The 111,800-nt window shown below is 34.2% G+C and overlaps 16 protein-coding genes and 1 pseudogene across 33 annotated transcripts in view; 9 read left to right on the top strand and 8 right to left on the bottom strand.

Moving 5' to 3' along the window:
• Positions 1-6,180: 6,180 nt before the first annotated feature.
• On the bottom strand, positions 6,181-11,812 carry LOC142545345 (uncharacterized). Its single transcript, XM_075652487.1, has 7 exons — positions 11,431-11,812; positions 9,066-9,170; positions 8,748-8,918; positions 8,570-8,665; positions 8,324-8,470; positions 8,125-8,200; positions 6,181-8,011 (listed from the first exon to the last, which is right to left on the bottom strand). The coding sequence occupies exons 1-7, from the start codon at positions 11,509-11,511 to the stop codon at positions 6,372-6,374; spliced, it is 2,316 nt and encodes a 771-aa protein (XP_075508602.1). The 5' UTR covers positions 11,512-11,812; the 3' UTR covers positions 6,181-6,371.
• An 813-nt stretch (positions 11,813-12,625) lies between these two features.
• Positions 12,626-15,443, top strand: LOC142545342 (uncharacterized). Of its 3 annotated transcripts, none has more exons than XM_075652476.1 (5): positions 12,626-12,742; positions 13,562-13,834; positions 14,397-14,528; positions 14,638-14,754; positions 14,866-15,443. In XM_075652476.1, the coding sequence occupies exons 2-5, from the start codon at positions 13,562-13,564 to the stop codon at positions 15,211-15,213; spliced, it is 870 nt and encodes a 289-aa protein (XP_075508591.1). In that variant the 5' UTR covers positions 12,626-12,742; the 3' UTR covers positions 15,214-15,443. The 3 variants fall into 3 exon arrangements, with proteins under 3 accessions (XP_075508591.1, XP_075508590.1, XP_075508588.1); XM_075652475.1 differs by having other exon boundaries at positions 12,626-12,778; XM_075652473.1 differs by having other exon boundaries at positions 12,634-13,416.
• A 257-nt stretch (positions 15,444-15,700) lies between these two features.
• Positions 15,701-23,110, top strand: LOC142545341 (stress-response A/B barrel domain-containing protein UP3). 6 transcript variants are annotated; one of them, XR_012820250.1, is made up of 10 exons: positions 15,701-15,947; positions 16,039-16,153; positions 17,153-17,280; positions 19,246-19,385; positions 19,493-19,561; positions 19,716-19,854; positions 20,022-20,084; positions 20,176-20,219; positions 20,614-20,985; positions 22,769-23,110. XR_012820250.1 is itself a non-coding variant. In XM_075652470.1 (10 exons), exons 1-9 carry the CDS (start codon positions 15,716-15,718, stop codon positions 20,698-20,700), a joined length of 1,017 nt encoding a protein of 338 aa, XP_075508585.1. In that variant the 5' UTR covers positions 15,701-15,715; the 3' UTR covers positions 20,701-20,704; positions 22,769-23,110. The 6 variants fall into 6 exon arrangements, 5 of the variants coding, with proteins under 5 accessions (XP_075508585.1, XP_075508584.1, XP_075508587.1 ...); XM_075652470.1 differs by having other exon boundaries at positions 20,614-20,704; XM_075652469.1 differs by having other exon boundaries at positions 20,614-20,704; positions 20,946-23,110.
• Positions 23,111-29,684: 6,574 nt separating this feature from the next.
• On the top strand, positions 29,685-33,078 carry LOC142545340 (receptor-like protein EIX2). The gene has a single exon (XM_075652467.1). The coding sequence runs from the start codon at positions 29,808-29,810 to the stop codon at positions 33,018-33,020; it is 3,213 nt and encodes a 1,070-aa protein (XP_075508582.1). The 5' UTR covers positions 29,685-29,807; the 3' UTR covers positions 33,021-33,078.
• A 12,044-nt stretch (positions 33,079-45,122) lies between these two features.
• LOC142545343 (uncharacterized) lies at positions 45,123-50,160 on the top strand. Of its 6 annotated transcripts, none has more exons than XM_075652479.1 (10): positions 45,123-45,246; positions 45,419-45,646; positions 45,984-46,184; positions 46,275-46,397; positions 46,640-46,677; positions 46,778-46,892; positions 47,003-49,057; positions 49,151-49,306; positions 49,384-49,514; positions 49,740-50,160. In XM_075652479.1, the coding sequence occupies exons 2-10, from the start codon at positions 45,569-45,571 to the stop codon at positions 49,978-49,980; spliced, it is 3,138 nt and encodes a 1,045-aa protein (XP_075508594.1). In that variant the 5' UTR covers positions 45,123-45,246; positions 45,419-45,568; the 3' UTR covers positions 49,981-50,160. The 6 variants fall into 6 exon arrangements, with proteins under 6 accessions (XP_075508594.1, XP_075508597.1, XP_075508593.1 ...); XM_075652478.1 differs by having other exon boundaries at positions 45,148-45,328; XM_075652481.1 differs by having other exon boundaries at positions 45,148-45,646; positions 45,993-46,184.
• A 228-nt stretch (positions 50,161-50,388) lies between these two features.
• Positions 50,389-54,303, bottom strand: LOC142545344 (serine racemase). 3 transcript variants are annotated; one of them, XM_075652486.1, is made up of 8 exons: positions 54,076-54,303; positions 53,648-53,826; positions 53,419-53,505; positions 53,109-53,339; positions 52,505-52,578; positions 52,234-52,420; positions 51,593-51,839; positions 50,389-50,673 (listed from the first exon to the last, which is right to left on the bottom strand). In XM_075652486.1, the coding sequence occupies exons 2-7, from the start codon at positions 53,821-53,823 to the stop codon at positions 51,596-51,598; spliced, it is 999 nt and encodes a 332-aa protein (XP_075508601.1). In that variant the 5' UTR covers positions 53,824-53,826; positions 54,076-54,303; the 3' UTR covers positions 50,389-50,673; positions 51,593-51,595. The 3 variants fall into 3 exon arrangements, with proteins under 3 accessions (XP_075508601.1, XP_075508598.1, XP_075508600.1); XM_075652483.1 differs by having other exon boundaries at positions 53,648-53,823; positions 54,076-54,302; XM_075652485.1 differs by lacking the exon at positions 50,389-50,673 and having other exon boundaries at positions 51,486-51,839; positions 53,648-53,823.
• Positions 54,304-56,229: 1,926 nt separating this feature from the next.
• LOC142545339 (MND1-interacting protein 1-like) lies at positions 56,230-60,313 on the top strand. Of its 2 annotated transcripts, none has more exons than XM_075652466.1 (3): positions 56,230-56,487; positions 56,651-58,341; positions 59,761-60,313. In XM_075652466.1, exons 2-3 carry the CDS (start codon positions 56,659-56,661, stop codon positions 60,280-60,282), a joined length of 2,205 nt encoding a protein of 734 aa, XP_075508581.1. In that variant the 5' UTR covers positions 56,230-56,487; positions 56,651-56,658; the 3' UTR covers positions 60,283-60,313. The 2 variants fall into 2 exon arrangements, with proteins under 2 accessions (XP_075508581.1, XP_075508579.1); XM_075652464.1 differs by having other exon boundaries at positions 56,231-56,487; positions 56,647-58,341.
• Positions 60,314-63,303: 2,990 nt separating this feature from the next.
• LOC142545337 (putative copper-transporting ATPase HMA5) lies at positions 63,304-67,901 on the top strand. The gene is made up of 6 exons (XM_075652463.1): positions 63,304-63,734; positions 64,256-65,647; positions 65,745-65,999; positions 66,145-66,267; positions 66,383-66,862; positions 67,477-67,901. The coding sequence occupies exons 1-6, from the start codon at positions 63,438-63,440 to the stop codon at positions 67,891-67,893; spliced, it is 2,964 nt and encodes a 987-aa protein (XP_075508578.1). The 5' UTR covers positions 63,304-63,437; the 3' UTR covers positions 67,894-67,901.
• Positions 67,902-68,092: 191 nt separating this feature from the next.
• LOC142545097 (glutathione S-transferase T1-like) lies at positions 68,093-69,433 on the bottom strand. Its single transcript, XM_075652071.1, has 6 exons — positions 69,273-69,433; positions 69,053-69,143; positions 68,944-68,986; positions 68,820-68,874; positions 68,413-68,521; positions 68,093-68,349 (listed from the first exon to the last, which is right to left on the bottom strand). The coding sequence occupies exons 1-6, from the start codon at positions 69,335-69,337 to the stop codon at positions 68,140-68,142; spliced, it is 573 nt and encodes a 190-aa protein (XP_075508186.1). The 5' UTR covers positions 69,338-69,433; the 3' UTR covers positions 68,093-68,139.
• A 325-nt stretch (positions 69,434-69,758) lies between these two features.
• LOC142545338 (putative phospholipid hydroperoxide glutathione peroxidase) lies at positions 69,759-71,475 on the top strand (annotated as a pseudogene).
• A 1,707-nt stretch (positions 71,476-73,182) lies between these two features.
• Positions 73,183-80,179, bottom strand: LOC142545335 (DNA topoisomerase 2-like). The gene is made up of 19 exons (XM_075652462.1): positions 79,554-80,179; positions 79,006-79,298; positions 78,857-78,923; positions 78,458-78,737; positions 78,170-78,369; positions 77,870-78,079; positions 77,633-77,746; positions 77,437-77,547; positions 77,182-77,346; positions 76,740-77,081; positions 76,406-76,539; positions 75,976-76,336; positions 75,697-75,883; positions 75,556-75,605; positions 75,021-75,449; positions 74,755-74,932; positions 74,611-74,678; positions 74,354-74,459; positions 73,183-73,950 (listed from the first exon to the last, which is right to left on the bottom strand). The coding sequence occupies exons 1-19, from the start codon at positions 80,121-80,123 to the stop codon at positions 73,355-73,357; spliced, it is 4,461 nt and encodes a 1,486-aa protein (XP_075508577.1). The 5' UTR covers positions 80,124-80,179; the 3' UTR covers positions 73,183-73,354.
• Positions 80,180-81,151: 972 nt separating this feature from the next.
• Positions 81,152-84,289, bottom strand: LOC142545334 (AT-hook motif nuclear-localized protein 5-like). The gene is made up of 5 exons (XM_075652461.1): positions 83,215-84,289; positions 82,627-82,694; positions 82,253-82,384; positions 81,763-81,924; positions 81,152-81,604 (listed from the first exon to the last, which is right to left on the bottom strand). Exons 1-5 carry the CDS (start codon positions 83,699-83,701, stop codon positions 81,389-81,391), a joined length of 1,065 nt encoding a protein of 354 aa, XP_075508576.1. The 5' UTR covers positions 83,702-84,289; the 3' UTR covers positions 81,152-81,388.
• Positions 84,290-87,488: 3,199 nt separating this feature from the next.
• On the bottom strand, positions 87,489-90,781 carry LOC142545333 (uncharacterized). Of its 2 annotated transcripts, none has more exons than XM_075652460.1 (7): positions 90,609-90,748; positions 90,274-90,422; positions 90,058-90,115; positions 89,431-89,499; positions 89,251-89,346; positions 88,079-88,168; positions 87,489-87,704 (listed from the first exon to the last, which is right to left on the bottom strand). In XM_075652460.1, exons 2-7 carry the CDS (start codon positions 90,420-90,422, stop codon positions 87,639-87,641), a joined length of 528 nt encoding a protein of 175 aa, XP_075508575.1. In that variant the 5' UTR covers positions 90,609-90,748; the 3' UTR covers positions 87,489-87,638. The 2 variants fall into 2 exon arrangements, with proteins under 2 accessions (XP_075508575.1, XP_075508574.1); XM_075652459.1 differs by having other exon boundaries at positions 87,490-87,704; positions 90,672-90,781.
• A 1,490-nt stretch (positions 90,782-92,271) lies between these two features.
• LOC142545332 (serine/threonine-protein kinase BSK7-like) lies at positions 92,272-98,582 on the top strand. Of its 2 annotated transcripts, none has more exons than XM_075652458.1 (11): positions 92,272-92,516; positions 93,902-94,095; positions 94,175-94,395; positions 94,670-94,805; positions 95,253-95,386; positions 95,521-95,626; positions 95,768-95,853; positions 96,524-96,712; positions 97,399-97,551; positions 97,640-97,753; positions 97,884-98,582. In XM_075652458.1, the coding sequence occupies exons 2-11, from the start codon at positions 93,993-93,995 to the stop codon at positions 98,127-98,129; spliced, it is 1,488 nt and encodes a 495-aa protein (XP_075508573.1). In that variant the 5' UTR covers positions 92,272-92,516; positions 93,902-93,992; the 3' UTR covers positions 98,130-98,582. The 2 variants fall into 2 exon arrangements, with proteins under 2 accessions (XP_075508573.1, XP_075508572.1); XM_075652457.1 differs by lacking the exon at positions 92,272-92,516 and adding an exon at positions 93,296-93,436.
• A 3,171-nt stretch (positions 98,583-101,753) lies between these two features.
• Positions 101,754-105,542, top strand: LOC142545331 (uncharacterized). The gene is made up of 6 exons (XM_075652456.1): positions 101,754-101,891; positions 102,146-102,385; positions 102,709-104,095; positions 104,176-104,297; positions 104,555-104,741; positions 104,841-105,542. Exons 3-6 carry the CDS (start codon positions 102,907-102,909, stop codon positions 105,425-105,427), a joined length of 2,085 nt encoding a protein of 694 aa, XP_075508571.1. The 5' UTR covers positions 101,754-101,891; positions 102,146-102,385; positions 102,709-102,906; the 3' UTR covers positions 105,428-105,542.
• A 2,533-nt stretch (positions 105,543-108,075) lies between these two features.
• LOC142545330 (uncharacterized) lies at positions 108,076-110,559 on the bottom strand. The gene is made up of 5 exons (XM_075652455.1): positions 110,265-110,559; positions 110,106-110,172; positions 109,822-109,870; positions 108,486-108,530; positions 108,076-108,346 (listed from the first exon to the last, which is right to left on the bottom strand). Exons 1-5 carry the CDS (start codon positions 110,499-110,501, stop codon positions 108,280-108,282), a joined length of 465 nt encoding a protein of 154 aa, XP_075508570.1. The 5' UTR covers positions 110,502-110,559; the 3' UTR covers positions 108,076-108,279.
• A 708-nt stretch (positions 110,560-111,267) lies between these two features.
• LOC142545329 (ASI1-immunoprecipitated protein 3) overlaps positions 111,268-111,800 on the bottom strand; it is a 5,976-nt gene continuing 5,443 nt past the window's right edge. The window contains exon 8 of the mRNA XM_075652453.1: positions 111,268-111,732. Within this exon, the coding sequence (XP_075508568.1) occupies positions 111,466-111,732 (267 nt within the window). The 3' untranslated portion in view covers positions 111,268-111,465. The remainder of the gene's footprint in view (positions 111,733-111,800) is intronic.

Raw genomic sequence — 111,800 nt, 5'->3', positions numbered from 1 at the left:
TTAGGACTAAAGTGAGAAGACAAAAACAATATGAGGCCAAACCGAGAAAGGATTCTAACATTTGAGATTGAACGGTTACGGTAATTCCCCTTGAAGATCAATAGATAGAGAGTTTTGCTTCAATATGAAAAATAAAATAAATTAAAATAGGAAAATATGATATCATTATTAACCATGAAAGATAAAACTTATGGATGGGTATAGCTCATTTTAATTATTTTAATTTTTGCATGAGATAATCCTAATTATATATATTTTTTTAAAGAGAGAGAGAGAGAGAGAGCTTAATTTATAATATTTATTCCTTAAAAGGGCACAATCAATAGTATTTAGTCATTGAGGAGCCATTTTGATTTTTTTTTAAGTATAATATTGAATACGCTAAAAACACGTGAGAGGCAAAAAAATTGACCTGATTTTACATGTACCATGCATACTTGGGGTATTTAATAGCATGAAGAGGGATTTCTTTATTTCTTTTATATGCCAGATTTTATTGGGGTCAACAAGATTTTCCGCTTACGCCAGGACCAAAATAATCGAAAATTAAAAGTTAATTATCAAAATCAAACTTTGAAAACTTAATGGACCAAACCTGATATCATACAAAATCATTTTTCCTACGGGTTATTTCAATCCATGCCACACAATATTATCGCTAATCATCCTTAGGGTAAGTATAAATATTCGGGCATTTCTTCTTAAAAAACCTCGAGTACTCGGTCGGCCAGCAGTCCCCGGAGCCGCAACATTATTCATGGTGGCTGTTGAATATCCTTCATTTAGTTAATGATGCTCAAATGTATTTGTATGGTATATTTGGTCGCAACTTCTGTTTTTGACCAACTTAAAAATAAAAAATAAAAAAATTTGTCCAGATCTGCAGCTTATCGACTATACTCCGTGAATATGTTGCCCTGAGATCCATACGCTCTCTACCATTACAGGATTTGATATTAGCTGCAGCGGACATTCACAGCAAAACTGAAGATCGTGCTTGGAAAATTCGAATCCAATCACAATAAGTCTCAGCTAGAGGCCACAAATGTGAGCTTGTTAGCAACTCGGTTTCGACTTTGTTGGCCCTCCTCAGTATAAATTTCTTTTAATATATGCCAACTATAAGCATTAGTTTAAAAGTAAAAACTTGTGTGATACGGTCTCGCAAGTCGTATTTTGTGATACGGACCTCTTATTTGGGTCATCCATGAAAAATATTACTTTTTATGTTAAGAGTATTACTTTTTATTGTGAATATCGATAGAGTTAGACCAGTCTCACAGATAAAAATTCGTGAGACCGACTCACAAGAAACCTACTCTAGTTTAAATTGGCCGTAAATCAGTTCTTGTCGTCTTATTTTAACAGTTCGCTTTTTCTGTTTCGATCTTCCTGAAGCTCTTCTTTGTTGTTGAGTCTATACATTCCATGCTTATAAATTAGTGGTTAGCTTGGGTTTTTTGTGTTCTAAAAATATTGTATATTTTGCTAAAAATTGATAGAAAAATCTTACTTTCAATTTCAAATTTTAATATGTTTTGTATTTTGCACCAAGATTTAACAAAAAAAAAAAGTAAATAAAAAATTTGTCCACTCCATTGCTTTTTATACCCCCATGAAACTTGAGATAAGTCTTTCATTAATTTTTATAATTATAATATGCTCACATTTAAATATATTCATATCAAACTTACCATTACAAATTTCTTTTATTTCAATATAAATTAAATTAATTATAAAAAAATTATACATATATATACACACATATAAATTAATGCAGCGTCCTCCAATATGATTGAGAGATACTACATTAATTAATTTGCAATGTCCTATGTGAATGGCGGCGTGGTACGCCATTGGAAACAAAGTTTTGCGTCGAAAATCACTTTATTTTGCAATTAATTTTATTTTTTGAATTATTATTTTTTTAAAAAAAAGCCTCTTTCTAGATTTTTTCCTGGTTAGACCCACCCCCTAATGTAAAAACCCAGAAAAGTAAACAGTCAAAGCTCGGAAATTAAGGAAAGCAAGGACTGCTTACTTTGAAAATTATGTTTTTTAAAATAAGAAGAAGAAAACTATGAATTTATATAATATGTTGTTCAGTGCCCGCTCCGGAAGGTTTTTTTTTTTTTAATATTATAAATTAATAAAATCATTTAAAAAATGTAGCAAATTGTAAAACTTTGTAAAATTAGTACAATCCGGGACTTACTGTCTAAAAAAAATAAGAAAAGAAATTGGGGCTCGGATTTTAAAAAAATAAAATAAAAGGGTACGGGCGACGGTTTTTGGTTAAACCGTCGCTAAGATAAATTCGGGAAACACTGTCACGGATTCTAAGATGTGTTTTTTACATATAAATGCGGGTATTTTTTCCATCATCGTCGAAAATAATATTTCCTCCTATTCATTCTCGCAACTTATTTCTTTCATTCGATTTATATGTGCAAAATCCATCTTTTCTACTTCGATCATATATTAATATTATTTGTTTATTTTATCGTCCATTTCATTTGAAGAGATACGAAGATGTAATGTTTAATTTCGTTGATAATATTATAATTATATATTAAGAAGTAATTTTTTGTGTAATTTTTTTATAATACTTGTCATTTATTTCAGATATTATCATCGTCCGTTGATATTATTACAAGTTTCGTATAATTACGTCGGAGAAAGTAATTTAATTAATTTTTTAATATGTTGTTTGTATTATTTATATTGTATTAATGTAATTATAATTTTGTTCACTAACATTATATGATTAAGTATAATTTAGTTAAATAGTATATTTTTAATATTAATCATGATATTAAAAAATAGTTTGAATATTAAAAAAATAATAAATATGGTATCTACAATAATTACAAAATTTAATTAATATACTTAATTTAATTACAATAATTATATTTACTTGATATAATATTATATCTACAATAATTACAATAGTTATCTACTTGTATTTATTAATAATTCTTGTTAATTGCAGGTATTATTTTGATGTCAATAAATTTTTAAAAATATTATAAATAAAAAAACTATAAAATGTGAAGTTATTAATGTAATTACAAAATTGTGTATTTAAATTTTGTATTTATTAATAATTCTTGTCAATTACAGGTACCATATTTATTATTTTTTTAATATTCAAACTATTTTTTAATATCGCGATTAATATTAAAAATATACTATTTAACTAAATTATAGTTAATCATATAATGTTAGTGAACAAAATTATACTTACATTAATATAATATAAATAATACAAACCAAATATTAAAAAAATTAATTAAATTATCTTACGTAATTATACGGAACTTGTAATAATATCAACGGACGATGCTAATATCTGAAATAACACAAAAAATTACTTCTTAATATATAATTATAATATTATCAACGAAATTAAACATCACATCTTCGTATCTCTTCAAATGAAATGGACGATAAAATCAACAAATAATATTAATATATGATCGAAGTAGAAAAGATGAATTTTGCACGTATAAATCAAATGAAAGAAATATGTTGCGAGAATGAATATGAGGAACAATTATTTCCGAACGATGATAGAAAGAATATCCGCATTTCTACTTAGAGGAATAAAACACACAATATTGACACGGTTTCTTAGAATCCGTGACACGGATTTACCTTAGCGACGGTTTTTGGTGGCGACGGTTTTGCACAAACCGTCGCCGAGCTCCATTTTATTTTTTTTAAAATCCGAGCCTCAACTTTTTTTCCTTCTTGTTTTTTAAAAAAATTTTTTGGCACATTTTTATAATAATTTTATTAATTTATAATATTCATTGTTAATTTTTTAAAAAAAAACTTTTTTCGCCTCATCTATTTAAGAAAAAATTTATCTTAATTCCTAAAAAAGTTTACTTCTTTCATTAAATTGCTCCACTCAGGTGAATTATATATTTTAAATTGGATCTATTTTATATCTTGAGTTTTTTTAATGTGATTTTTCTTGTCTATCTGTGTTTCGCGATTGTTGTTTTTTTAATTGATTTGGTTTTTGATATCCGTGATTCTATAGTCTTGTAATTTAATTTATTTGACTCGTGGACTGATTTTTACTCAATTAGATAATAAGTTATTGTTGGATCAATTAAGTTTTGGTGAGTTAACAAACTGAGCTAAACTGGACATGTGCTGAACTGAAAGTTTTGCAAGACAAATATGTTTGAAACTTAACTGATATCTAAGTTTATCGAACTGACGACTGAAGAACAACTGGACTAAAAGATAGTTAAAGTAAACTGAAGAGACATTATCTGAAGAATTAGTTAGAATAATCGGAGTTACAAGTTGAATTATTGGACACGTCTTCTGTACCAACAATCTCTGAATTGTAAAAAATTCGCAAGCACTACCTACGATGTACGATTTGTCATGAGGGAGAGTGACGTGAAATTGACTGGATTAACAAACATCATATTTGGAACGGATATAATAAGTAAACATCCTAACTCACTTGAATACTTGTAAATCGTTTTATAAATCACGAGTGTAAGGATGTTTTATCTTGGACATCGATGATTTCGGGTTATAGCAACAATGGGATGGCTGAAAAGCTATCGAAACTTGTAAAATGATGGAGCTAGAGGGTGTGATGCCACTCTTGCGAGTGTCAGCCTGTGCTTCTTTGGGCTTTCTTGATTTTGGCATAAAGCTTCATGAGCTTGCTGAACGGGTCGGACTTATAGAGCATGGTATGGTTGCAAACACTCTTATCGGAGAAGTGGCTGCTAGGCACATATTTGGGATGGATTAGTGGGACGTCGGATATTATATTCTCTTGTGTAATTTGTATTCTGACAATGTTAAGTGGGATGAAGTTGCAAAATTGGGGAAGACGATGGGAGAAATGGGGCTGATAATTGATCCCGGTTGCAGTTGGATTGAAGTTAGAGGAAAGATCCACGTTTTCCTCAGTGGAGAAGGTTCTCACCCTCAAATAACCGAACAACGGCTCTGTTGAAGGGATTTTACCACAAAATGAAAGCTGCTGGTCTTGATGATCCACAAGAAAGTTATGCAAATGAAGTTGAAGCTTCGAAAGCAGAGGTTTTCTGTGGTCATAGTGAGAGGTTAGCTGCTGCATTCGGGCTCATAAATAGTGTCCCTGGGATGCCTATTTGTGTAATGAAGAACTTGTGCATGTGCAAGGGCTGTCACGATACGATCAAATTCATGTCCACGACGTATAGGAGGGAAATTTCGGTAAGGGACACCGAGCGCTTCCATCGGTTTAGAGATGTGAGCTGCTTGTGTGGTGATGAAGGTTATGGGAAATGTTTTGTTAACGAAATTATTTGAACTGGTTTCCAAACGTGGAATCCAATCTGCAAGTCGCCCAGCAGCATACTGTAAAAAGTCACTGGAGTTTGCTAGCAGATGTACATATGATCAGGTACAAAAACAGTCCAAAGAAGCTGGCATTATCGTTTATAGCATATAAAAAGTGAGCCAGTGTGTCTCAGGCTCTGGAAGAAAGAAATGGATGGTTTATTCAAAGACAGAAATGAAAAGTCCTGAATATTTATTTATTTCATCAGTTTGAGAAACAACTCGTGAAGAAGATGCTGCTCACTGTTTGAATGTGTTTAAATGGATTTTCATGTTTTAAAAAAAATAAATCAAGAATGTAGGCTTCTTAGAAAACAGATTCAAGTATCTGTATCGAAGAAATACTCAAAACCGGTTTATAACTGTTCAAATGACATTAAAAATAATATTGTTTTTGTGTATGTGTGTAAGTATAAAACGTGTGAAAAATTATGATTCATTATTTATATTTTTATAAACACTATCTTGACAAATATAAATAACTGAGACCATAAACAAAAACGTATACAAGCAACAAAATAAATAAGTATAAGAAGTGAAATTTTGGTAAAATAAGTAGAGGAAAAAAGTATTATTTTAATAGAGAAAAAATAACTCAATCAGCCCAAAAGTAGAGATGGAGGTATTTTTGGACTGCTTTTATTTTTGTTTCATCCCAAATAAAACTACTTACTGATTTATTATTTCAGAAAAGAAAAGAAAAGAAAGAGTACTAGACCGTTAAAAACTTCGAATTACGAATTTTCTCTTAACAACACATCGTATTTAAGCAAATTGGAAAACTCATCAATCTGGTAATAAACGAAATAGCTGATGATCATAAAACTGCACAATCTTTTCATGCATTCTGAAAATAACAGTGCATCCCATAAGTACATTTGTTGCGGACACAGCTTAAAAGTCACTACAAAGGCGACGGGTAATGCTCGTCACCAAGTCCAAACTAACAAACGTTTCAGTTGGGGAAAGAAACATTAACGACGATTCTATATAGAAGATTTTTGTTTCTACTTTCTAAGACTAACCTTTGTCTGGTACTCCATGTTCCTCGCATCCGAGCTCGATTGTCGAGAACTCAAGCCACTATAAGCCGGGAAGCTTATATTATTTCCTGGCAACACATGAACTTCATTGTTTTTCTTCAATTGTTCCGAATGACTAGGAATCTCATTATGAAAAATGGTTGGTACAACAGTTCCTGATGGTTTAATGGGATCTTTAGCTTGATTGTAGGGTACCCCGGACTGATTTCCAAAGCGCCCTGAAAATGCAAAAGTTTCCTCAACCGAAATTTCCCCTGTAAGAGTTTTGAATGCGAAATCTAGGCATGGATCGGACCAAGAGCTCCCAAATTCGTAGCAGAGTTGCGATTCTTCGGCTATTGCATTGTCCTTTGGTTTATGCTTATCGTCTGGGATAGCCTGGTTCTCTAACAGAGGTTTATTGACTTTGTCCAATGCCACAACTTGTTGAAGTGTTTTCTCGCCTACAAATTCATGTGTTGTAGCAATACCACTCCAGGCAAGCTTTTCCAATGTTTGTGAGGCCAAACTTAGATCCTCTCTTTTCTCCGATTTTCTTAAGCTCCCTGGGGCTTTAGGAGTTAGTTTCTCCGTCTCACTCACTGGAAGGATTGCACAATCCTTGTTCCTTGCCTCAGAACTAGATTGTTGAGAACTTACACCGAAGCTGATATTTTTATCACGAGACAGATCAAGAACCCCTTTATGCTTCAGTGGTTCTGAATGGGCCGGAATTTCACTTTGAAAGACACCAGGTACATCAGAATTTAATGGTTTGGAGAATTCATTCGATTGATTGCATGGTATGCTGGACAGTTTTCTGAAGCAACCTGAAAATGCGAGTGTTTCCTCATAAGGTATTACCTCTGTAAGAGTCTTGAATGCAAATTCTAGACATGGATCAGGCCAAGAGTTCCCAAATCTAAAACAAAGTTGCCACTCTTGTGATCTTGTGTTGTCATCTGCTTGCTTCTCAACTCGAATAGCCTCCTTTTCTACTAGAGGGTTTTCAACATTTTTCACTGGCTCAATTTCTTGAGGAGTTTCATTGACTACAATTGGAAGTGTTGCAATCTCTTTCGAAGTTGATACGCATGAAGACAAAGGAATATCAGCTACAGTTTCAAAAGAAGAACTCGGTAATGTTTTAACTTCACTGCTGGGGGATTTCTTAGCAGCAACTCTAAGTGCTTGTTTGCTTGGAACCAAGTCGGACTGAATCTCAGCTTTGCACCCTGCAAGCCTTTTCGACACTCTTGATGGCAAGATTATACCCTTTCTTTTCTTGGATTTTCTTGAGCTCACGGGAGCTTCTTCTGCTTGTTTTTCGATCCCACTCGAAGGAAGATTTTGGTGGGAATCAGAATCTGTTTTAGCTAGTGCTTGATCAGTTGCTTTCATCTCTTTGGTTGGTTCAGCGTCTATTTTCTTTTCAGCATCCTTCATTGAACTTTCACGTGATTCATTTTCTTCAGCTGGTGCCGTGCCAATTTTCATTTCAGCATCCTCGTTTGAATTTTCACATGATTCATTGTCTTGAAGACTACGAGCACTATTATCTTGCGTTGGTTCAGAGATCTTAGCATCTGGTGCTTCCAGGCTTTTTGCACTCGAGCTTTCGCCACCTACAACATGTATATCACTTTTCAGAACAGCTAAAGTATGTAATTACATCATGCCAATCATCAAAACTTATTTCGGTCTTACAAATAGTAGATCTGAACATAAATGTATGTACCTGAATCTGATTCCCCAGGAGCTAAAAGTTGTTCTGTTTCGATGTGATCGGACAACTTATAATCTTGATATGATGACTATAAACAGAAAATAAACATTTTCAGAGAACTAAAATGTAAAAACAGAATAACTTAATACCAAGTACGAATCATCATCGTTGTTTGGTGGTATTTAGGAGCAAATCGTGCAAATCAACTCACATGGATTTCATTCTTAATCAATTGGAGATCATCACTCTCTATTTTCTTTGGCCTGGTCGCGCAGTTACTGATATCCCCATTTGCCAGATAACGAATAACATCTTTTTTTGAAGAAAATATGTAACCAATGTTTGGATCTATGTAGTACTTCAGAAAGTAACCAATAACTTATTAATCATACAACACAAGAAAAACTAGTAACATTACTCAAAGCAAAAGTGCAGTAGAAATCAAAATATTAAATACCCGATCATTTCTAATCTTATTTCCATATTTACTTGTCTTGATTTCTACTATCCATCCTGGAGGTATTCCGTCAGCTGATTCACTCTCACAGGCAACCTAGACATCCTTAAAATGTAAGGTGGTAGAAACATTTTGACGGAAACTATGATTAGTAAATTGAGCTCAACACAGAACAAACCATCTTGAAAGAATGCTTCCCCTTGTTCTTCCTTTCAGAGTTGCACGCTGAACTAGCTATAGGCATCCTTTGTGGAGAAATTACAGACTTTGAAGAAAGCTCATCCTCAACTTCAAGCTGACTTTGCGGAGAAATTTCGGACTTCAAAGAGGACTCATCCTCGACTTCAAGCTGAAACGAAAAGCACATAAGATATAATGCATCATATGAAGTTCAGGAACATGTAACATATAAGTCTCAAAATCCAAATTTCCGTTTTTGGCCAGGAGGACAAAGAAAATATATTTTTCAGCACAAAAATTAGAAAAAACAGCACACCTTAATTTTTTTGGCGGGAGTGTCACTCTGATTTTCAGTTCCCAGGAATCGAATAACAGCTGGCCTAGAATAAAATTTGTTTCTGGTTGATGTATCGGTATACACCTGCATTACAAAATACAGTGAGAAATCCAAAGTTATTGTATCCCAAGAATATGCTGAAAGACGTGATTGTTGTAGCCTAAAGCAGTGAAGAATATAGAGATGCAGGATAACCCCAAGTGCAATACCCAGCCTCACTATATTGAAGGCAGTATCAGGTTACAATATACCAATTTCCATAATGCATTCTAAGTTACACTTTTACATGCGGGAGTGTAACTGAAACAGCAAAGAAAAAACAAAAGAAGTTCTTTTTCCTCTATTCCATGGTTTAATTACATCAATTCTAGTAGTTTTATAGATATCAAAGATTTTTGGGGCCAGAATCCTGGGCAATTTCTCATGAAGGCAAGCAAGCCCAGCACATAACAAAGCATCAAAGGTGTGTCCAATTTTGTGTGTGCAGTTGAAATCTTCTTCATTTACATTCTTCTCGTTCTATAAAAATTAAAGGAAAGAACAAAGTAATAGTGGCATCGCAACATTTGAACAAACAACAACAATGCAATACGTGGAGCCTAAAAACTTAGTTGAATGAGGCTCTGAGTGACTGCGCTTTAGTTAATGTAAAGCATACTTCTAATTCGTAATGTAAAAAGATTGGCGCTGATTGCAAACACATACTTAGATCCCAAACGATAAATGACTATTTCAACTGAAGTTAAACCACCAGCGACCTAAACAAAATTAAAAAAGAAACGACAAGAATTTTAGAACTTAGATTGGCAACATATGCAAACACTTGTAAATCGAGGATTTTAACACGACCACCCTATAACTGATTCCAATGTGAATCCACTGAATGATTAAAAAAACCATATATCCACATGCTTCTTAATATATCACACTTAGCCAAATGCAGCAACTTTGTACAAGCTTTTACCATTCTAGTTCGAATCCAGAAAGATCAACAACTCAAGTAGTTTGAAAGCTATCACGAATCAATCAGACCTCGACTTTGTGTTAGTTGAAAGTAAAGAATAAGTTTATAAATGGAGATACATTGCATACTTTCCAAGTCAACCATGAGGCATAAATAACCGTTACTTTTCTTTTTAACGATGTCTAATCTTATCAGATCCTCAGCACAATCAAAATTAGAAATGTAAATAATAGTAAATAGCGCCATAACACGTGACAATATTTTGTTTAGTTCAAGGCTTCTCTAACGTTAACCAATAAACAAGCTCCGAAATTAATGAAATTCATCATATATAAGAGCAATTAAATTTAAGAACCACCAATCACATAAATTACAAATAAGGTATATTATAGTGTCAGCCAAAAGCCCACACTCCACCGAGCCAATTACCACAATTCTCTACCTTGTTATGACACAAAGCTGCTAAGCGACAAAGATTTAAGTTAACCAAAATTAAACCAACAATCGCCACCCCGTCCCGCCCAAACACCAGAAATTCAAAATGACGAGACAATAAGTGTCGAAACATAGATTAACGACACTACACGACGCGAGCAAACAAGATAACTCAAACCTTTTTACCACCTCTCCCCCCTCCGTCCTGCCCAAACACCGGAAATTCAAAATGAGAAGACAATAAGTAGATACATAGATCAACGACACATGCAAAAGATAGATCAAACCTTTTTATCACCTCTACCTGCTCCGTCCAGCCCAAACAACAGAAGTTCAAAATGACAAGACAATAAGTTTCGAAACATAGATCAACGACACGTGCAAACAAGATCAACTCAAAGATTTTTATCACCTCTAACCGCTCCGTCCCGCCCAAACACCGGAAATTCAAAATGACAAAACAATAAGTGTCAAAACATAGATCAATGACACGTGCAAACAAGATAAACTCAAACCTTTTTATCACCTCTATCCGCTAACGGCTAACCGATTCTTGATCCAATCCACTTAAAGATTGATTAAATCCAATATCCATTCGTCTGTTTACATATCTGTATGTATCTATATGCAGCAACTATATACGAGGGTTTTTATCTTTCTATATCAATCAGTAACTCTACCAATTCAAGTAATGGAAGAGCACTTCGATAACAACCAATATTCCACCAAATCAGCACTTCCACTGTTTCCAATTTTCAACGCACCGGCTATAACTACAAGTAATTCACGGAGTAAAGATCAAACTTTTGAATTCCCAATCTGCCACCGAACAATCACACAAACTCAGACCCACGATAAAGGGTGATTAATTGGACTTAAATGTTAACAAAACAATTAAAAAAAAAAAAAAAAAACACACACACACACACAAACAACATTTTTTACCTTGATTTTCCTCCCATCCTTGACTTTAATTTTCTCAGTAAAGCCAGGAGGAAGCCATTCCGGCGACGTCCCGGCAACCATTTTGACAGAATTAGAAGATTTATGACCAGCTACGGTGTGAACGCTGCACCATAAATACTTGCGGATTTGGGTCAAGGATTTGCTGCATAGGAAATGAAGATTTGGTGAATTAATATAGAAAAAGCGGTAGGTCTGGTGAATTGGACAAGAGCGTTCTTGGATACACGTGTTGACAAATATGCTTGCAATGCCTCAAAACTGAAAATACTGCGAGCGTGAGAGATTTTCTGTAAAGTGGGAAAACTGTATTGCTGGTGGCTAATCTCATGTCGTTTGCATAGAACTTCCGTAGTTTTCAGTTTAGTCAAATTCCATCTCAAATTTTAACATTATATCAGAATTTTCGTATCTATTATACTTGATAATTATTTTTAATACGAGTCAAATCGATTGGATAGAGTTCTCAGGAGTTCTATTCATGAACATGGATAATATTATTCTTTGAACTAATTTTTGAAAATGAGTCGAGTGAGTTTCAATCTCCATACATCTCAGTCTTATTAATTAAAAATCAAAACTTTACCTCATTTTATCAAACTTTTTATTACAAGTTATAATTATAATATTTCGATTTAAATATATTTGAAATAATATCGTCATCATTTCAAATGATGAAAGCATTGTAATAAGAATGGTCTTTTTTTTTTTTTGTAATCTTAAATATTCTTGATATATTATATATTTTATAATAATGCTTCCAAAATAAAGAGACTCTACAACACCGTGGTGCCAAAGTTCGGACACACTTTGAATTAATGATTATTATTGATTGCTTTCGAAACATTAATAATTATAAATGGACTAAATTGTAACAAGGTTACAGTTGAAGGACTAAACAGAAAATGCCATTGTGGATAGGACAAACATTCTTTATACTAGCAAAAGATGCACGTGTTATTATTATTTTTAATTTGATTAAATAATACTAAATAATTAACATGAAATTATTTTCGATTTAGAAAAATTGTTCGATTTAAATGAAAAATTTTGTTTTGATTTTTCTGTATTTAAAATATGGGGTGATTTGAAAAGATTTTTAGCATAGTAAAAAAAATAATTATAGAATCAAGTATTTTGATTTCCTCACAGTTATTCTAAGACCTGATGGATATAAGACGGGACTCCTATCAGTCGTTGCCTTCTTTCCGGACTGGTTCTGAAAATCTTCAATCTTTTGTGAATTTTCTGATCTCGGAACCAAATTCAGGCTTTGTAGAGAGAGGGTGGAACAGTAAATTTCCATCTCAATTCTTTCTTGTCGTACCACGTACGCTCGTTTCTTCATTTTGGATTTCGACCTTTTTTCGTTTGATTGAAATTTGTTGCGAAATATGTTGGATTTGTGGTGAGATTGTTGGATTTGAGAAACGGTTGATGGGCTTGTTTCAATATTTCTTGAAATGCTAAAAGATAGTGGTGGAATCTTGAAACGCGTAATGGGCTTGTTTCAATATTTCTTGAAATGAAATGCTAAAAGATGGTGGTGGAATCCAAGATTGTCAGCTGCAATTTGGAGTGCCTACATAGTGTCTGATGCTTAGGCCGTGTGAGATTGTTTGCGGAGTGATAGCAAGTTTCGGTTTCTTCTCCTTTAAATCCTTACTTTGAATTCATTTTTAGGACTATTGCGTTAGTCACCTCTTGTTTATGGTGATTTTATGCTTCATTTGGGAGTTGTGTCCTTTTTTGTACCCTTTAGTTGGAGGAAATGAACTCTTATGTTTATTTCCATCTACCCTTTTCTGGAACAGAACGAGTTTGGTTGAATGAATAAATGGATGGGCCTATGGCTTCAATTAATTATAAGAAAGAACAAAGCACCATAAATTCTTGCATTCGAGTCAAGTTAGTAGTCCAAGCCCTACACCATATCTCGCCGTGTGCTAGCATTCAATAATATCGTGGGTGAGGTTTTGGGTTTTGTGGTTAAATATGGTTCCCTTTGTTATTTACCATTTTTTTCAAATTCGGCTATCGATTTCATGTGACATATTTTGTTCCTTTCTCACCGCAACTCTTCTGGATGCTGATTGTTAACTGTTGTCTATAGATGGCTACATCACTTGAAGAAAGTTTGAATAGATTTAAGAAACAACAAGAGAAATGTCAGTCATCCCTTGTCAACATTGCAGCTAAAGCAGGATCATCTAAAACAACTTCCTCGAAAGTCATACCCTCAGGTTCATCATCTTCAGCGAACACCAAATCTCCTGCACTTCCAGTTAAATTCTCAAATGACACAGAACGCCTTCAACATATAAACAGCATAAGGAAAGCTCCTGTCGGGGCTCAAATAAAACGAGTTATTGATTTGCTCTTTGAGGTACTGCACCTCTTGTCTCCTGGGTTTTATTTTTTTCCAGAAAGAAGTTCATGCTATTTCTATGTGTTAATGTATTTGTTCTTTTCATTAAAATTGTCATGCAGGTTTGCTATTTTGTTCTAGTTCCTCATTAATGACTTGATGTTATTGCAATCATATTCTGTTTTTGGTATGACTAATAGAAAGGTTTAACCTATTGTGGATTAACCACCTATCTAGCATACTTATATGGATTGATAGAATGAGAGCTGATTTTTATTATTCTCGACGACCAAAGATGAGGCTCTTTTCATTGAATCTGTTTTGTGATTCTACATGTTGTATTGGTCGAACTCTTAACTAAATTTAGTGATTATATGTTTTTCCAGTTGTAACTTTTATGACTGCTAGCCTTATCTATGTTGCCTGTTTTGTAAGGTACTTAAGGTAGCTTTACACTAATCTGCACTGTTCTTAACAAATTTTATCCTTTTTTTCCTTATGATTGAGAATTCTCCTTAATGCATTTACTACTTAATTATTAGCTGAGCCTTGCCTGATTTATTAATTTATTTGTCTCAAGACTAGGCGAGCCTTCACACCTGAACAAATAAATGAAGCGTGCTATGTTGATTTGAATGCAAACAAGCCTGTATTTGACAGTTTGAGGAACAATCCGAAAGTGAGCTACGATGGGAAGCGATTCTCCTACAAGGTAGCTTCACTCCTTGCACAGCTCACCAGTCAAATTCGTTGGAGATTAGTTCGTTATTCTGGTCAATCAGATTTGTCGACTAATTACTTTTAGAAATATTTGTTTGCAGTCCAAGCATGCTTTGAAAGATAAGACCCAACTTCTTGTCTTAGTCCGGAAATTTCCGGAGGGTATTGCAGTTATTGATCTCAAGGATTCATACCCAACAGTCATGGAGGACTTACAGGTGACTTGCCATCTTCAATATCTGTCAAATTTCAATGTTTTTTTAGGCATATTCGCTCATCACTATATCCTATGACTATGAGAATGATCCACTGATTAATATTCTTATTAGGCCTTGAAAGCTTCAGGCCAGATATGGCTGCTATCAAACTTCGACTCACAAGAGGACATAGCCTATCCGAATGATCCAAGAGCAATCATTAAAGTAGATGACGAGTTGAAACAATTGTTTCGCGGAATTGAACTTCCACGTGATATGATTGACATTGAAAAGGATCTTCAGAAGAATGGAATGAAACCTGCTACAAACACTGCTAAGCGTAGAGCCATGGCACAAGTTCATGGTATTGCTCCCAAACCTAAAACAAAGAAGAAAAAGCATGAAATCAGCAAGAGGACAAAACTCACCAATTCCCATCTTCCTGAACTCTTCAAAAAACTCAATGTCCCCGGTTCCTGATACCAGATTCAACTTTAGGATTTATACTATGTGGTTTTTTCAATTGTTTTCTCATGGATGATCTATCAAAATACTTGATTTTTCTAATCCATTTTTGTGTTTAGCTGTAACTATTATATATGGAGAATTGCAGATAGCTGAACTTTGTTTTATTTCAAGAAACTGTTGAGATTTACAATGGCTAAGCCTTGTTTCGTACAAGGTTTTGATGGATTAGATGTATTTTATCACTCTTATTATTGTTGGGTGAGTTGAAATTCGCGGCTAGAATGGTGTGAGCATGATGGAAATGTGTCCTCGAATTGCTGTATTATATAAATTTATTTTCTTAAGATAATTTTGAGTTTGTTTTGGCGGGCAGTGATTTTATGATTATATATATAGGAAAACTGATATAGTTTAAGTGGTTTGTATATTGTCATATAACTGGCCTTTGATTTTAAGGGTAAACTGGTAAATTTAATAGCCCAACTCGGCGCCAATGCTTGCCACTTCCATTTAAATGGCGGTTTTACGAAGTCCACCCATTTATTCAAGTGACCACATATTCCATCCTCCACACACAATAGATATGCAATTTCAGGCTCAAGTTTTCGCTCCTTGCCCCCTTCTCAACAAAAGCTGCTTCCGACATGGCTCTCGCTCTAATACCCTAGAGTTTTCCAGAAAACCTGTTGGTTTAATGTTTACCAAAAATGGGATCTTTGGCGGCAAGATATCCGACTTTATTTTCCGTTTGATTTCATCTTCTTCTCTTTTTTTTTCTTTTTTTGCGGTTTTTGGTTCTCGATGTTATATGTAATACTTTTGAAATTGTGCTCTCAGAATCATTATTGGTTGATTCGCGAGGTAATTTGTGTCAGTTACGAAAGAAAGACGGGCTGGCTGTAATTGCTGCCATTGAAGAAGGGAATTTGGGCGTCGATATATTGAGAAAAAGGTTTTTTTACTTTTCTTTTTCACCCGATTTGATTATTCTTTGTTTTTTGTTCAAGTTTTTACGAATTAATGCGGTAAAATGTGACACCAAGGGGAGGGGTCGCCCGCAATTAAATCTAAATTTTGTTTACATTTATTTTTAAAACTTTAATTTCCATCCCCAATTTCATTAGGTAGCTCCACTTCATCAGCCTCTCCTCAGTTCAAAGAAATTCGTGTAGCACTGGTGTATTTTGAAAACAATGGTAATATAAATTGGTTAATTTTACAAATTTAACTATCTATGGAGGTTTTTGGGCTGAACTGAAGTATGAAACTTTATGATAGTGTTATGGTTCATCCGTAGTTAGAAATGTGTCTGCCATTTCACGAAGGTTGTCAAATTGAATGCTGGCCTCACTCTCTCAGATAGGATCCATGCTCATACTGTTGCTGTATATGAATCGTTGCTTCGTTTAGATGACTCTGAGTGGAAACATGTGTGCTCATGAAGTGGATGCTCTTTGTAAAAAGATGTAGTGTTTTTAACTAAATTTGTTATGTAACAAAACATGATAAAAATTACACATCCTAGGCACTAATATATGTTGTTTGTTATCTTTTAAACTTAAGTACCTCTATTACCACATGGAATTGAATATTATTTTTGGAATCTTTTTATCTTCTAATAATTTTTTCATGTAAGAAGGGAAATTAATTGGTAATCTTAAATTGTAATGTTTTGTTATCATTCTATTATTAGCCTTTATCTCGGATTTGTCACTAGGCAACTTATGAGATGCCTTAAATAACTTAGATGATGGCATCCATAACTTAGAACTACTGTAACCAACACCTTTACATGGTGTCTGGGTTCCCTTTAACTTCATTGAAGCAAGGACTGGTCTTCTCATTTTGCATACACATTTCTGCTCAAATATGTTGGATGCTTAAAGAGTATCATAAAATTAAGGAACTGTGTGTTCACATAGTGATACAAGATCTTCCCCACTTTTTGCAGAAAAGTTGTTGAACACATATGCTTACTCAAAGCAAAAAAAGATTTGTCTGAAGAGCAGGAACAAGTCATGTTGGATTATCTATACACGACACAATATCAGATGCGAGGAATTGTTGCTATATCATTAGGTGATCCTTAAATACTCACTATAAGATTAAAAGTGGTATACAATTCTGCTATATTTTCATCTTTTTTCTGTCCATTGTCATAGTTTAACTCGGAAAAACTTCTGCTTTGAAATTCGCTTTCTTATTATAAACTTGCAAAAAGCACGTGCGATACACGTAAATATTAATTATTTAATAAAAATTAAAATTAGATTTTTTAAAAAATAATTTGAATCATTTTTTTATTTATCTAGGTTTAGTCTTTTGTCATATTAGAGGAATAAATTAATTAAGAACTATATAAGAGTTAAATTTTATTCTTGAAGTGATATAAATTACTACAATAAATGTATATTATAGTGATAATTCATTAGCATTTGTTAAACTATTAATTATATATTATGTGGAATAAATAAAATTTTTTGATATTTCATTTTTACACTTACAAAAATTAGAAATTTACATATATATCTTATTGAATTTTTGGATTTGTGTTGATGAGGAGGTCATTTTTATCTTTTGACAATTGGAAAACATGACCAATGATTTACACTTTTGTAGGTATATAAATAAAAAAATATTTTTAGTATCAAACATATATTCATTTTTAATGCATAGATTTCCCCTAAATTGTGTAGAAAATTTTCATGCAATTAATCTAACAAAACAAATTTTAAGGGGATAGTAGAAAATTTACAATGAAAAACTTTGTTATTCTTTTACACTTTTATAAGTATAATAATTAAATATATATATTTTTAATATTTTTAATGATCTTTTTAAAAAAATTAAAAAATCTATTCTTTTATTATTTTTTCAAGAATTATGTATCAAGAAAATGTCATTTCTCTAATGTATTTTTATTATCAAATATCTATTCAATTTTTATGTAATATTATTTTCAAAATTTCTTATGTTGCAATTTTTTATTAAAAAATAAAAACACTATTATGATCCTCATATATTTAATGACTGTGTAGAAAATTTTCATGCAATTATTGTAACAACACACAATTTATGGGAATAGTAGAAAATTTACAATGAAAAACTTTGTTATTCTTTTTACACTTTTATAAGTATAATAGTTAAATATATATTCTTTTAATATTTTTAATGAAAAATATGTTTTTTTTTATTAAAAAATCTATTCTTTTAATATTTTTTCTAAGAATTATGTATGAAAAAAATATTATTTCTTTAATGTATTTTTTATTATCGAATATTTATTCAATTCTATGTAATATTATTTTCAAAATTTCTTATTTTACAATTTTCTATTAAAAAAATAAAAAACACTATGATCCTCATGTGTTTAATGATTTCAAAAAATAAATGCATCAATTAAATAAATAATCAATACATTACAAATTCAATATCCCAAATTTGTCCCTGAATTTTATATACTTTTTCCACCAATGCACATGCAATTAATACAAACAATGCATAGTTTTTGGGTAATATAGTAAAATCACAATGCAAAAACTTTGCCCCTCATCCATATTTATATAGGTATATTTTTCTATTAAAAAAATAAAAACACTATGATCCTCGTGTGTTTAATGATTTCAAAAAATAAATGCATCAATTAAATAAATAATCAATACATTACAAATTCAATATCCCAAATTTGTTTTATATACTTTTTCCACCCATGCACATGCAATTAATACAAAGAATGCATAGTTTTTGGGTAATATAGTAAAATCAAAATGCAAAAAGTTTGCCCCTCATCCATACTTTTATAGGTATATAGATATCACTTTTATGTTTTATCTGATCAAGGTGTCTAACTTGTTAACAACAAACTGCCTATGGTCTTTAGTGAAACATTGTCGTTTAACCTTTATATCGTCTCCATGGTAGTACTAAGATATCGATGAACCTGAGTTCTTTAAGAGTGTTTGTTTGCCAATGTTACTTACATACCAGATGATTTGATGAATTATGGTCCCTAAAGTATCATCTGGACACTTTTTATTCCTGTAGGACGTATTTCGGATCAAAATCCTGAACAGTATTCCCATGCTATCTTCATGCGTTTTCAAACTAAAGAAGACCTCACCAAGTTCTACCAGAACCCTTTTTATGTTGGAGTTCTCAAAGAACACGTGATGCCTTACTGCCATGTATGCTCTGACATGTAAACACCAATATCTTAGTTCATTTGTTTTTTTTTAACCTTGTAGCATAGATTATCTTTATTTTTCTCTTATTTGAAGGTTTTTACCTGCAGGGGGTTATCAATTTGGATTATGAATCTGAAGTAGAAGATGATATCCTGCCAATTTTTCGGAAAGGAGAGGTTGGAATCACCATTTACATTCATATCTTGCAAAAACAATAAGATTAGAGTGCTGAGATTTGTAATTAGATACCCAAAACCAATTCTAACGATTTCATTTCATTTACATAAATGAAACAGCTATGTTAAGGTTTTTCATGACTTTTTATGGCAGGAGTTTAACTATGGCGTTGAACTCATCCTTCTCGTTGCATTTATGAGCAGTTCCTTAGGTGAGTTAGCGGAAGATGCATTGACTTCTTTGACAAAGCTGACACAGGAGTTTCCTTCATTGATTGTTCAAGCTACTAAAGGTGTTATTTGAAGTTTTTTGAGCTCATTCAATTTACCCTCATGATTCCTCAATTCACTGGAATTGACGCACATCACAATTTCCTATATCAATTTGTTGTCGTAAGTTATCGTTGATATTGTGTGTTTAGCTACATCTTTATGTATGCTACAATTGTGTTTCATTCAGGTCCAAGTTTGGATATAAGCAATACAAAATATACTCATGGGGTAGTTATACGATTTCGATCATGTGAGTTCTCTGTCTTTTCCAAAATATATTATCTTTACAAGAAATTTTATTTGATGCATTATGGAATCCTAACTGTTGGTTATTCGAGCAGCTGAAGCTTTCAATATGTTCATCAACAGTTCTGATTACAATAATGTAAGGAACCTTATCTATTGGCATTTTTTAACATATTTAATTTAATTTTTTCACCAAAATTTCTTGAGATTCCACTGAATTTTTCAAATGATTTCATAGCTTAGCTGATTTGGTCCTGTGATGTATGCTTCTGTGTGTTGTCACAATATATGGCTTTCCCATGAATTAATCATTCTGGCTTGTCTATATTGCATATAAACTTTGAGTAAATTTTACGGGAAATGAGGTAGGACTTGGGGGCGTGATCTTTGTCAACTAATTCTTGTTGTTTGAAATAGAAAGCATAAATAAAAATAACCGATAAGTCCTTTGCTGCTTCTCTTGTCATCAATTTTTCAACTAAATGCTTGTATAAAAATACTAACGATTATCAATTGAACTTATCAAAAAACAGATGTGGAAATCTAAATTTCAGCCCATCATACAGAAGGCTCTGTATATCAATTTTTCAGTAGACCCTGTTGGCTCAGAGCTTATGTAGCAAGGTCTGCCTTACAATTATCCCTTCATTCATGTTCAAATCAGTTTACCCCTTTATTCAGGTTTCAATCAATTTCCTGAATTTAAGCAGGATAGCATCTAAGTCATCTCATTAAATAGTTGCTCATAATATGTAGATTAATTCTCCTTTTTGGGCAACGATAACTCGTGAAGAATAAGGATTATTTTTTCCTGACATTTTCCGAATTTGAATGGAGTAACTGTGGAAACTGATTAACTATATAGGAAGAGTTGGATACTGTTTCCTCCGCCCCTTTAATCGGATGTAAGTCTTCTTGATGCACGGCCTTCTTGTGTCGCTATACAACAAATTCACTTCATTTTATTCTTGAAATGTGAGAAGAAAGAATATATCTCACACTTGAAATTTGGAAATTCATATTTCATATGCTAGCGATTTTTTTTAATTCTTTTAGTTTCGTTATGGTCAAGTTTATGAAATTAGTTAACTTTTTGTCTATTTGCACATGGTGTTTATTAACTTGTATGTTAATTGTTGTTTATTAACTTGTATGTTAATTGTTGGACATGATTAATGAGATGTTAACCTTAGGGTAATCGAACTCGACCCATAAATTGACATCCGGAAGGTTATCTGTGGCATGTAAGGGACGATTCCAACAAGAGATGGAACAGTCTCCCTTCCAATTTTAAGGATAAAAAATTCTCCAAAATTGTGGTGTTTTTTTTTTTTTTTTGTAAAAATAGAAGCTTCTTTCCCCTAAAATGCATCAAGGAACAGTTTGGGTATAGAGTTGTTTAGATCAAAAAATGATTTATTAAGTTTTTGTTTCAAATGCGGATGAAATTTTATATTTGGATGCAATTACAAAAAAAGAATTGTTTTATTCTGAAATTGAAGGTCTGAAACCACATCTTTTAATCTATTTTATGAAGTAATTTCTGACAACAATTCCGATTTCTTTATCCGAACATAATGTTTTATGCAAAAAAAAAAAAAACGTTATAAAAATATTATGTTATTTAATTCGACTCCCCCATATTACTCTAGCTAAAAATTCCAAGTCCGTAACTTGCTTTCATTAATTTCGTTTACAACATCATTGGATTCTTATATTGCCAGCCTTTCGAGTTTTCATAGAAAAGACATTGAACAGTGTCAATTCTATTATTTATGTAATCAATTTCTTAATGATAAGTGCTGCTGAAAACATGGCCCGCCGTTGCATAAATATCTAATTAAATTGCGGACTCCGCAGCACGCATTAATTTGACTTCTATACTCTGAGTTCACACATTTTTTAAATCAGTCTCTAACCTACTATTATTGGCTGTTTTGTTGTAGTTTGATGCATTATTTTGCCACATTATATTTCCATTCCCATTTACTTCTTAACTTATTCTTGAATCTTGGCCAGCCTTTATATATATAAAAAAAGAAGCCCAATTACTTTTTATGTAACATAAATTGTAGTGTTCTTCAACTACTAGGCTTTTTAGATGCTATGTTACATGAATATTCTATGACCGGCTTCGGTTTTTAACGGATCGAAATGCGTTACCGAGGTTTTGCTTTGTTCGGACAAAACTGGGCTAGAACAATGGTTCATAAGGTGGTTTAAATAGTCTGGCTAATTTCATCTGTGTACCAGAAAACAGTAACTGTCTGCTGTTGTATGAATTCAGTGATATTCAACAATCTTTCTAAAATCATATGTAACAGTGTTTTCTTCTATATTATTGTTAACATACACACATTTCTACATTAAGAAAAATGGAAAACAAGACTAGCAAGCGACTGTACTGTACTGCACATCAACTGCAAAAACTTCTCGTCTGGTCGAAGAATTTTGTCCAAGGGTTGGCCTAATATTACAGCTATAAAACGGCCTTAAGTGTATTTTAAAGGATAAACTTACAAATATTTCACCTATCCTGGCTCTGACACTGTGAAGTCCCCCAGTTATGGAAGAACCAAGAAACCCATCAATTGTGTAGAGGATTAGGTCCCCCTGGAGTTTCACGATTCGAAGCTCGATATATTGATTCATCTTCTTCTGTTCTTGATTCCTTTGGGGATTGTACAGATGAATACCGAGAAGATTTAGACTGGAATGTTGATGATATGGCCTTTGATTCATCGAATACTTTGTCGATATCTCGACTACTCGAAATCGAAAACACAGTGAGTATGATCAAGATCAGCAGCAAAGAGATTTGGGGAGAAAGGATTTTCATTATTTTTGTTCAAAATTTGTAAAGATATGGAGTATAGGAGGAAGAGATGATGGGGGGTGGCTGGAATTAGTTATTTGACAAAATGCTGGCTGAATGTACATGTTGGCCACTCTTTTATTTATGTGCTGACCCCAATCTCAACTCTAAAATTCCTCATTTTATTCTTATTAAATCAAAATTTTCTGGTATTACTTCTGTTTTAAATATGATGTTGACTTCATATAATTTTTTCACTATATTTTGATTCTGATTATTTTTTATTGATGTAAAACAAATTTAACATAATTAATTGATGAAACGACATTTGGATTATAAATCCAAACTCACAATAAATTATAAATTTTAATTTAGATAATTTTGTACTGCAATAATATGTACATGAGAACATAATTATGTACATAAGATAGTTTTCATGTGGAAGGTACTATTAAAAATAATTTACTTCGACTAATATTTAGTTCTCTGAGAAATCAAATTATGAATATAATACTTATAATTTTTTTTTGTTATTATTATTCTGTAAATCGCTTTTATTTGAAGTCACAATGTAAAAATATATTTTTATTAATATTTAAATGTGACAATTTTGAAATATTGACTTTTTGACAGTTTGAAATATTCATCTTAATCCTATTGATTATTAAATAAATATGTATATTAAATGATTTTGTGAATAATTATTTTGTTAATAACGAAAACTTCATGTGCCGACGGATTGCTGCACATGATTTTAGGGGATTTTTAATTATTATTATTATTATTATCGCATTCTCATTGAATTGAATGCACTAATTAATTACAATGAATAGATGTTTTCATAATAAATTTGAAGGGTCATTATGTACAATATATCATTATTATACATCAGACTGAAAAGGAAGTTGAAAAGTGACAATTATATATGTTTTAAAATAAATAAAATGAAAAATCACCATGAATTTCACCTATTTAATCTTTCTCATCTAAAAGATTTATGGAATATTTTTTTATATAAATTTTCTTACCAAAACATTCATCGTGTTAAAAGCTAATTATTTTTCCTAAATTGCACTTGCGTGATATGCTTGAAAATATAAAAAGAGAAACCAGTACTATCTACATTATAATTTGAAAATCAAATTTTTTTCCACGATTTTTTTTTTAAAAATCTAATAATATTCTTGAAATAGAGGAAATGAAGGCAAAGAAAACTTGTGTGAGACGGTCTCACGGGTCGTATTTTGTGAGACGAATTTCTTATTTGGGTCATCCATGAAAAATTATTAATTTTTATTTTAAGAGTATTACTTTTTATTGTGAATATCGGTAGGGTTGACCCGTCTCATAGATAAAGATTCGTGAGACCGTCTCACAAGATAACTAATCAAAAATAAAAAGTAAATAAATCTTCACCTTAAAATTACTAGTAATTATTTTGTAAAGCCATAAAAAAAAAGATAGCATAAAAAATAACACTCACCTTCTTTTTTCTTTTTTTTTTGGTTTACTACATTTATAGATCGCTTAAAAACATAATATATTCAAAAACACACATCATATTCGTTTATATAAAAAAAAATGATGGAAATTGAACATTGCGTCGAAATGATATTTTATGGTCGCTGTAGCCCATCAAAGTGCCGATTCTCGATTATGTCTTACTTTGATATTTCAACTACTACAATATATTACTATTTACAAGTCAAATAGATTTACTATATATGAATTATATTTGTCTTCATCAGCCCATTGTATCTTCAAGATTTGAAAAAATTAGTATTATCGCTGTTGGAGAAGAAGAAAAATCCATGCAAAGGTGTCACATTCCTTTATTATTATGATTTTACATTAAGGTCGTTTTCGTATAACTGTTGGGAATTATTGTCTAGTTTCATCAAACAAATAGAATATTATTAAATTATTTCAATTTGGTGAAAGGGGCCGGATCGCATGAAAGGGTCTCGCTAATATTATATTAACTTATTTTTTCCAAAGTAAGTGACTTAAAATATGTAGTTTCTAAAGTAATTTAAATACAATATATATACATATTAAGATAATGACTCCAGAAACGACATACAAATTTTATAACTATATCTATCAAGTAGATGGATTGATTACTGTAACTATTCATTGTATTCATCCTAGCCATTGAATTTGTTCAAGTATTCAATTCAAATGATTGACTGAATATGTTTGTCATTAGAGAATCATTTTCTTGGATGACTGCTAAGTCAATCATAGTACTTCAAAATAACATGTTCTATTTACACACACACACACACCGTATATATATATATTCAATCTTGTCATTAGAGAATCATTTTCTTGGATGACTGCTAAATCAATTATAGTATTTTAAAACAACATGGTCTGTGTGTGTGTGTGAATAGAACATGTTATTTTAAAACATATATTTGATCACCTTCCCAAAAAATGTACGCTTTTTTTCTTTGTCAATGGAAGGAGAGGAGGAATAAAAATACATTTGCTTCTCGTGGCAATTCTCACAATGTTAATGATAACTGGTCCTAGATCATAAGTCGGAGGAGGAATAAAGATGTGCCTTCGACCTAAGAAACATAAGTAAGAACTTTTTTCATATGAATAGTTTGAAAGTAAGCCTCTCTTTGCGTGGCATTGCAATACAAACAAAATATGTTTTCATATCATCGAAACAAATATGATCACTATATAGATAATCTGATATACATAGTGAAAAATGAGATAGTGAGTCGGCAAAATAATCCCGAGACCACAGCTGAGGGAGATGAGCCAAGAACAAATTTATTCTTCACCTCAAGAACAGAAGAAGGTACCTAGAACATGATACTCGAACCGGCCCGGACAGACTGCTCCATTGCTCAAAGATTAGCCTGGTAAATTCTTGAATCCACACCTCAACAAATGAAGGTTCAAGGTATGTTGTACGAACACCATTATTCGCATTAATATGTTATTTTCATACTTCAAATATCTCAGATAACATAACGTTCTCCCCTCGTTACCAGTTCCACATTGAAGTTGAGAGCCATAGAGATACTTGAACCATAAAAGTACCATATAACAACATAAGGAGTAATCAGTCTTTCTAAACATTTTATCAGCAAAAGGGTTCTCGATGACACAAGGAACTGCAAATGTTGAACCAGTATTTACCATATCAGTAACATATTTACCAATCAACAATGTTTTCTCACAGTAGAGGAGAATAAAATATGGAAACTGAAACTCGACAAAGACCGATGTATAAATCGTTCCATGCAACAGAACATTGTATCCCAAATTTATCAGTAGAATCATCCTTTTCTTGGAACTCATTCAGGTATAAATGACCGGGCTTGACGAGTGTGGATTACATCATGTTTTTTTAATGAATTGGCCAAAAATTGCCCTGTTCAGAACAATTTCAAGGTGTCCATAACCAATGGCATAAATATGCAACTCAGACGATTACAACACAACTGAACATGCTAAGGTACTTGAGAAAATTTTTTTGAACATGTGGAAGTATAAGAACCAAAACTCGAAGTAAAGCATTGATTTCAACAATCCTTGAAACTTAGCACTGGTCGTTACAAGATGCAAAATGCAACATCAACAAAATATCCTATTTCACCGATATTACAAAGTCCAAGATTCGAGTTGCAAAATAGGACATTGCAATCAAGGCATGGAACACAGTGATCCTAACAAAAGCTGACAAAAAGGTTGAAGCATAGCCAAGTTCTAAAAAAACCCTTCACCGATGTAGTCTAAGATTCAAGAAAAATAAAATTGACAATTGCAAATGATCCCCAGAATCCCTCCACCGAAGCCAAAACCTAACCCTATCCCCATCTTTTAATCTTCTCGATAATATCATAAATGACCTCCCCCATGTCCAGTTCCTTCATTGGCATAAAGGGCCTCTTCAGATCCAACAGACTCACAAAAATCTCTCCACCATCCTCACGTATTTCAAAGCAGCCTCTCCTGGGCTTCTCAGGGTTGACCAGAACGTTGACTCCCGCAACCTCTTTCTCCAACCCATTCTTCACCTGGACAGCCCTGGTTCTAAACGAGTTGCATTGTTTGCAGTGCTCTATGATGATAGTCTTAGACGTACCAGGAACCGTCGACTCAGCCTCCAGTGACGGCGGTGGTGGCGTTGTTTCAGATTTTTGTTCAACAACGTCGGGGGTGGTTTTGGTCTTGGATTTCTTTCTCTTGGGTGGCTCTGGGTCAGCGGGAGCGGCATTCTCTCGGCGGGTAGAGCTCCGTGTTACTCTCGTCGTACCGGCGGCGGCGGCTTCACCGTTTTCTTTCACTTGTTTTCTTTTGGGTGCCATAATGCAAAAAGAGAGAAGCTTGAAATACCAACACTGTCCTGCAGTCTCAATTTATTGCGTGGTGGCTTTTGCAGTGGCAGCCTTATCTGATCTCAATCGTTGGTTGCCAATTTTCCCGCTCTTTTGAACGGTTCAGATCATGCTCTCTACAACCAATTGAAATTTACTTCCTTGGTTATAATAATAATATAAATAAAGGGTATGTTATTTGTTGATTATAGAAACAATATTTAATATTATTGTTTACAAACATTTTTAAAATAATAATAAGTAATTCGTGAAAAACAGAGATTGCCTCGTAAAAATGCTTTATTTTTTAGTAGGTTTTTTTGAGATAATCACACGAATCTTTATCTGTGAGACGGGTCAACCTTACCAGTATACACAATAAAAAGTAATACTCCTAACATAAAAAGTAATATTTTTCATGAATGACCCAAATAAGATATCTGTCTCACAAAATACGACCCGTGAGATCGTCTCACACATGTTTTTGTCGTTATTTTTTGCAATCAAAGCTGGAAAACATCATGCCAATAATTTTCCAAGTTATTCTAAACAATTTTGTTGGTAATAGTGTAAGTTTTGCTAAGGCTATGTCCAACCTACTTTATTTAACTATTTTGTTGGCAATAGTGTAAGTTTTGTGAAAAAATTATAATTTTATTTATTTAAGTTCGTCTCTTTTAGATCTTATTTAGGAACAAGAGCCTGATGTTTGATATTTAATCCAATATAGAAATTATTTAATATAAAGTAATAAACTGTTAGGATAAAAAGAAATTTAGAATGAGTAGTTGAATAATTTTTTAAAATTTTTCTTTTAAACTTTAGCTAGTCTTAATAGTTTTTAATATATAATTCTTGAACATATCGACACAATTTGACCACTGAGAAGTCCGGCATTGTCCGACTGTTACTAGCGAGTTATGAGTAATGATAAATTCAATTGAGTGATCTTTTAACAAGTAAAACAAATCAATGAACTCAAGCGGAAAAGTGTAAAGATGTGTAAAATAAATAAGACGAGGTATATGGAAGTTTTAAATATAATAATCAGTATTTTTCTACATTTCTCCTTCTATTCAAGGAAAAAATTTCAGTTGAAAACTTTGATTGTTACAACAGTTTGCAATAACTCGCATCAACTAAGATATATCCTAGTTCCTACGCTGAAAACTCCTAGTATCATCTTTAACGGCATATAAAAAAATCATTGTCTATCATTGTTCATTACCGTGTATTTAAACATAGTGAATAACAAACTCCGAAAAAATAATGAGAAAAAAAGTTTGGTGATATTTTATCTTAATTTAAGACATTCTATTTTATCTTAATTTAAGACATTCTTGAACGACCAGAGAAATCAAATAATGTGTATTGATCGGTCAAAAGATATTCTGAAAAGTCTGGCTAGTATGCAGATATTCCGTCTCGAGTCTTGGGAGCAACTTGATCTTTCAGAGAGTTTTGCGACTTACTTTCGGATATCTAGCTGGAATAATATGCAATCTAACTAGAGCTAAAGACATCCCGCTCGAAATATTTAAATACATTAAAATAAACAACTAGATCATGAAACATTTTAATATTTTTTATTAACATAAAAATTAATAATTTTCAACCTAGCAAAAATACTTAATTAGTTACTCGAACTAAATTATTTAATTAATTATTTTTTACGTTTAATTCATAAACTTATTTTGAATAAAGAATTAGTTTAATATTAAAGTTTAATATGCTATGAAAAGAAATATTTATTCCATCACTTACTACATTAAATATTTGGAAAACAAAAATAGATATGTAATTAAATATGAATTATTTTTTTTATTTTTTAAAATTCGAATTTGAATTTGATATTTCTTTAAAAAAATAACCTACATTTATATAATTTTATTTATACATAATACTATATTTTCAATATTTTAAAATAATGTAGTCGTGAATTTTTTGTATAGCCCTTAAATTATTATTATCATCATTATTATTATGTATCTAAAATAGAATTTAAATATAAATATTTTTAACATGACCTAAAAATAATTAAATTTTTAATCAAAATTTGCTTATCTAATAAATAATAAAAATTTTGATAATTTTTTTTAATAATAACATTTTTACTCGGTTTAGACGAAAAAACAATCTAACAATAGAAAATTGTTATCGACATCTGAGTGATTTCATGCGTCCTCAACCGCATAAAGGAATTATGTAAATGATATGAAAAATTATGAATTTATGGTTAAACTTGTTGGATCATTCATAAACTTGTGTTATTATATGTGGGATCTTTGTTTGTCGAATAATCCATTGATTATTGAATTTGAATAGACTTGGCCACCCATTAAAGTCTCCGCGTTAGAAAGAGCGGGACCGTTGACTTTTTTCGTCTTCGGGTCGTTTTCATTTTCGTTTTGGATTTCTTATGCTGAAATATTCAAAATTTAATAGTGGGAAAGAGACCACATGTCATAGAAGTCAAGTTTCTGCAACTATTTTAACGTGATCCTGTGGAAAATTTGAAAGAAAATAGTACAATATTATAAGGAATGTATGCTGCAGTGTATACTTACCAATGTTTCCCTGGACTTTTATCTCAAGCATAGAAATGATTGGTAGGAAACTATTCTTCGCTCCATCCTATGTGTTCGTTTTACTCGCTTTTTGCACACAAATGCGTATAATGGCTTCAACTTCAAGCACAAATTATAATGGAGATCATTGCTTGGAGAAAGAAAGACTCGCTCTCCTGAAGTTCAAAGATGAGCTCATTGATGATTATGGCCGGCTCTCTACTTGGGGAAGTATGAAAGACTGTTGCGAATGGAACGGTGTCCGATGCGATAACAGGACTAATCACGTTGTGGTACTGGATCTTCCAGCTCCGAAAGTCGACAACTTTTTTCTATCTACCCCACTAAGAGGTAAAATCAGCTCTTCTTTGCTTCGATTGAGTGAGTTGAAGTATTTAGACCTTAGTAACAATGATTTTAACACCATCCAAATCCCCGAGTACATTGGTTCTCTGGAAAAATTGCAGCATTTGAATCTCAGTCATTCGAACTTTGTTGGTCCACTCCCTTATCGTCTCGGTAATCTGTCCATGTTGCGAGTTCTTGATTTGAGTGGCAATGAAGATATTGATGCGACTGAACTTGATTGGCTACCTGGTTTGCGTTCATTACAACATCTTGACCTCAGTGGACTTAATCTTTTTCAAGTAGCAACATGGATGGAGTCGATAAGCACATTGAAAGAGCTAGAAAAATTGTTCTTGCGTAGTTGTGGGATTCAAGAAACTCTTGGCAACTTATCTCTTCCATCCATCAATGGTTATAGGCCTCTTTCTGTCCTTGATCTTTCTTCAAATAGTCTAGGCAACATTTCAGTGTCTTGGTTTCTTAACTTTAGTAGAAGTTTAAGTTATTTTGATATCTCGTCGAATAATATAGAAGGTAATATCCCCTGTGCTCTGTCGGGTTTGAAGGCCCTTTCCTATCTAGATCTCTCCTTTAATAGTTTTGGAGGTACGATTCCTGATTATTTGGGAGATATGATGTCCCTTGTATATCTTGATCTATCCGTCAATAAGTTAGAAGGAAAGATTCCTGATTCATTGGGAAATATGATGTTCCTTGTTCATCTCGACCTCTCTGGGAATAAGCTTGAAGGTGGAATTCCTAGTTCTTTAGGGAAAATGGTTTCCCTTTCCCGTCTCAATCTCGCAGGGAATAATCTTCAAGGCGGAATTCCTCCATCTAGTGGAAACTTAAGTAGCTTAACGTCGTTTGATTTGTCTGAAAACAAATGGGAAGGGCAAGTAGCAGACTTGATTATGTTTTTATGGAATTCAAACATGTTAGAGTATCTCGATTTAAGCTCGAATAGTTTTTATGGTTCAATACCTCCTCTGTCAAGATATTCATTTTTGAGGATAGTAAGTCTTGAGAGAAATGGATTGAATGGGTCTTTCATTGAAAAGAAATTAATCCTTCCCCATCTCTTGATATTAGATGTGTCTGGAAATAGACTTATTGGATCATTGCCTGATCTCTCGTCATGTTCATCCTTGGAAGTTCTGAATCTCGCTGACAACATGTTCAATGGAACTCTAACTGAAAGCATTGGATATCTTTCCAACCTCGACATGTTGGATATTCACATAAATCAGTTCGAAGGCACAATATCAGAAGCCCATTTCTTTAACATCTCTCAGTTGGGAGTTTTGGACTTATCTTACAACTTGAACCTCTCTGTGAATATCAGTCCTCAATGGAATCCTCTTTTTCAACTGGGTACCTTAAAGTTGCAATATTGTAAACTAGGGCCAAGTTTTCCAAGATGGATCGAAAAACAAAGACGAGTTGCAGTTCTCGACATGTCAAATTCTGAAATTTATGACAACATCCCAGGTTGGTTTTGGGACAACTCTCATTCCTTACAATATTTGAATTTGTCGTTTAACCATGTTCATGGTATCCTTCCTAATTTATCATCATACTACAACCTTTCAAACGTGGACTTCAGCAGTAATGAGTTTGATGGTTCTTTACCTCTTTTTCCCTCTTCACACATGGAGGTTGTAGATCTGTCAAAAAACAAATTTTCAGGGGAGGCTGCTAAATTTTGCAATGCTACATATGGCTGGACAGTTCTTGATCTTTCGGAGAACCAGCTTACTGGAGAGCTTTCTGTAGATTGTTTCAAGAACTTGATGACTCTAGAATATCTAAATTTGGCAAACAATAATTTTTCCGGAGAAATTCCTAATCCAGACGACTGGTTTTGTTCTCTTGCTTCACTGCATCTACGAAACAATAATTTTAGGGGAGAACTTCCGAGATCACTGACTGAGTGTAACCGTTTGCAGATCATTGATCTGGGGGAAAACCACTTCACTGGAAAGATACCAACTTGGATAGGAGAAAGTCTGACTGAGCTAGGGGTTTTAAGCTTAAGATCAAATGAGTTAAGTGGCAGTCTGCCTGCAACCTTGTGTCATCTGGCAAATATTCAAATCTTGGACCTCTCGACGAATAAAATTTCTGGAATCATTCCTAGATGTCTATCCAATTTCACTACAATGAGTTCAAAACCAAATATTAGTGAAGAGAACGGGCTTAGATTTCGATTATTTCCAAAAGCAGCAGCTTCCTTTGATGACAGTGCGTACCTAACATGGAAAGGACGCGAGGCCATTTATACTAAAACTCTTGCATTGGTGAAAGTCATTGATCTCTCGAGCAATATGTTAGTTGGAAAAATTCCATCTGAAATTACAAGTCTCGAAGGCATCATAGGCTTGAATCTTTCAAGAAACAACTTGGTTGGATCAATTCCAAATTATATTGGTCAGTTGGAATTTTTAAACTTTCTTGATTTGTCTGAAAACAACCTCTCTGGTGGCATACCTATCACCATGTCGAATATGAGTTACCTTGGACTCTTGGACTTGTCATTCAACAACTTGTCGGGTAAAATCCCATGGGATGGTCACTTGCAGACTTTTGGTGCTTCAACCTACACAGGGAATCCGGGTTTATGCGGTCCTCCACTTATAAAACCTTGTCCTGGCGATGAAACTCCTAAAAATAATGAAGCTCAAAGTACTGGTGAGATATATGATTTGGAGAAAGAAGACGGAATCATCAGTTTGGGGTTTTTTGTTAGTCTGGCTCTTGGGTTCATTATTGCATTTTGGGGAGTTATCGGGACTTTAATGTTAAACAGTTCATGTTGGACTAAAGTTTTCGATATGTGGAAGTCTGTAATATTTAGACAAGGTTAGCCTGCAAAGGTGCTTTCTGGTTTGTGTCTGCGACGGTGTGATTAAGATAGAGATACATTTCGAAGAGAAAATAAGAACAAAGATGATGTGAAACGACATAGAGATAAATAAGTAGCTTATGTATGAGTTATAAGTTTTAAAAATCCATCCAAATCTTTGGGTTGAACCAAATATAATTTTTGACAATTTATAGTTGTACATTATATTTTAATGTTTGTATGTTAATGAATTCTATGAAATTATTAAAATTCTATTGAAACTTTGAATACCTATAGATTTTTATAGAGTTTTGAAAAGTCAATGTTGAATAAAACTTGACTTTTTAAACTCTATAAAAATCTATTTTGAATACCACTATACTTCTATAGAATATGTAAAAGTCTCAATTGAATATATCTAGACTTTCAAAATCTACAAAAGTCATTAAAAATTAATAAATCTCCTACATTGAATATACCCTATTAAAACATTTTGTTGGTTTCAGTTCCAAAATCAGCTCTTATAATATATAAATTTTTGGCATAATTGTTAAATAATTAGTTTGATGGTCTCACAAGCGTCTGCTATATATACCTTCATGCATGTCTATGGATCGTGTATGCATGGTGGATTAAATTCATTTGAATTTTGATAAAATAATATATAAAATTGTGGGTAAATATAAATTTATATTTTTTACTTTGCTAGCGAAAGAATTCAATTTTAAAAAATTATTATTATTATTATTTGCTTATGGTGATTGGACAACCTAAGCCGACCCACGACCCTGTTTACTGGACTGGGTTCCTTGTTCTGATAATGGCCCACCGAAATTATTGATTTTCATTTGGAACCTGAATGGGCCATCTTATTTCTCTGGACTCCCATAAAACAACCTTGAACTGACTCGAAATAAATAATTTGATCATTTCTTTCTTAAACTTTTATAGAGCTTTCATTAATTTTTTTTTTTTAAATTTATGGACGTGAAATTAATTACACTTCTATCAGACGTGAAATTTATCTATCATTATACAATCACCAATTTTTGCAACCAAAAAAATACATTAAGCAAAAGTTATATAATTGTTCTGAATTACGTTTTAACATGGTCGTGGATAACATATCTGTTATCTTATCAAATATATTATCTTGAATAATGATTGTATTGAAGGGTATTTATATTTTTAACCTTCCCGACACATTAATTTTTTTAAAAAATGTCATTCGTTTGGTAAAAAACACATAATGTAATGTTATTTTAACAAACAAATGTCATATTTTTCAAGAATATTTGGAAAGAATGTCGTTTTTCAAAATTTCTCCCGAATAATCTCTGATCCCAAATAATTGGTAAAAAAAATAAACTTAAATTTTGAGCACATGGATTGGCTCCATTGTAAAAAACACAACACATGCAATTTTCATGTAATTATATATCCAAAGGCTTTCAAGTCTTTGTTATGTGCTGGCGATTCTGCCAGTTTTAAGTGTATCAGATGGAGACTTCCTCACGTGCCAACTGAGATTTTTGGTTGTCTGGCACGTGACTGTCTTTCCTCCCTTTCTTTTTCTTTTTCTTTTTCCACTTTATCTTTTTTTTTAAATAAAACTATTAATAGAGTTCCAAATATCTTGGTGTTTTTTTTATAACGTAAACAGATAGTAATTAACATTTATTTTATCTTTAGTTTGTAAACATTGACCAACAGTAATTTTGTCGCATCCAGTCTCAAAAATAAATATTCTTTTTTTCCACACATCATATGAGCAAAATGTGTATCGTTTATTTAGTGTGATAATCGTCTATGTTTAGAGAATGATACATTAGGGTTGTTATATAATTTAAAAGATTTGACTCGTACGAACATTCACCGTCAACTACAACTTTTGATAAAACGACAAAAATAGGATGAAATTTGTTAAATTGTTGTCCTCATCAAAGTTTTGGATCCATCTTACGGTTTATGCATAGTTTGTTTCCAAAAGACTTCTATTTTCTTTTTCCAAAAATAAAAACAAATCGTGTTAATGCAAAACTCCAAAATGTTGTGTACATTATCCAATTGTGCATTTATTATGGGGCCAAAATTATCACGGGAGCACTTTACGCTGTCTCCTTCACGACCACAATGTTTGGGACTTTAGATTTTAGCCACTCAAACTTTTGTAATTTCCAATCTCTTTGTTCTTTTAATTTAATAGCTCCCCTTTTTTAGATTAAATAAATAAAAATTAATGTAACCCAAATCCAAAATGTTTTAAATTATTCTGTCATACAAATATTGAAGAGAAGCTAAGGATAACACTGGCTAGGCAATCGTTTAATGATTTAGAAGTAAAAATTAGTGTTTGGCTTCAACGTATTGTATATGTAAATCACCTCGAATGAAATTTTCACATAATTCTGTTAATCTCATAATAGAAAAGGAGGAAAATTATTTGATGGATTAATAGACTTACAATAAGATTTTACTGTGTACATTTTATTAATTTTAAGTTGGCATTACGTTGCAAAAGAACGCAAGGCTTGTGGGGTCCGCTTCAATCTTGGGTAGGGGCCTTGGTAAAAAAAATAATAAGAAAATAAATTATTGTCTAGAGGTTCTGTTGGGATGTTGAGCATTAGCAATGAGGAAAACTATTCACAAATTATATATTAAAATGAGCTAGGTTTCAAATCGTCCCGCTATGTAAAATAGATGAGCTCACTGGCTAGCAGTTTCTGGACGAACTAAAATGGTGGTTCGACCCATCCTATCTCGCCTAATGGTTGGTTGTGGCATGTTGTTGCAGGACGGAACAATTCTACACATGATTTATAAGGATATCTACAATTCTTATGTTTATCAGGTGAGGAGAAATTAAAATCGATAGAGTGGATTAGGTTTTTCGAATTCCCTTATTCAAACCCATGATCAATAAGATCGCAGGCATCAAATGAAGTACCATCTTAGACATGATTTTTCTTTAACCTTTCATAAAGTAAAAATTTAGGAACCGAACATAGCTAGACTTGGCATGAATTTTCTTGGGTGCATTAAAGGAAACAAAAAGTGGTCCGACCATGTGGTATTTGGTACCACTTTTTTGTTGGTTAGAGTTGGTATTGTTCAACGAGAGTTGGGGCCTCGGGGTGGCGGTGGGTGCGTGGTGGTTGAGGGGTGGGCGTCGGGTTCAGCCTATGATATATCAGAAGTATTTATTTATTTATATTGGTTCCACAGAATTCCACGGTTGGTCAATTTTATTTACCTGGATATTAAATTGTAGAACAATGGTAAATAAATTCGTAACTCGTACACCACATATTCAAATTTGGACAAAAACTTGTGTGAGACGGTCTTACGGGTCGTATTTTATGAAACATATCTCTTATTTGGGTCATTCATGAAAAAATAACTTTTTATGCTAAGAGTATTACTTTTTATTGTGAATATCGACCCGTCTCACAGATAAAAATCCGTGAGACCGTCTCACAAAAAACAACTCTATTCAAATTTGAGTGCAGAACCATTCCTTGTATATAAACGCAAGTCCAAATTTCACCGTCCGATTATCAAATATACAGTCTATATTATATTATATTATATATATATATATATATATTAATACTGAAATTGCTGTCAACAAACCAATATACCAAACGTTAGGTATTCCTTTATAAGGGCACCCGCCAACAATGACACCACTGTTGTGAAAAAGTAAAAATTTATGGTAAAAAGTAAAAATCTCAAACTCTCAAAATTTACCAAACTACACACTTTATAATATTTTTCTCTCTACTCAATTGTGATTTTCTTCACAAATGAGAGATCTATTTATAGGAAATCTTTACAAATAATCCAAAAATAAAATACATCATTACCTACATCATCACACACTAATTTTCAATATTTACAACTCTTATTTTCAACATTCAAATATTCAACATTCAAATATTCAATACTCACATTTTAAATATATTTTTCAACACTCCCCCTTGTGATGATGATCATAATGATTGTCTTCATTACGTGTTTTTATACTGCCTCGTTAAAAACCTTACTAGGAAAAACCCATTGGGATAAAAACCATAGTAAGGGAAAAAGAGTGCAGTCACGTAAACTCCCCCTCATGTTGACACGAACAATTCTTCACAAATTTCGTAGATTGCGCATCCCAATATTATATATGTGCTTTCTGAATATTGACGTAGGAAGTGCCTTTGTGAAGAGATCTGATGAGTTTTCACTTGATTGAATGTGACGAACATCAATACATCTATTCTTCTCAAGCTCCTTGGTGAATGCGAAGAACTTAGGAGGAATATGTTTAGTTCTGTCGCTTTTTATGTATCCTTCTTTCATTTGAGCAACACATGCAGCATTATCTTCATATAGTATCACAGGCTTCTCATCAGATGATAATCCGCATGAAATTTGGATATGTTGGGTCATTGATTTTAACCACACACATTCACGACTTGCTTCATGTAGTGCAATAATCTCGGCATGATTTGATGAAGTTGTTACGAGCGTTTGTTTCTGAGAACGCCAAGATATTGCAGTGCCTCCACGAGTAAATACATATCCAGTTTGGGAACGTGCCTTGTGTGGATCAGATAAGTATCCAGCATCAGCATAACCAATTATACTTGGATTAGCATCTTTTGAATACAAAAGTCCCAAGTCTGTCGTTCCTCGTAGATAACGGAATATATGTTTAATTCCGTTCCAGTGTCTCTTTGTTGGATATGTGCTAAATCTTGCCAACAGATTCACGGCAAAAGATATATCAGGCCTTGTACAATTTGTAAGGTACATAAGGGCACCGATGGCACTTAGATATGGTACTTCTGGACCAAGAATATCTTCATCATCTTCACATGGACGGAATGGATCCTTTTCTATGTTTAATGATCTAACAACCATTGGAGTACTTAAAGGATTTGCTTTATCCATATTAAAACGTTTAAGGATCTTTTCTGTATAATTTGTCTGGTGAACAAACATTCCACATTCTTTTTGTTCAATTTGTAAACCCAGACAATACTTGGTTTTTCCAAGATCCTTCATTTCAAATTCTTCCTTCAAGTATGACACAACTTCTTGAATTTCTTTATTCGTTTCAATGATGTTTAAATCATCAACATATACAGCAATAATTACGCATCCGGATGTTGTTTTCTTAATGAAAACACAAGGGCATATTGAATTATTTACATATCCCTTTTTCATCAAGTGATCACTTAGTCGATTATACCATATTCGACCTGATTGCTTTAACCCATATAATGATCTTTGTAATTTCACAGAATAACATTCCCTGGGTTTTGAACTTTGTGCTTCAGGCATCTTAAATCCTTCAGGGATTTTCATATATATATTACTATCAAGTGATCCATATAAGTAAGCTGTAACAACATCCATAAGACGCATTTCTAAATTTTCAGATACCGCCAAGCTAATCAAATACCGAAACGTAATTGCATCCATCACAGGAGAATACGTTTCTTCATAATCAATTCCAGGCCTTTGAGAAAAACCTTGTGCAACAAGTCGAGCTTTATATCTTACTATTTCATTTTTCTCATTTCGCTTTCGAATAAAAACCCATTTGTATCCAACAGGTTTTACACCTTCAGGTGTAAGGACTATAGGTCCAAAAACATTACGTTTATTTAGCGAATTTAATTCAACCTGGATGACATCTTTCCATTTTATCCAATCCTGCCGATTTTTACATTCACCAAAAGATTTTGGTTCATGATCTTCATTATCATTTATGATGTCGATTGCCACATTATAAGAAAATATATCATCAATTTCATCTATATCTTTTCGGTTCCATATTTTTCCAGTATTAATATAATTGATAGAGATTTCATGATTCTCGTCAGTTTGTGGTTCTGACAGAACATTTTCATCATCATGTGTTTCTTCAGGAACACCATTCTCTATTTTGTGATCATCATGTGTTTCTTCAGAAACGACATTCTTTATTTTGTGATCATCGTGTTTCTCTATGAATTTTCTTTTTCGAGGATTTTTATCCTTTGAACCGACTGGCCTTCCACGCTTCAGGCGTTTAATGACATCATGAGTATCTTCCATTTGTTTCTTTGGAATTTCAATTCGAGCAGGGGCATTTGCAGCATGTATATATGATTTAGTTACCCCTTTTGTGTCTGCAAATGCATCTGGTATTTGATTTGCTATTCTTTGCAAGTGTACAATTTGTTGTACATCTTTTTCACATTGTTTTGTTCTTGGATCCAGATGTAACAATGATGATACATACCATGTAATTTCTTTTTCGGTATGTTTCTGTTCTCCCCCTAACATTGGGAAGATTTCCTCATTAAAATGACAATCAGCAAAACGTGCTGTGAACACGTCGCCTGTCTGAGGTTCAAGATATCGAATGATTGATGGACTATCATAACCGATATAAATTCCAACCTTTCTTTGAGGTCCCATTTTCTTTCGTTGCGGTGGTGCAATAGGCACATACACCATACATCCAAAAATTCTCAGATGAGAAATGTCTGGTTCTTTACCAAATGCAAGCTGCAATGGGGAGTATTTATGATATGCACTTGGTCTGATGCGAATTAATGAAGCAGCGTGTAAAATTGCATGTCCCCATATAGAAATAGGGAGCTTTGTTTTCATTATCATTGGTCTAGCAATCATTTGCAGACGTTTAATCAATGATTCAGCCAATCCATTCTGTGTATGTACATAAGCAACAGGATGCTCAACAATGATTCCCATAGACATACAATAATCATTGAAAGTTTGGGAAGTAAATTCACCAGCATTATCAAGTCTAATTTTCTTGATTGTATAATCGGGAAATTGATTCCTCAATTTTATTATTTGAGCAAGTAATCTTGCAAATGCAACATTTCGAGTTGATAATAAACATACATGTGACCATCTGCTGGAGGCATCAATCAATACCATAAAGTATCTGAATGGTCCACATGGTGGATGGATTGGTCCACAAATATCACCCTGAATACGTTCAAGAAACATTGGTGATTCAGTTTGGATTTTGACTGGTGATGGTCTTATAATAAGTTTTCCAAGAGAACATGTTTTACATTGAAACTTATTATTCTGAAAGATCTTCTGGTCTTTCAGTGGATGACCATGTGTATTTTCTATAATTCTTCGCATCATTGTTGAACCAGGATGTCCCAATCGATCATGCCAATTGGTTAATATCGAAGAATTATCAACTACCATGTTTGATTCAATGGGACTTATATGTGTATAATGCAATCCAGTAGGGAGCATTGGTAGTTTTTCAATCACATATTTCTTTCCTGATTTATATGTGATAAGACACATATATTTCTCATTCCCTTCATTCATTGTTTGAGTATCATACCCATGGGAATATATATCATTAAAACTCAACAAATTTCTTTTCGATTGTGGTGAATATAAAGCATCATTGATCAAAAATTTTGTACCATTAGGTAACAAAAATTGTGCTTTACCACATCCTTTAATCAAGTCTACAGGACCTGATATTGTATTCACCGTTGTTTTTGTTGGTTTTAGTTCCAAGAAATATCTTTTATCTCGGAGGATAGTGTGCGTTGTACCACTATCGGGTATGCAAACTTCACCTTTGCTCATAGCATTTTCCATATTTCAACTTCAAAAAATATATGCAATGAAATAAAATTACTGACAATAAAATGCAAAAATATAGCACACAATAAAACATTATCATATGGGCACATAAAATATTTTACATATTTATTCCACCAGCAAATTGATCATTGTCTGAGAAATCAATCAGAAAATCTCCAGCATCAAAATGAGTTAAATCACTCAAAGATTCACTTTGTTCAGTGAAGTTGGTCTCCTTTTCTTTCCCCTTTAATGATTCTTTATAAAGTTTACAAAGATGCTCAGGGGCTCGACAAATATGGGACTAATGTCCTGGAGTACCACATCTGAAACAAGAACTTTCATATCTTTTTGAGTGATTATCATTAACACTCATATTTTCATGATGCCTTTTCTGTGGATGGTTTGGGACGTTCTTTTGAGATGAGTTATAAAAGTAACTATCTCGATTATTTTCAAAACCACGGCCGCGTCCACGACCACTTCCACGTCCACATCCACGACCACGACCACGACCAAGATTTCGTCCACGACCAAAATCTTGTTTATAACTTTGATTTTTGGTTTCCAGATTTAAATTCATTTTTGCTTACGACATTTACTTCAGGAAATGTCGTTGAACCAGTGGGTCGTGCCTGATGATTTCTCACTAAATTCATTTGTTCGAATCTTTCTTTTAATCCCTTCCACAAAGCCATGGGATGCCAACGCAAAAATATCATGGCTTTTGCCTTTTCTTGGGATGTTGATATGCCATTTTCTTTTATGGTCTCATTTAGACCCAATGACTCAAGATGCATTTATACATCGAGAGTCCATGGCATATAATTTTTTTCCGTGATATCAAGAGCAATGAATTCGAGTTTTGCCAAGTTTGACATGGTGGTACTAAAAAAATTACGATGTATTTTATTAGTTAATGAATATTGCAATACAAAGTAATGGATAAACAACAAGTACGAGTATTTGTAAAAATAAAGAAAACACACGAGGAGGATATTCTCCGATAAATAAAAGACTTGTGAGTATGATAACCAAAATAATTAAAAATAACTTTGAGAAAGTCATCTTCTTTTTTTCTTCGAAAAATTTGATGAAGAATAATTTTTAGAGAAGAAGAGAAAGTTGGAGTGATTGAATGTGTTTGTGAGATGATATTTATAGGGCAAAAACTAGCCGTTTTGTTACCGTTTATGACCGTTGGTGTACAAAAAATAAATGTATGTATTTGTATACTTTTATGGTAATAATATGGTGAATATAATATTAATCATGTTTAAATAATTATGTGTATCATATCACATTATTATAATGAGGTGTCGTAAGTTATTTTGTTTAAAAATCTTATAGGCTTTTATACTTGTCGTATCCCTTACCGGGAGTGTGGGATGTCGTCTTAACATCCTCCCAGGATTTATAACAAGTTTTTGAAAAATTTATTTTTATTATTTCTAATAATAACATTATATTATATATTAAATATATACACAATAAATAAATAACAGTAAAATAAATATTATTACTTTTGTTACCTTTTTCTTCTGTTTGGAGCTTGGAAAAGGATGGAGGACTTTTAGAGCTTCGTGCTGATAACGTGTTGTGAAAAAGTAAAAATTTATGGTAAAAAGTAAAAATCTCAAACTCTCAAAATTTACCAAACTACACACTTTATAATATTTTTCTCTCTACTCAATTGTGATTTTCTTCACAAATGAGAGATCTATTTATAGGAAATCTTTACAAATAATCCAAAAATAAAATACATCATTACCTACATCATCACACACTAATTTTCAATATTTACAACTCTTATTTTCAACATTCAAATATTCAACATTCAAATATTCAATACTCACATTTTAAATATATTTTTCAACAACCACAAATTTTTCCTGTCATTATTATTTTACTCGTTTTATTAAATATTGATAATAATTTTGACTAAACTAATGCACATCGTACGATATATTGACCCTCGATTTAATGCTCTCATTTAATTTTATGATGAATGAATATAATAAAATATAAATACACCGGTGAATGCATTTTTATTAAAAATAAAATATATCCAATCCATTCTTAAATAAATTTATAATTTTTATTTGGATAAGTTTTTAGAGATCTCAAAATAATTATTTTATATTATATTATTTAATATTTATCTATTAGAAACGGGATTTTGATGCTAAAAACTTGATATTCCAAATGTATAGTATTCATATCTCTTAGATTTTTGCTTTAGTTGGCACTCTGATTTTTTGACTTAAAAACAAATCAGATATTTATATAAATATCGAATTGTATTTAAATATCACATTTATTGGTCAAACTACTTGATCTTAAAATATCAATCAAACAATGTAGAAACATGAAATCCGAAATCGAATCTTGCTTTTTTTTTTTTAATAAAAAAAGTGGATATCTGATTACATGAATAAGTTTATTCATTAATAAAATATCAATTAATTTTTTTCTCAATCACAAATAAATTATTGAAGTTAAAACATAAAAGTCGATCCTTGTAAATATAATAGATCTATTCTATATCCAACACACATATATTTTCAAGTAACTCTCTTGTTTGACGATGTCACATATTAATTTTTGTGAGACGGGTCAACATGATTTATATTTAAAGTGAAAAGTAATATATTTAATATAAAAAATAATTTTTTCATGAATTAGGTCGGGTTAGAGATCCGCCTCACAAAATTGAGCAGTGAGACCATCTTAAATGAGTTTTTATATACATCTGTAATGTATTTTGTGAGAAGGCCTCACAGATTTATATCTTAAACTATACCCGGTCTAATAGGATATCTATAACAAAATTAATCCGAGAGACGATTTCATGAGAGTCTTCGTGTTGTAATAAATATACAAAACATTTAATATTGCATTTGAAATTAGTTAAATTAATAATCGGGGAGAGTGGCATTTTCAAAGTTAAAAGATCATTTTCAGAACATAAACTAATCGCCTAATTTTAGGAAACTATTTACGTAACCTCGCATCGTCGGAGATTCCAAACGTGGATCTGGAAGCAATATTGTCGGTGGATATAAACCTGGCCATTTGCAGTAGTAACCTTTATTTACACGCCTGGTGGCAAAAAAAAAAAAAAAAAAACAAAACAAACAAACCAAAAACAAACAGAACTTTATTTAATTAATATTTTATTTCGAACTTTTTCGTAGAACATTAATTTTATTTGGTTAAATATAAATTTACTGACTTATTAATGAGTAGGTCTCTTGTGAGACGGTCTCACGAATCCTTATATGTGAGACGGGTCAACCCTATCGATGATCTGTCTCACAAAATATGACCCGTGAAACCGTTTCACATAAGTTTTTGCTCTCTTATTAATGCATCAAAAGATGTATAAATGAGAGCCAATCATTCAAAAGACAAATACGTATATATAAGTATTCCATTTATAAGTAACAAATAAGTATTAAAAAGATATTATAGGAAACATTTAATCATTCGATTATTGTTTAATTCAGTTATAATAAGTACCACACACACACACACACACACACACACAAAATCAATATTTTCTTTTATTATATTAAGTAGGCTTTGGGGAAAAAAAACTTGCAAACTAATAACAATCAGTTATGGACTCCTACTCCCTACTTATGGGATCCAATAATTAGGATTTTACATTTTCATTTTGCCAATACTTCTACATTTCATTAAGCAAGGCATGTATTGATTTTTTTATCCTTCTACGTTAATGTTAGGTTATAAATCTAATAAATGATTTATCTCATAAGATTTGTATATTGAATTAAATGATATAACTTTTTTAGGTTTATAAATTATTCTTTATTAGTTTTAAAATTCGATTTGAAATATTTGTAACATCTACGTCTATAATTATAAATTCTCGTTGCGAGTAGTTTTAAGCATAAATAATATAGGCTCTCTTTGTACGGATACTTTTAAAATGTTTTTAGTTTTTCATAGCTGAACAAATGTTCAAGATTTTGGTAAATTATTTTTTAAAATGTGATTTTTTTTGAAAGAGAGTTTTGAAAATATAAGTGAAGGGTCGAAATATGGGTCAAAACCGGGTAATTACTATTTGAAATTATATCTAATCGTACTTTAAATGAGGATAAGTAAAAAAAAAAAAAACCAATCACAAAAAAGAAAAAGAAAAAACCTTTCAATCGCGAACCCAAAAAAAATAGAAAAAAATTTATAATTAAAATATTTTACAGAATAATTGTTTAAATATATTCTTAAATATTTTTAGTTATAAATATATTTTTATAGAATATTTTTCAAATACATGTTTAAGTCTTAAAAAAACTTTTAAATTTTTATATATATTTTTTAAAAAACCTAATAATATTAAATGAGAAATAAAATGCAATTTATTATATTATATATAAATAAATCAAAAAGATCACATCACTTCAAGAGCAGTAAAATGGTACAAAAATATAATAAAAAATAATACAGAATAATTACACACCTGCTCGCATCTCACTCTTAAAGGAGTGTATTAAACAATTACATGCACGTCATACGTATAGATAGAGAGAGCTCACCACTGATGGAGTTATAGCTATGGCACATGCTTCCAGAGAACAACCAGCAAAGTAACAAGAAAAATCTCTTGTTTAGATCTGCTTGGCCATGCCCATCAATTCGATCTTTATTTTTTGTTTCTGGGTTATCATTGTCGGTGCCAGTTTTCCGTTTTTTTTTACTGGGTTTCGCACAGCATTGTCTCTGTCATCCAGCATTTTAGATGTTTTAATCTTTTCTCAGGTTTAAACTTGAAGTGGGCACATGGAATTTGGGTGCATTTGTGTGTTTTGAATTGAATGATGGTTTTCTGGGACTGCACGCCGGAGCTCCGGCTGGTTTGAGGTTGGGCTAGGAAAGATATGATGTCTGAATGAAAGTAAATTAGCAAAAATGTTCAAGTCGGCGCGATGGAGGAGCGACAAGAACAAAGTGAAAGCTGTTTTCAAGTTGCAGTTTCACGCAGCTCAGGTATAATGTTCATTTGAGTTTTCTGATTTAAGTTTTTTTTCTTGGTTTGGGGAAGAAATCCGTTTCAAGATCGAATTCTTGCTGTATAAGCATTGGTGTGTTTCGATCCATTCGTCAATATTCCAATTTTTTTAATCTGTTTTTCTTTCTTGGAAGAAAGTGTTTGCATCTACTATGTAAATCTATTTCAGATTAAGGAATCATGTTTGCATTGTCGTTTTTTTAACTCCTCCTTTGCATCGTTTTCTTGGGAAAAAAAAAGAAATATTATTCAAATTTTTTTAAGAAAATGATGTTAATCTTGGTGATCTATATGATTTACCTATTGAATCTTTAGTTGACGAAGGTGGTAGGGGATGAATTGATGGTATCTCTTATTCCTGCTGACACTGGAAAGCCAACAGCGAAATCCGATAAGGCTGTAGCTCGCGATGGGAGGTGTTTATGGGAGAATCCTGTGTATGAAACTGTGAAGTTTAATCGGGAGCCGAAATCAGGGAAGATTCATGAGAGGAAATACAATTTTGTTGTCGGAATGGTAAGAGACGCCCTGAAGTTTAGCTCTACTTTACTGCCAAGTGAATTGTTTGTGTGAATACTGAATAGTTCTTTTCTTGGTGTGCCACAGGGGCCGCCTAAAGCTGCACGTATTGGAGAAGCCTCCATTGATTTTTCGAGTTATGCTGAGGCTAATAAGGTCACATTGGTGTCGCTTCCCCTTGAGAATTCACATTCGGAAGCCATATTGCACGTAGGTCTCTCATCCGTTCTATGCGAGGAACGAACTAGGATCCTGGAGAGAAGTACCTACCTAAAACGAATAATAATTTCCATGTTTAGTTTACTAAAATGTATCTACTTTTTAGTTTGTATTATGCATGGAAATGTTCCACAAATCGATGACGATAAAGTACTCATGATCAATGGATTTCTGAATGATTTTTACATTGTATTTTTGGAAGGATTATCATTTGAATTAATGTGTCTCCACAGGTGTCGATTCAGAGGATACAGGAGTCTATTGATCAAAGGTGCTAATAAGAACCAATTGCATCTTCATCTTCATCTCCATCTACCATTTGAACGTCCATTGCCACTAGGATGATTGCTTAACTTGTTCGCTCTTTGCAGAGATCTTGGAGAACTAGAGAATGTGAAAATGAATTCAAAAGATCACAGCTTGAGGGCACAATTTCTCAATAACGACATAGATGGAACCACAAAAGACGATTCGTTTGAGGTTGAGGTAATCCCTTGTTTTTGAGCTAATGGCTCTTTCTTATTATTTAATATGTTCACCTGTCTGTGTGTTATATTGAACGTGGGTGAATAGTTCTAAAAGTTCTTCACTAACAGGACGCACGGTTCAACCAAGATAATACACAAATTTCTGAACCAAAAAGGAATGGTCGAACATCTAGTGAATCTGATGTTACGTTATCAAGTTCTGAAAGCAGCTCAGGAATTGACACGCCTTGGGAACCCCAGATCAAAAATGATAGTATTCATTGCGGAAATGGTGTATCTCAAGGAGCCAAATGCGATGAAATGAAAGGTATTTATGAAGAGCATCATAGATCTCAATGGGACTGGATTGAAAATTCAGCCCTTGAAGCAAGTACAGACGACTCTTCCAGCACTCCACGAGAGACCTCTCTACGTCAGCATTCTGAATCATCATCAGATGTGGTCGAAAATCTTCAATCCGATGTTGCTGCTCTATCCAGACAAGCTGAGATGTCTGAGTTAGAATTGCAGGCTCTTCGGAAACAGATAGTGAAAGAGAGTAAACGAGGGCAGGACCTCTCACTGGAGATTGTTTTCTTGAAAGAGGAGAATAGTGCTTTAAAGGAAGAATGTGAAAGGCTTGAAGGTTTTCAGAGACAATCCCATTTGAATTTTGAGGGAGAAGATTCTCGGATACTTGTTAAAGAGCTCCGGCAAGAACTAAATCACACAAAAGAACTCAATGACAACCTTCGAATTCAACTTCAGAAGACACGAGAATCTAACGCGGAGTTAATTCTTGCGGTGCAAGATCTGGATGAGATGTTGGAAAATAAAAATCAAGAAATATCTAGCCTCTCCAACAGATATTTGGCATTAATTGACACCAATAAAAAGTCCTGCGAGGTGGACCCTGTGATTGAAACGGATGATGAGGAACAGAAGGCACTAGAGGAGCTCGTGAATGACCACAGTGGGTCGAAGGAAGCATATCTTCTTGAACAGCAGATAGTGGATTTACGTGGCGAAATAGAAATCTTCAGGAGGGACAAAGATGAATTAGAGTTGCAAATGGAGCAGCTTGCCCTCGATTATGAGATTTTGAAACAGGAAAACCATGAAATGTCATATAAGCTAGAGCAGAACCAGATTCAAGAACAACTCAAAATTCAGTATGAATGTTCATCCTCTTATGCTACCGCACATGAACTTGAATCCCAGATAGAAAAATTGGAGAATGATCTTAAAGTAAGATCTAAAGAATTTACTGGTTCATTGGTCACGATAAGTGAACTTGAATCTCATGCCAAGGGCTTAGAGGAGGAGCTCAAAAAGCAGGCACGGGGATTTGAAGCTGATCTTGAAGCTCTTATGTGCTCCAAAGTTGAGCAAGAACAAAGAGCAATAAGAGCGGAGGAAACGTTGAGAAAAACACGGTGGCAAAATGCGAACACCGCAGAGAGACTTCAGGACGAATTTAGAAGGCTTTCTGTGCAGATGGCATCTACATTTGAAGCCAATGAGAAAATGGCAATCAAAGCTCTGGCTGAAGCAAACGAGCTGCGTTTTGAAAAAATACGTCTTGATGAAATGCTTGCAAATGCTTCTGAAGAACACGAATCGATTAAGTATCATTACGAGGCAAGATTGGATCAAGTTTCAAGCAACATGGCATTAATGGAACAACAGAAAACTCAAGCTAAAGAAACTGAGAGGCTCCTCTCGGAGGAAATTTTAACGATTAAAGAAGAGTTAGAACAATTGAGAAAATCAACTAATGAAATGGAGTTCTTAATGGAGCGAGGGAATAATGAAAGAGCTGAACTGGAAATCTCTGTCACATTGGTAAAGAATGAAGCCGAAGTGTTGCAAAAGGAACTAAACAAAATGAGATGTTTATTGGAACAAAAAGAATTGATAGCTGCAAATTTGCAGTCAGAGCTCGACACTCTTCATTCTCAGTACAACGAGTTGACACATAATTTATCTGATGATAAGTTAAAAAATGAGAAATTGAAAGAGCAAGTTCTGCAGTTACAAAATGATCTAAGGGAGAGGGAAGATGCGCTCAAGAGCATGGAGAAGAAGACGAAGGATATCAATGGTAGAGGAAATAAATCCACACCTCTTCCTCGTGGAAACAAAGGCGTTGCAAATCTTAAGGAGCGAATAAAGTTGATTGAGGTAAACCTATGTTATAGCACAATATTGAGTTTTCCATCTTTAATATGTTTTAATGCTACTTTAGAATTTCTAATTCAATCTCTATGATGAAAGGGCCAAATTGTGTTAAAAGAAACGGCTCTAGAAACATTGAGTAACTCGTTCTTAGAGAGCGAAGAAGAACTTCAAAACGAAATTCGGGAGTTGGAAGAGAGACTGGAAGTGCTCGACCAAAGCAGTGCTCTTCTTTTTGAATATGCTGTTGAAAAGGTTTGTAATTTAGCCGTTTGCTGCTTTCATAAGAAATTTGTAGGAAATTGTGACACGAGCTGTCTCCTGTGAAGCAGGTGGTCGCTCCAGAGGCAAATGGGGCTGGAAATTGTACATCAAACCAAGAATCGGCCAAAAGTGATGGAAAATTGAGCAAAATGTTCAATACGTCCCCCATAAACGATTCTGCAATGTCATCAACTAACTGGTATGACTACAAATCTAACTCAAGCTACCTAAAAATAATATATAAATTTGTATCGAACATTCATAATTATTTTCTTTGATTGACTGTATAAATTAGACTTGAACTTTGAATAAAGCGGAGCTCAGTTTATAAGCTAGAATGTAATAGAATGAGCTCTGACTTTTAGTCTATCCGAGTTCAAGATCGAATAAAAAAATGACCTTTTCAATGCATTTGCCACTGCAGGAAAGATCCAAATTTATCCAAAACGGTGCTAAAGGATTCCACGAGTACCATGGGAGATGTCGACGAAAAGAGAAATGAAATGGCGTCACTAAAGGAGAAGAACAAGTTAATGGAAGAAGAGTTGAAGGAAATGCAGGGCAGATATTCAGAAATAAGCCTAAAGTTTGCAGAAGTAGAAGGTGAAAGACAGCAGCTTGTTATGAGATTACGCAACCTTAAGAATGCAAAGAAGAGGCCATAACAGGTGCATTAGTCTGTGTTCTGTGTGCAAGGTAAAATTAACCAGGTTTTGAAGGTGCATTTTGAGGAGTAATATTTTTTGGAAATTGCAAAATATGGTTTCTTCGTTCATACTCTTTCTTCTTTTGTTCAGTTGTTGAACGTAAAAGAATACACCAAGTAAAGTGATAATTTCATCATATACACTGTATATGCCTATGCACGTCTTTCTTTTTTTTGGGCCTTTCTTTTATGCAATGTAATCTGTTTGGGATTATGTATAGAAAACGAGTAAAGTCTGTGTTTTATATTAACCACCCTTTTAATTTTAATTACTTGGGCAACGGGGAAAAATGAAATGAAATTGGATACACACTGCTTTATTAAACGGGTCATCAAGAAATGATGTGGAAAGAAAGAAAGAAAGAAATAAAGATCCCAAACATATATTATTATTATTATTATTATTATCATTATTATGAAATAAAAGCAAATTTATTTAATTAATTTGCGCAGAAATGCTGGCAATAACACAAAGGTGGGAATCCAGGGGTATCTAGACAATACCCCTGTGGATTGAAGTATTCCCATTTCTTATAACACTCATACTTGCATTCATCTTCGTCTCGATTCCGGCATATCCCCAAACCATCAACGCAAATCCTATTCGTCCTCGAACCGGGACTCGGGATCGGACTTGATGCATCAGCAACCCCTGAATCGAATCCAAATCACCCAATTAGATTCATATAATATATTAATAAAAAGATTTATTCGACCATGAACATAGGATCGAGTCAAATTAGAGATAAATATAACCTGAGGCCAAAATGAGGGCAAAAGCAACAAAGAAGGCTATGGTGAGCCTGGCCATTGGCTTAATTTTTATGATTAAAAAATACTCTCTGAATAGTATATCTGCATGGGACTACTCCCATATATATAACAGCGTACGTAACTCGAGATCCTTTCATTTAAAGAACCAAATCTTTTTATGATCGAATAGGAGATTGTGAATCGTAATTAACCTAGTAAAATATTAATCGAGGGATTTGTTAATTATTATATTTTACCTTTAGAGATAATGTCAATCACCTACAATATTCATGATATTGTACAGACTAGCATTCCTTTTAAGTAAAACTTCTCGAGTTGTATTTTAAAAGTAGTTAAATTAACGCAAAAAAGTGGTCTGGATTCTCCCCTTCAGAAAGTAGAAATATTGTTTTTTCCCCAAAGAATGATTTGTTTTTAACAAAAATAAAAGTTTTTAAATTTACAACTTCTATTTCACTAATTCATAGATATATCAAAACGAGCTAGTAGGGTGGACCGGCACAGGACCCGCCGCAGCCCGTCAACGGATTAGCCCAATTTGACAACTCTAATCTATTTCTAGGATCACCAACTATCCGGATATCATTTTATAATTATTACAAAATATTTCTCAAGTTTTTAGTTCAGGGTGGACCTAAATTTGGAATAGTGAATGATTTAAGTTTCATATTAAAAATCAACTTGTCGCCCTATTTTTTATTTTAAAAAAAGACAATGATGAACAAAGTTAATCTTGTTAAAAAAATTACACAAAAAGTTTTGAGATCTAAAAATTTTCTGGACAAAATGAAACATACTCATCAACTGAAGGCTTTCCAGAGCACATCCAAATCAACATTGCCTCCTGAGAGTATAAGGCCTATGGTTCCGCAGTCTCTCCATTTAGGATTGTTCTTGAAATTGTGGGATAGAACAGCTGCCAAGGCAATGGCTCCGCTTGGCTCCACCGTGACCTTCAGAATTTCATAACAAAGTTTCATTGCTTCTATTATCTCCTTGTCCTCGACTATGATGATGTCGTCCACCAAATCTCGAACAACAGGCCTGAATAAATGCAAATCACAAGACATACAGATTTTTCAGCTTTTTTAGGCATGATATTAACTGCTATAAAAATCACTTTCTTCAAAAGTTCCAATTCTTAGAAGTCGGCAACAATAGCTTTGTACTTTAATACATTTACATTCTCTCGCAGGTAGGACATATACCAGAGAATATATGCCTGAGTTTGATATGAGACACCAACATGTGGATTCTGGTTATGTACGAGGTGAGATAAGTTCACAAATAATCACTCAGGACCATTTTCTGAAATATAATGAGATTGTGAAGTGCATTCTCTGATCATACTTCCACATTAGATCATACCACTTACTTTTCCCTGAAGTCAAGCTATGGGGAAGTAATCCAACAATAGTTTTAACATTAGCTATTATACCATGTAAGATCTCCAAGAAAAGCTCGAAGACCATCAGCTATGGTCTTGGTTTCGGGTAAAGTTACAATTCTACCAGCTTCCTTGGATCGAGCAGCATCATCTGCTCCCCTCGGTTCAGCAGCCAATATCCGGATTGCAGGATTAATGGACTTGGCTGCGATTGCCACCCCTGAAATCAAACCGCCCCCTACAATTCAAGGCAAAAATGTATAAACTTTTAAAAAACCATGTAACATTCTGGAAGGAATGCTCGTGGAGAGAGTTAACTCACCACTAATTGGAACTATTATGGTGTCAAGTTGAGGAACTTGTTCCAAGAACTCCACAGATACAGTTCCCTGTCCACTGAAAGCAAACCATTCCATTAAGTCAAAGTATGCATTTCGTGGATGTTTTTAACATCTCATTTATTTCCTAGGATGCTAGGCCCAGTAATGGATAACACAGGCATCCTTCTGTATATTTCTTCTTTTGGTTGGAAGAGTATGACAACGAACTACATTGAATCAAAAAAGGTGTTGCATTTGGCTGGAAAGTTGAATGTCAATTAAATACGTAACTTCAAAGCTCGTGCTTGATCTAAATCTTGTTATCTCATAACCAAACAAACATTTTGAATGTGAGAGGAGAGACAAGGGCATGGAACAGTCTCTCAAGCAGAATAACAAGTCTTAAAACATTTGTTGCAGACAATCATTAATATTGTTTCTAAAAAAACACATTGTTCATGGACAATCGTTTTGATTGGTAGCAGATAAGTGGCACTCAAAATTACGGCACACAACCTGATGCACAACAAAGAACAAATCTATGTTGCATGCAAAAACTGATAATTTTTTATTGAATAAAAAGAAATAATACTCCAGGATATCTACCTCATGATACGCCCGTCATTATATGGATGAATGAGAACAGCCCCGGAATCTTGTATAACCTTGGAGGCAACATTCTCCCGAGATGTAACAGCTGCCTCACTCCAAACAATCTGACCACCATAACGCATCACATTCTCAACTTTACATCTTGGAGCGTTTTTTGGAATGACTATATGTGCAGCTATTCCTCGCAGTTTTGCAGCCAAAGAAAGTGCTGCAGCATGATTACCGCTATATTCCAGACAGTTCAGCATTAGGATCACTATATAGAGGAATTAAATGATAAAATTTTCGTGAACTTAGAATTAACCTGCTATGTGTTACGACCCCTTTAGCTGCTTCATCATCTGTAAGTGAAAATACAGCATTGCATGCACCTCGGAATTTAAAAGCTCCACTAGTATGACAAGGAAAGAACAAACAATTAACTTGAAAATAAAAATCATTAAAAATGTCAGCGTGTGAGTAATAGGACTGCAGAATGATAAGATCTATAACATAATCTAAATTTGATCACTAATCCGTATTCGAATCCTTACCCTTTCTGAAACAATTCACATTTAAAGTAAAGTTTTCTTCCAGAGATAGAATTTAGAGTCTCCGAGGACAAGACTGGAGTTTTGTATGCGTATGGGCTTATGCGTTCTTGTGCTTCTCTTATCGAAGTTATGTCAGCAGCATATTTAGCACCAGAAACTTTGGATTTCGCTTCCATCTGCTACCATTCATGAGACAGTTTTGTTCATCCAACTTGAGATATATTAAATTCATTCAAGTAATCCAAATGCATTTCATCTAAAGTTTTAAAAACAGATAATGGGTTTTCAGAACGACCCATGGGAGGGCAGATAGGTAACTATCACTCTTTCCAATCGAAACAAGGAAAAATCAACGGATAACCCAAGACTCCCAGCAGAAACTTAGTAACTTTAGCCAAACAAACAACAAACCACAATGGAGCACTTACAGTACAGAGGTCTGGTTAACTAAGAAGACAACTCTGCAAAGCGCACTTCCGTACGTAGGTGCATTCAATGATTGATGACGTTGATTACCAAATATAATTATCAGCTGTGGTTCTTGAAATAAGGGTTTCTCGGCAGGACCCGTATCTCCGAGTTCGAGTCCGGCCAATTATGCTCCGCCTGGAGCCGTTGGAATCATCAATAACATAGGGGCTAAATAATAATTATATCTTTGTACTTTGAGTTATTTGCAATTTTGTATCTCAGGTTTTGCATGTGCTAATTATATCCTCAAATTTTAGACCGTGTCTTGTTTTTGTCTCTATCGTTCAACTAGTTGACGGTCAGCACACTTGAGGACCACGTGACTCCATTTTTTGACCCAAATCAAACTACTAGTATAGATAATTCCCAAATTTTTATCTTGCTCTGCATGTTAAACGATGACACTTTACATCTGGAAATTTCTCTCCAAATTCGATCGAGCATGTGTGACACCGTTTATAATTGTCGCTGATAGGAGTTGAAAGAGGCTCGTTCCTTGAAACTTTCCACGGTGTCGCACAAACTCGATCGAATACAATGATTGAAACGAAACTGAGACACAATCTAAACTTTAAAAGATATAATTAACACGTACAAAACTAAATATATGAAATTAGTAATAAATATAAACTACAAAGATAGAATTATGAATTATCCCATAATATGGGGACACTTTTTTGTTTTTATTTTCCATTTTTTTTAACACATTATTCTTGATTTTATTTATATAGTCGTTGCCATGAAAAAATCCACAAATTAAATGTGATTTTTCACTTCTTTTAATTCTGTTTTGAATCTACTTTCGCTGAAATTTGATGGCTAAAATTGGTAAGATAAGATTCTTGCTTGTGTTCGATGTATTCACGGTATACCATCTTCTGGTGTAATATAGACCAACCCTCCTCTGTTTAACTTTGTAGGCATGTAGCAAATCAAGCTGCTCATCTATTGGAAACTAAAGAGATTGAGTTTGGTCTCGAATGTGGATTATCTAGATTTGATTCCTATATTTTTCAACCGATTGTATATATATACCGGACTTGATGTTTTATGCAATTATTTTTCATTTAAAAACATGTGTGATCGTATATTTAATGAGACAGTCGCATAAGATAAATACTCTAGTTTATTGTTTGATAATGTATCGAACAAATCGTTATTATCACCAGCTAAAATAGTAAAAAAAAAAACATTGGATCAATCATGGTAAAATAACTGATACACCATTTTGATGTAAAATTAGATCTATAACGTATTATATTTTGTATAACAACAATATATTTTTAAAAAAATATGTAACTGAGCAAAATAAAATAACTAAATATACCGTTTTGATGCAAATTTAAGTATTTGATGCAGTAGAATTAAGTTTGCATCTTGAAGTTACGATAAATGTAAAATCATAATTTCCAGTATTAAAATAATCAACGTGTCATTTTGCATATGTACGACTACCTAAAAAATTATTGTGCCCGATGGCCATTAATATCTCCAATTTTGGTCCCCGTTGCCATGTAACTACTGGAAATCACAACAAGATTTATGTTGCGATTCTTGTATCAGCTTTTTGTTGGCCATCGTCTTTACTTCTTTTATTTGATTGATTGATCGCTTAATTATGTATCTCATATTAAAGATTTTATCAGAGAATGAAAATTCTGAAAAATAATAAAAAAGATAACAAAAAATGAAAATCATATCACGAAAAAATGATTATCTTAGTTGACCATGAATACGGAACGATTGTCTGATAGCAGAGCCACTCGATCAACCATGGTAAAAGCCTGACATGATACATTTTTTCACTCCCACAGTTTATTGAAAGAAAACACATAATTAAAACAAAAACTATAATAAAGTAGATTTAAAACCGACGTATCATAAAAATTTAAGTCTGTGATAACCTTAAAGTCTGTCGGAAACGTATCGTTCTGATAAAAATTTAAGTTTGTGATAACCTTAAAGTCTGTCGGAAACGTATCGTTCTGATAAAAATTTAAGTCTGTGATAACCTTAAAATCTGCATCCCGACGATAAACAAAAACTCATTACTGATAGTATCAAAATAACCAAAATATCATTTGGACCCTATTCTAAATATGGCCGGCTGAATTTTTCATTCTATACAACAGTTCGATCCAAATTCGGACATACTAAAGGTATGATTTTGCAATTTTGTTCATATTACGAGATGTTCAACCCGACCCGGGTCTTGCTCCGAATGGGTCCATGCTGCCTGGCATGAAATCCTACTCTCCAAGCATAACAAGGCCAAATATATATCATACCCTTCACCGCCCACAATCACAAAATTCACACCAGTTCATATTTTTTGCCGAAACCCTAAAATCAGGATAATCACCTGATCCGTAAGTTTTTCTCTCTTTCTCTGTTTCCTTTTTCCTTTCTGCGTACATTTAGTGTTTGTGTATGTGGATTTGTATATAGCCGATTTTTTGTTTTGATTTTCGATTTATGTTCTTGTATTGTTCTTGTGTCTGATTGTTTATTTTCGACTGGATTATTAGTTAGATTCTCAAATGGGCCGTACGCTGAAAGAGAAACATATTCGGGCTAACCGGAGGGCGGGATCAGCGAAGCCCGAATTGGATCATTTTAATCCCATGACACAAGGTGATGTGGAGGAATCGGAAAATACATCTGAGCCTAAACCCGGTTATTACCAATCTGCCCTCAATGTTTTGGCCCAAGGCCCGAACCCGAACCTGGGCTTGAGCCTGAACCCGAATTTCAGTTCGTGCTCAGGACTTGATGATCATGGGTGGGGGTACTGCACGGAGGAACAATTGGAGGATGTATTGCTGAAGAATTTGGAGGTCTTGTACAATGAGGCTATTAATAAACTCGTTGGATTGGGTTATGACCAGGAAGTTGCTTTAAAGGCCATTTTGAAAAATGGGCATTGTTATGGTGGGATGGATGTTTTGACTAATATTTTGTCTAATTCTTTGGCTTATCTGAGTAATGATGGGTGTAACGAGGGGAATGATGAGGAGGCCGAGGCCGTGACTTTTTTGAACTTGAGACAGATGGAGGAGTATTCACTTACGGGAATGGTGTGTTTGTTGCAACAAGTTAGGCCTCATCTGAGTAAAGGTGACGCAATGTGGTGTTTATTGATGAGCGATCTCCATGTCGGCCGTGCCAGCATGATGGAAATTCCGGAAGCCTCGCCGTTGTCTGCTGGGAATGGGTGCGAGAGTGGGTTGGTTAGTGGTACTGCGAGTTCTGAGAGTGGTGTTAGCAATGGAGGAACAGTTGGGGTTCCCCCAGCAATGTGTAAGTTTCATAGCGGCTGGGGTTTCGATAATTGTGGTAAGTCCGAATTACCAACAAATGGAGTTGTTCCATATGCATCAGACATGACTTTACAGAGAGAGATTGAGTGTCCTAAGAGGTTTAATCTCACCCCGTCAATGAAGAATCTGTTAAAGAGAAATGTTGCTATGTTTGCTGCAGGATTTAGGGCAAACTCGAAGCATTTTCAAAGTCAGTCACAGGCTTGTCCTAGCTCTTTGTCTTCTGGGAATTTGTCAAATGAACCTGGCAAAGTTGAGGTTCTTGCTGGGAACAGTGAGGAATCCCAATATGAAAAGAATCAAGATGTGATAAACTCTGTGATGAATAAGTTTCGGGACTTAAATCTTGATGAGAATACAGAACAACTGCCATTGGATCAGAAAGATGAAATGATCCTGAGTTTGATTCATCAGATAAAGGACTTGGAGAAACAAGTGCAGGAACGGAAAGAATGGGCTCAGCAGAAGGCAGTGCAAGCTGCAAGAAAGCTTAGTCATGATTTAACCGAACTTAAGACGCTAAGAATGGAGAGAGAGGAGTTCCAGCGGCTGAAAAAGGGGAAACAAACCCCTGAAGATTCCACCATGAAGCGGGTGTCTGAGACCGAGAATGCTTTAAGAAAGGCAAGTGGTCAAGTGGACCGTGCAAACGCTGCTGTTAGAAAGCTTGAGACTGAGAATGCGGAAATCAAAGCTGAAATGCAGGCGGCTAAACTAAGTGCATCTGAATCCGTTGCCACCTGTTTGGAAGTTGCGAAAAGAGAGAAAAAGTTTCTCAAGAAGCTTTTGGCCTGGGAGAAACAGAAAACCAAAATGCAGGAGGATATTGCAGAAGAGAGACAAAAGATATCAGAGTTGGAGCAAGAGTTGGCCCTCATCGAGGTAGACACGAAGGATACCGAGGTATGTGATACTTCAATCTTTCCAAATACTAACAGGAAATTTTCATGTGCAGAAAATGTTATTTTGATTGTTTTTATAAATTATCCCGCCTGTAATCCCATGTTCATATGTAACTGCTACATTCTATGACAATGCTACATAACAGTATTTCCCATAATTAATGTTTTGACTATTTCATGTGGGTGCATGCTTTTGGTTTCATATTTTCCTGCTGTTGTTGATATCAAGGGTCTTGAGTATGAATTCATTTTTTCATTCTATTCTGAATTGTCAAGACAATGTGGCACTCCTACTTTCCTTCGACGAGATCTTGTCCATTTGTGATGTCACTTTTCTTGAACTATGGTTTGTATTGACATGAATTTGTTTAGACATAAAAATTCAAGTTGATTATCTACAGAATTTCAGATATTCTTTCAGGGCATGGCTGGAAATTGTTGTATTATACTAGTACTTATTTGGTGTACTTGAACTTTGTTGATGGTGTCTCAAGTGTCATCATCACCTGATTTTCCTGTGTGTGGTGAGAAGATTGCTATCAAAGGTCTGAGTTAAAGCATAATTTGGCATAGCTTGGTAAAACCATAATGAGGAATTAATAATGCGAATGATGTTCTTGTAATGGATATTTTCTCTTGTAATTTGTTATTCAATTTGTCTGCCGGAACTAGCAACTTTATAGAGAGTAATATCTGTGTCAAGGACGGTCTAATCCAGGTACAGTCTATTTCCCTTTTTATTGTAATTTAGTCCAATGATTTTAGTTGCTTCTGATGGTTTATCTGGTTCTTATTTTGTTGGTGTTATAATTTTATTTAGATACATGTGCGGGAGTAAATAGTCGGACAAGGGTATGAAAAACGCACATTAATGTGCCTCAAAGTTCTGAAAATGTTACGAGCTGACATATTCATGATACCTTGATAAAAACCACTCAGTAAATTTTAATTGTCTAATTCTCTGAGGACTGATTCAAATTTTTTAAGTTTTTTTTCCCTTAATTTTCTTCTTGAACTATCATGATTACAACATCCTTATTGCCAAACACAGGTTTATGCCTACCATTTTCATGTATTATGCCGAACCTCTAGTCCATCCATATAAATTAATTTTAATGAAAACTTATGGGCTTGAGATCTGAAATGCCTGGATATCGGTCAATGTTTTGTGAGTTATGAAGCTTTTTGACGTTCTTATAATTTATATAATACTGTGATCTACATTTTCTTAATTATGGCGCATTGCTGCAACCTTGTTTATGTGATTAATCATTAACTGGAGTAGCCAGCTTATTTGTTTCCTCACCGTCTAGCTCTTGTGAATTACTCTGTCAATTGGAAAGTATTTGCTAGCCCAACACGGTGAAATGAGATCCAGCATTTTATCTGATTTGTCTTTGTTTTTTTTTCTATCTGAAAGGCAAAGTGGAGGCAAGAGCAAAAGGAAAAGGAGCAAGTTCTCACTAAGCTAGAAGAAGAACGACGCCTTAAAGAGGCATCTGAAGTTAATAACAAAAGGAAGCTTGAATCTATGCGTGTTAAGATAGAGATCGACTTCCAACGTCATAAGGATGACCTTCGAAGGCTGGAGCAAGAATACGCTCGCCTTAAAGATTCTGCACAATCCAAAGAGGTTGAAGATCAATCTAACAATACAACACTGAAAAACTCTGATGACACAAACCTACAAGGAAGAAACATTACAACCTTGCTGCGCGAGCTTGATCTTTTAGAAGATGATTCCCCAGAAAAAGAGGTGGTCCATGATAGGGACTGTATGATATGCATGGAGGATGAAGTGTCCATAGTTTTCCTGCCTTGCGCTCATCAAGTTATTTGCACCAATTGCAACGAGAACTATGGGAAGAAAGGAAGAGCTACATGTCTGTATTGCCGTGCTCCTATCGAACAGAGGATTCGAGTTTATGGGGCGAGCTCTTAGCATAGTGCCATTAACCCAACGTCGCATACTCGGAAGGCTTCTTGGATGAAGACTCGTGTATGTCTTCTCTTTTCTATGGAGTTCTGGGACAATTGTTGGAACCATTTTACTTGTTTTCTATTTGCTATCTTGTAGTGGCATGGTAGATTTGCAAGTAATCGTCAGACACCTTTTGCATTTGCTACCTGATTATGCATACTTCGTTGAAGATTGGTTTTCAAATTGGAGCATTTATCTCCCCCATTGCAAGTCTTGGATGTTTTTATCTCGACTCTCGAGTCACATTGCTCTTCTGCTTGTTTGCTGAATTGTGCTAAAAAATAAAAGGTTTTGGCAAAGTATATTCGGTTGATTTCATTTTAACGACTGATATTATATAATATATTTCGTGAATTTATTCTCTCTCTTTATTGTTTTATTGTCGCTGATCATATACGCTACACATTCAATTCTCTTGAATTGTTGTGTTCATTTGTTTTTTTACTTACTCGATAATTTTGATATTTAACCTATTATTTTATGTCACGCATGACATTTTAGTCACAGTAAAACGAATGTTTTTTTAATTGTTTAGCTCAATTATGTATCATGATATTAAAAATTTATTGGAATAAATTTACAATCCAAATATTTGTTTGACAAATAATTTAAGTTGATCAATTTTTAAAGACACAACTAAAATATTTATTTGAAAGCTGACGTTAAAATACTAGGGTTTATTTTATATATTTATAAATGTAACTATAATCTTAATAATATTAATGAAAATGTCACGATGACCTTTCACAAACGTTGAATGGCACGAGAAATAACAGGTGAGAATTGACAACAAGTGTTAGGTGTAGAATTTTTTTAGCAACGAGTTCATATTTAATTAATTATTCGTCGCTATTGGTTAATTGGACATAAATTAGACTAGCTTATATTTTTAAATTAATTAATTATTTTTAAAATATTTAAGTTAGTAACTTCGATTTAAAAATTTATGTAGTTATTTTTAGAATTTACTAAAATAAGTTTTTATATATAATTATTTTTATTCAACAAAAAAATTACATTTTGATCCGTCCATTAAAATGACTATTTTATGGGTATCATGCATGATTATTTACAAGTAACCAACCGAACACATGCATGGTGTGCATAATATGTATATACATATAAATTATAGATAATATACCAATTATAGGTAGATCATCCTATTTAAAAGAAAAAAACTAAAATTTATTTCGTTTAAAAATCAATTCGGAGGCCCACTTAAATGATATCATACAGTAAGACAAGTAATTGGGTTAAATTTTAAAGACCAAACTCTACTTTATTCAACCAAGCCCATCAATAAAGAGAGGTGTGCCATAATATGTAACTAGTACATCGATGTATACGTTGAGTGTTTGTATAATAATTTTTTATAATTTATTTGTTTCATATTTGAATGAGAATCAAATATAATTATAAAAAATAGTGAATGACTAAATTGAAAGTAGAAATTAAAAACGCAAATAGAATTGAACCTACAACTTGATGTTTATAAAATAAAGACTTTGTCTTACGTATACCTTGCATTAAAGTTTTTATATTTTATTAATATATATAATTATTAAAATAGACTATGACATCAAAAGTTAATTAATTTAAGTATTACAAACTTAATAATATAATACAATGTTGAGAGAGACATTTAAAATAATTTATCCATCAATATATGGTGAAATTCAGTTCGGCAAGTATAGAAAACTTCAATTTAACCACAAAATAATTTATTTTATTTTGAATCATTGGGTGAATAAAAAGTCAAAATATGTATACAAAGAGAGATTTTACTTCATGCGTTGAACCTGGACATTTTTCGAGTCTCACGGAAGTACCTACACCAATTCATGTCACAATTTACTCCTTAATTAGTATCTATCAGAGTTCATGTATTAATCATCCAACTTGTCTTTGATTTTATAATTTTTTTTTTCCATATAATATTAATTGTATAATTATAAAGCGGAAATAACATTTCATATGATACGTTGATGCAGAATACAGTAAAAAAATTATTTTCGTTACTAGCTTAATTTATTGATTATTTAAAAAATTCTTGCAAAACTTAAAGTTAATTTAATGTTATTAAATAATATTATTTTACCTAAAATGGTGAAATTGATGGTACAAATGTGAAAATGTCAAAGATCACTATACTATAATGGTGAATTTGTACAGATTACAATTTACACGGTAATAAAAATTTATAAAACCATCACATTTAGAGATTCTTAATTTAATTAAATAAGTTGTATATTTACATTCAAAAAATATTGTCACATACATATAATATGTATATACTTTTTTCATATATTACATATCTATCTATAGGGATGTAATCGAGTCGAGCCGAGCCGAACTCTTGAATGTTCGAGCTTGGTTCGTTTATAATCGAGCCGAGCTCGAGCTTTATTTAACGAATATATGCATGGCTCACGAGTTTATTCAGGCCTTTATCGAGCCTAAACAAACTTAATAAATATAAATTATACATTTAAATTTTAATTAAATTAATTAAAAAATAAATTATATATATATAGAAAAATATATTATTTTTATTAAAATTTGTAAATTTATTATAATAAATAAATTTAATAGATTTTTCTATATATTTCATAAATAATATGTAAAATCAATAAATTAAATATCAAAACTATTTTTTTCATCTAAAAGATTACTCGTTAACTTACCAACGAATATGTTCACGAGCTAACAAGCCGAATACTGTAAAGCTTGAGTTTGGTTTGTTTATCTTAACGAGTCTCATTAAACGAGCTCAAACGAGCTTTTATCGAATCGAGCTTCGAATAGCTCACAAACGTTTTGGTTCGTTTGCATCCCTATCTATCTACAAAATTATGTCAATGATACTCATTTATTGATAAAATATAATAAAATTATATATTCAATAAGTAAAAAAATATTTTAACGATATTTATATAAAAATGCATTACAAATGTTTAGGGGTAAAAACTAACGTGTATATGTGCACATTGCGTCTTCCCCAAGCACTATGTATACAAATTCTCCATTTCTTCGTATATTGCAGAATTAAAGACGGAGAATCTTTCATCAACTAAAAGGATCGACTTTGATTTGCAATTGCTCGAGAAGAATTTTTAATGGCGGCGAAATTTCTCTCGTTTGCATGCATAAGAAAGGAGAGTGGGGATTTATCCCCACGTCCACGCTATCCTTCAATGCCCAGGTATCCCAAAGGGGTCATCGTATCATCGGACGAAGAAAAATCCATGCAAGGGTCAGAAGCCAAGGCCCTTTTCTCCGTCGTAGGAATGACGTGCTCAGCCTGCGCTGGATCGGTGGAGAAGGCCGTCAAACGCCTCCCCGGAATCAAGGAGGCGGCGGTTGATGTCTTGAACAATCGCGCTCAAGTCATGTTTTACCCGGCTTTTGTTAATGTGAGTAGGAAGATTAGATTTTTATGCGTGTTGGGGTGTTTTTTTGTTGATTTAATTTTGAAAATTGAGATTAATTTGATGGGATGTTCGTTGAAACATTTCTTCATGTTTTACTGTCGTTCTTCGTGCTTGGTGTGAAAGCTTGCTAATATTTGATTTGTGGAGGCAATTTCTTGCAAATTTAATAGATTTTACCTTCAAATTCTTGATAAAAACAACCCAGATTTAACTGCCTAGTTCCTGCAGCGACTGATCTCGAGGATGGGTGGGAAATACAGGTCGGTCCTAGACATCAAGATTTTGAGAAAGTTCTTTTTTTGGGGGGTGGGTGGGGGGGTTTAGTATGTGTAAAGCAAGGGAAGGAGCCACCCGACTCTAATACTAAGGCTAGTGGGCTTCCCCTAAAACGTTTGTGTCTTAATCCAATTCAAAGTCCAGCTATCAAGTTAGATAGTTTACAATTACTGGGAACAAAATTGCTCCGTCAATGAGAACTAGATTAACATGTTCTGCATGTTCAGGAGGAAACCATCCGTGAGACGATCGATGATGTTGGATTTGAAGCCACATTGATTAATGATGAAATAAATGAGAAATCTTCTCAAGTATGCCGAGTTCGCATAAAAGGAATGACTTGCACTTCTTGTTCCTCAACTGTTGAATCTGCTTTGCAAGCTTTACCAGGTGTACAAAGAGCACAGGTAGCATTAGCAACTGAGGAGGCTGAAGTCCATTACGATTCAAAGATCTTGACCTGTAGTCAGATCTTGGAAGCTGTAGAAAATACTGGATTTGAGGCCTTGCTCGTTAGTACTGGTGTAGATAGGTGCAAAATACATCTGCAAATTGATGGAGTGCGCACAGAAAGTTCCATGAGAATAATTGGGAATTCTATTCAAGCACTTCCAGGGGTTCAAGATGCGAACTATGATCCAGAGCTGAAAAAAATATCGGTATCTTACCAATCGGATTTGACCGGACCTAGAAATTTCATTGAAATTATAGAGTCGGCTGGATCTGGACGTTACAAGGCAACAATATTTCCTGAAGGAGGGGGGAGAGATACTCATCGGGAAGAGGAAATCAAGAAATACCGCAGATCTTTTCTTTGGAGTCTGGTTTTCACGGTTCCTGTTTTTTTACTGTCTATGATTTTCATGTATATCCCTGGTATCAAACATGGGCTGGACACCAAGATAGTTAACATGCTTAGCATTGGGGAGATTTTAAGGTGGATTCTGTCAACTCCAGTTCAGTTTGTCATTGGTCGTCGATTCTATATTGGTTCTTACAAAGCTTTACGTCATGGCTCAGCAAACATGGATGTCTTAATAGCACTTGGAACAAATGCTGCCTATTTTTATTCAGTCTATTCTGTGTTAAGAGCTGCTACTTCTCCGAGTTTTGAGTCGACTGATTTTTTTGAGACCAGCTCAATGCTTATTTCCTTCATACTTCTTGGGAAGTATTTGGAAGTTTTGGCCAAGGGCAAGACATCTGAAGCCATAGAGAAGCTCATGGACTTGACTCCTGAAACAGCAACCCTTTTAACCTTAGGCAGTGAAGGAAATGTGTTGAATGAGGAAGAAATAGACAGTCGATTAATACAAAAGAATGATGTCATGAAGATCATCCCAGGAGCAAAAGTAGCTTGTGACGGATTTGTTATCTGGGGCCAAAGTCATGTAAATGAGAGCATGATTACTGGAGAGTCTGGGCCTGTGGCAAAGAGGAAAGGTGACATGGTTATTGGAGGGACTCTAAACACAAACGGGGTGCTGCACATTAAGGCAACAAAGGTTGGGTCAGAGAGTGCCCTAGCTCAAATTGTCCGGCTTGTTGAATCAGCACAAATGGCAAAAGCTCCGGTCCAAAAATTTGCTGATCGTATTTCCAAATACTTTGTGCCTTTAGTAAGTATAAACTTCTTTTTGTTAGTTCTCGTTTTAAAATTTCTAGCTCTGTATCTTTTCACAGGGTTAAAATTGGATGCCCATATTCAATTTTCAGGTTATAATTCTTTCATTTTCTACATGGCTCGCCTGGTTTTTATCTGGGAAATTAAATGGATACCCCAAATCTTGGATTCCTTCTTCCATGGATAGCTTTCAGCTAGCACTCCAGTTTGGCATTTCTGTCATGGTCATAGCCTGTCCATGTGCACTTGGCCTTGCTACACCAACAGCTGTTATGGTTGGTACTGGAGTTGGTGCTTCTCAAGGCGTCCTAATTAAAGGTGGCCAGGCATTAGAAAGCACTCACAAGGTTCGATTATTGAGTATAATTTGTTGTGATTGGTTAGTGAATATCTGAAACCAAATATCATAGTACAAACAGATATATCGTCACTCTATTCACTTGCAACACATTAGGCTACCTCTATATAATTTGTTTCTACTTGTTATAACAGGTGAACTATATAGTTTTTGACAAAACGGGAACTCTGACGGTTGGAAAGCCGGTGGTTGTCAACACAAAGCTTTTGAAACATATGGTTCTCTGGGACTTTTATGAGTTGGTTGCAGCTGCTGAGGTATTCTCCTATTTACTCTACAGAACCTCATAGAGAAGTAAAAAGCTTGTAGAGTTGCAGAATATAAATCCATGGGATGTTAATATTGACCGAGTGGTGTGTTTTGAATTATCAGGTAAACAGCGAACACCCATTGGCCAAAGCAATTGTTGAGTATGCCAAAAAATTCAAACAAGATGAAGAGAATCCTGTTTGGCCAGAAGCCCTGAACTTTGAATCCATTACTGGACATGGCGTGAAGGCTGTTGTGAGAAACAAAGAAGTTATTGTGGGAAATAAGAGCATGATGGTGGATCATCAGGTCCATATTTCACTTGATGCCGAAGAAATATTAGCAGAGACTGAAGGGTTGGCTCAAACTGGAATTCTTGTGTCTATCGATAAGGAGCTAGTTGGAATTCTTGCCATATCTGATCCATTAAAACCTGGGGCTCGTGATGTCATTTCCATTCTGAAGTCTATGAAAGTCAGGAGTATAGTAGTGACAGGTGATAACTGGGGAACTGCAAAAGCAATTGCCAAAGAAGTTGGCATAGATACTGTCATTGCAGAAGCGAAACCTGAGCATAAAACAGAGAAAGTGAAGGAACTACAGGTAAAACATTTTTCTTATTAATCTTCTGAAAAACTAATCAGTACCAAGCCGGGTTAGATACCCCTACAATTAGAGAGAACTGGAAGGTACGTGAAAGGAACATTAGACCAAAACCTCTTCCAAGATACATGGAAACCACCAAGCAGCAATATAAATAACTTGATCTATCCATCTGTTTGTGTTCCTCATGGATCTATCCAAATGCATCCTTGAATCTCCTCCTCGGTATGGTGTGTGCGTGAATGTTGTCTATCTCTTATGTCTTTCATATCCATGGCTCCATTCCTCAACCCATCTGAAACTATATTTCCTTCCCTAAGCATGCGAGAAAATTCACTGTCTATGGTATCCTACCATTCAAGAACGTAACCAAAACTGTGATTGCGGACGTAGTATATGTAAAACACGAAAATATGTTGGTAGGTAGAGGAACATGTATTTGAAAAGAAAATTGCATATCAAATTTGAAACATAGAACTTGGCCACGGCATGGTTTGAAAATTTGAGTTTCATTGCCATCCTCGGCTGTTGTCTTTTGTATAATGACACGGACTCTACTCATCATACATTTTTGTACTGCCATTCAACATCTTCAAGCTTACTGTTTCTTACAGGCTTCAGGAAATGTTGTGGCAATGGTCGGAGACGGAATCAATGACTCACCGGCTCTCATAGCTGCAGATGTTGGGATGGCAATTGGTGCAGGCACCGACATTGCGGTCGAGGCTGCTGACATTGTTCTCATGAAGAGCAATTTGGAGGATGTTGTAACGGCGATACACCTTTCAAGAAAAACCTTTTTTAGAATACGTCTTAACTATCTTTGGGCTTTAGGATACAACGTGCTCGGCATCCCAATTGCTGCAGGTGCACTTTTCCCTTTAACCAGATTCCGGTTGCCGCCGTGGATTGCTGGAGCAGCAATGGCAGCTTCTTCGGTTAGTGTTGTTTGTAGCTCTCTTTTACTGAAGAATTACAAGAGACCTAAGGTGTTGGATACTCTTGAAATAAGAGGGATCACTGTTGCGTAGTTGTGTGACTTTGATTGTGCAGAATCATGTAAATATTTGGGACGCGTCTTTCTGTTTTTGAAACGTTCATCTATCTTGTGTTTGTGTGATATTGTGATATGCCATGTAATGTCATGCTGTTATCTTCTTTGTAACCTGTTATGTTTAATGCTCTAATTTTTTCATGAGTTCTTAATTAAATAATCTTATCAATAGGTTTCAAAAAACTATTTGAATGCTTTAGCAATTTCATCTGATGTTCACACATCAAGAAAAGTCCATCCAATGTTTAGTATTTTCTTCCTCATAGTTTGGTAGCAGCTTGGACCTTCGTTCTTTTAGTTTCTCTCTGACATGTAACAAGATCGAGTGAAGCTCATCAAAGTAAGGCCCCGTTGCATTCCTTACATTCTCGATCCATTTTAAGATTCTCTTGTGTGGTCCTAGAATACGGTCACGATCCTCCTCGTCCACAACCTAGTAAGGGAGAAGGGGTTGAAAGAAAATGTGAATTCTCTCATATTGTTGAAGCATTTGTTAATTTCGAAATGACACATCTTTCTCGAGAAGAAAATGTTGGCGCAAATTGGAGTGGTGCCAATCAAGGACTGAGTGAATCTTTGCTCTCTTTTGCACATCAGCTGGATACCTGGACCGGTAAACAATAGTTCAAGATTCGAGTTAGCCAAGTATGCAGGATATACCATGATATAAAAGATGACAAATTAACAAAGACACAGACGAGTAATCAGGTGAAATTCTGAAGGAAAACTTGAGCAGGAGAGGCGTTAAGTATCAAGGTAAAATAGATGTCACTTTTTTTCTTCTCGCAAATAGCTCTTACCTTACTCAATCCTGTTTTGAGAGTCTTTTAATTGACATTTTACTATAAATTATGAGTGCGAGAGGTTATAAGGAAATTAAATGACAAAAGCAAAACATCGTACCAGTGATCTGCAACTCCAGGAAATGCAGAAGCCACGTAAATTAGTATTGCATGACCGCGGAACAGATATAGATAATGCTAGAAATTTAAGATTCAAATAATCAATGATTAGTTAAATGGGTACCTCTCAAAAAGCTTGAAATCACCATGTACAATCGCTGGAACTTGCTAAATGAATCTCGAGTGTTCATACATGATTGTACAAGAATCGTGAACTTTCTCAAGTACATAAACATGAATGCACGCGATACCTGCAAACTCAGAGGATCTATGCTCCGATTTAGCGAGTTCAATCTTAACCTCCTCAAATTCAATCCCGTTCACCCTTAAACGAGATCGGATCAAATATAAAGAAACAATGTCGCTTCAATAACAACAACAACAAAAAAACAAATCCCAAAAAAGGGCAACGAATTGCAAACATTGTCAAAGTGATCAAAGAAGAGATCTTTACTTGCAGAGCAAAAGGATTGCACGGGAAGGTTGCGACATTCGATCTACATAAACCTTCAAAGCCATTTTTCTTTCTTTTTGCTCCTCCAGACTCTCATGCACAGACACTGATAATTGGCTGTAGAAATAATTGTATGGCTCACAGTCAGTCGTATGATCCCTTGATGAGTTAAATACTAAGCCGCTTCACTCGCGCGTTGATACATATTAAATATTTTTTGCCTAAACAATTGGAAATTCTAATAAAATAAAAAATAATTAAAATAAATTTTTTACAATAATTAATTTGTTTAATTGATATAATCATTCAAAAATAAAAGATAATTTTTTTAAAAAAAAATATGTTAAGGTATACCTAGTTTTCAATTTTTTAATGCCGACATAGAAATAGAATCATCACTTTTCATTTTTTGTGAAACTAAAACGTGTTCACGCAACGACCGTTGGATTCTTCTACCTTCAGTAAGTATCAGTGGACGAGATAATGCCACGTGGCACGGTGCCAAGCATCCTCACATCCATGCATGAGACTCAAAAGCGGGCAGTTCTATCGTCTTAGGACCACAAAAATTCCATTGAATCTTCTGTCAAGAAACTTCATTTTGGGGTATCCCATACAAATTCAATGACTACTCAATCCATCCATGACTTCACTGTCAAGGTATCATTTCCTTCTCCCTCTGAAATTCTATAACTTTTGTATACATTTGAGTTCAATAAGATTAATTCGCGAATTATAAGAAGTTGGCTGCTAATGTTTAGAATACAAAAGCATCCAGCTGAAGCAGGATGTTACAATTAGTTTGTACATCTTATAAAAGTAATTCCTTTTTGTATTTCATTATCTTTTACTCGTACAATAATGGATGTTTTTAGATAGTTCTTGGTTAATTCTTTCGAGTTGGAAGGGTCAATTGATATCGGCTTCTAGTTTCTTGAATCTTGATCCAAGCGAGCCCTGGCGTAAAGTCGTTTGTTACTTGCTGCCTTGATGTTGCATCTAACTTAAAGATATATATACTTTATGGTGTCAGGACTTCAAGGGTAGGGATGTTAATCTGAGCATTTACAAAGGAAAAGTCCTGCTCATTGTCAATGTTGCATCCAACTGGTATATTCTATCTTGAGATCTCTTATCTATCTGTTCCATATTGATGAAGAAACCTAGACTCTGTGGTATGTTTTAATTTATATAAGTGATCCTGCATCTAAAGATAAATCACTTTTGGCCTATTTGGTTAGGCTCTTTTTCTTCTCCATTACTTTGTTTACTGGTGTTAAGTATGCTCCGGTCTGGATGTTTAGCGTTGTGAATATATAATCATCTTTCCTAATTATCGATTTATTAATCGTATGAGACAGCGTCCTGGCAAGTTCTAACTACGCCGAATTGGCAACTTTGTACTACGTACAGATACAAGGACCAAGGTGTGCTTTCTGTTTATTATCTTTCCGGGGTTGTGTTAGTGCACTTACATTCTATTGTTTACTAGTAACACATTTTTTTTTAAAACCTCGAGTATAATTCTTTGGAGTTGGCATATTTGCCAGGTTTAGAGATAATGGCATTTCCCTGCAATCAGTTTGGTTCACAGGAGCCTGGCACCGATGAACAGATTCAGGAGCTTGCTTGCACTCATTTTAGAGCCCAAAATCCCATTTTTCGCAAGGTCGTTTTAACAAATTAAAGCATCTTGTTTCTTGTTAAAGCACTGCTCATTTTATGGAGGGCTTGCCCATGATTAAACATATTTTCTAACAAGTTCTTCAAAAAAAAAAATTATATGTTTTGGTACCTAGAATGGTGCCAATGCTTCTCCAATATACAAGTACATGAAATCAATGAAAGGGGGCCTTTTCTGGACCAGCATCAATGGAACTTCACCAAATTCCTTATCGACAAAAATGGTTGAGTATTCAATCGCAATCCACCTATCACTTCTCCCCTAAAGCTAGAGGTAAAATATCGGAAAATTTATTCTTCTGTGGTTCGATGACCGCATGTCCATATCCTCCATTACTCGGCAAAATTAAAACTGTCCATAACTATCTCGTATCTTTTTCAGAAGGACATACAGAAGAGCTCCTTGGGAATTAAAGCTTGATCATAATGGCACCTTTGAGGATTTGTATAAATTAAACATCATGTAATAACTTCTTGCACCAAGCATTTGTAAATCTCGTCAATTCTGAAAATTAAATAGCTTTGTAACAGTGAAGTTAATAGTCATTAGCAACCTTAAAGTCGGATGATTGACCACATTTCAGAATATGACAGCCATTTATACCTCATGTGTCGAAATTGAAGGGCTTATTTTGACATAAGTTAATTGTTGAATTATTAAGATATGTTTATTGCTCATAAAAACCGAATTATGGCCAATGAAAGATGGTCATAATGGTGACTTTTCAGCTGGTCACTTATAAATAGATGCATTAGGATTAGAGAAAGCCAAAAAACTACAGCAAAATCACCTAAAAAATTCGAGCAACACCGGCTACAAGGAGAACGAAATTCTACTAACATTTCTTCAAGAATTTCGAGCAAAAACTGCTGTCAAAGAATGAAACAAAAGTTGTGTCCAAACGATGTTCGAATACACATAGAAACTCTAGTTATTTCGAGCCAAGCACATAAAATTTATGTCATGTTTTTTAGTTAAGAACAATCATGTAAGTAGGCTTTATATTTTAACTCGTGTAATTTGTTTTAAAACTAGCCATCATATATTTTATGTATTATTTTTGAAACACTAAAGTTTGTGAAAAAATGATAGAAATATATATTCTGAACATGATTGATAAGTGATTCTTATTTCACCCGTTATAGAATTAAAATATAAGGGACTAATATAAATTATAATCGGTTCAGTGCGTAAGATCGATGCATGTTTATTTCTGAAAATAAGTACTTTTGTATATTTGTTATTACTATTATATTTGCAATTTCTATGGGAAAATGATTTTAAAGATTAGGAGGATTATATCTTTAATTGAGTGAAAACCACATCACTCACTCGCCCCCTCTCAAATAAGAGCAAGGAGTGGTTACAAGAAGAAGAACAAATCCAGTTTTGAAGATCGTGAAGAAAAATAAGACCGCTAATGCTGTTCAGTTTTGAGGATCGTGAAAAAAATAAGACTGCTATTTTTGTTTAGTTTCGTTTACATTAGATTATGTTTTATATTCTGCTGTGATGTATTATGTTAAGAATTAGGATTTGTATAAACAATATCCGATTTTATGAAATAAAAAAATGATTCAAAAATTATTTACCGAATTGTTGTTGTATGATTGTTAAATAATACCGGCTTCGAAACTTATTATAGAGCTGCGGTCAAGTTTCATCTAGTTTTAATTAAATACATAATTATTGTTTGAAGATGTAAAATGCGACACTTTGAACAACTGTTTAGGAAAAATCAAGGTCGTGAATGGCGGGAGGCGGTGGCAGGGCGGTCGGCGACCGCCTCGGCCGCCTAAGCGGTTGAATTTTTTTAAGTAATTTTTTTAATAGATAATCATGTAATATAATCACAAAAAGTCATCATTTTTATGTAAAACGTGCAATTAAATAATATTTAAGCACAAAGAAACTTCATAAAATATAATATCATATAGATAATGTGCAATTAATTAGTTGAATTTGACTAGATTTTTAAAATTATTGACTAAATTTTAAAATTGTTGACTAGATTTTTAAAATTGTTAACTATAACTTAAAAATCTTGACTGGCTGCACCTAGCCCGTCTGCTCGCCGCCTCCCCAACGCCGTATAGTTTGGACCTCCTAAAACACACGCCTTATGCATAGGCGGTGCGGTGCGGTCGAAGGCCGCCTAATGCCTAAGCACCGATTAGGCGGTCGTCTCGATCGCTATTTAGAACACCGAGAAAAGTGAAAAATAATAATACTTAATTGTGATCTAACAACTGTTCAGGAAAAAAAGAAGAAATGTTGCAAGTAGCAACAGTTACTCATTCTACATCACAAGGTAGAAAAATCCAAACAAACTAAACAATGCAATCAACAATAAACTCTATTTTTAATGGGCATTCATTTGCGAGAACTTAAAAGTGAACTAATCCTCGTCATCATCAAAGTCTGAGTGTAGATCACTCTCAGAATCATCGGTTGTATCACTCTCGGAATCATCACTAATTACATAGGTCTGTTTGCCCCGGTTTGCCCTTTGAGGCCGAGCTCTTGGAGCCACAGCTTGGACGTAGTCTGCCACACTACCAGTAAAAGAAGAAACGGAGTTTTCATGCTCTGGTGAAGTCTTCTCCTCAGTTTCCATGGTAATCTCCCTGCCAAGAACAGAACTGCTTTTCTTGTTAAATGGAGATGCTCTCATTTTCATCACTTTCTTGTCAGGAGAACTCTCGGCCGGTTTCAAAACTTCTGTGATCAGTTTTTGGCCTAAAACTTGAGACTTCTTACTAACTGGTGGTCCTCTTTTCTTGGTCCCTGCAGGAGGTTTGGGAGCTGCTTTTCCAATAGCTGCTTTTTTCCCTGCCTTCTTTTTATTCTCTTCGGATTCAAAATCATCGTCTTCGATTATCTCAATATCGTCTTCATCATCAAGAGTCTTGGAAACAGTTGACAGTTTCTTCTTCTGCGCAGCAGCCTTTTTGCTTGGTTCTTTGTTTTTCTTTGGCACCTGAGTTTCCATATCTGTACGAAAAACAAGGATTTCAATGTTGGATTCTGAATAAAATTATGCAAATTAAGTTTATTTTGGGAAGAATAGAATGGATAATACAATTTGGTCAAATGAAGTTCCCAGTGTTTATTTTCATGTTTTGGACGTGGAAAACAAAACATATCTTCTATTGATTTTGAAACAATGTCCAAATGCACCATGAAGAACATATGCGCATCATTTCAGTGTGTTAAAAATGTTCACAATTACCAACTTCATTAAAATGCGACTGCAATATCTGTACCGCTGGTCATAGGAAATAGGAGAGAAGCCTAAGATTTCTGCATTAATCGAACTTCAACATGAAGTCTGAAATAACGTATCTGAGCAGTAAAGTATATACTTTGAGAACTGATTAGATGGCCCTTAGTTTACCTTCGGCGTGATCAGGAGAAGAGTCCAAATTGTATGATGCCAGACGTTGTCTTAGACCAGCTATCCCGCCATAGTCGTCGTCTTCATCGTCATCACAGTCAGCAGCCTGCCATGATAAACAAAACCAGAGTTAGGAAACCAAATTGACTGATGTTCATTTATTTATTACTCAACTACTAAGTATTAACGCATTTTGCACTCCGTGGCATGCTACATCTTGACAAAAGTAAAATGATATGTGATCAAGCAAACCAAACCTTTCGAGCAGGAACTTTCTTTCTAGCTGCTGCCTTGCTTTTCACTTTCTCGTTTTCTGCAATATTTTCTGAAGGCAAATGTCCATATACTTTTAGTCACCAATTACGGATGTAAAGCACAAATGACTAGTTACATAAACCAACCTGTTTCTGAAACAGAATTAATCAATATTTCATTTGGTCCAGCAACTTCAGCAGATTCTTTTTTGCTTGCCTTCTTGTTATTCTTACGTGGATTCTTCAGTACTGGTCTTGTTATTTTTGCCTTGGCTAATATCTTCTTTCGCTCCATCTCTATTTGTTCCTCACTTTGCTCTAGCTCCTGAAATAGAATAACTCATTTAAGTAATAAAAGTTAGAAACTGATCACGCCTACTTGTTACTGGATATATTGTATTCTCAAAACTCACATCAAGTTTTCTTTCAAGAGCGTCAAGATCGGATAACCATAAAGACTTTATTGTTGCATTTTTCAGGTCCTCAACTTCTTGAATAAGTTTATCTCTCTCAGTCCGCAGCTCCTGCAGCTTCTCCAGAGTTAAGGTACCAATTGCCAAAGACAGCAAGTAGTCATAATCACATGTTGAATCTCCTGGACTTGTTGCCCCCGAGGAATTCTCCTCAGTTTCTTCTGCATCATCAGTTGAGCCTGCAATAAAGACATCTGCAGAGGTTTTCTTTTTTGGGAAAGGAGTGAAACCCTTCTCCTTCAATTCACGGAACAAATCTGCTCGTTTTCTGTTGCTCACAATAATGTTTCCTTCCACGACACCCCAGATAAATCTATATTTATTTTCACATTTTAACAAATCATTTTCAAGGTTGGCCATCAAAGCTTTCTGCATAAACAAGTTTGTTGATTAAAACTTAATATAAAACAACGCTAGCGCATTATTGATGCCAACGTCAGCAGCTAGTATTGAGACTTTACGTAATGAGACTTACCTTTCTTTTGTGATAAAAATCGAGTCTTATGTGAAAAAACTCTTCAAGGACTGCAAATGACAAAAAGACACCAGTGAAACATATTGTATGTACATTGGAAGAAACCATTTAACTAGAACATATTGATGGTACACCACTCACTCTGTTCAGGGGTGTCATATTTCTTTATTAAACCTCTAGAGTCGAACAAATGCATGTTACTGGTACTGATTGATGTGGTTAGTTTAAATTTCTTCAGCAAACCCTCTTGCTTAGCCAGCAAAAGATTGTCTGGAGACATACAAACCAAAAAATGAACAATGTCCCCAGTACTATTGTCACTGCAGCCCTGCAACAAAAAAAAAAAGGGAAAAAAAAATACTTTGTAAGAGATCCCTAACTCTTTCCTTCACATTGTTTCTAAATAGCATGTAAAAACACCTCAATGAATGGGTCTTTGCTCTTATCATTCTCTGCGGCAACAGACTCCAGGAATTCCTTGTAATCTTGAGTCCACTTTCGAATTGGAAGCTCTGTTATCCTCAGTGTCACTTCATCAACTTCCTCTATGATTCCACTGATTGTATAGCTAACTCCTCCAGCTTCCTTTGTCGCAGTTTTCTCAATTTTTCCTCTGAATCCTCTATACCATGGATGCATAGCATCCATTGGTTCATCATGCAGCAAATGCCTCACATTGGCAATAATGTCTTTAGGGTTATAATTTGGAATAAAGGAACTCCAGCCTGTGCCGATTCCTTCACTTCCATTAACCAATACCATCGGTATGATAGGCACGTACCTGTCATGACAATTTATATCAGTTCTCAAATAATTGTGTTCGAATATATATCATTCACCCAAAACTCACCATGAAGGTTCAATACGCTGCCCATCTTCATTCAAATAGTCGAGGAGAATATCATCTGCCTTAGGAAACAAAAACCTTGTAACAGGAGACAACTGAGTGAAAATATACCTTGCACTTGCATGATCTTTTCCACCCTGCGAACAAAAACTTTTACATCAGATTCTGTGTTGCAAGGTGCAAATGACGAATTAATAAAGAACCGAAATGTATGGGCATGTATATATTCTTATATGCTGTACTGAAAAATCCATTTGACCATCTGATTAGATGGTATGTATCTTCAATATGAGAGCTAAAAAATTTAAAATATATGTGCAACTTTCCGTTGTCTTACCTGTCCTCGTGTGCCAAACTGACCATTAGGTTTAAGAAGATTTATGTTATTGCTGCCTATGTAATTCTGAGCCATGCCAATGATGGTGCTGGCAAGACTCTGCTCACCATGATGGTAAGCTGAATGTTCTGATACATAACCAGAGAATTGGGAAACTTTTGCTTCCTTAATGAAGTTTCTCTTAAAAGAACAGAAAAGTATCTTTCTTTGGCCAGGTTTCAATCCATCAACCATTGACGGAATTGATCTCTGAAGATCAGCCATTGAAAACAATATAAGTTCCTTATGAACAAAATCTCTGTACTTGATAAGTCTCTCTCTATGATCAAGGTAAGTGCCTGGCTGCAAAACAAGAAATGATGGCCATGTGCGTTATGTAAATACTAAATTAGCATGAAGAAATCATGATGAAAACAAAAAAGATCTGTATCCAGCTGCTCACCTCAAATTGGCGAAGCCAACTTTTTCTTGCTTCAATCTTTTTCTTGCTGAAAGCAAGCTCTATTGCCTCTCCATCTAGTTCATCCACCCATAAAAAATCTTTTTTGTGCATACTAAGATCTCCAAAATACTCCTTGGCTTCCTCATTTGTACTCGTTCCTAACCCCTTCAAGGATAGTAAAGAGACAACAAAAAATCTTTTAGAGAATACAAGGAATCTGACTGACTTTGTTATCAATTTTAAAGAGGCACAAACCTTGTAGTACTTAATAGACCAATTTCTTGCATTTGCCCCCAAACTTTCCTTCCACGATTCATACTCAGGCATGGTGTAGAATGACTTTTTTTCTCCATTTCTTTGAGTAGCCTAAAGAACGAAAAACACTGAATTTAGGAAATAACAAAACCAGAGATTTTGAGTTGAAATACAAGAATTTTCATTTTCTTCAAACCTTAACAATAGGAGTTATGAATTCTAACATAAATGAAGGAAGTTTGAGCAATGATGGCCAAAATGAGTGAATGAAATTGATTAGCAGCCCCTTGATATGGGAACCATCATGATCCTGCACTAGCACAAACATAGATTCTGGTCAAAGTTCCAAAGCGCCAAAATCTATGTTCCATTTGAATTTTCAACATCGTGGAGATGGAAGAACAAAAGACGGCAAGATAAAACAAGTAGATACCTGATCAGTCATTATCATCAAATGACCATATCTGAGTGACTTTACACTGTCATATTGTTTACCATGCTGGAGTCCTAAAATTTGCTTGATATTCTGGATTTCAAGATTCTGCGTTAGCTGATTATGACTCGCTTCCCTCACATTGAGCAATTTACCTCTTAGAGGAAACACGCCATAATGATCACGTCCTAGGACAGCCAATCCAGCAATCTAAATGGATATCTCACTGTATTAAACTTTAAATGCCAGCCAAAGCAAACCAAGTTTTTTTCAGGCAAAGCTATAAGAATTGCAACTTACCGCGAGTGCCTTGGCTGAATCACCTTCTGTCAAGATTAAAGTACATTTCTCAGAACTTTTTCCCCCAGCCTCGTTAGCATCAGCTAGCTTTGCAAGCCCATAAATCCTTCTGTCCTTTGATCCATCTGTCTTCTTGAGATCTTTCTTCTGCTTGAATTCGGCCCATTCCTCAATGTTTTTCATTATATCAGATTTGGCCACTGCACAAGTTGAATTGATAAATTTCGAATCGAATCAAGGACTCAGTAAACTGACAATATATTGGCAACAATAACCAACACCACAAACCTTTGTCCAAGAACTTTGAAGTGAATTCCCATGATGAACCAAAACTTCCTGCGCGAAGTGTTAGAGTCTCTTTTGTTTGAGAATCAAAAGCAGGGTTGTCAATAAGAGCATTGACAAATATCCATAAATGATTCTTTACAGTATGAGGTTTGAGATCAAACTTCTTGTTCTTTTTGTTCTTGTTCTTTAGAACATTAATGAGATGGCCAGTTATCTTGTTGGTGACATAATCGACATGAGTTCCACCCTTGACTGTTGCAATTCCATTTACAAAGCTGACCTGCTCGGATTCATTAAACATTTTTGCTTTTTCAATGACAATGTTACACCATATTGACCAATATATATCAAACTTAAGCATATAAATGAACAGACTGCAAAAACATTATTTTTTCATACCTGTTGAAATTGTCCTTCACTTCGGCTGATGCAAATCTGCCACCTTCCATGCACTTCCTCTTCAAATCTGCCAAATAGATGAAGCCATGAGTTCACTGACCTTTGAATGTTAACTGACCATAAATAATGGAAAAAATGACAAGAAACACCTTGGGAGCGGATCTGAACTAGATACTGAAGGAGATTTGAGATAAAGTTCACAGTAACTTGAAAATGATTTAAAATTAAATTGCTGCCCGTTCAATTCCACCTTCACTGTCTTCCCGAGGCACCCCGCAACATCAATTACCCGCTTTTTCATCAAGGCAACGACATCCTCCTCCAAATAAGTCATGCTAAATTTCGCCAAGTCTGGCTTGAATGAAACTTTAGTCCAATTCTCACTGGATTTGCATTTTGTTATCAAAGGCTCCGACTTCTTTCCCATGTTATCCGAGAAAACCTTCATAATACCAGGACATGCTAAAAAAATTAGCAATTAATCATTGACCGTAATACGCAATTGCGAGTTAAGTAAAAATCAAGAAATCAGCGTCTTTGAGAATAGAATCACGAAGAAAAAAAACTCCCTAAATAATGCACGAGACTGGATTGTGCCAATCCAAATTTGAAAAATATAATTCAGAAATCAAGAAATCCCAAATAAAAGAAACTCCTTAAATTCTAACCCTACTAAATTTATAAATTGTCTTAGCACCTGCTTGTATTTCTTCTGTCTCTTTCCATCTGCAGTCTCAATCACAAATTCATTGGAAAAAATATTAGTGAGCTTAGCCCCGTAACCATTCCTTCCACCCGTTGTCTTCTTCTCATCATCGTCATAATTACTACTGGTCAACAAATGCCCGAAAATCAATTCAGGCACATAAACCCCTTCTTCCTGATGAATCTCCACCGGAATGCCGTCCCCGTTATTGTAAACACTGATGCAGTTGGACTCGACGTCAATCGTCACCTTGACCGAGTCCATTTTTGGATCCCTCTGCTTGTTGTCAGCGGCATTGACAAGGATTTCGTCAAAGATTTTGTAGAGACCGGGGACGTAGGAGATGGATCTCTGGACCATTTGTTCGTTCTCGTATACCCATAGGGTCTGACTATGCTTTTCAATGGAACCAATATACGTGTCAGGCCGGATGAGGATGTGCTCGAGCTGGGTTTTCTTCTGGTAGGTTTCTTCGATGGTTTTCTTACCGGCAGCGGTTACCGGCGGGGGAATGTTGGAATTGTTGCTGGTGGTGAGGGGGACTTTTCGGGCTGCGGCCATGGCGAAGGGTTTGGGAGAGAGTGAGTGCCGTTTGAGAATGGACCGAAGAGTGAGATGGTAAGGTTAAAAGGAGCGGGTTTACGGCTTTATCGATTTTGAATTTGAAATTTTGAATTTTGATGGATCAACCAATGCGGGTTTAGGGTAGGGTTTGACCCGTTTTCGTTAACAACAAAAAGTTGCTCTCTTTCCTTCAGTTTTTTGGATCATAAAACAATCGACTAATCTACCATGTCCATCTATCCTTCCATCGATCATGAAATCTCTTGAACTTTAACAAAATTGAGATAAATGGTATTTGTTAAACATCTAATATGTTTACTCATCTTATTGATATTATAGGTTTATGGTTAAATATAAGTTCGGATTGAAAACTTTTACAAATTTTAAACATTTTCACTCGCTAATCTACGGCTACTCATTCCTTAATGGATCTATTCAGGTTGTTACAAAATATATTATTGTCTAAAGTTATTCTAGGAATCCAATCAAATTGTGCCAAATCTATCGACAGAGGAATAGACAAACCGACAAAGATTTTAACGAGGCAAAGAAACGTGTTTTCTCTGCAATGTATTAAATAAGTTATTTGTCAAATTTGGCGGAAGTTTGATAGAAGACGGAAGACGTGTTTTAAACGCGTTTTCACACATACAAGTGGCTCCATAAATAAAGCTCTCCATTCATTCTGAAATAATCCATTTTTCGAGTTTTCTATCATCTTATAAGCATTTAAATGCTTAGTTCTATAATATTTGTGAGATATTTTGTTCTCCTATATTAAGAGAGTGTATTCTCTTTAAAACACAGTAAATGAGTTGTACACCATAAAATATTATAATGAACATTTTTTCATCTTGTTCGTGGTTTTTACCATAATAATTTTTTAGGAGTTTTCCACGTAAATCTTGGTATCCAGTTTATTCTTTATTTTCATATTTATTATCTCAAATTACTGCACGCATGACCAACAACATCAACAACCAAATACAATAATTATGGAGACCACAACACCATTTAAACGGGAGTAAGAAAGTCCACCGATTTTACCAAAAATCCCATTTTCTTTCAAAGACAACACTTGACCCGACTATATAAAAATGACACATTGCATCTTTTTTGCTTCAGAACCAAAATTTCTCTACAATCCCAGAAACCTAGAGAAGTAACTCTTTACTACAACAGTTGTCATCAAATGCCGCAAGTCCCAAGTTGACTATTCATTTATATGCCAAACTGTCATGTGTCGATTCTGGATTGTGATGTCATCCGCGAGTCAAATCAAATTCAGGCTTGAAATTTTTAACGCCAGCCTTTGAACATGTTTCGGAAACATTAGGATGAGTAGGAGCGGGACTAACTGGGGTTGATGATTTTTCAGCAGGTTGCAGTAGTAAGTGTTGTTCATCTTTTGAGTCAGACTCGGAATTGTTCTTTGCTTTTGTGCCGGTACCATCGTGTACAAAACTGCATGCAACCACCTATAGATACATTTTTCAGTCATACCACATAATGTAACAACAGAATTTGGGAATTTCGAAATGATTGGGAATGTGATTTTATTAGGCCATTATAATTTTAATAGTATCACATCCCTTTCCAAATTATACTCTGGTTCCATATATGATTAAATATATACCTGCACGGGTTTTGATGCCACAAGCCTACCGCCTATTGCACCACCAATTATATGGCCATCAGGACTACAAACGGAAATGCTTATACCACCTGTTCTATTATGCGAACCACCACTTTCAGCGAGCAGGTAAGAACCGGATAAGCACAGTATCTCGAAACGGCCCTAAAAGGAAGAACTATCCATCATTTACGGCAATGAAGCATCCGAGTTATGAGTAATAGGGAACGATAAAAAGGATCTAATATATGCACACAATTGATTCAAGCCAAAAATAATATCAAACGGATAAGTTTATGCAATACTTCATCAGTTTAAATTACTAAATTGCGAAATACAGAGCATCTATTCTTGCACAATTACAAAACTAGCACAGCTTAAAAGAAGAGAAGATCTTATGAAAGAAGTAATGTGGTGAAATTATATGTTATATCCAACTGAAAAAAATTGAATTTCAAAATTGAAATACAACTGAATAACAACTTATTTTAACCTCATATGTTATGGCGCCAGAAGAGGTTGTAGGCTGGCGTAATGTTACAGCAGAAACTGATCCATAAGCTGACAAAATGCATAATGCTCTGGGTCTTTGTTGAGCAAATGCCAATATTTTTGCCGCAATATCCTGCAGGAAATCGAATTAATACATCTCTCGCTGCATAATAATGCGGACAAAAAAATGTGGTGAAGCAAACAGTATACGTGAATGCATTGGCAGATTTTCAAAACAAGGCAAAGCAGAGGATTAATTTAACATGTACAAAGTATGATATACCTAACAAATCAGGCACAAGTTCAAAAGAATGACATAATATGTATAATCGAACCACGATGGAGACTATTCTAGAAGATCGAGGCAGACCATACCTCTCCAGCTTCAACAAGTAAGACATGTGGAGTAAAAGCTAATCCAGCTGAACTGTTCATCCATTCACCTGGTGGGAATAAACTTTTATTCTCCCGGCCACGAAAAGGAAACAAATCGCATTCTCTTGTTACCAAGCAAGTGAAGTACTGGAACACAAAATTTAGGAGCTTCGTCGAGCATCGGCGGCAGGTTACCTTTACTAAGGAGCAAACTCGGTGACCAGTGCCTGTAATTTTTCCAAGATTCTTGTTCCAAAACTGTCTTAAATCTTTCATTAAGTTCACAGGCAGAGGTTCTTATGTCATCATGATTACACGGACAGATCAAGGAATTCGAGAGTTGGGGTGACATGGAGCAGCAGTGAATGGATTTCGGGGACAAAATTTTTGGCAAATAAAAGTTCAAAAACAAATTATTCGAAGGGGAGTATCATCTTGCCAGATCCACTCAGCAAAAGGATATATCCAATTTACCGTACTATATCAATACTACAAATGCTGAAAAACATATTCAATGCATCATATTAGGCAATAATGACTTGAATTACATTCACGATAACACCACGATTAAGCCAGACAAAAACTAACCAAGAGGAGCAAGTTTCTGCTTCCACCCAGTCCCGGGTGGCCGCCCTCTCCGAGGTTTTTCCGCAGGTGGAGCTCCCTCAGAACATGATGTGGAACCCGACAATCGGGACACTCCTAAAGACATATTAGACCCGTCGGGTGCATATTTTCTAGGCCTACCCCTCTTCTTCTTCTTCACCGTTTCGCCATCGTCGCCCCGTGACGCACTCGACACAAAAGCCATGTTCATCCCATGAGAATAACTGTGTGACGTGTTCTCAATATTAAATCCGCTGATCCCTACATCGTGATGCACTGAAATGCTGGGATTCGATGACAGAGTTTTGAAAACAGGTGCAGGGTGCATCTCGCTGGTCGGTTTTATGGCCGACCCTGAAGCAGCGACATGGATATTTTGGCAGGATCCTGAACCCGATCCTCGTAATCCACCTCTCTGGAGGTAATACGAGGCTGAACATTGCGAAGTCATCCCTTCTCTCCCTTCCATGCATTTACTTAGTAATAAAAATCACAGTTAAAATACACACTTTTCTTTCAGCCGACACCCCAAAATCAGAACGAAACCCCAGAATGAAAAACAAAGAAAGAAACAAAAGTAAAACCCAAAGCATAGAAACAGAGCACTAGAACAGGAAAGCTTAAATTTTTCTTACAAGAGTTAGCGTTAACTTCAAGAAAGAAATCAAATACATCAAGAAATATTACAACTTTCAGGTTTTAACATGATGATCAACGTCGAGTGAAGCATGGAAACTCTGAAAGGTTGAATCTTGACACAAATTGAACAAGAAGAACACACATCAAAGCCTGTATTCTGGAAATGCAGAAAATCCTTGGATACAAACCCACAATTTCCTGCTCCGAACATTTCTTCAACCAAACTCAAACTCACAAAGAAAACCTGAGAGAAGGGACATCAAACCCTAGATTCGGAATGTGGTGGAGAGACAATGAAAAAGGAGAGGTCGGGGAAAGATGGAGACAAAAGTTGGATGAAATAGCAAAAAATTCCGAGCTTGGAATTAAAGTTAAGGAGATGACACTTTTGAATTTGCATAGCAATAATTTCAGGCCAGCATTGGAACAGCAACTTTTCTTGTTGACTATGACTATGACTATGACTATGAATACCTTGAAACCATTGGAGGACAGTACAGTTGATGCATCGACGTATCAACGTGTCTTTGTCACCAGCGGCAGAGTAGTTGTCTTGTTGAGCACAAATTTACTGGGGAATCGTGTTTGCATCGACGTACAAACGTGACATTTTAATGAAAATGGATAATATCTGTTATTGTAACTGACTAAGATTTCATTGTATTAATATTTTGGAAAAAAAACATTCCAAATGTATAACATTAAAATTTAAAAAAAAAAAAAAAAACACGGACTGCGGTTACAAATCTTGTTGCCTGTGCATATTCCAATTTCTTTTAGGAAAAAAAATTAAAATTAAAAACAAAATAAAAAGGAGAGATGAGGCAAGGGACAAGTGCTGCTGCTAACCCCGACCCTTATGGGGTTTTATGGAAGACAAAAACTTGTGTGAGACGGTCTCACGAGTCGTATTTTGTGAGACAAATATCTTATTTGGGTCATCCATGAAAAAATATTATTTTTTATACTAAGAGTGTTACTTTTTATTGTGACTATCGGTAGGGTTGATCTGTCTCACAGATAAAGATTCGTGAGACCGTCTCACAAGAGATCTACTCTTTATAGAGAAACTAGGATCATCAATCCATGATGTCACAAATCTCATTTTATTACAATAACGTAAATTTTTTATTTTCATAATATTTGATTATTTAAATAAACCTGCTGTTCTTATTTATTTGTTTGTTTTCCTTTTAAAATCAAATTCTTTAATTATTTATTATTAATTAGTTTCGATTATTTTATCTATTCAAACATAGAATCTATCTTAAACTTTATCCTTTCATATTCAAATTGTTGCATCAATTTTGTTTGCATATGTATAATAAGTTTATATGGATAAAACATTTGTTTTTTTTTTTTTTATCAAAATTATAACTAGTGGTTTATATCAGCTCAATATTATATTTTGATTGCACTCATAGCATGCACAATTATTATTTAACGACAATTTTTGCTCAATAATTGTACTTCTTAGGATTAATAGAAATATTACATATGACTTACTTTGATACCGATTGTAGATCATGCAATTTTCGTTTTACCAAAAATTATAACAATTGAGAACGATACAATTCAAATCTTTTAAACATTAAAATAACTAAAATACTATGTTTCAATATCTTTCCTAACACAGACAATAATTGATTCTCAATACTTTAAATGCAACATATTTTGTGAAAAAAATAACATGTTTATTTTAGAAAATAAACTCAATTTTGTGTGCTTGTTCTTATTTTATAATATTTTTTAGAAATTATTATTTAACATTAAATATCCAACGAATAAACATCCATGAGACACCAACTTACTAAAATCCAATTGAGATAATATTATTCAAACTACTTATAAATTATTGGGAAATTTAGATATAGTAAAATAAAAATGACATATTGATTGAGTTGATCACAAATTGGTAAAGAATGACCTAAGATAAGATTCAATGTTGGTGGTGGGGTTTGAAGGATAAGATAAACTAATGATTAGTATGTAGATGATAAAGAAAATGATTGTGGTAGGATTGTAATATATGGTATAAAATAATATTATGTTTGGTAAGATTTTTAAGTGTAGGATAATTTTGAATTTTTTGATGAAAAGACAAAATTGCCCTTTCCCTACACGGCGGCGGCGACGGCCGGCCGGAAATGGTCGGCCGGAAACGGTTGACGGGGGCGGCGGCCGGAAACGGCGCCGGAAAAATCGACCAGCTCCGGAAATGCTCGGCGCCGGCGCCGGCGGTCCGTCGGCGGTCGGTGGCGGGAAGTGGTGGTGAGTTTGAATATAAGAGAAGGGTAAAATTGGAAAAATAGGAGGTATTAAGAGTTGGATAAATAATCATAGGGGGTGAGGAGGTATTATTTTAACCTACCTAATATAACCTAATCATTCATAGGAGGGATTGACTTGGTTAAATAATCACGCGTACCAAACAGCTGACTAGACATAATAAAAAAAATAATCCCGCCAAATCACATGTACCAAACGCTTCCTGAAAGACAAGGTAGACAGACTGAGGGGTCTGAAAGTGGACCAAACTTGGCTCATTGTACTTTATTTTTTACCAATCCAAATATGGTTTTGAAATTTTTAATAATAATTTTTTTACGTTGCAAATACTGCCTAAAATTTAGGTTATGAGCAGTTTACATTATGGTAACCATATCAAACCAAATTGAAAAAACTCAAATAGGATGGTTTGGATCGGTTTTATACAGTTACGATTTTGATTAATTTTGAAATCAATCAAACCTTAAAAATTGGTTTAATTCAATTTTGTTATAAAGACAAGTTAATCAAAATGATCCAAACATATTACATTGATATAAATTTTTGAATAGGTCTCTTGTGAGACGGTCTCACGAATCTTTATCTGTGAGATGGGTCAATCCCACCGATATTCACAATAAAAAGTAATATTCTTAGAATAAAAAATAACTTTCTCATGGATGACCCAAATAATAGATATGTCTCACAAAATACGACCCGTGACACCATCATAAACAAGTTTTTGCCTAAATTTTTTTTCACGTTGTATTTTTTTATATGTATGAATATTTTATTTGGCTTTTAATTTGTCTTATATTATTAGTGAGCTTTCTAATAATACAATTATATTGAAAATTTTGTATTGCATATTTTAACACAAATAAACATAATTACAACTCTAAAATTTAGGTTTTTTTTTTGTAAGTTGCAAAATTTTATAACATGCATATGTATTTTAATATATGATTTTTAGTTATAATCATTTTAGTTTAGGATCAAATAAAATGTCTAATCTACTTTTGTTAAGTCAACCGTCTCTTTTTCAAAATTATAATATCACATGCATTAATTTATTATGAAAAACAAAACTTAAAATTGGTCATCCCAAACCAAAATTAATGATATGGCTTGGTTTGATTATAAAATGGTTTGATTTAGTTTGAAATTAAAACCATTATAATATAGTTTGGCTCGAATTTTTATTTAAAATTAAACCAGTTCGTAGTCGAAGAACCCTAACTTATATAGATGGTATCCTCGAGAACTATTTCTCAAGTTGTTAGATTCTTGAACTGCTGTGTATAAGCATATCTACCATAAATTTAGGTTTTATTAATCAAAATACTTTTTTAAAAAAAGAATTTACAATTTTACAGGCGCAAACCTCACAATTCCTCCAACCCAACCTCTTATTCTTTCTTATCTCAATACATGAAACTACTTATTTTATAATAAAAACAACTGTAACAATATTACAGTCATAGGGACTGCGAATCATTTTAGTTCTGGAAGATTCGACTTTCTGCATCTTCACCTTGACTCCGATTAGCAAAATCCAGGTAACCCTGCTCCAGTTCAAAACATTGTTTTACACTATACATGGATGGCCAAGATTCAGTGTATATAGTGCAAAAAATACAACTCAACAGCATATGAGAATTATATGATCAACATTTGAGATGTTCCTTTCCTTAGATTAGAGAACGGCTAATTTTACATTTACATCAATCTAAAAGCTAACTATACAAGTATTTCACATAACTGCGTCAAGAAATTGATCTATTCTAGGCTCTAGCTGTTTTATGGAACCAAAATTTGCTAATGTTCGATCAATGAAAAAAGTCGGCTTTCAACTTATCGTTTTTAATCCTTTGAACTAGTTAAGTGGTCAAGGAAAAGATACTCAGCGACTCTGATTACAAGAGGTTGTCATTGATACCTGAAGGATTCCAACGGCAGCAAATTTGTCCACAATTGTCTTAAATTGCACTGGATGCAAATTCAAAGGCTTCAAGAGGAAATCGACGCTCTAGGTACATCCAGAAATGTATTGATCAGCAACTTCATCTTGTGAAAATTATCTTTCACAGGTAACAAGTTCCATATTAAATGCATAACAGAATACAAGCTCGACATTTAATGATACACAAAAATACATATACAACTTATCGAAGCAAATGTGATGCATTAGAGTCTTTATAGAATTTAGAATAATATCTTACATTTTCCAAAAGAAAAGGCCGTAAATTTATAAGCTTAAATATTTAAGGTAACTCCAGTTTATTTTTAAAATGCAAAAACTCTTACTTTTTAACATGTCAATAATCTAAACATTGTGACAAAAAAGACATTTTATAATTTACTAGAGTTTATCTTATCCGCAGAAATTGGGCAATTGTTTTATTCAAGGCAGATATTTTATAATCTCTATAACATATTATATTTCTCGAGGAGCTTACCACATATTTAATATAAAGTTAGGTAAACACCATATGTCTTGTGGAACTGCTCAGCACAATTGAAATCCTAAGGACGGTGTTGATCGAGGACTTAAAATACATAAGACCAGAAGTAGGCCAAGAACTTTGATTAAGAAATATCGAGTAAATAAATATTTTGATTAAAGGTCGTTAATGATCTATAATTGTTCCAAGTTGCAAATGAGACAATCATGCAAGTTGAATAGCTCAAGGAGTCTTCTGGGAACAACCAGTAGAATGTATAAATCAGTATCAACATTTCCACCTGCCTGGAGATAAAACATTGTGGCAATGTTAGTTTATGTTTCCCAGAAATGAAACATTTCTCGGGAACATGAACAAAAATACTCGCATTATTTTTCCCAGAAATACGGCTTTCCTTCACTCTCACATTTCATCGCCCGAAACTCAGACATGGCATTACGTCAAAAGTAGAAATTATCTCCTGAGGAAAACATAACCAAACATATATTGCATATTCGCATTTACCACTTATGGGAGTTGTAGTGCTAAAGCTTTGTGTTCATTAGCGTGTGCCAAGAATACATCAATGATATATTTCAAATCCTTCAGCTGCACATACTACTAGTTATCGAAGGGAGTTTATATATTTGAAACGAACAGATTTTACCTTCGACGTGAAGCACTCATCCCAAAAGGTATAATTCAAATCTTCAAATCTCCCTGTTTTAATAAGGTCATCAATGAAAAGCTTCACTTGGACTGCCTGTCAAAGAAAGGCACCATGAAATTTATTATAAACGAAAAAATGATACAGATAAATGTGATATACACGTGATAGTTAGCATACATTTCGGCTGTTTTTTTGCCTATCGAAAGGATAACCAAAAACGAAGCCTGACAACGAAAACTCAGAGATCTGCATGCATACATAAAATCATCAGCGGCAATAATAAATTCAATTGATTATAATAACCAGCATCGGAACGTTTGGAATACCTCCATCAATATGATCAAAGTTACCATGATATATTTGTCACTTAAAAATTAATCGTGAACTTAAAAATTGAAAATACCAGAAAATGCAATATAATCAATTGCATAACATTGGAAAGTTCAAAGGAAAAAAGACAGATCTCCATGTGTATGGGAAAAGCATTACCAAAGGCATGTTCAAATGAATGCCTGAAACCGTAGCAGCAATATGCCATTTACTTCCTAATCTTTTGAAGATTCAACATTTCAGTTCATATTTTCGTTAAAAAAATACGTGAGGGTTATGAAGACAGGAAAATTGTATTGATAAGCACAAAATTAGAACTACTTTAAAGGCCTTTGCACAGGATTAAAAGAGACCAACAAATCACAGCGAATTTTTACCATCTACATTTCATACTTCAAATATCCTCTAAATATTATTTTTTAACAAAGGGCAGCAAGGCAGAGAATTAATAATACAAACAGCAAATATACTCACCAGACTTTGGAAATCAGTTGCCATCAAGTCGATGTTCGTTTTTTTGCGAACCAAGACACTGCAGGGAAGCAACAATATACATCAGGTCATTCAAACTGATTTATCAGCAAACCACCTATCGATCATTATGAGTAAAGAACCTACACCACACTTCCATTACAAAAAAATAATAAATTATTCACAAATGCGATAGATAAAGTAATACAGCCACATTACCTCAAGGGTGCTGCAATTTTGTTATTGGGGTCAGAAAGAGCGAGGCCCACGTACTTATCACCCACATCCAAGCCAAGCAAACGCCTTTTCTTTAACCCGTTTGATTTGGACAATCCTTGGAACAACTTCATTGGCTTTAAGTACTTCATCTGTGTCATTTGTCGCAACCCAAAAGCTTATGAATAGCATTGTAAAAATCAAACGAATTCATTTTCACAAATTCAGGCAGATATATTTTCAGTTAATCGTTTTATCAAACATTTTACGTACATAACAACGAATTTCTTCAAAAAAAAAAAGAAACAAAAGGACCACATTAAGGCGAGGTATCATACATTCACATCGTGTATACTATAAGGATCCGTATATTTGTAAACAAAATTTTAGAAGAGGATCACCTTTGGGGAGAAAATGCGCCAACGAATGTAGAAAATATTTGGAAATGGAAATTATTGTGGAGCTTCACTGTACGGAGTCGGTGATCAATTCGATTGAAAAATAAGAATTAAACTAAGGGGGCGTTTGGCAGGGGTGATTGGTTGGGTTTATTTTTTTAACCCACCTAATCACATGTTCTCCTATGAATTATTAGGATATATTAGGTAGGTTAAAATAATGCATCCTCTCACCCCTTAGGATTATTTATCACACTCTTAATCAATCACATTTTTCTAATTTTAACGTTCTCCTAAATTCAAACTCACCACCACTTCCTTCCACCGACCGCCCACCGCCAACCCCTGCCGCCGGCCAACTACCGTCGCCGGTCGATCGCCGCCGCCACCTCCGGCCGATCGCCTCCTCCTCCTCCGGCCGATCGCCGCCGCCACTTCCAGCCGACCGATGCCACCTCTTGCCGACCGCTGGCGCCGCTTCCGGCCGACCGCCGCCGTCGCCCACCGACACACAATTAAAAGGGCAGTTTTGTCAATTCATAAAAAAATTATTAATTATCACATTCTTATCCATCATACCAAACATAATATTATTTTATCATTATATATTATATTTCTACTTCAATCATTCTTTTTATCATTTCTCTCTTAATCATTTCATTATCCTATCCTCCAAACCAAACACAGCCTAATAATAATTCAGACATGTAAATAAATGTATTCAAATAGTAAAATACAATATAAGAAGAATGTGAAATATATCCGATTTTATTTTATATAATAATAAACATATCATTATAAAATGCTTCCAAACACAATTTCAACTTTTTATTATACATCAAAACCATTGACTGTTAAAACGATTTATTTTATAGAAAGTTCTTATATATATATATATATATATAAAATTAGTAAATATTTGATTCGTTTTCACCTTTAAAACATTTAAACAAAATGAAGTGAAAACCTAAAAATATTACTTTTTATTGTGAATATCGATAGGGTTGACTCGTCTCATAGATAAAGATTCGTGAAATCGTCTCACAAGAGACTTACTATAAAAAAAAAAATAATAAGTATATTAAAGTTTATGAATCATCAAAATACATACTCAAGTTTGCTTTTTCCTGACTTGCTTCTAATGATTTAAATTTAAATACAGGAATATTGGAACTTGAATATGAATCCAGTTAATTAAATTTACATGCATCCTAATGTGTTTGTATATGTATTTTTTTAATCTACAAATACATAATATAGTTGTCCACATTATTGATAGGACTTGAGCATAAACCCGAGACTTGTTCATCTCAGGCAAAAAAATTATAAAGAAAAACTAAATCTGTCATAATAAATTAAGAAACAAATCTACCTACATATTGATTCTGTATGATTTTCAAAATTAAATAAAATATAAGTAAATAAAAATAACCATTGTTTATGTCTTTAAAAATCAAAATTTAAATAAAACATTATAGAAAAACCATGATGGTACATTATGTAAATGAGAGAGAAAAAAAACAGTAATGGGTAAGATGTCGGTGGGAAAGGGAGAAATTGACAAGAATAAGCATTTAAACCCTACACGCTCGAAATAGATCTGCATTAATCTCAACCCAACACGTTTGTGTGTATCTATCTGTATCTATTTCATATATCCATATTTATCTGCCTCCGCCTATACGTATGCCCCTATGATTTTTCATTTCAGACTCCTTTTGATTCCAAATCAAGGTTTTATGTACTATTTTATATATTGCTTGATACACATATAAACGGCGTAATTGGTGTTTTGACCAAATCAGGTTCAGGTTCAGGTTCAGGTTCAGCCAAGTAACTTCTTGAAAGGTGCTTTTTCTATTCTTAATTGATATGCACCAAATTTTGGATATGGTTTTTTCGGATTTTTGTGTTATTCTATTATGGCTTTAACATGTTTTTGATTTTTTGAACGGGATTTTTTCTACTTTTCTTTGGGTTTTTTTTGGAAACGGGGTTTTAGGATTTCTGTTTCTGGGTTTGTAATATTGTTTGGATTGACTGAGTATGTATGTTTTACGTGTGTCGACATAGCAAAAAAGATGTATTTTGGGATGTCTTAACGAAAGTTGGGAGCTTTTGAATAATTAAAAAATGGGTTTGGTGCTTTTGAGTTTTCCAGAGGTATTTTTTTCCTTCTTAAAGTAGCTCTCTCTGTATCTAACTTGTGTATGTTTCTCTCCGGCTTGGGAACTTGTGGAATGTGATTGCCTCGATGATTTGAGCTCGTGCTTTTTGTGAATGAAGCTGTTATGCCAAGTCTGAGCGGAGAGAACCCAATAGACTAACTCGGTACTCTAACTGATCACCTGATATGGAATATGTAATTTTACCCACTCCTTGAGAAGACGGGCCAAAGGGTCCAGGTTTCATTGACCCTATCCGTATTTGATGTATATGATTTAGTCCATTCTGTAATTGGCTCTCATTAACCAGTTAGCATTTTATGTGTACACCTTAATCCAATTCATAATGTAATGCATACATCGACTATAATTATCGATACTTACTGACTTACTGATAATAGCCTCTTATTTTAGGCTGTCTCCTCTCACTTGTCGACTCTTAATGAGAGCACTTCGTTCATAAATCTGCAAAGGAGATCCAAAACCTTAATGACCAACCTTCTAGCTGGGATAGCCCCTCAAACTTATTAACCACTCCTGATTTTTATTGTGGAGCCTGAAGCCAAACGTGGACACGTAGCAGAAGCAAATGCAAATGATAAGGTTTTTGTTTAAGACTTTTAAGTTTCTTTGCTCCCCATATTTGTAAAATGCCAATTTCATATAATATCCAGGGATTATTTGATCAGCTGCAAGTTACTGAATGGTAATAGCTAGGTCTTGTTGGTCGGCACATGCGTGCCAGTAATAAAATTGCAATTTCAGTTATATGCGATGTGTGAATGGTTTATCCCGATGCTGCACCAAACATAATACTTCTGAAACCACTCATTCTTGAATATAAGCATGCCTATATGCCTGGCATTGGGCTTCTCAAATTAACCATCCTAATTGCATATTTTATCTTGGGATTAATAGAATATTCTTTTGGATGTTCCTCGGACTTGAGTTTTTTTGTTCACTTGGTGTGTACATTGTTTTGAATTAGAACATAATTATTCTGTGTTGATACTTTAGGCATTATATATAGAAGTATTAACTTCCATGTTAACCCTTTTTTGAACTCAGATTGATGGCCTTTCAGCTATAAACAGTGGTTTTTGGAATTTTGGAAGTTTGAACTTTATTTCTGTCCACTCCAAAAAGTGGTTGGATTGGGATGGGCTGCCACTGTTCAAAGATCACCTTCCACTGTTCAAAGATCACCTCATGTTGTTTTATCTCAGATTATGATGAATCAGTTCAGGAAGCCAAGAATGCTGGTTTGTAGAAATTTTTTTTTTCATCTTATGTTAAATATGTTGTCAAGGAGTTGAATTTGACCGCTTACGTTTGTTTCAGAAAATGAAGATAAAGGTGAAATTAGTGGTTTGCCTGCATTTCGTGAATACTCAATTGAACAACTCAGGATAGCTACATCTGGATTTGCGGTGGCGAACATAGTTTCAGAACATGGGGAGAAAGCTCCAAATGTGGTTTATAAAGGGAAATTGGATAATCAGAGGCGGATAGCTGTCAAACGCTTTAATAGGTCTGCTTGGCCTGATTCCCGGCAGTTCCTGGTAAGCAGGCACTACGTGCATCTTTGCCTTTCTGTTTATTGAGAAATTTTTTCTGTAAAATGATGTTGTCTTCTGTTATTTCTCTTTAACGTTCCAAGTTTGGAGTTGTGAGTTGCATATTTTGATTCTCTCATAATTTTTGCAATATATCATACTGTTATATCTGATTTAAAAATATTTGGCTGGAAAATATGTTACACTGTTTAATACATTTTTAGCTTTCTGACCACAGTGTATATATCTTCTTTGACTCATCGCATGATTGGAACTTCAGGAAGAAGCAAGAGCTGTTGGTCAACTCCGAAATAATAGAATGGCCAATTTACTTGGCTGCTGTGCTGAAGGTGATGAGAGGCTGCTTGTCGCTGAATTTATGCCCAATGAAACACTTGCAAAACATCTGTTTCACTGTGAGTGAATTTGGTTTGATAATTATGTTGCCATTAGTCATACATTGTGCAATCACTAGTTACTATGGAAAACTGCTCATTATTATGGCAAATTGTTCTGTTGGAATGGTATCTGCTATGCTCAGTTGAAATTTCCCTTTGCATGACACGTGCTGTTATCTTGCAAGTTTTGTTCTAAATATATGTGATATGCTCTCGCTGTCTTTCTCTCATACTGAGTGTTTTTCTTTCGAATAAAATAATGCTCACATTATCCACTGTCTCGTTGATGTAAATAATTACAAGCTTTCGTTTGTCTTTGACTATTTTATATTCCATTATAATCCAATTGACCAATGTGGCCATGTCTGAGACTGTCTACTTGTACCATGTTAGTTGGTACCTCACTTAGACTTCGATTTATGCCTTGTTTTAATATTACTAAGCTTCATTTCTACGTGAATTCAGGGGAAGCACAACCAATGAAATGGGCAATGCGGCTTAGGGTTGCTTTATATCTCGCTCAAGCATTAGAATATTGCACGAGTAAAGGACGGGCTCTTTACCACGATCTTAATGCCTACAGAATAGTCTTTGATGACGTTAGTTTGAAATTCTTTCATCTCAGTTGTCTGTCGCTCATTATTTCCCATGGTTCAAATTCTAACAAGTATTGACACAAGTATAAGTATACTGGTAATTCTGTGCTTCTCATTGTGTATTTTGTATGCTACAGGATGGCAATCCCAGACTATCATGTTTCGGTTTAATGAAGAACAGTAGAGATGGAAAAAGTTACAGTACAAATTTGGCATTTACTCCTCCAGAGTACCTAAGAACTGGTATCATATCTCCTTTAGAAAGAAGTATCTAAACCCAAACAGCATGATGTCGGATTACCACAGGATGGTCTTCTTGGTTCTTATATCTATCCATATATTTTTGTTTACGAAACTTAATATATTGGCTCGCTGAATTTTTAGGGAGAGTTACTCCGGAGAGTGTAACGTATAGCTTTGGCACACTTTTACTTGATCTCCTCAGTGGTAAACATATTCCACCAAGTCATGTAAGTCTCATTACTCTCTGTTTTTCTTAGTTTTACAAGATACATTTTGTTTGGTAATATCGCAAAGTTAACGGCTCATGAAAAAATATGCTAGTTGTCAGTCAACTTGGAAGAATGTCTTGATATTTTATGCTGTTATAATTTATATTTTGTATTTGAGATCTTGTCGCCCATGGATTGAAAGCTCTTATTTTGTATGTTGAGCTACCACTTAATGAGTCGCGGCGGTTCTTTTTAATTACCCTCCTATCTGTAATAATTCTCTCTCTCATGGTTTTCATAATACTTTTGTATGTCAAATTTTTTCAAATTTATACCACCCAAAACAGCAGGGACGTCCCACAAAAACTCACATGCATTCACGCAATTGTTTCTGTGTACGTGAGAGTGATTTATCCCATTGGCCATTTATTGGCAGCATTTATTAGTTTCTTGATGAGTTTGGAGTTCAAGAAGTAGTGATTTATAAGAATATTTTGTTTATTATGTTTCTTCTGTTCTGTGCATTTTCTTGTGCAAAGTCTCTGCCTGTGATTGAGACACAGGTTTATCTGATTGATATTGTCTCAAGTTGTCTGCAAATCTGAATTTGCTCCAATTTCTGCATCAATGTTCGGCTTTTAAGTAGCCTTGCAATCAGTTCTAGTCTCATGTCATGCATGCGTTTCAGGCCCTTGATTTGATAAAGGACCGAAATTTCCAAATGTTAACCGATTCTTGCTTGGAAGGTGAGCTATCCAATGATGATGGAACTGAGTTGGTTCGTTTGGCATCAAGATGTTTACTGTATGAACCCCGCGAGAGGCCTAATCCTAAATCACTAGTTGCCGCATTAGTTCCTCTTCAAAAGGATACAGAGGTTAGTTCTTCTATAAACGTGCAACTGCCATTTGTTCGACGAAAAATCAGGTATTAGGTTCCCCCTGTTTGTTTTGCCTTATTTCCTTGTTTGCTTCTAATGTACAATGCTCATATATGCTTGACTGTAGGATAAAAGTAAACAGTAACCCCCCTATGTTGGAAAAAGTACCATCTTTTTTTGGACTAATGACTGAAATCAGTGTTTGCCCAACATGTGATGATTTCTCGAAAGAGATCTTTTTACGGTTGACTTTGTGGCATGTGAGCATGGTGTTATCGACATCACAGAAGATATCATTAAGTGTCTTAATGAAGAAAATTTGAAATATTATCTATTGAATTAATAATTAATAATAATATAGCTTTTTTGACGTTGTGAAAATTAAATAAAAGTAAAATTTTGGTAGATGTGTAAGGTTTATGTTTCGAGGGAAGAAAAATTAAACGGTAGGCTTCATTTTCAGAATTCCGACTGGGCCAGACAATGGGCATAAACATGTATTGATTGCAAAAAAAAAAAAAAAGTGAAGAAGAAAAATAAGTAGTTAACAACTACTTAAAAGAGTCTTACACCTCCATTGCTTGAATACTTCGAAATTTATCTTGTGAAGTGTGGGATATAAAGAATTGCCTTTCTCGTATTAATGTATTTTAGGGGGACGACCCTGAGTAATTCTTTTGCAGGTTCCTTCTCATGTATTGATGGGTATCCCTCATGGTGAAGCGGCTATGCCTCTGTCGGCCCTCGGCGAAGCATGCTTAAGAATGGATTTAACAGCCATACACGAGATATTGGAAAAACTCAACTACAAAGACGATGAAGGGGCGGCAACGGAGGTATGTTTCTCGCTAATCTTACTGCCGTAAAATTATTTTCCCTCGCCTATTTTGCTGACAAATGAAATGATTATTTCTCTTTATGCAGCTTTCATTCCAGATGTGGACAAATCAAATGCAGGAAACTTTAAACTCAAAGAAGAAAGGTGATGTGGCTTTCCGTCAAAAAGATTTCCGAGCTGCAATCGAATGTTACACACAGGTTAAAACTTTGACAAACCTTCCCCTTTGTCTATAGAAAATAAAAGAGAAAACCATCACAGCACGCATTTTCTTGAGTATCTACAGTTTCCTGAATGGGAAAATGCGTTCCTATTATGTTTTTTTTGTAGTTTATCGATGTTGGAACCATGGTATCGCCTACAGTTTTTGCTCGTCGTAGTCTTTCACATCTTATGAGTGATATGCCAGAGGAGGCCCTCGATGATGCGGTGCAGGCACAAGTTATATCTCCTGTTTGGCACATCGCATCATATTTACAAGCTTCCGCTCTCTTTGCGATAGGAAGGGAGAATGAGGCACATATTGCACTTAAAGAAGGTTCAATTCTTGAAGAAAAACGGACCACACCGTCCTGAGTAATTCAGGGGAGATCTTCTATTCATGTCAAAAAGATTGAAGACTCTCTTCAACTTGAAAAGCAGCAAATACACTCACTTTTTTCTACCATGCTTGGTTAAAGTTTCTGATTATTTTGGTTTTGAGGATTTATTTCTTGAAGCTCAGGACGCCTGGACTAAACTTTTCCAATAACACATTACAGTTCAGAGCAACTGAAAGGGATAACATGTTGGTTGATGGAGGACTGGTTCTTTAATTTTTTTAAAAAATTAAAATTGTTGTTCTTGAAGAGATTTACTGTACTGTGATTTGTGTACAGTAGTGCTACATGGTTTGTATTGTTGGTGGGATTTTTGTGGAGATTAATTTTTGGTATTGTATTTGGTGTAGTATGAGATGATTTCTTGGTTTTGATTGTACTGGAGTTTGAAGAATTATTTTTGCATTGATCGACATTGTTGGACCTCAAATCTTTGCTGATTGGCTGTTTTATTTCAGAAAAGATCTTTTAGTCTTAAGAAGAATCTGAAGCGTAGCAATAAATTGTTCTGATTAAAAAGTGTACATTTTTTTTGTTTCTTTTTTGTTGTAGATTTATATCAGTAGTTTCAAATTACAATATTATGACAACAATAACAGAAGTTCAACGGTCATGTGAATCTAATCCATAGGTATCAGAGCTGTTTTCGCAGTATGACAGGGAGTATTTACTATTACTACCATTAAAAAATCTCAATATCGTATTCCAATAATCCTTTCATCTAAATATATATATTTGTATATTTTTTCACATATTAAGAAAATCATTAAAAAAACAAAGTTCACAACCAAACTTCATTTTATCCTTATTTTATTTATTAAAAAATAATTATATATTTTCAAAAACTTAGTTAATAGATATATATTAGTAAAATACAGAAAAACATTAAGTAATAACTGTTCATATTTTAGACAACTGGAAAAGAAAAAAATGAAGCTTGAATGGGTAGGACAGAGATTTTACATATGATTTTCTATCTAATTTATTGTCGCTAAAATCCAAAATAATCGATGATATATATTGTTTCATGCTGGAATTTTACAAGTCTCAAACACTATAAATGCAAGCAAGATATCTAAACGCAACATAGCAAAGGTGACAAGCACAATACATCGATCCTGACATGTATTATTATTATTTATTACAAATTAACGCAAAAAAAAAAAAAAATCAAATTTACTTAGCCCGAATTAATCTTAAGTTACACAAATCGAGCACACTATGATCCAAATTCTAGAAGTAGTGAAATTATTATTATTATTATTATTATTATTATTTATTATTAAACATGTATTGGCCTCGGGTGGGAATTAGAACCTACCACATATCCATAGACATATCTATTTCGAGGCATTAGGGAGCTCTTGTCCACTGGAAAATTCTTAGCCTAGCTAGCTTAAATATGTTTATATATTTAAATTAAATATATTGTGTAATTTATAATGCTTTAAATTCTATTAGAAATTTGATATTTTTTTAAACAAAGACAACGAGAAATTATATTATGAAATGATCAGATTCTACAATTATGTTTGATTTCTATTCATGTCGGCTAAACCCTGCATTTATCTCGTAATTAAGAGATGACATGCCATCAAACCAAGAGAACATAGTGAAATTTTGTTCAAATATAAGTCTATATATATAGAAGCTAGGTTGGTTATTCCAGTTCGATTCGAGCACCGACGACGACCGGTGGAGCTCTCCGGGATTCATTTATGTTCAGAGTTCAGTTGAGAAGCATACAAATTTTAGGGGAAGAATTTGACCTTGATGGAGAGCGAAACACATAATTCATACATATAAAAAAAAAAATGTAGAGCTAAAAAATAATTCAGTCGATGCCAAGGAATGTTTTGTCTCGTCCCTCGGCATTCACAAATTGATATCAAATACGTAAACTTGTGGCCATGCAAGCGTCATGTAAGTAACTGGTTGAAATTCTGCCACAAACGAGATTTTTTTAAATATTTTTTTGGGTATATTTGTTTTATTAATTTTTATATTTTTAAAAATACTTATTACAAATTTATTTGGTGATCAGTTTGAGTTTCAATATTTTTCGAAAATATTCTTAGCATGTCGTGTCATGAATCAGGATAATTAAAAAAAAAATATTGAGGGGACTCACCAACCCTCCGCCCCATGCGTCGCTTTTGTAAGTAAGACGATACGATTATTTTATTTTTAATAAAATAATTGACTAAGAATATATTTTAAAAAAATTATTTCAAAAACCATGCCGCTAGGCACATATAAATATATACGATGAAAGAGTAAAATAAATTAAATTGATTTATTTATTTCATCCACTATGTCATCAAGTCATAATATTGTAGCTTGAAATTAAATAATAATATTGATACATAATTAAGGCGAATAAATTCAAGTCAAATTTTGCTATTATTGTAATTGATTAATATAAGAGAAGTTGTTCATAAAGTAATTACAAAATTGGTTACAAAATTTTGTGAGACAGTTTTACGAATTAATTTTAATAGACAAATATTCTATTAGAATCACTCTAAAAAATTTATTTTTTATGTTAAAAATATTATTTTTATTATAAATATGAATATAACTAACATTCTCACGGATAAACTCACAAAAAACATGCTCTTTTAACTATTATTAAGAATTTTGATAATAGATACAAATTTGGTGTCTTGGGCTGGACAGTTTTTATTTTATTTTTTATTTCTATTTTTTCACTTTATTATTTTAAATTGCAATATAACTCATTATTAATTTTTACAATTATTACATTACTTTATTAACAAATAAACAAATTTAGTATCTTGATCTAAGTTTTTTTTTTTTTTGGTTTTTGATTTTACTATATATAATGTCAAACTGCAGTTAGATCATTTATTAATTTTATAAATGTTATATTTATTCGAATATAAATCAAATTAATTATAAAAATTTCAGAAAGCGAACAAGCCTACCTTTTTTGCTTCTCACCATTTTCTTATATAATAATTTAAACCACATTCGTTTATAATAATTATCGGGGAAGGTGCAATTCATGCATTATATCTTGAGTATGTCTCTTGTAAAATGGTCTCACGAATCTTTATTTGTGAGACGGGTCAATCCTACCGATATTAACAATAAAAAGTAATACTCTTAGCATAAAAAGTAATATTTTTTCGTGGATGACTCAAATAAGAGATCCGTCTCACAAAATACTACCCGTGAGATCGTCTCACACAAGTTTTTGTCTCATATCTTAGATATCATTAGAGAATTATTATCCTTGGTACTTAATAGCTTTATGAACAAATTTTCTTATGCATATAATTTAGTTCAAATCGAAATTAAAACCAAAACAATACCCAAGTTTGTCCCTAAAAGAGAGTATCTGCTCTTTTTTCTACCAGATATCATAGTTATCGGATATAATTAACTTTTAATTTTTTTTAAAAAAAAAATTATACTCAAAATATAAAAGTTCGATAATCAAATTCCGATTTTACCATAATGATCATATATTTTAGTTTCATAATTTTTAGAATTCACAGAAAATGAGATAAATATATAATATATATGGATTTTATGATTTTCGATTTGCAGTCCTTTTTTTTTGGCTCACCTTGGTTAGTACTTAGGGAGTGTCACGACACAATTCGTGGTATTTATTTTGAAGAGATGATAATCTGTGTCTCTCTATTTCACGTGTTTTTTCTTCCTCCGACTTCCCTCAAGAAGTAGGCCAAAGTTGGCTCCTAGTATCCCGGTAACAACCACCCCTCCCTCAATTGCGCCATCGTGTTTCTTGAATATTTTGTGCACTGTTTCTCGGGAAATTCTGTGGTCGGGTAGTGGATGTGATGAAACTTTTTCATGGGCGTGTTTAAAAGTTATAGAAATGGAGAAAACGTGGCGATTATTAACAATTTGGGTTTGTATGAGTGCTTGTTTTTCTTGATTTCTGTGTGTTTGATTAAACTTTTTCACATCTTTTTGGGCTTTTGCGCTTCTTTGATGCAGGGCGGGGTTCTCTGTACCGCAACTTGAACTCAAATAACCGATTCATCAATTATCTAGTACTTCGTTGATCAACGGGAAAGGTGTAATCTTGTTAGTGCAAATTGATTACCAAGAATTCCAGAGATGAAGGGGGACCCGAGTGTTGTGCTATGGCGTATGTTTGATATTCTTGAACCAGCCATGGTCGAGGGAATCCTAAGCTGATTTCGATGGAAGGGACTGTGGAAAAACGCATAATTGGTAAGAATACAAGCCCAAATATATATATATATATATAGGTAATAGGTGAAGCTATTTTCTTATGCCGGCACTGTCTTCAAAATGAGCTTGTCGTTTTTCGGCCATAAAGACTGATATCTTGCACTGTCGTTGAATAAATTTAACTACTAGACGCAATTTCTGGTTGTGTGGGATCATTCACAGTAAAATATGTTTTATGCATTGGTAAAAAAGACAATCTTTTGGCGCAGAGATGTCATTTCATCAGTTGAGTCGCATATATCAAAGGTCTTTACTCCTATCCATTTTTCATCTTTAAACTAGTTTGTGTTATATTTTGCTAGATCAGCTTGTTGCAGACTTTGGTAGAGTCAGAGTCTATGCGAGGAAGACAAGTTTGAGAATCTCATTCAAGAAGACGTGTCCTTTGAGAAGCACAAGACGTGTCCTTTGAGTAGCACAGAAACAAAGTATCTTCAGTGGGCATTTGAATAATGCAAAATTCAGCTGAAATCTCTTCAAATTAGCGGCCAATTATTGAAATGATGGGGGCAATCTGCCCTCAGAATGATGAGAACAATATTCAACATGCTCGGATGAGGGCCAAAACCTTTGTTGATCAGATGTTCAGTGACAGAAAATTCATCTACAAACAAGGGCCGTCTGAACACAGACCCTTTTCCTATGCATTGGAAATTTTGAGTTCAAACAAGGATTTGTTCATGGAATTTTTGCCTGGACCGAAAACAAAAATTGCTAGGTTCATCAATCCAGTTCTGAACGACAAATTATCAGAATGTGAAAGCGAAGGTGCAACTGGTTTTGCACAGCGTAGTATGAACGACCACTACTTGAAAAATATTGATCATAAGGGTCAATATTCTTCTGAAACAAGTTTCAAGGCCCATCCGGATAAGATAGTAATACTGAATCCAGCTTCCACGGACATCAAGTATTCTCATAATGTGACATGCCATTGCTCATCCCTGCTGGCTTATAAGAAATCGAGGGGAAAAATACCGAAAGCAAGACCTGCATCATTTTCTCTCAAAGAGATGAAGAGGAAACTGAAGAATACATTTATAGGCACTAGAACAGAACCAAACCCGTTTTTTATGGATGGCGATTCTCGTAAACTTGCTACTGGTAGATCGATTTTTAAAGTTGGAGACTTTAATTGTTGTGAAGTGGAGACGAAGGATTCTTTCAGTTTTTCGAAAAATGTAGAAATAAAGGAAACTCTATTCAAGAAACCATGGCTCAAATCCATAAAGGGACCTGATATTGTTTGTATGAGTAACACTCTGCGCAAAAAATTAGACTTCCCTAGTGTTGGCCTATCCAGGAAACAAGAATTTGATGTGATGTTCGAGCCAAAAAGACACGTTTCTCCAAGAGTGAATCATGTAACTGAAATTGAGATCTCGATGAAGAAAAAATCCCCAAACACCTTAGAGCAGATTATCTCCTCTCCTGATCCTGATGTCTGGCTTATTAATCGGAGGATGAATGGTCAATATTGTCCTGGTTCCGCACAGATGAGATTTAGTCCTTTCAGCAACTCTCTTACTCTAAGTCCATCGAGACCAAATAAAGAGGTTACTTCTTGGGATGATTTTAAGATATACGATGGTTTTGAGATTTTGGAGAGGAAGACAAGTTCATTCTCGATTCCAAGTACTGTTGATCAAGCACACGATACCGCTATTGCTGCAACCAACTATATGAACTGTAATTTACATGGTTTTATGTTCTCTTTAAGTTTCTAGTTCAGCGAACTGTTAGTTTATCTGATTGGCTTCTTTCTGCAGGTAAATCAATGATAGAGGACAAGAGCTGCAATCAGCATCCTGGATTAAGTTATTCAGAATTTTTGATTGAAATAAACAGCGATGATGTTATCAAAACTAGACAAAGAATTGACAGAATCAAGGTACACGAGGACATTGTAAATGAAATTCATCTTATGATGAGTGGCAATGTCCCTTCTTTCCCCAACTTTGAATGATTACAAAGCTAAAGGGCGTCCGAGAAGGCAGTCACCCGTTCCATCCATTTCTCTTAAATAAATAATTTAGTACATAATTTTTTTAACTCTTTTTACTAATATCAGCCTTATCCTAAATTGTGGCTCCGACCCTGATTTGATTACTAACTTCATATCCTCCTTGCACAATTCCACGTTTGCAGGATCCACTTTCTAAGAATGAGATATCGGTACCTGCAGTTGACGAAGTTCCATCAACCCCTTCATTCAGTTACCAGTTGAGCATGTCTGACAGCATTAATTATCAGGAAGAACATCAAAGCCCAGTTTCTGTTCTCGAGCCATTTTTCACCGACTCTATCAGTCCACAAAGCATCTTGCTTCAAACTGGTAAAATTAGTATAGATCATATACATAAATTCATCCAAGTTATTCTTTTTTATGATGTCAAAAAGGCCTCACCGAACAAATTGTATGACCATTTGACAGCTGATCCGGAGCCAGTACAGCCTCTTCATCTTGACTTCGAGGAGTGCTCATCAGAGTCAATCCCTCAAAACCCACAAACCAATGCAAGTTCCAGCGTGAATGAAGACAATGACATCTCCCGTTACGTGCATTTGGTGTTGCAAGCTTCTTACTTGAACTGGGACCATCTATCAGCAATGAAGCCACCACACCAAGAAGTGCTCGATCCCTCATTATTCGATGAAGTTGAGTTTCTCCCTGTGGACTCTACCACTGATCCTAAACTCTTCTTCGATCATATAAATGAAGTCTTACTACAGATTTATCTATGCCATTTCTACTTTCCACCTTCGATGGCTTTCGTAAAACCAAAAATGGTACATTTTCCTCTTGCAGAAGCCGTGCTTTCTGAGATCATGAGAGAAGCTGACTTCTATCAGCTTCCCCAGAGCCAGAAAAGAACTTTGGATCAGATAATTTCAAACGATGTTACGAATTCAAGATCGTGGCTTGATATCCGACTTGATACCAAGCAAATTGTTAATGATGTTTCAGAAGAGGTTCTGGAGGAATCTATTCTGGATATAATACTTGAATTCCTCATTTGATCATATACGTAGCTTCTTGTTCTAAGCACGTTGTGTACTCAAGAGAATTAAATTATGTTATATCCTACGACGACTACTTGCTTCAAGGATTGATCTCCCCCTTAAAATAACATTTATATATGCTGTGACAATATGAACGTGAAGCTGTGATGATAGAACACTTGAAAAACCATGGCTAAGACACACGCGTGAACACTAGATTCGTTGGATGCAACAGATTGCATATATAATAAACAAAAAATAAAATAAAATAAAGTTAACATGCTTATAGAGCACATACATGGATGTGCATAACACACTTTGATCGTAGAGAATTTTTTTCTCAGTTTCTCAATAATTATAACTTTGAAAAACATAATTATCTTACTTGTCCACATCTTTTTTTGGTATTCAAACGATCAAATTTAATTACTTGCAAGCTCTAAGATCAGTTCTCAATTATCAACCAATTGTACTAGATTAGATCATTTGTGGAAAGATAATTATGTTTCGAGACTTAAAATATCTATAATTATGAATCCATAAATCAGAGTTAAAATTATAGTGTTAGTTTCTTATTACATACATATGCAGCCAACGTGGCTTCTTCATTAATATTTCAAATTCCTTGAATTAATATATTAATATCTTATATTTTTAATTGACGAGTTAATATATTTTAATTTCGTGTATCGTATATATATGTTTGGACTTGGAGTTGGACATGGCTTGGATTTGGACTTGCTGTATGTATCAACGTCGTTACATTCTTCATTCTTGGCCGTAGAAATGAGATGATTAAAATGGTAAAAAAGATGACAGTGACTTGAAGATAATAAATTGTTTTTATGAGGATCGTTAAATAATGATAAATCTATAAATACACCAAATTGTAAACGGAAAAAGAACTTGTATCTGAAATGAGGGTCGCATGAAAGCTCCATTAGCATATAGAAACCAATTCAAGATCTTAAATTTTCAGAGGCTAGAACGGAGACAAGATTCAATGCCAAAAATAAGAACATAAGAGAGAAGCAGCTCATCTTTTCCATCAACCACATTCTACTATAGGCCGTTTTGTCTCAGTTCATCCCCCGGAAATTAACAAGCTGTATGAAAAGGGTTCTTGAAGATGATCAATGTTGGCCAGTAATGATGGGAGGCCCGAGCTGGAATGGCTGATTTCTTGATAAGGAAGATTGTTATCTCCAAGCTATTCGTAGTCGTATAATGATGGAATAGGTCCAAGATCGACCATGTCATCGGAAATCAAGTCAGTAAACCAAAGTTGTTTTCCGGAAGCAATTTCCATAACCATCCACCCAGATTATTGTTCTCAGATTAGGCTCATTTTGTTGCGCCCGTAGCGCCAAAAGATAGCACTTCACTGGAATCATGTCGTGTTCCCGACTCCCCTGGGATCTGTTGTAAACATAACACAGTAACTGCAAGAGTCGAGTCGGGAACGAAGACAATTTAGTATTTATTATCATCAAATTAAATATAGCAAAAGATCATAAATGAATTCCAAAAATATTTTACCAGCATGTCCTTAGTGCTCACGATCATATGTTGTCTTGAAGGCTGGTCTGCAACTACGTACTCGTGCATGATCCAATTAGCCTTTTTGATTTGAGGAGACTTTAATTTCCTCGGTAAAAGACTAAAGTTTTCTTGAATCCAATGCAGACATCGTTGTCATATATTGGTTTACTAGATAAAGTGGCCTTCCAATACTCATTACCAGCGGCTCGATTAAGTCGGTTCCTGTTTAGATACCTGCGGTCTCTCGGGGTAAAGAAGTACCATTCATTTTCTCCTAAACTCGGATAATATCATGTAATTAAAATTAAGAATAAAAAAAAAAAACCTGGTATGAAAAAAAAAAAAAAAGAACATTAAAATTAAATATGCAAAGGACATTAAAGAGCTAGGCTTCATTCATCTCCGGTGGATGGATGCTGGGAATAATTAATCAATAACTATATCTACGTACAGGCTCCGTCTATCGGCCAATATTTACCAGTCAACTCCTACGGATCATGCTTGTAAAGATTGACGCTGCAGATATTGAATGGGATCGGCACATCATTGAGCTTCTTCTTCGAGTAGTGATTAATGAGGTCTTGGTCCGTTGGGTGGAAGCGAAATCCCAGAGGAAGATCTTCAAGTAGTTGTGGAATTAATGAAGTTCCACCTTGATCGTCTATGCTACCAAAAAGTAGTGGTTTGTGATTTCGATACATCTCATGCATGATCCAAACAAATATATTACATCCAAATTTAAATATAATATATCTAATATATGATATAAATAGTATGAAAGAGTATATTTGAGATACTTTTCTGCTTATATATATATATATATATATGTATGTATATGTATATATAATATGACATCTGAACTTGGACTACTGGTCTTTGCTGTATCGTACTCTAAAACTTTAAAAATTCTAAATCATCCCGTGGTTTCAAAGAAATTTTTTCAGAAATGAAAATTTTGATATGTATTTGGTTTAATTGTCTAATTTGTGTATATAAATTTTTTATTATGGATATATGTAATGCAAGAATAATTTAGGTTAATAGCATTGATCATACCGAGTTACCAGCTTCTATGTAGTGTTTAGAAACATTTAAAAAAATAAAATAAATCGTATTAACAAATATAAAATGATAAAAATAAAATAATTCTTGAAAGTTAATATGAAGCGTCCGGAATTTCATGCAGAAATAAGTTGATGACTCAAGTGGAAAAAGGCACGTCAAGGGAAGTTGGCATCAGATCACGCTCAGAACGAACAGCACCTTCAGGGTACAGGAAGAACAACTTCAAAGAACGAAGCATACATCGGTAGTTCGCTTCCTGAGCATCAAGGGAAACGAATGTTTCTGTTCACGGCAGTCTCCAATGCGTCAACATGCCTTCGGACAATTTTTCTGATATTTTGTCAAGGGAGCAAACTAACATTCTATACGTCCCATCTCAAAAAAAAATCAAACAGGGAGGCTAGTGAAAAGCATGATGTTATGACTATTTGTAAGATCGTACAACAGAATGAAAGTTGATCATGGATACAGTTGCGCGGCAAGTGTGTCCATGCCCTTCATTTCTTCATTTAATCTGTACAAGAATATATAACACAAGAAAAGTAGAAATGTAGTATGATACCAACAAAACTGCTCATTGCAAGAGAGGATAAAACGACAAAAAAAAAACAGTAAAACTATCCACCATGGTTACTCAAAGCTTGCAGAAACACATATAGTAACATAATCATCATTGCACATTCCCGTTAGACGCAGGTCGACTACATGGATATTAATTCTCCAAACTAAGCACGTGCCATAAACATACAGGAACAAAAATGACGAAAAAAATCAGGCATCAAAAGTCATTGCTCTACAACATGCGCCCCCCCAGTTATAAGTTACCTCTCATCTGCAAGTTTTTACGGCTGGTGTTTTATCTTAACATTGTCAAAGCGGCATATATTGCAACCTTCAATTCCTAAATTGGATACACTGGTATATTGTGGCCTGTAAATTTTGTTATCTGGACACGTTCGAGCGAAATGGCAATAAATTTTTTCCTCCGGACGTGGAGTTAGATGGTATACTGGTGTTGCAATTTATTCATGAATTTGCATTTTCCTAGATAGTAACTGTATTCTTCATATTGCGCATATTGATGTGTCATTAGCTTGGACATTGTTCAAATGTGCCAAGATTGGTAGCCCTTCAAATGCAGTCAACTTACGAAATACTCATCTGATGACCCTTTACTTTCAGCATGGGTATATTCATTCATTCCTGCCAGTACTCCACAGATTTGATTCAACCCAAAAATTGATGGAATAAAAATCAATGTAAGACATACCAGTTCTAGACCTCATTTCAGAAGTCCATACCTCTCGAAGACATACTCAAACACTAGGGAAAGAGTAGCTTTGGCTTTCACGATTTTGTACAACATGAAGAGCGAGGCAACACAAAACAATTTTATCATAAAAACAAAAAACATAAGAAAATTTGTCTGTAGACAAAAAGGCATTAAGTAGATTGTAGGGTAGATTTTTCATTATTTCATCCACCATAATTTCATCTTGTCATAGATACCGGGAAAAAAAAAAGAAAAAAAAAAGTGTAACAGTTGCCAGTTTCTTAATTTTTGGGCATATGCTGCCAACATAATAAGCAGGACTTATCATAGCACGTTTAATTATTTACAGCTTCTTCAGCAGAAAAAAACAATTCAAGCCAATAACTAAATACTGGTTTACTGTTGTGTGTTGATATCAGAAAAATAGCTACACAATCAAGCATAACTCATTACAATAGCCAGTATGAAATTGACGAGATAGACTCCTCTTTTCCGAATATCACATATGTAAGGAGTTAAGTGCAACACTGACCTGAGGCAAGAATTTACGTAACGATTTCCTTTTGTGGATGCATCAAGCACTGCAAAAACAACATATCAAAATGAAAGTCCTTTTGACATCAATAATAAGCAGACAGCTAAACTATCAATTCAAAAGAAAATATCTTCTAATGATCGCTGACTAAAGAGAACTGAGCATCCACTATGGTGTAACAACGTGAGAAAATCATTCTTTAATCAAATTCCAAATAAGAGTCAGCTCGGGATTTGAATCGCCATTGATGGGGTAAAAAAGAAATTACAAAAAATCATTACCAGTTTCTTGAACGCGTCCCGCAGCATCACTAAAACAGCTCATATGCTCCGCCGTGCTGCTCGTAGCCTAAAAATAACATTTCTCTGTTAAGAATGTAATCTAGTAAGAAATTGAATCAAAAGATGGGAATAAAATATAGTAGAGAAACATCAGCGAACCTGAGAAAGCGATAAGCGTAAAGAAGAGAAGAGACTGGAGAAGCTATCGGCGATAGCAGCGGAGTCCCTCTCCACCGCTTCTAGAGCTTTCAGAATCTCCTTCCTGCTAACAGACGGCGCCTTATCACCGGAATCGTCGTAGGTTGGATCGTCTTGTGCTGAATCACCCTCGTGCTGACGTGGCGTGTGCGTATCGGTTGAAGCCTCGCTGATGTTGGTGGCGTTTGAGTCTGCCATCGATGGAGGGGCCGGGGTAGTAGTTCGGGTTAGTATTTACCAATCTCGAATGCGGGCTTAAATTCAGAAGTAGTTTAAAATTATTAGGTTTTTTTATTTTGCTATTTTGAAAATATATAAATAAAAAATTCGTTTTATAAAATTGACTAGTAACTATATTTTATGAAATTTTTTGAAATTTAAAATAGAGTACAATTATCACAAAATATAAAGTGAAATAAAGCTCAAGTTTTTTAATAATTAATAATTATGATCCACACGAAGTTATTCGAAGTTTATGTTTAATTAATTTTATCAAGCCACCTCGAAATTGAAGTTTAGAAACTCTATCTGTAAGTTTTAGGTTGCATTGAAAATATTTGAGGGCATCAGCTTCCCTTTCTAGGGAGGAGGTCTCGTGTTTGAAACCGTTGTAAACACCCCATCCCTTATTACCACAAAAATAAAACTTAAAGATGAGATTTTCATCTTGTGGATGCAAAAGTGACATGAGTTTGTTCCGCTGCCATTCTTCGTAATGATATCTAACTGTCATGCATAATTTTTACGCATGAAATTTTAAAACCATTTATTATGTGTTTAATATGACGAATTCGGTTTGAAAAATAAAATTGAAGTGGTTAACTTGTGACTCAGAATCAAGAACATACAAATTTGTTTTGCCTTACTTCGATTTTACCAAAAGTTATCCACAAATTTTTCACTCCAGAGTTGAGAATAGCATTCTCCTGTGAAAATTCAAGGATTCATACCGCTGGCAGGGAAAGGCACAAGTATCAGATGCTTAAACCTATTCACTGTCGACTATCTGCTTTACAAAACATAAAAAAGACGTACCTCATGACTTGCTGCCGCTGGACTGTAGTTCTTATTTACAAAAATGACCTAAAAAAGCAGCATCTGCAATCATACTGGTACCAAAAGATAGAACTAACAAAAGTTCACGACACTAATTTTTCTCGGTTCAAGTATTGTTGGACGATTGTTGGTTATCTAACACTGGTACATATGCTTCCGTAGCTTTCTTCAATACATCATTAGCTCCCCTCTCGGCTCCTCGTGGACTCACGGCTCCTCGTGGACTCACCAAATTCTTCTCAACATCTTCAAACTTGGCAGTAGCCAGTGGTGCAGCACCAACGGTTTTAGCAGAACTTGGACCTTCTATAGTCAGGCTAGAAACATCGTCCCTGGACGCATACCAAGTGTTGCCACAAGCATTACACTCCAACTGGGAGCACGACACAAAAACATTATAGATTAGAACATGCTTCAATTTACAACATTATAGGGGAGGAT

Source organism: Primulina tabacum, chromosome 5 (assembly GCF_025594145.1).
Source record: "Primulina tabacum isolate GXHZ01 chromosome 5, ASM2559414v2, whole genome shotgun sequence".
Classification (NCBI taxonomy): Eukaryota; Viridiplantae; Streptophyta; class Magnoliopsida; order Lamiales; family Gesneriaceae; genus Primulina; species Primulina tabacum.
Note: the sequence above shows the minus strand (reverse complement) of the source record. Positions and strands in the feature narration are given on the sequence as shown.

Bases quoted from the DNA above. Each gene is read 5' to 3' on its own strand.
- LOC142545343 (XM_075652479.1), top strand. From the start codon at position 45,569: ATGTTCAAGTCGGCGCGATGGAGGAGCGACAAGAACAAAGTGAAAGCT. The intron at 46,678-46,777 runs GTGCTAATAAGA...CGCTCTTTGCAG, and splicing joins CAGGAGTCTATTGATCAAAG to AGATCTTGGAGAACTAGAGA. The intron at 49,515-49,739 runs GTATGACTACAA...TTGCCACTGCAG, and splicing joins GCAATGTCATCAACTAACTG to GAAAGATCCAAATTTATCCA.
- LOC142545333 (XM_075652459.1), bottom strand. From the start codon at position 90,422: ATGAAGTACTTAAAGCCAATGAAGTTGTTCCAAGGATTGTCCAAATCA. The intron at 89,500-90,057 runs GTGAGTATATTT...GTATGCATGCAG, and splicing joins CAACTGATTTCCAAAGTCTG to ATCTCTGAGTTTTCGTTGTC. The intron at 87,705-88,078 runs GTATCAATGACA...GAACTGGAGCAG, and splicing joins CTGCCGTTGGAATCCTTCAG to GGTTACCTGGATTTTGCTAA.
- LOC142545334 (XM_075652461.1), bottom strand. From the start codon at position 83,701: ATGGAAGGGAGAGAAGGGATGACTTCGCAATGTTCAGCCTCGTATTAC. The intron at 82,385-82,626 runs GTATGGTCTGCC...GATTTCCTGCAG, and splicing joins TACTTGTTGAAGCTGGAGAG to GATATTGCGGCAAAAATATT. The intron at 81,605-81,762 runs GTATATATTTAA...ATGTATCTATAG, and splicing joins TGGCATCAAAACCCGTGCAG to GTGGTTGCATGCAGTTTTGT.
- LOC142545331 (XM_075652456.1), top strand. From the start codon at position 102,907: ATGATGGGGGCAATCTGCCCTCAGAATGATGAGAACAATATTCAACAT. The intron at 104,096-104,175 runs GTAATTTACATG...TTCTTTCTGCAG, and splicing joins TGCAACCAACTATATGAACT to GTAAATCAATGATAGAGGAC. The intron at 104,298-104,554 runs GTACACGAGGAC...CCACGTTTGCAG, and splicing joins AAAGAATTGACAGAATCAAG to GATCCACTTTCTAAGAATGA.
- LOC142545332 (XM_075652458.1), top strand. From the start codon at position 93,993: ATGGGCTGCCACTGTTCAAAGATCACCTTCCACTGTTCAAAGATCACC. The intron at 94,096-94,174 runs GTTTGTAGAAAT...CGTTTGTTTCAG, and splicing joins TCAGGAAGCCAAGAATGCTG to AAAATGAAGATAAAGGTGAA. The intron at 95,627-95,767 runs GTATCATATCTC...CTGAATTTTTAG, and splicing joins TCCAGAGTACCTAAGAACTG to GGAGAGTTACTCCGGAGAGT.
- LOC142545341 (XM_075652470.1), top strand. From the start codon at position 15,716: ATGGCGGTTTTACGAAGTCCACCCATTTATTCAAGTGACCACATATTC. The intron at 17,281-19,245 runs GTGATCCTTAAA...TTATTCCTGTAG, and splicing joins AATTGTTGCTATATCATTAG to GACGTATTTCGGATCAAAAT. The intron at 19,386-19,492 runs GTATGCTCTGAC...TTTTACCTGCAG, and splicing joins ACGTGATGCCTTACTGCCAT to GGGGTTATCAATTTGGATTA.
- LOC142545337 (XM_075652463.1), top strand. From the start codon at position 63,438: ATGGCGGCGAAATTTCTCTCGTTTGCATGCATAAGAAAGGAGAGTGGG. The intron at 63,735-64,255 runs GTGAGTAGGAAG...CTGCATGTTCAG, and splicing joins TTTACCCGGCTTTTGTTAAT to GAGGAAACCATCCGTGAGAC. The intron at 66,863-67,476 runs GTAAAACATTTT...TGTTTCTTACAG, and splicing joins AGAAAGTGAAGGAACTACAG to GCTTCAGGAAATGTTGTGGC.
- LOC142545097 (XM_075652071.1), bottom strand. From the start codon at position 69,337: ATGGCTTTGAAGGTTTATGTAGATCGAATGTCGCAACCTTCCCGTGCA. The intron at 68,875-68,943 runs GGTACCCATTTA...ATCTGTTCCGCG, and splicing joins TGATTTCAAGCTTTTTGAGA to GTCATGCAATACTAATTTAC. The intron at 68,350-68,412 runs TAACAAATGCTT...CTCCCTTACTAG, and splicing joins AAGATGTGTCATTTCGAAAT to GTTGTGGACGAGGAGGATCG.
- LOC142545340 (XM_075652467.1), top strand. From the start codon at position 29,808: ATGTTTCCCTGGACTTTTATCTCAAGCATAGAAATGATTGGTAGGAAA.
- LOC142545344 (XM_075652486.1), bottom strand. From the start codon at position 53,823: ATGGAAGCGAAATCCAAAGTTTCTGGTGCTAAATATGCTGCTGACATA. The intron at 52,579-53,108 runs GTAGATATCCTG...GTTTGCTTTCAG, and splicing joins AATGACGGGCGTATCATGAG to TGGACAGGGAACTGTATCTG. The intron at 52,421-52,504 runs GTGAGTTAACTC...CTTGAATTGTAG, and splicing joins CATAATAGTTCCAATTAGTG to GGGGCGGTTTGATTTCAGGG.
- LOC142545330 (XM_075652455.1), bottom strand. From the start codon at position 110,501: ATGGCAGACTCAAACGCCACCAACATCAGCGAGGCTTCAACCGATACG. The intron at 108,531-109,821 runs GTCAGTGTTGCA...ATTCTTGTACAG, and splicing joins TACGTAAATTCTTGCCTCAG to ATTAAATGAAGAAATGAAGG. The intron at 108,347-108,485 runs GTATCCATGATC...ACAAAATATCAG, and splicing joins GACACACTTGCCGCGCAACT to AAAAATTGTCCGAAGGCATG.
- LOC142545345 (XM_075652487.1), bottom strand. From the start codon at position 11,511: ATGGTTGCCGGGACGTCGCCGGAATGGCTTCCTCCTGGCTTTACTGAG. The intron at 9,171-11,430 runs GTAAAAAATGTT...TTTGTAATGCAG, and splicing joins AGGATGGGAGGAAAATCAAG to GTGTATACCGATACATCAAC. The intron at 8,012-8,124 runs GTACATACATTT...TACATGTTGTAG, and splicing joins TCCTGGGGAATCAGATTCAG to GTGGCGAAAGCTCGAGTGCA.
- LOC142545342 (XM_075652476.1), top strand. From the start codon at position 13,562: ATGGCTACATCACTTGAAGAAAGTTTGAATAGATTTAAGAAACAACAA. The intron at 13,835-14,396 runs GTACTGCACCTC...ATTTGTCTCAAG, and splicing joins TTATTGATTTGCTCTTTGAG to ACTAGGCGAGCCTTCACACC. The intron at 14,529-14,637 runs GTAGCTTCACTC...ATTTGTTTGCAG, and splicing joins GGAAGCGATTCTCCTACAAG to TCCAAGCATGCTTTGAAAGA.
- LOC142545339 (XM_075652466.1), top strand. From the start codon at position 56,659: ATGGGCCGTACGCTGAAAGAGAAACATATTCGGGCTAACCGGAGGGCG. The intron at 58,342-59,760 runs GTATGTGATACT...TCTATCTGAAAG, and splicing joins TAGACACGAAGGATACCGAG to GCAAAGTGGAGGCAAGAGCA.
- LOC142545335 (XM_075652462.1), bottom strand. From the start codon at position 80,123: ATGGCCGCAGCCCGAAAAGTCCCCCTCACCACCAGCAACAATTCCAAC. The intron at 76,540-76,739 runs GTAAGACAACGG...TTTTGTTCGCAG, and splicing joins AGTTTGGCACACGAGGACAG to GGTGGAAAAGATCATGCAAG. The intron at 74,679-74,754 runs GTTGGTTTATGT...ATTTGCCTTCAG, and splicing joins TAATTCTGTTTCAGAAACAG to AAAATATTGCAGAAAACGAG.